Here is a 144,179-nt window from a genome sequence, read left to right on the forward strand (position 1 = left end):
CAGGGGCCACTTGGGCAAAAAAACATTCAACGTGAGAGCCATTTCCCAGTGTGCTGACCCCTGCATAATACTGTGCAATTTTATTTATTTTGTTGCTTGATTTCTACACCACTTGTCATTAAAATAGTCTCAAAGCAGTCTACACTATAATTACAACAATGCACAAATCAAAACACAAAGGTACGGATATTGAATATGAATATAAAAATAATATCTCTATTTAAAAGCTTAAAACATATATAAAACAGTAATACTCAAAGCACAAAGCAGCAGCAGCAAAAACTGTTAGTCTCATCTGAAGCGTGGGTGAACAGCCAAGCCTTTACTTGTTTTCTAAAAATTGTGATGGAGGCAGAAGGGCAGATGCTATCCAGGAGGGCATTCCAAAGCTTGGGGGCAATGACTGAGAAGGCCCTGTCCTGCATGCTCAACAGCCGAGCCTCTCTCACCATCGGCACGTGTAGCAGAGCCCCCTCTGATGATCTTGTCAAGCAGGCAGAAACCCTTGGGAGCAGGCGGTCCTTCAGATATCCAGGGCCCAAACCTTTTCTCCGTGTCAGGGGGGCCCTTTAAGAAAGACGGATTCCTCTTTTAAGAGCTCCAGGAGGAAAGCACTCTGGGAAAGACGACACCTCCCAGCATTCTGTGCACCCCTTCCAAGATGGCTCAGGGCAGGCGTGGAGGGAGGCCAGTGGTGGCCGAGGTCCAGCCTGCCACTGCAGCCTCCTAGCCCCGCCCCCTGCATCAGCATCTGATGCAGGGAGCGTTTAGTGCTGCCCCTGCATCTGATGTCAGGTGCAGGGGGTGTGTCAGGGGCATGAGGCTTCTGTTCAAGGGTGGCTCCACCCCTGGCTCAGGGACTCAAGAGTGCTCTGATTCCCTTCAAGGAACACACACACACACACACACACACACACACACACACACACACACACACACACACACACACACACAATCTCTCTCTCTCTCTCTCTCTTACCTACCTGCACTGAGCAAAGCGTAGCACTGCAAAGTGAGAATAGTCATCTCCAAATGGTGCCAAATGGGGACTATAAAGGGTATTCATCTTAAAAATAATAATTTTTTTGACATTTTATATTTTACAGTGCCTTTCCCAGTTCCCACCCCCCACCCCACCCCTGAGCCCAGCCCTCCCTTTCCCCCCTCAGCACTGGTTGGGGGGAGAAGAGGAAAGAAAGGAGAGAAGGAAAGAGAAAGAGGGAGAAAGAAAGCAGAAAGGGGGGGGATGAGGCGAAGGGATACTCACCATTGCACTGGTAGGAGTGGATGGATCAGAGGGGTTTCTATTCTAAGAATAGTTCAAGGAAGTTGTCCCAGATTTCTGACCATTTATCTGATTTATTTACTTTTAAGAGGGCCCGTTTTTCATGTGCTGCCAGTTGAAGCAGGTCCTGTACCCAGTCTTCACACCTGGGGGGATTGGGAGATTCCCACTGCCCAATCAACGATGAGTCGGAGGAGAGTAGGATTAGTAGGAGCATTACTAGGAGGAGAGCTGGTCTTGTGGTCACAAGCATGAACTGTTCCCTTTCCTAAGCAGGGTCCACCCTGGTTTGCATTTGAATGGGGAACTTCATGTGTGAGCACTGTAAAATCTTCCCCTTATGGGATGGGGTTGCTCTAGGAACAGCATCTGCAAGCTTCCATGCAGAAGGTTCTAAGTTCCTTCCCTGGCATCTCCTCCTCCTCCTTCTTACTATAACTCCAGAAATTTATATACCACTATTCAACCAAAGCTCTCCAAGCGGTTTACATAGAAAAATAAATAACACTTCAATAAGATGGTCCCCTGTCCCCAAAGGCCTCACAGTCCAAAAAGAAACACAAGACAGACACCAGCAACAGCCACTGGAGGGATGCTGTGCTGTGGTTGGATAGGGCCAGTCGCTCCCCCCCTGCTAAATATAAGATAATCACTACTTTAAAAGGTGTCTCTTTGCTCAGTTAGCAGGGGTAGATAGGGCTGAGAGAGACTCCTACCTGCAATGTTGGAGAAGCCGCTGCCAGTCAGGGTAGACAGTACTGAGCTCGATGGACCAATAGTCTGACTCAGGATATGGCCGCTTCCTGTGTTCCTAGTCAGAGGCTGCACTTAGGGTTGATGGGGGCTGTTACTGACCCCCAGATCTTACAATGAAGAACACTGGCTTCAAGATTTGAATTGATACATACTTGTGGCTCAAACTCTGGAGGCAATCCAGCTTCCGTTCCTGCCCCATCGATAAAGAATGGTTGTCTCCCCACCCCTGTTGTGAAAGGAAAGAGACCACAGGGCAAGAAGGATGGAGATACACTACTAGGATTGGAATACATTCATCAGGTCCTGAGCCCCCATCCGCCCCGCCCCCCGGCTCTTGCCGGGGTACAGCATACCTTTCTGTTCAGCTACCTGGAGATAAACAGCCAGGTGACTGACAGAGAGAGCACCCTAGAGAAAACCCAATCCGTCCCCAATTAGAGCCTTTCTCCAAGATAATTGTTCTCTGAAATTGTACACCGACTCCGTTCCCCAAAGGGTCTGGAAAACTGGCACCTCCAGAGTAGTCACTGCTTCTCTCCCCCAAATAGCCAAATTATTATTGGTGGTGAAAGTGGATTCAGTGTTTTATTGGAGAGTTGGTGACCATAAGAGCACCTGGTAAGGGTCTGTCTAGTCCAGAATCTTGTTTCCCATAGAGGCAAAGGATATAGAGGAACTGTCTGAGAAAATTCTCCAAATCTTCTGATGAATCCTAAAATGATCTTCAAATTTCAGTTTTTCTTTGGAAGAGCCCTGGAATTCTCTCTGGAATTCACTTTGGAGAAATTTCAGTTCCAACCAGATCAGGGGCAGGCAACCTTAGCTCTCCAGTTGTTGTTGAACTACAACTCCCATCATCCCCAGCCACAATTGATTCTGTCTTGGAAGAAATGTTGGGGTGGTGGACATACAATGTTCTGGCTCAGTTTCAACCATGAAAAGCTAGCTGGATGGGTGTCTATTGGTTAGCGCTAGTGTCATCATGCATACACTTCCTGACAATCTCCAGAGTAGTTTCATAATTTTCTTTATATATATTTCTCCAAGGTGTACCCATCGCTAATCCCATGCATGGCAGCTCTCACAAGAGTTTGTGAGAAGTTGCCTGGATAGTGACGGGGATGGGGAGAAAATGGCAGCAGCTGGCTGGTGGGGATGGAAAAGCACTGGCCAGGCTGGCTGGCAAGGAAAAGCAGACTGGGAGGGGGAGAATGGACTGGAACTGAAGGGGGGGGGGGTGAAGATGGGGAGGAGAGACAGGGAGAACTAGGGGCACAGATGCTCTGAGCTGGATCAGCTAGTTATATATCAAATGTCTGTGAATTGTGAGATGAAGGTTAAATGTGCAGGGATTCAAATTAAAGTACTAGAAGATGATTGTCATTTGTTTTAAAAACACACATTGTTCTTCACCGATGACATGACATTTCTTGTTCTGGTGTCAATACGGCTGTCCTTGTTCTAGAGCTTTAAATTCAGTTTCTGCTTTCTTATTGCTCAGCCCCTCACGTAAGTTTTGAGCTGTGTGAAATTTCCCCCTTTTAAAATCCTCACAGTCTTAGGGCTATAGGTCACCTCCTGCCTCTAAATAACTGTTCCAGGGAAGAAGCAGTATTTATTATTTTATTTTTTATTTATTTTTACATTTTATATCCCGCTCTCCCTCCAAGGAGCCCAGAGCGGTGTACTACATACTTAAGTTCCTCCTCACAACAACCCTGTGAAGTAGGTCAGGCTGAGAGAGAAGTGACTGGCCCAGAGTAACCCAGCTAGTTTCATGGCTGAATGGGAGTTTAAACTTGAGTCTCCCCGGTCCTAGTTCAGCACTCTAACCACTACACCACCAATGGCTCTTCAGCAGAAGAGAGGAGATACACATACCTCTTGCCTGTGGGCTTACCAGGGGCACCTGGTGGGCCACTGTGTGAAATAGGATGCTGGACGAGATGAGCCTTGGGCCTGATCCAGCAGGGCTGTTATTAAAATACAGTTAAAAAAACTAAACAAAAAACATGGATTATTTTGTTTATAAAGGTGCCAATGTCACTTCTTTGGGTTCTTCCTTTCTTCTGGCAATACAGCACAGATGAATCAATCTTTTCAGGGGTGAAAGTACTACATAAGGGAGTTAATTGGCAATATAAACCCCACAGAAACACCCACTCCATCTGTTGAAACCAGATCCCCGAGTCACTCCCAATGACCAAGGTTTTTAATTTAAAAGTTGGTATGAACACAATGGCATTGTGCAATTGTTATCCTCTCTGGAAAAGCTTCTGTTCAATGGCATCGCGCACTGACAATCAACAGCAGAAGCGCTTGTTTCCCTGAAAACCTCCTCTGAGTGCATTAAACAGTCCATTAAAATGAGGGATAATGGGATAGCTTCTCCTTGAAGGTGATGGTTATCTTGGTAGGGTGCAAGTGCACATGTAAGTGTTGGTGGTATGATTGACTCCTGTTGCATGCACTCCAACTGTCCTGACAGACCACAGGAACCGTCCTGATTTCTTAAGTGTCCCGGATAAATCACTGTGTCTCTTCTGCCTATTTTTGCTCTTTGAGAGATGTCACGTTACAGTTCCTGTTAGTGTGAATTGCTAGTGGTGTCCGTCTTCAGGTCTCCGCTCCTTCCTTTGTCGAAGCCCCTTTTAAAGCCATTCAAACTAGAGATGGCCACTAGCTTGGATGGCTTTTAAAGGGGCTTAGAAAAGCTCATGGAGGACAGGTCTATCAATGGCTACTAGTTTGAGGGCTATAGGCCACCTCCAGCCTCAGAAGCAAGATGCCTCTGAATCCCAGTTGCAGGGGAGCAACAGCACGATTGAGAGCATGCACATACCTCTTGCCTGCGGGCTTCCCAGAGGCATCTGGTGGACCACTGTGGGAAACAAGATGCTGGCTTTAGATAGGCCTTGGGCCTGATCCAGCAGGGCTGTTCTTATGTTCTTGAAGAAGGGAGACTAAAGCCCTGCACAGATCTTGTGCTAAGAGAGACTGTGCACCTGTACAACACAAGGTGGGGCCAGAAGTCCTGTCCTGGGCCCGTCATCATCCTGGGGCCCTACAAAGCCCAGACTTTGGGGCCCAAGTCCAAGGTCCCGGCCACACTCCTCTCCTGGAGGGTCCCAGCAGCACCTGCCAGCCCTGGGAACCTCCTACCTACACTGCAGCTGGCTGAGGCTCCACGATTCCTCCTTTGTGCCCAGCATGCTGGCATTGGTCACCAGGAAGCTCTCCCCACAAATGGGGGCAGGCTGCTGCTGATCCGCCCACCTAATGATCAAGTGTTTGGTGTGTGGTTGGGGCTTGCAGACACCTCTGCCTTCCTCCATGGAGAAAGCTCCCTAGCGTAGGCTGGCAGGCTGCCTGCTGCAGAGGGCTTAGAGGCCTTTTATGGGCCTCCGAACAGGTGTTCACACGAAGGCCTGATGGCAGTGATGGTGGTGGTTTCTGCCTTTAAGGGCGGCGGAGGGTATACTTGCTGGAGGTGAAGGACTATGCACTGTCTCATGTCTCAATGACAGGGGGACAGACTAGTGAGTCAGAGGGCTAGAGGGGTCAAGACATTGGTCATCCCCTCTCTATTGCTCTGACACTATCCCTTTGAGATGTAGATTGCTACTCTCAGGGACTTCCTGCCTGCCTGCCTTCTACTTTTTCCCCATTTTGCTTCCCCCTTGCAACACACATGCTCCTCTCTCCCTGCACCATGTGTGCAGAGATGCAGAAACCATCCCTCTGCATCCAGCTAGATAGATAGATTAGAGATCCTATATCTCCACTTTCCTATCTAGAATGGAGTTCTCCAATAAAGACTCCTTATATTGATTTGAAACTATGAACTGGCTCCAAGTTTCTTTTACTCTCAGCATACACGCATGCCTAGGCAGACTTTGCTGTGTTGTGCCTCAGTGCACTCGGCTGTAATTGAAGGGTATCTCTTACCAGAGAGAATTCACAACAATACTCCCCCCCACCGTATTCCCCCTGTTTCCTCAAAGTCTATCGGGAAGGCAGCGTACCTCCCTGCTGCCCCATTGTCCCCTTTACCAGAAGTAACCAGAAGTACTTGATGCACCTGTGTGGATCCGGCACATGCGTACATTGCACTCACAAGGGCGAATGTTGGGTGCAGGTGCACAATGTGTGCAGGCGTGCCGAATATTCCCAGTAAAGGGGTCAAAAGGGTGGCAGGGAGGTATACTGCTGCCCTGACAGACTTTGAGGAAACCAAGTGCCGGCAGGGTCGTAATCCCATTTTTTCACTGTGCTCCTTGACTTTCATTACTAGAGCTTGCAGATCCTCCACATTCTCAGCCATCAGAGTGGTGTCAGCGTAGGGCAGATTATTGATGTTCCTTCCTCCAGCTTTAAAACCACAGTCATCTTCTCTCCGTATATGTTCACCATATAACTTGAATAAAGAGGGAGAAAGTAGACAGCCTTGTCTTACTCCTTTGCCGATCTGGAACCAGTCTGTTTCACCATGTTCTGTCTGGATTGTGGCTTCCTGTGGTGTGTATAGGTTTCTTGCGAGAACAATGAGATATTCTGGGACACCCATTTCCCTAAGGATATTCCACAACTTGGTCGATGCAATCAAAGGCTTTTCTGCAGTCAATAAAGCACATATTTATTGTGAACCCACCGGCCACTGAGGTCACTTGAGGAGGTCCGTCTCCAGTTGCCACCAACTCGTTTGGTGCCTACACAGAGACGGGCCTTCTCGGCTGCTGCCCCGAGATTGTGGAATGCGCTCCCTGCTGGGATACGAGCCTCCCCATCTCTGGCAATTTTCAGGAAACACCTGAAAACACATCTCTTCAACCAGGCTTTCTCAGCTTTTTAAAACTTGTTTTTTAAATTGTTCTGATTATTTAATTGTTGTTTTATGATGTTTTTAATTGTTAATCATTGTTTTATGCTTATAATTTTTGTTTAATTATTAATTGATTTTAATGGTGTTTTAATGTAAACCGCCCTGAGCCTTTTGGAAGGGCGGTATAAAAGTTTTAATAATAATAATAAATAATAATAAATAAATATTACTTCCTGGTATTCTTTGGCTTTCTCAATTATCCAGCGTGCATCAGCAGTGATGTCTCTTGTTTCTTCGCCTTTTCTGAAACCAGCTTGAACATCCGGCATTTCCCTTTCTACTCTAGGGCTCTAATATGCGTTGGATGATCCTGAGCATTATTTGCTAGGATGTGAAATCAAAGATATTGTGAGATGGTTTGTGCAATCTGTTCAATCTCCTTTCTTTGGTATGGGTATGTAGACTAACCTCTTCCAATCTGTTGGCCACTGTGTCGTTCTCCAAATTTGCTGGCACAGTTTGGTTAGAGCCTTGACTGTTTCTTCTGTTGCCTGCTATATTTCTGTAGCCATTCCGTCCATTCTTGTAGCCTTCTGACTTGGTAATGAATCTAGTAATATATGGGATTCTTTTTGCTGGAACACCATTCTTGCTGAGCATCTGATCTCTGACTGAGCTTTAATGTTTTCATTTTGCCCTGGATAGTTAGTTGGCATGCTAATCACAGCAACTTCTTTCTCTGATTGTTGTTGTTGTTGTTTGGGCTCCTTTTGCATCTGAATGTCCAGCTTGATATCTGGTACTTCATCAATATACACCACATTATGCATTTTTATGGTTTCTGTGGCAAGATCAAGTATTCTATACCCTTCTCCAGGCAAGACTTCTGAAAATGTGAAATAACAGGGCTGGCAGTTGGGGTTTTGTGTGTGTGTGTGTGTGTGTGTCCCCCGGTGGGAAAGAGAGGAAATTAATAGGCGTTTCTTATGTTTTGGCAGGTGTTTCCCATTTCCTGCAGCTATCATGTATTTTGCATCCATGTGCAGGTATAATAATATTTTACCTGATGCATTATTTACTCACAGCCAGCAATGACTTTGTTCAGAAGGAGAGATCGGAATGTGCTTGAGCAGGATAAAAGTGTTCAGTGTTATTCTGCTCTGTTCCAAAGCCATCCCAAACTATCATTTGCATGGGTCCTCCCTTTAGCTGAGTGCATCATTTTCAGGCAGCAGCTAAATTTAAATGAAAGCGCTATAAAACATTTATGTGCTATCATAAGGAAGTGCTTTACTTTACAATCATGCGTACAGGGATTTTTTTTTTTTTAAAGGCGGTCATCACATCATAACCGTTCAGTGCCAGAGAAGGAGTCAGGACAAGGTGGCTGTGCATACAAGCAGCCAAACCCAGGCTTGGGGGAAGCACTGCCTGGGTTTGGCTGCTCGTGTGCAGCACCGGAAACGCAGGTGATCCTGGTATTGCCTCCCCCATAAGCCAGCAAGAATTTACCCCAGGTTTGTATGCAGCCTGAGCAGACACAGAGTTGAGGGCCAAGAGCGCCCGACTCCTGGGGAAATCCTCCAATGCATCACGCTAATCATGCAGTCCATTGTGGGATACCTGGAGGCTGGGAAATCAAATCCTGGCTTCCAGATATCCGCACTGCATGGAGCAGTGTGGATTGTGTGGGAAAGAGGACATTGCTGATCATATGGGGGTGGTGGTAGGCAGGGGTGGAACCACCATTGGACGAACAGGTTCAAAGAACCCGGGCCGCCAACAATCAGGGGCCACGCCTTGCACCCCAGACATGCTCCCCGCATCTGATGTCAGACGCAGGGGCATGATTTCACTCCCAAATGGGGCCGTGTGGAGCGAAACCACACCCTCACATCTGGCGCAACTAAATGCTCCCTACGTCTGATGTCAGGGGGCAGGGCTGGGGGGGGGGCGCAGTGGAGGCAGCATCCAGACCTAAAAGTCTTTGGAGCCCCCCCCCCAGGAGGCCATTGCTGAAAGTTAAGCATCATCCCCCTACACATACACCCGGTGACACACACAGTATTTTTAACACGCAGGTTCTTGAGGGCGCAAGCAGCAACTGAACTCACAAGAATGTAAGAATATAAAACAGGTATATTTATGCAAATATGCATTAGCAGAAACATCTCAGCATGCAACTTAACATATTCCCATCCCACATATTCCTTAACCCACTCCCCACCACCACCACTACTAAAGCAGAGGTCACACTCGGCCATACTGCCCAGGACAGACTAAAGCAGATTGGGGAACTCCCAGGGGGTGTGGAGGCCCTGGACTTTGGCCTAGAAGCCCAGGGGTAAGAGGGATGGAAGCTGGGCTGCCAGATGTCCCACACTGAGAAATCTCCCTGTTTCCAGGCCGCTCCTTCCCCCAACCTTTATGGCCATGATGGCTGCCAGCAGCAGAGCACCCACACAACTAGGCAGTAAGGTAGGAGACGCTTGTCCTCCTATCCTACTTTCAGCCTGAGTTTAAAAGTGGAGCTACCCACGGGAGGAGCAGTGGGAGCGGGAGCCATCCTGGCACTGCACATGACCAGCCTTACCTGGGATTGCCCTGTCTTGCCCATGTATGGCTGGTCATGTAAACAACCTCATCCTCTACTATTCCATTGCTGGCTGTGAGCCATATTTGCCGCAATGTACTCTGGGGTTCCTAACTTTGGTTCCCCAGGTAGTAGATGAGCACCTGGGGTGGTTGGTACCATTTGGAGCAGGGCTGCTTAACTTTGGCCCTCCTGCAGATGTTGGCCTACAATTTCCATAATCCCTGGCTATTGGCCACAGTGACTGGGGATTGTGGGAGTTGTAGTTCAAAGACAAAATGTAGTTCATACTTCGGACACATTATATGAAGACCCAGCTCCCTTGAGAAGTCCATCATGCTGGGAAAGGTTGAAGGAAAGAGAAGAAGAGGACAACCAGCAGCAAGGTGGATGGACCCGATTACAACAGCAACGAATGCACCACTGAGGGACCTTAAAGGCCAAGTTGAAGACAGATCATCCTGGAGAGAATCTATCTATGTGGTGGTGAAGAGTCGACACCAACTTGATGGCACTTAATCAATCAGTGTAATCTATAGACTAGTCTAAAGATTAGTCTATAGTCCCAACCTGTGATTCTCCTGAACTACAACTCCCACCACCCACCACAATTTATTGCAACATCTGGAGGACCATGGTTTGGGAACCCCTGGTCTATAGGATTAGTAGCCTTACTACAACTTCTACAAATATGTATAAACCACTCTTCAACCAAGTTAAAGTGATATACATAGACAAATAAATATGTAAATAATTTGGCCCAGTCCCCAAAGGCCTCACAGTCCAAAAAGAAACATAAGGCAGATACCAGCAACAGCCACTGGAGGGATGCTGTGCTGGGGCTGGATAGAGGCAGTTGCTCCCCCCCCTGCTAAATACAAGAGAATCACCACTTTAAAAGGTGTCTCTTTGCCACTTTAAAAAGGTATCTCTTAAAAAGAGGTGATTCCTTGTTTTCTTTTAGAAGTCAAGGGGAAAGTGACTTTTGCAAAGAAAAAAGAAAAAAGTGGGGGCAGGTGATCAAATTCACAAGCAAATGGATTTGAATTTCTAGTCGTGTTTGCAAGCCAATATGAGTAGAAAGATTCGTCGGCTTGACTTGCATACCATGCAGTGTTCTTTGGGCTTTTTTGCACCACTGACACTGCTGTGCCTTCCAACTGTAAATTGTACTACAGGATACAGGCATTATAGCGGAAGCTGCACAATGGCACGACCATTATTTCCAGTTCTCTTGCATGATTTCAGCTTTCCAGGATAGATAACCAAGCTCGGAATGTCTATGCAATCCTGACAATCAAACCACTGTGGTTAAACTGCATTTAACTAGGATCAGATCCTGTTTACAGATCAAAGAGCTTTCCCAAACAGCGACTGAACACTGTTGCCAGGATGGCAACAGAAGGTGTCGTTCATACAGCCAATGGCATTATTCAGCTTTCCCCCTGACAATTTGCCATTACTGAACATTTTTTAGAACTGTATATAAAAAAAGAGAACTTTGGTGCAGTGCTCAAATCTGCATTTTGTGAAGTAGGTATTTGGTACAGTGCTCCAATATGCACATATGCAGTGCTCAAAACTGTGCATCCTAAAAAAGTAGCCCTTTGGTGCAATGCTCAAATCTGCACATTTGGCACAGCGCTCAGACCTGTGCATATGCAGTGCTCAGATCTGCACATCCTTTAAAAGTAGCCCTTTGGTGCAGTGCTCAATTATGCACATTTGGTACAGTGTTCAGATATGTGCATATGCAGTTCTCAAATCTGCACATCCTTTAAAAGTAGCCCTTTGGTGCAGTGCTCAATTATGCACATTTGGCACAGCGCTCAGACCTGTGCATATGCAGTTCTCAAATCTGCACATCCTTTAAAAGTAGCCCTTTGGTGCAGTGCTCAATTATGCACATTTGGTGCAGCGCTCAAATATGTGCATATGCAGTGCTCAGATCTGCACATCCTTTAAAAGTAGCACCTGGGTGCAGTGCTCAATTATGCACATTTTTTAGGATACGCATATTTATTTATTACATTTATGTTTATTTATCACTGCACATCCTAAAAAAGTAGCACTTTGGTGCAGTGTTCAAAATGGCTTGAGGTACTCTGCCACAGGAAAAGCTGCTGGTTAAATCTAGTTTACAACCAGCTTTTTAGGGCATAGTGATCCTGGTTAACTCTTTAACCAGGAGCATTGTGACTGTGAAAGCACAGCCTGTGTCTGTCTGATTTGTCTTTGTGATGTTCACCTAGTACCATCTTTTAAACTCTGTGTGTGTGGGGGGGGGGGGGCTGGGGAGATATGCTGAACGGCATTGAATTATCAAGGAGTGAAAGAATTACCTAGCAGTAAAAAAACAACCTAGTGAGACAAAGTCTGCAAAATATAGATATCTCTGTTCTGCAGATGTGGAAATGATGATTAAGAAGGAAGCGTAATAGTGAAGCCCTCCAGCCACAATGCTCAACATGGATTCAGTCAGCACACAAGCACAAAACATCAAACATCCGACACCCTACAAAGCGGAAGGATGGAATGTGGATAACAGATATTTGCTGGGATGTGGACTTGAGTTTGTGTCTCCAGTAAACCTCTTTTGTGGAGCGGGCTTCCATCACCAGAACCAACTCTAAATTTAGCTGAAAATAATGGAAACAATCGCCTCCCCAGAGGAATACAGCCATTTAATTAACCACCAACACCCTCTTAAACATCCTTTCCATCCAGTCAGAATGCCATAGGGGTAAACTCTCATCTCTTTGCTTGTGTGTCTGAAAGAAGCAGCTCAAAGTGCAAAATCACCACTCGTGTTGGAAAAATATTTCCTGCTGGAAGCTCTGCACAACCAGGGTGATGGCGGAGTGCCAGTCCAGTGATGAGTCAGCATTCGAGGGAGGTGGTGGGAGAAGGGAGGCATCCAATGTCAACACTGCACATGAATCCTAGAGCGAGGCATTTTCTTAAGAGCAGCACAAAACCCATGGCAATGAAAGAGAAGAATGGCGTGTGGGTTTTCTCCTTAGTAGATGCTTTTGTTTGGCAGCTCTATAGATAAAATAAGGGTGCATTTTGAGTGAGAGAAAATGGTAATTGAATGACAATTGTGGGGGGGGGGATGCTGGCTGACATTCAGAGCAAAGAATGTCCACTTTGCTAAGCAGGGCATGTCCTGGTTTACATTTGGATGGGAGACCACTTGGGCACACTGTCTGCTGTATGATATTCCCCTTAGCGGGATGGGCCGTAGTTTAGTAGTAGTGCATCTGTTTGCATGCAGAAGGTCCTGGGTTCAATTCCAAGTGCTGTCGAGTCGGTGTCGACTTGTGGCGCCCACAGAGGCCTGTGGTTGTCTTTGGTAGAATACAGGAGGGGTTTACCATTGCCTCCTCCCGTGCAGTATGAGAGGATGCCTTTCAGCATCTTCCTATATTGCTGCTGACCAAGATCAGTGTTTCCCATATCTGGGAAACAGACCAGAGGGGATTCGAACTGGACACCTCTGGCTTGCTAGTCAAGTCATTTCTCCACTGCAGAGTAGATAAAAAATCCTGCTTGAAACACCACTGCCAGTCAGCATAGAAAGAAAGAGCTAGATGGACCAATGGTTTGGAGATGGGGCTGTAGCTCAGAGGTACAGCATCTGCTTTGCACACATGGTGCCACATTCAATACTGCCAGCTAGTGTAGACAATACTAAGCCAAATGGACCAAGGGAAAAAGTGGGTAACCCTCTCTACTAATCAGGGTTAGGTCACATGCGGGTGGCTATCAGTTTCTGTATTTATTTTCATGGCTGTGTGATGATAACTGTGTAATGATTAAAAAATGACTCTAAGAATTTGCATAGACATGTTCAGAGTGTTTTGTTGTACATTTATGAAGAGGATTGTAACTTGTGGATGAACTGGTTTTTTAGATTTCCCAAGAATAAGTGTAGATTTGTCACACATCTGGCTATAAGTTTGGATTTGTCACACATCTGGCCGCATTCACACATAACAGGAACCAGAGTTGGAGGGACCAGTGGTTTCCTTATTGTCACATCCGAACCCAGCCAAATCCAGTCCCATCTGTAGCGCATTCCGAGGTTGTGCTGATGAGACTCCAGTTTGAACCTTCAGTTTGTAGTGAGGTTTTTCTGCTCCAGACTGAGGGTCCAGGGCGTCTCCTTTTCATCTGAATGCAGCACTGGAGGCTGCATTCGGCCGACTGGAGTTGAGAGAAGAAGCTGATTGGCTGAGTGGGCTGTGCTTCAAGTAAGAAGGAAGTCCTCACAGCCAGCTACCCCACCTCTCTGCAGTCTTGATGACTGCAGAGAGGATGCACTCCTGAATGTCCTAATGCAGACGGGAGAGAGTTTGTGTGTGAGTGGGGGCGGGGAATGCAGAACCGCAGGTCCATTGGACCTGTGGTCCTGCGTTACACATGAATGTGGCCAATAGTGACTGATGAACATAAAAATTTAGTTTTTAGCGTGACACGTTCTTTCTCTTATGTTCCTGTTGTGAATATCTTCTGCATTATCTTTCACTTTTTCTAAATACTGTTTCATCAGATCTTCTATTTTTCACATATTTGGTCATTCCTACATTTTGTATCTTTTACAGCAAACTGACATCCGACATGTTCTCTACGTTGTCTTAAAGCATGTTTTAGTTGCCACTGTGCACATCTGGAAATTCACAGCTAGGAAGGCAGGGGTTTCTATTGGAAGTATTCCTCCAGGCAGAGGCATAGTGAGCTTCCCTGGGGCCTGGGGACAAAGAGCAGGAAGGGGGCCAGCACCCCAAGCCACGCCCCCTGTGTCTGACAACACATCCCAGCTGGGGCCAGCATGAACACTCCCAGTTGAGCATAGTGATGCCTACTTCTTCCCCCAATTAATAGGGTCTTCCTAGCAAAACCCAGGCAAGAAAAGCTCCAACGTGAAGCTTGCCACATTTACCTGTGGCAATCAGCTCCACCTCGGGGATTCCTGTACACCTGTATTTAACCTTTTTTTTTTTTTTTAAACGGGGCTTGTCTTAAACATAGAGTTGTCTTGGATTTGGGTAAATATGGTACCCTCCAATATTTCAACACCACCTAATGGCACAGCGGGGGAAGTAACCTGCCTAGAGAGCAGGAGGATGTTGGTTTGAATACCCGCTGATGTGTTCCCCAGACTATGGGAAACTCCTATATAGGGCAGTAGTGATATAGGAAGATGCTGAAAGGCATCATCTCACACTGCATGGGAGAAGGCAATGGTAAACCCCTCCTGTATTCTACCAAAGGAAACCACGGGGCTCTGTGGTCGCCAGGAGTCGACACTGACTCGACAGCACAACCTTTCCTTTTTCCTTCCAACATTTCACAGATGAAAATAGCGATACATGTATATACATGTTCTCATACCCAGAGGTGCACCTTAGCGTTGTGTAAACAGGTTTGACCAGCTGGCTCTGTGCACACCCCTAGTGCACCTAGCTAATTTTGGATCCTGGACATAAAGGCCTTTGGAGGCCCGCTTCCCCTGCAAATTAAGCATCATCATGCTCGGCCAAGCAACCACACCACCTGGGACAGACTAAAGAGGATTTGGAGGCCCCCAGGGTCTGTGAAGGCCCTGAACTTCAGCCCGGAAGTCCAGGGGTAAGAACACCTTTGCTCATACCAAAGATTAATGTCCAGGCCCTCTATCCACTATTATGCATTACTGAAGACTGGATGGCATCCAGCATATCTTTGCCACAATACCACAGAGTTTTACACTCATAGGGGCATAGGAAGCTTTCTTATACTGTCTTATACTTAAGCTGTCTTATACTGAGTCAGACCACTTGTCCATCCAAATGACACGAGAGCCAGCGTGGTGTAGTGGTTAGAGTGCTGGACTAGGACTGGGGAGACCCGAGTTCAAATCCCCATTCAGCCATGAAAACTAGCTGGGTGACTCTGGGCCAGTCATGTCTCTCTCAGCCTAACCTACTTCACAGGGCTGTTGTGAAAGAGAAACTCAAGTATGTAGTGCACCGCTCTGGGCTCCTTGGAGGAAGAGCGGGATATAAATGTAATAATAATAATAATAATAATAATAATAATAATAATAATAATAATAATACCATTCCAGGCTACACACATTAACTGCATTTTAAGATAGCACCCTCAAACAACAAACATGGGAACAGGGCAGAGAAACTAGGATTTCCCCTGGTAAATTAGGACAGTTGGGTGTTTATGCAAAAGCAGCACAGAAGAACAATGTTCTAATAGTGATGGCCACCACCATAGCGCACATAATCGCATAATGATCTTTGCTGCCTTAATCGGCCCAGATCACAACTCAGATTCCACATGCACTGTAGCATTTGTCACGGCTCTTTTATATACCCATAGGCTCTGGGTCTTATGCTGCTTTGAAAACATTTAGTGAGCACATTTATTTCCCAGATTCATTTAATCTGAAGAAAAGAGAATTTCAAAAGTGTGTCTGCAGGGCTATAGGTCAGATGATACTGGCAGATTTCAGGCGAATTTTGCTTCATTTAATTCATCTCAAGAAAAGATGGTTGTCTCTTGGCCAGTGGGTGAATGTCGGTTTCATTCCTGGTCCTGTTTCAGTTTAATATTAATAATTGCATTCTCAATTTGGCAAGCCAACATAATATCCTGTAAAAGAGATAAGAGGCAAACTCTAGGAAATTGAAAAATAGCTACATGAGATTAGAGGTAAAAGTGTGACGATGAAATCTTCATTGTTTGCAGCATTAATTGTTGTTTTGCCAAACTCACTGATTTTCTCTTACAAATACATTGGAAACACGGGCCGGATTCACAAGCACAAATTAACTTTTTTTAGAACTAGTGTAACTGTATTTAGCACTAACTGGAGTTACAATTCTACACTGCAATTTGCGCTGCAGGCGTACAACTAACCACAGTCTGATCACCTGGAGTACAAGACGAGGGGAGCCCCTCCCTGTCGCTTGCTCGATCCCGCCCAACCTGACGTCCAGACTGTGGGCAAAACTTCACCGCATCATAGACTCTGCAGTGATTTGCACAATCTGCAAGGGGCATTCGCTTGTCAATCGGCTCTCTCCGGCTTCGCCGGACATCCCCCTGACCTTACTGCAGTCATCCATTTCAAACCTCCCTCCGTAGGGCATGGCATGGGATGGAATGAAATGGGATGCCATGCCCTGCCGTGCCGTGTACAGCATTGCATTTAAGTGGATGGCACCACCACTATCCCTTCAAGATTCTTTCTGACCTACCTCAAGGCCTCTTCCAGGGCTGCTGAACTGATTCTGCTCCAAAGCTGTGGGACAACCTGCATGGTGTCACCTGCAGGTGTCTGCCCATGCTGCTCCTTCCTCCATTGCCTGCCACTGGATCCCATGATCCATCTAGGGCCAACAGATTGCACCAACCCCACCCCCATAAATAGGATATTGTCCAAACATAGAAGGTCTGGCTGGCTTGACTGGCCTTCCTTCCCCATCTAGCAGCACCCTGATGGCCTCTGCACCTCCTCCTGAGAACTGAGAACGGGGCTGATGCGTGGCAATCCACACAAATCCCCCTCCCTGCCCTTGGAAGGGTTGTCAAGACTGATGTCGGGAGGCCTTGAAGTGAAACCTGTTTGCCTCCCCCACTCCCCATCCACCAGCTCCGCCAACCCAAGACACCACCGACTCACTCCACGCATCACCGCTTGAGAAACATCCACAAAATGCCACGGAAACACCCACCCTACCCATTCACTCACCCCACCTGATCCCATAGCAGCACAAACATAGAGGCTTTAAAATGAAGGGTGCAGCTTTATTTATGAGAACTGCTACAAGGCAGCCGGTCTGCCCGCATGTAGACCGGGGACCAGGTGTGCAGCATCTCTAAATAATCTCTTCTGCACAGGTCATAAAGGGTGCACCATCGGGCATTAAGCCTCCCAAAAGCCCGCTCAACAGCCATGTGGATGCTGCTGTGCTGGTAGTTAAAGTGCCTCTCCATGGCATTCTTTGGTGCATGATAAGGGGTTACAAACCACTCCTGCATGCTGTATGTCTGGTCTCCAAAGATGAACGGCTTCACCATGCTTCCTCCCACCTGCACGACTGAAACATTCACCTACCTCCCATTGAGGAGCTTTGAGGCCAGTGGGGAGCTCCAGAAGATGGCTGTGTCGTGGCTCCTGCTCGATATCCTGGTGTTGAGGTTTATTAAATGCCTGGTGGAGTCCACCACACCTTGCAATTCCATGGTGTAGCATTGCTTGTGTCCAAAGTATTCCTTGTTCTGCCCAGCCCCCCGATTTTCATGTGAGTACAGTCTATGCAGCCCAACACCCCACAAAGCCAGCCATCATCTCCCTTGCATCACCCACATGGATCACATCATCCGCGAAGAGCTCCATGATAAGGTTCACCACCTTCCCTCATGATTGCAAATGGTTGACCTTCCCACAGCAAACAGGTTGCTCAGGGTCAGGTAGGGAGAGTTGGAGGCCAGTTTGTAGATGGCAGTGGCCATTCTCTTTAGAGAGATCACCCTCCTCATGACCGTGTCTTGCCTGACGAGCTAGGGCTCCGTCCCCCTCACCAGATAGCCGAAGGTTGTCCTTGATATCCTGAAGCTTGCATGGAAAAGGGGTCCAAGGAAGATAGTGACGCGAATCCATGGTTGGGCAATGATGGTGATCATTGACAAAACCTTGGATAGTGGTCTCCAGAAAGCAACGGTCCTGTTTCCTGGAAGCTATGTTTCCTCGGGCTTTCCACCTCGTGCATGCCTGTGCGTACATGGATGTGTCTGGCAGGGACATGGGCACAGACATGGGTGTGTGTGGACAGGTGCAAGTACATAGAGATCTTGTGGCTGGATGAAAATTTGTTACATTCAACAATAGTGCAAGGAGCCCCATCAAAGAATATGTCAGGTGCAGGGGAAAATATTAGGGCAAGGATGGATGGGGAGGACATCGTTGACAGGTTCACATTTCTGCTTCTCCCCAAAATTTGCTTGCCAATCCTGCATGCACCTTAGATCTAACAGGGAATGATTCTTTCCTCCTGCTATACCATTCTGTTGTGGGGTGTAAGACACTGTTTGTTCATGTTCAGTGCCTTATTCCTTTAGATAATCGATCATTTCCTTTGATATAAACTCACCCCCATTATCAGTTCTTAGTCTTTGGGGTTTTCTGCCAAACATGCTGCTCACAATTTCCACATACTCCTTAAATTTCTCCAGAACTTGACTTTTATCTTTAACATATAAGTAAAAGTGTGTCTGGAGTAGTCATCCATGAGAGTCAAGAAATATCTGTTTCCTTCTGATGATTTACTTGCATTGGTCCACAGGCATAAGAACATAAGAACAGCCCTGCTGGATCAGGCCCAAGGCCCATCTAGTTCAGCATTCTGTTTCGCACAGTGGCCCACCAGATGCCGCTGGAAGCCACAGACAGGAGTTGAGGGCATGCCCTCTCTCCTGCTGTTACTCCCCTGCAACTGGTACTCAGAGGCATCCTGCCTTGGAGGCTGGAGGTGGCCCACAGCCCTCCGACTAGTAGCCATTGATAGACCTCTCCTCCATGAAGTCATCCAAACCCCTCTTAAAGCCATCCAGGTTGTAGGCTGTCACCACATCCTGTGGCAGAGAGTTCCACAAGTGGATCACACGTTGTGTGAAAAAGTACTTCCGTTTGTTGGTCCTAGACCTCCTCACAGACAGCACTGTGAACCAGCTCTAGGGGCCGCTGTGACTCTTTCTCTGTTTTCTGGTGAAAGCTTTTACTGACTTTTGCATTTCAAACAGCACACACATGGCAAATCATTGCTTTTACAGGGCTGAACTCTCAAGCCTCTTGCTAAATCTCAAATCAACTTACTTTAAATTCTCTATGTGCAAATCTTCAGTGCCACAATTTTTCACACTGTTTATGCAAAATTCCTTTTGCAACATTGGCTTTCTTGTTAATGCAGTCCATCTCAGACAAGCCACTTTCTCTTAAGTAACCTCTCATTAACAACTCCTGTTCGTCTCTGATATAACAGTGATCATTCTTGAATTCTACTTCTTAGCATCTGTGCATGACACATTTGCCTGAAATTAATCTGTTTTCAAGTGCAAGGACATAAAGATCCTCCTCAGTTCTCAAGGTTATGCTCCTTCCCTTTGGCAGCTTGCATTTGATTTTTGCTTTCCCTCTGCCCCCTGCAATGATCTTTCTGACATCTGCCAGGCTTAGTGGGGTTTTATCATTCAAGTCCAACTAACTAAACAGTTCCTTGCCTTTAATCAGATTTGCAATTGCGCCACTATCAACAACTGGATCCCCATAGTCACTTTTGCAATTACTTTCAACATCTCCTTCAACAGATTCAAAAGTTTCAAAAATTGTTCCAAGCTCCGTTTCTTTCCTTTTCTTTGAATCCCTATTAGCCCTGTTTTTCTGGTTTGGAGAGATTCTGGGTGATGAGTCATTCCTCTTGGAATTTATTTCAGTAGCTCTGCTGTGGCCAGGGCCTTTGTTCTGAGGACAATTCACGTGCAAATGGCCTGGCTTCCTACACAGCCAACACACCTTGCTCTTTTGTTTGGTTTGAAACACTGTAACCTGTGTTCTCTGTAACCTCTTTTGGTCAGAGACTTCATTAGAGCCTCCATCTGATCTCATGTCAAAACCCTGGATTCTAGAAATTACAAATTACAAATAAATATGTTCTTTTGATTCCAAAACACGTAGCCAGCCAATCAGAAGCAGAGGAGAAGGGTCTCCCTCCCTTTCTGCAATGGAGACATCACTGTGGAAATGGCAGCTTCAAGCCATCAATCCTCAGATGGGGAACGAATAGAAAAGCTGTAGTGTGGGGAGGCAGGAGGGCTCTGAGTAAGAGGACGGCTAGAGATACTAGTACTATATAACCCCCCTCATTGGGAACTCCTGGGCTAGATTATAAGGCAGCACCAACACACCTTATACTGCAGCCTCTGGAGCAATTGTTACTTAAATACCTGTGAATATCTTTCATAAGGCAAATGATGAGCATATATATGATTGAATGTTATCTGCTGCTAGGAGAAAACAAGATGGGACAGTCTTCCTGAAGCATGAAGGGAGAGACAAAATAGAAGGGTCAAACTCTAATTTGTTGTATGGCTGTAATAAAGGTTGTGATTCTGGGCCAATGCACGCGCTGGGTGAAGAACCCACTGAGATTGCTTAAACAACCTTGCATTTATCTTCACTTTAAGCTGGACCTTGGCAATGTTAAAAATATACTTGGATGCACTCTTTGACAGAATGGACCATGGCTCCTTTTAAAACCCCAGAGTCACCAAATGGAAGTTTCAATGTTTTTATTCAAAGCAGCTTCTCACAATGTATAAATACTGCATATTAACACACATGAAAAATACAACTTCTAAGGCACCCAGAAAAATGTGTTCATACACTAGTTTACAGGACCATCAACAAATATAGTGTGTACAATTTGATCTAGACAGTCAATGAGGTCATTCACACAATCAAAAACTGTGTTCTACTCAGGTCTGGGAGTCGTGTGTGCTCCCAGTTTTCGGTTGTGTGGAAGCAAGGTAAGAGGAGAACCTGGTTAGAAGTGATTCCGTTTTTGGTTATATAAATGACCTCAATATCTGATATAGCGGACGATACGTGTCCCTCCGTACTGTACTAGTTTCAGAAACATTATTTACAACACTGTGATTAAGGGGTGCCCCATACCCTCGACTTCATTATACTGTGGACGTGTCATCATCACAAATATTAGAATCTGCTTCCAACTTATCCTATGGTACTCAGAAAACAAAATAACTTAAAGGTCTAATCTGAAGACTTATTCCTTTGTGCAAGCTACTCATTAGAAATTAAATAAGTTCTCACAGGCAAATTTTGCAAATTCCATTAATAGTTTTTGGTTCTCCGCTTTATCTCCGAGGTTTCGTGATAAGCCTTACCAATAGACTCCATCATTTACTGGCCATTTCTCATTTCCCAACCATTTTTCAGTGGATAGACCTTTCTAGACACCCTGCCTTTTATATCTCTCCCTGAAATGCATAAGAATGAAATGAAATGTGTGTAGGAACGAAGTCAACAGCTGTTCTTTACTATACAGGTGAAACTAGTTCATTTTCTAACGAATGCTTGGTCAGAATAATGGAACTCTTTGGTCCTTTTTCAAATGGAAGATATATCATTTATTGTATCCCATCTCCATGTCAAACTCCTGTTGACAATGCCAGTGAATTAGTGACTGACTTTCCATTTAGTATTTAAACTAGTAGCAAAGGGATTTAGTATGGCTTTAAAACATACGATTAATTGGGTAGACAGAGATCAAACATCCAGGATATGAAGTACTCAAATGTACTACAATTAAGATTGTCTATTAAGTCTCTTATGTAAACTTCTTTAGTGTCTCCTAAAGAGAGCTGGCTTCAGCCAGAGTTGACTTTTATAGACCCAGCCACAGAGAAAAAAGAGCCTGAGTTTGATTGATACGACTGGGTGAACAACATGCACCATTTATAATATTGAACAAAGCCCATGTCTACAAGCCTAACTATGTTGTTTAGAAGAAACAACCCGTATTATCCATGTCACAAGAAAAAAGCTTAAGGCCTTGCACTCTGAATTTGCCAGCTGTCTGAATGCTGCTATTTGGAGGAAGTCCTCATGACAGGGATTCCCAGAAAACCTGGTCCCCAGATATAGTTGGACTACAACTCCCAACATGATGAGAGTCATAGACAAACAACATCTGTGAACCCAAGTTTGAGTACCTCTGCCTTAGGGTCTAACTAGATATGATGGTGAGATAGCCCATGTGTTGGGATGCAAGTTGTGCAGAATTTCCCCACTGATTACCCAAACCATCTTCCTCAGCTGCTTCTCTCCTTATGGAACTTTTTTCTGGCTAGGAGAAAAGTAGCAAAGGCAAGGGGTGGAAAAAAGTATGGGTAGGGAAAGATTTCAGCACCTCCCTTTCTTGGGATACAATTATCCTCTTTAGCTTTTTTAAATATCTAAAACATGGGACCATCACGTCTAGCTGGACCCTCAGTCTTACTTATGAAGTTCACAATGTTTGATTCAACCTAATGGTAAGGCTTATTCACAAATGCAGTAAATTTATAAATTATACTTCCAACTCAGTTATTTCAAGGTCGAAAAGCAAAAGCAGAAACATAAAGAATCTACCTGCATTAAAGAGGGGGGGAAATCAGCATATTATTCTAAGCGGAAAATAATTGGCACAAACTCAGAAAGCTTGAGCTTAAAAGAATGGTTATTCATGGGAAAGGATTGCCTAAAACGCTTACCCTAATCTACCACGGAAATATAAAAGTTTATATTGTTGAAAATATATACTGTATTAAAGTCTGAAAGCTTATTCATTGAAACAGAAGGGAACCCAACTAAGCCACACCTTATATACAGCAAAAATATACATGCAGAACAAACACACGGAAATGAATTGCTTACTTTTCCATATCTACAAATTCAAAATTGCCTGCTCCTTAAAGATTTGTACAAAACCATTTACAAGAAATAATATAACAAACTTAACAACAAATTTGCATTTATTTTCTTAAATACTGTGAATATTAATAATGGTGTCCAGGCTAGTATGCACAGAACACCTCTACAGCGGAATTCCCAGTGACAAGAGAACGTTCAAACTAAATGAGGAAGGCATTTCCCTCTTACATAATTACTGTCTTCTTTGAAAAACTGAAATTAGATTAACCATCTAGGTATGAAAAATGTTTTTAAAAGTTTAAATGCTTTAGAGCTTAATTTTATGAAGAAACTATAATCTACCCATTTGCCAATGAAAATGTGGAAATTTAGAAAATGCCATTGAAACTATTCATGTTGCAGTATCAGTTGTAGTATAATTCTTTGTTCTACAGTCACAAGTTCATATTCCCAAGAATGAGATCAACACATATGCACTAGGCAAGTGTTAGTAATGGAAAAGGTTCGCCTTGGTTCATCAATATTTGACACATTACTTGGAGTTGTACAACTTCACACACACACACACACACACACACACACACACACAACCCAAAACAAAACCAAATTGGGTGTTTTGCTACAGGGTTGGTTTCTTCCCTGCTCCCAGTTTGTTTAATGTCATATACTACAAACATTTAACCCACAAAATGTATGTTTCAGAGTATAACCCTGTTTCATGTGATGAGTTCCAAAGAATAGGACTTCAGTAGCAAATGATGTGTTAATTTATTGAGAGACCATCCATAATCCTTAACAGATAAGGACAGCTATTTAATCATGACTGAAAAAAATAGTCTATACTTTAGATGTATGTGGGGAGGAATGATTCCACAAGCCACCTTTAATATTGCTTTCCAAAAACATTCAGACAAATCTTAACCAGAAACCAGTCAAGGAAATCTCCATGGATGCCTTCTAACCAGAAGGCGGTGCTGTACCAAGCATAAAACAAAACAAAAGGAGACCAATGGCCTCATTTGGAAGCTCAGAACATCCCTCTCCTCAGTGGAACTTAAATGGAAAGGATTATATACTTAGCAATGAATGGTCAATGAATGGACAAAAGGGACTTCTTTCTTTCTTTCTTTTTTGGCAAAATCCCTCTACTCCATGGAATCTAGTAGTTGGAGAGTACTAGTACTCTCCAACTACTAGTACTGTTGACTAGTACTTTCTTCTTTGCAATTTAAAAACAACAAGCATTTTATCGCAGTACAGTAGCTGAAAGTTAAGCCAACGTAGAGCACTCCTGAACCCCCCTTCTTCTTCAAAGCTCATGGATCGGGTTCACCAGCAACTTCCCTTCATTCAAAGAACATGTTCCTCCTGTTCCTCAGGGATTTCTTACATACAATAAAGTAAACTAATGCTGTATGGAAAAATCCATACATTGTTGCCCAGGAATATTGGAGTCCCATTCAAAGAGCAAACAATCATAAGTTGTCCTGATAGAAATTTAGATCACCTTGCAGTTTCCTGATGGAGCAATCAGCCATTGAGAGCCAAAATATGGAAGTCGTCCTTCATTTAATTCATTATCTAGCAGGTTCCTGCTAGCATCTCTCAAAGCTTTCCAGCCGGTAGTTATATCCCATCTGAAGAAGACTCTGATGAGGGTCAAATATTGTGCTATTTCATAGCACAAAGGGGCTGTTTAATCAATAGCTGGTACCACCATTAGGGCACTATGCACCCTGTTATTAATGTCCAGCTAATAAGAAAAATAGTAAACATATTAGCCTTTAAAAAAAATAAATACAGCACACCCTACCCTATGCCCTAAGTCGTCAGGAAGAGAAAGAGGATGTATATCACACTTGCAACTTTGGCATTTCACTGCTTTCCCATAAGGAATTTAATCTAAACAATGCTGTCTACTCCTTCTAGAGAGAATAGACAATTGCACCTTTGGGTACAATTTTCTGCATATAGAAACACAGATATGGCTGTTACTTTTTAATGCCCCACAAGATTGCGTGTCATCTGCTTTACTCTCTTTTTCTTGTTCACACAGCTCATTATGTTAAAGTAAACCAAAGATGTTTTGTGCAAAAGGTTTTATCCAGTACAGGGAAATATGAAAATAATGACATGTTAATGCAATTAACAGTCTCTCTCTCTCTCTCTCTCTCTCTCTCTCTCACACACACACACACACACACACACACACACACACACACACACACACACTAAATAAATTCACCAGCAGGGAGGAAAAATCCAAGTAGGTTTTTTAAAAAAAACAAAATTATTTGTATACATCATACTTATAAATTATATATCTTTAAAAAATGCATTCCATTGTTAATATTTTAATAAACAAAACTGAAGAATTAAAATATTTCTAAAGAGGGCCCCAAAAGTGTGGCACTGAATGAAATTCCAGATGAAGTATCTCAGGCTGACACACAGACAGGTTGCTTACAGTTGCAAGAATAAATTAAAGAAAAATAAAGATTAAGAAATTGATATTTGCCGTGTGCCTCGGAGAGCTCAACTAGTGCATTTGAGCCTGTGGAATGTACATTTCTCTCCAGCCATATGTGTAGAAGATTCAGCTCTTGGCAAAGGTGGTGTGCGGTAACACATCTGCCTCTCCCTTTGTCAAACAAGACTGAACGTGTTAGGAAACAGTCACTGAACTCACAAGGAAACAACCATAGGTTTGCATGTTAGATACACTGTCACAAATCCCTCTGAAGGAATTCTCAGATCCGGGTTGGACGTTATTTTGTTTGCAAACCTCAAAGAATCCTTTTAAATGCTTGAAATCACTTGGTTCCCCTCTTGGGATTTTTTTTTTTTTTTGCCCTCTTTCAAGTTGCATGGCGATGTCAGACTTCATAAATTTTGTCTTGCAGATAGCTGAATAATGAATCCAGTCCTTTGGAAGAACTCCAGAGTTGTTTTAACATCTGACATTCTTTCTCATTCACATCTTCTAGTCCAGATTTCAGGAAGCTCCGAACCAGGCATTTAGATTCTTCTAACACCTAAGAAAGAAATGATAATGATCCATATCCTGTCTGTGCTCTGAGTCAAGGGTTCACAGTCTTAGGTTCCTAGATGCTGTTGGACTACAACTCCCATAATCCCCAGTCACAAAGGCCATATATGTATATAGATCTATATAAGTGTTGTACATAAAAATAAAGCTGCATAAAAGAACAGAAAAATATGCACCCACTGGATCCTTCACACTGAATAGCTATATTTGTAGGGAGTCACATTCAAATGATGATGATGATGATGATGATGATGATGATGAATGGGTATATGTACCACATTACGTGCTGTGTTAATCCTTTGCACGCAGTTATTTGGAAAAACAGTAGGCTCATTCTGTTGGAAATGAAGGACTCTGCGCTGTCTCATGCCTCAATGACAGAGGGGGACAGACTAGTGAGTCAGAGGGCTAGAGGGGTCAAGACATTGGTCATTCCTCCTCTCTACTGCTCTCACACTATCCCTTTGAGATGTAGATTGCTACTCTCAGGGACTTCCTTCCTCCCTCCCTCCCTCTCTTCTCCCTATCACACATGCTCGCCTCTCTCTCTGCACCATGTGTGCACAGAGATGCAGACAGCATCTGTCTGCGTCCAGCTAGCTAGCTAGATTAGAGATCTTATCGCTCCACTTTCCTATCTAGAATGGAGTTTTCCAATAAAGACTCTTCATATTGATTTGAAACTATGAACTGGCTCCAAGTTTATTTTGGCTCTTAGCAGACACGCATGCCTGAGCAGACTCCGCTGTGTTTTGCCTCTTTGCACTCTGCTGTAATAGAAGGGTATCTCTTACCAGAGAGAATTCCCAACACATTCTTGTGATTATTCTTAGGGTAGGGGACCCCCCCCCCAGTTCCGGAGCTGTGTGAGCTCCTGTTTCCGGATTGTCTGTGTGTCTAAAACAAGGCCAGAGGTGGGGAGCTTGCTCGTGAGCACAACCAGCTAGGCAGATCCTACCCAGATTCTGTCCCAAGCTTTGGAATGAGGTAGGAAGAAATACCTGTGCTACCCAGTTAGGCCTTGGCACATGAGCAAGCTCCCTGCCTCTGACCTTGTTTTAAACTCACTGTCAACCAGAAAAAAGGAGCACATGCGGGTTCTCAATTGCGAGAACGAGCCTAGTGTTTGGAAAGAGACAGGGTCTTTTTGGTTGCTGCCCCTTGGCTTTGGAATGCCCTCCCTGAAGAGCTTCACCATGTTCCCTCCCTCATTGTTTTAAAAACAACAACTAAAAACACATCTTTGTAAAGAAGCGTCTTAATGTTTCATCTGTTGCTTATATCTGGTATGTTCTTTAGTTTTTATAATTCTCAGTTTTTAGCTTTTTAAACAACTTTTGATTTTAAACTTTAAAAAACAACTGTCATTCTGATTGTGGTTTTAGCTTAGATTTTTAACTCATTTAACTTAATAGGCGTTTTCCAGATTACACGCTGCCACGTGTCCCGTAAGTGCCCCTCCATATGGCCAGTGTTTTGACATTGCACTCCCTGCGCTGTCAGAAGGGTGCCATCGATATTTCCGATGCCTTGTTCCGAATTTTAATGATGCATTATGGCCCTATAACATGGTAATTGCATTGCAGGAAAGTAGCTGTATTTTTCTGTGGTAGGGAGGCTTGCAACCGAGTTTATGCGTTGCAGCGCAGTATGGACAGTTCTTTGGCCCCTCCACTTGCTTCCTCCATCCCCTCACCATGGAAAGAGAAACAGGCAGGGAGAAATCTTGGCTTTCTCCTCCTTTCCTCATCACAGATCCCAAACCTCACACTTCCCTCCTCCTCCGCTTGCTTCCAATATAACTTGAGCGTGTCAACACAGAAGGGGAGGGGGTAGGAGGAGATTGGAGGGGTTTTATTATTATTATTTTTCCACCGGGGTTCTTTTGAGCATTCCCCTTTTCATTTGCTACTTTGCCCAGAGACTCATACTAGTGCAGCTGAGCAGATTTCTGAATCCATCCCTTTCTCATGCACTTTTTATTGAAGAGCAGGCTCATTGAACTAAATCTCTGTGCAATCCCACTTGCTTACTACAAGGCAAAGGGCAGGGAGAGAGAACAGTCACTTACTTAAAAGGAAGCCCATTGAAATGAATCATGATTCACTTACTTCTGTGCAGTCCCACAGCCCTCACTGGAGGAGCGCTCGCCTCCACTCCGCCTCCTCCCTCCTATTTATTTATTTATCTTGAGGTGCCGGCTGTTCCTGTCTTTCCCTCTTTCTGGCTTGCTACAGGATTCCCTTTCGCTCCCCCCACCCCCACAAGAAGCAGTTCCTTTGTTTTGTCACTCCAAAGGATCTCTTCATGCACCCCACCTCATTCTCCTTTAAAAAAAAAAAGATTTTTAAAAATTTCCCTCCGGTTATTCCTTGCACAAAACTGGAATGATGCAGGACAAAGTTAGATTTTTGTTTTGAAATGGTGCTTCCCCCTGCTGGTGGATTTGTGCAAGGCAGCTGGGAAGTTAAAAAATTTTTTACGTCACACCCTAACTCCGGCCTAAATGGAGCAGGAAGAGGGACAGATAAACGCGTTTCATGGAGAATATGGACAGTCCTGCCTTGAAAGCACATTGCAATGGACGGAAAATATGAATGGCCACCAGCCTTCAACGAAATATTAAATAACGCTTTACTCTCATTTTGAAACTGTTGCACTATTCCGTCACACTTTGCAACGCTTTACCCATTGCAAATCTCGTAGTCCGGAAAACACCCCCAGTTAATGTTATTAGTCGTATTTTACACTGTATCTATTTTATAAACGTTGTGTGAGCCAGTGGTGTACTAGAGGGGCAGGGTATAAACATTTTAAACAAACAAACAAATAAAATACAATCGATTCTTAGCATGACTTGTGAATCCTCCTGGCCACTTCCCCCTTTCATAGGCCCTTCTGACCTAGATGGCTACATTGCAGCATGTTATAAAAGCAGACGTTGAAATGGGGATTTGGGAGATAATGATGAGAAATGAAGAATGCGGGATCAGGCCTGAGACATTGTCAGATCAATATCCACGATTATTGGCACAATCGAGAGGACTTACAATGCCTCTGCAGTGTGTGTTTCTTTTGTGTATCTCCTTCCAAGTATCTCAGAGGAGATGTAATCTACAGCTCATTTAATTAAAAATCCTCTGTGCCTTGCTGTGCCTGCAGATCTTTTCAGTGAAAGCAGGAGTGGCTATATCTTTGCCAAAGCCATGCAGCACAGCTAGCATCTTTCATACAAAAGGTGGTGGTGGTGAACCCCTACCCCTTGCCTTTTTTGGTGGCTTCGGAGAAACCTCGGCCTGCTCAACGGAAGCATTCTTCAAAAAGCAGGGCTGTGAAAATGATGCTGAGTGGCTGGTGCTTGTGACATCATGAGCCCACCTCACTGGGATATTGTACTGGGCTAGGCAGACACTTCCAGGGCTTGGAGGTATTTGGAGGGGAAAACCCATGGGCAACAGGATGGAAGTGATTAATTCTTCCCCTGCCCACTAATTCAACAACAACATATATTTATATACCGCTTTTCAACAAAAGTTTCCAAAGCGGTTAACATTGAGAATGAATGAATGAATGAATGAATAAGATGGCTCCCTGTCCCCAAAGGGCTCACAATCAAAAAAGAAACATAAGGTTGACACCAGCAACAGTCACTGGAGGTCCTGTGCTGGGGATGGATAGGGCCAGTTGCTCTTCCCCTGCTAAATAAAGAGAATCACCACGTTAAATAGGTGCCTCTTTGCCCAGTTAGCATTCCCCTCACAACTCCCCATTTCTTACCCAAGTAGGCTCTTTTTAGTCTCAGAGCCTTGCTTGGGGGAAACAAGGGGCCCGAGTGGAAGAATAAAGTACCTCCATCCCTTCTGCCTGTTGATTCTTCTTTGCAGATGCCCACCCACTGGAATCTCACAAACTGTGGACTTACTCCCCATCACAAACCCTTTAACAATAACCCTGATGGCTGGCATCCTCACATTACGCTTGTACAACCAACGACGTGCTAGCGCAAGAAAAATGCATTGCTGCGCCAAGTTGCAGGGATTTTTGAAACTGCACTATTGCACTCAAGTTCCCTTTAAAACATATGAGGTGTGCCACAGGTTGTGCGCATGTGGTGCGCCACATTGGTCTGGGCTGCTAGCAGCCTTGCACTAGCACAACGTCTTTGCTCAAGCACAGTTGTTAGTCGGACTGCCGGTGACTATTTATATGGCGGCTGACACAGTGAGCAACATTCTGTATACTGTGCAATGGAACATGCACGTAAGTGTGCAAGAGTGCTCTTGCACAAACTCAAGAATTGCACAAATGCAGTTGTACACTGCATGACCATTATTCCCAGGGGCTGTCCATCACGCAACTCCCATTTGTGCAGTTTTGTGCCTTGGTGCAAGAGCTTTCTTGTGCAACTCTGCGCACGTTCCGTTACAAGGCCACTGGAATGTTGCACGGTACTGTATTTTCCTGAACCCAAGACTAGATTTCCCCCACGTTCTTTGATCTAGAAATCAGGGCACCGTCTTACATTCAGAGGCCTCTTCCTTTGCGGTAAATATAGGTATATAACCTCTATCTTTAAGGGGCTCGTCTTAAATTCAGAGTCGTCTTGTATTTGGTAAATATGGTATAAGTAGGGAGGATGGAAGAGGTTGCTTGCGTCAGGCCATCTAGTGAGTTCCTGGCAGAGGTGACATTGGAGAAAGCATTAACAGAGAAACATCTGTGTGTTTCAATAAAATTTATGCAAAATAATCATTACAGTAGTCGCTGAGGCTATTCTCATGGACACAGAAAGCCAGGCTAAGGAAGCCCAGCCTGGTTTTCTGTGCATGTGAGAACCACGAGGAGCCACGTTGATCCAGCAGCAGTGTGGCAGTGAGCCCTCCAAAGCAGCAGCCGCTTAACGCAGGTTTTGGGCATGAGGGTGCCCAGACACTGGGTTAATTTATTGTGTGTTGGTGCCACACGGCCAAGACGCCCCCAAACCCTGCTGCTCTGCACCAGCAGGCATGACGGAGCTGGTAATTGTCCGGGCAGGCAATCCAGCTGCCCAGGGGAGGCTGGGTGATCCATCTGCAGGGAGGGGTAAGTTAACCTGCTCTCCCCACAGACCCACCTGAAGCTCTTCACACAGATCATGTGAAGAGCTTCTCTATGTCCAACTTAAAAGATTGGCTCCACAGTTTATTTTAAAGATATATTGCTGGTAAAACGGGAGAAGTGGAAGTGGATACTCCCAAGATGAAGTCTCATGTAATAATTCCTGATGAGTCCTATTTTCTCGCCAGATGCGTTTCAACTGTGATGTCTTCTTCAGTGGCAGTTTCCTGGAGGATCTCTTTCTACAAGTGGTCTTTACCCACCATGAGGGTCGAGCTGGTAGCTTCTGATGGGAGACGCTAACAGCTCAGCCTGCATGGATCCAATCTTTTAAGTTGGGCCTAATTTAAAGGACTACTTTGCATAAACTTTATTGAAACACACAGATCTATTTTTATTGATCCAGTATTATTACAAATTGCATGATCTTTTAATCACATGGCTTTATTATGATTATATTAAAATTTCAGTGCATGCTACTTGGATTCTCTGTTAATGCTCGCATGTACTGTTGAATCCATAGAGGGTTTTGTTTTCTCTCAGAGGTGATATTGGAACCAGGGGCCTGCTGTTGGTAAGTGTCTCTTACCACTGCGCTGCAGGAAGCCATTTCTTTCACTCGCAGCATCACTTCTTGGCTGAACGTTGTGGGCCAAAAGACTTGGGAGACCAGACCTCTGCTGCAGGCTTCTTGGGCTGTCAGCTTCCTTCCGCAAAACAACATTTCGTTTGCCTGCAAAGACCAAACACCCGCATCAAGTTACTGGGCAGAAGCATGGCTTGCGAAGTGACGTGGAAGAACCCACTGGGCTTATTCCTCTCACACCCATGAACAGAGCAATTCCATCGGAGAGGAGAGCAAAATAGGAGGAGTTATATAGGGACACAGGAAGCTTTCTGTCGGTGCTCAGAGCATTGGTCCATCTACCTCAGGACCAGTGTTCTCTCTAATTTCCCCCCCAACTGTGTGCGGAATGAATTTTCTTCTGGGCGGGAATATCCAGGCAGTGTGCACACAAGTATATTCCGAGTGGGACCTTCTTGATTACATGTGAGCGGGATCCAAAATCAACTGAGCGGATATTTAAATGTGTGTGAGCACGCAAGCACATGTGCATGCCTTAGAGGGAACACTGCTCATGACTGTCTAAATTAACGGGCAATGGCCCTCTAAGGTTGCAGGCAGGAGTCTCTCTCAGCCCTACTTGGAGATGCTGCCAGGGAGTAGACCTGGGACCTTTGGCATGCAAGCAGATGCTCCACCACTGAGCTGCGTCTCCATCTCCTAAGGGGAATATCGTACAGTAGGCAGCGCTCACAGGTAGTAACCCATCTAAAAGCAAACCAAGGCGAGCCTTGCTTATCAAAGGGGGGCAATTCATGCTCACTACCACAACACTGGCTCTTTCCCCCAGCACATGCAGGAAACTGGGTGCAGTTGGGTTTCCTACAGTCTCAAGCTCTGGGGAAGCATCAGCTCGCTGCCAGAACTATGAACGTGCAGCTGGACCAGTGCAATGAGAGACACTGTGTGCACTTAAGTTTGTGGAGCTGTCTGAAAACCTCCAGCAATGGAGAGTCCACCACTGCCATCATGAGGCAGATGGTTCTGCTATCAAGCAGCCTTTACAGTGAGGAAGTTCAGGACCCTCTTCTTTATAATTTTGTAATATACAAACCTGCCCACAACAACATATTTGTACACAGACACTGGAAACACACATGTCCAACACAACCCTTCAACAGGGCATCTCAGAAGTAAAGCAAGAGCCTGATAGCAAACATGAAAATGGGTTGCAGCAGGAATGATAGAATCTCAGAGTTGGAGGGGACCAGTGTTCCCTTTAACAGAGATTCCCAGATGTTGTTGACTACAACTCCCATAATCCCCAGCCAAAGGCCATTTTAGCTGGGGATGCTGGGAGTTGTAGTCAACAACATCTGTTTCCCTGTTAGAGGAAACAGTGGAGGGGACCTGGAGGTCTTCTAGTTCAAGGTCCTGCTCAGTGCAGAGAACTGCTACAGCAGACTGGGTGGCCCTAACAGAGGGGTGGGCAAACCTGGCCCTCCATTGCCGCTGGGGATGGTGGGTGCTGTAGTTTAACTACAGCTGGAAGGCCCTGTTTGCCCACCCCGGCCCTAACAGAGGGCCGTCCAGCCTCTGTTCGAAAACTTTTAGCAAAGGAGGGCCCACCACTGTATGAAGCACACCGCTCCACTGTTGAAAAACCTCTTGTTTGAAAAGGTCTTCCTGACGTCTAGGCAATGTTTTTTGATCTTAAGGTTGACTCAGCCTTCCATCCTTCCGAGGTCGGTAAAATGAGTACCCAGAATGTTGGGGGCAATATGCTAAATCATTGTAAACCGCTTAGAGAGCTCCGGCTATAAAGCGGTATATAAATGTAAGTGCTATTGCTATTAAGTGTTTTATTATGTGTTTTTGATTTTCATGTAAACTGCCCTGAACCACTTTAGGAAGGGCAGTATATAAATTTAACCAACCAACCAACCAACCAACCAACCAACCAACCAACCAACCAACCCACCTCCTGCTTTGCAATTCCAACCCATTAGTTCTAGTCCTGCCTTCATGTGCAACAAGGTCCACTCCTTCTTCTGTGCGACAGCCCCTCAGATGTTGGAAGAGAGCTATCGTATCTGCGCGTAGTCTTCTCTTCTCCAATCTTATGCTACAACAAGAGGTTGTTCTCACGACCAGCCCTGCCTGGGTAGTGTAGTGGCATGGTGGGGCAAGGCCATTGTATCATGAGGAGGGAAAGTTGAGCGTTTCTGTGTCAGGATCTCAGCCATGAAATGTAGTGTAATGCATACGCCAGTCCCTGCACAGAAGGCATCTTGCTTGAGAGTGAGTGGCTTGTATACAGCATTCTCCCTCTCTCTCTCTCAACTCTACTGGGCTTCTTGTTTTGGTTAGCGATATAATTAGCTGCATCGCCTTATCAGCATTCTGTCTGAGAACGTGGCTCATTATACGGTCTCCCTGTGCACCTGAGTAGGCCATGCTTTGCTCATGCGTGTCTCTTCGCCAGCAAGTGAAGCTTATTTGTAATTAGCTATAAAAGGCGGCCCCTTCAGAGTGCTAATTGGATCGCACAGATGGACTAGCGTGCAAATGCCTCGGACCCCTGCCGAGAGCCACATCTCCTACCGTGATGGGATCCCCCGGTAGTGTGTGTTTTGAGGGATGTAAGCCTTTTACCTCTTTATCTTTCTCTGATCGAAATGGCAGCTATTCATCTTCCACCTGTGTGTGTGTTGCTCTGTCTCGGACCCAAGGAAAGAACCGTGCCCTTGGCGCAACAGGTAAGGCCGGTTGTGAAAACTGCTGGGATCGTTCCCGATCCTGGTGCGTCCTCCGCCAGGTAGCCCTGTTTCGGAATCCAGGGGAAAGGTGAGTTGGAAGGATCCTCCTACCTCACTGCCCGGACGTGTGCTTGCTCGGGCTGCTGACAGCTGCTCCCGGCAGCATCTGCGGTTAGGGTTGCCCATATTCTGGCTTTCCAAATCTGGGTGCCTAATTTGCATATTATGCAAATTGGCTTGGAAATAATTTTTGAGCAGAAATAATTTTTGCATGTTTTGCTTTAAAAAAAAAAAAAAGAAAGCTGAAATCTGGGTGAATCTGGGTGGGCTAAGCAATCTGGGTGAGATGCTCAAAATCCGGGTGAAACCGGCAACTCTATCTGCAGTGCAGAATTTATTCGTTTGCACCATATCTGTAGCTGGAGCGACCCGGCAGCATCCAGGCTTCCCAGGGAGCCGCACTGCTCATACGGTGCATTGTGGGCTGTCTAGCGGGCTGGCTTCCTTCCCCCTACCACTCATCTTGTGCGGGCAGCTGCTGATCATGTGGGGGAAGACAGGCCCATCTCTCTCCCCTGCCACCAGCTAGGGTTGCCATAGTTAAGCTTCTCAAATCCGGGCGGCCTAATTTGCATATCATGCAAATCACGAGGCAACTAATTTGCATCTTATTTATTTATGTATTTGACAGATGTGTATACTTTCCCCTCCTTCTCTGCCCTCCCGTGTGGTTGGATCCAGAGTAAAATCCGGGCAGTGCCTTTGAGATCCGTGTAAATCTGGGTGGAATTTAGCAGCTGGGTGGAGGAACCAAAATCCGGGGGCTACGCAACCCTACCCCTAGCTCTCCCCATTTTGGTCATGAGAACGACATCCAAATCTGTTAAGTCTTTAAGGTGCCACAAGACTCTTCATCATTTTTATTAGTAGGCAAGACAACAGATGCAGTCTTGTTTGCACCGGAGGGTATGGATGAAGGTGCGAGACCCGTCTGCACTGCCAGTTTGGAACGGACCTCTTCAATGCCAGTGCACTGTTGTGCAGGATTGTATCAGGACCACAGTAAATTACTGTACAGCAAGGGATCTTACCAGAGCAACCCCCAGGATCTGTGGAAATGTATATGATGAGCAGCCAGCTGGAGTGAGACGAATGGTTGCGTATGGCGTCTGGAACCAGGCTTTCTCGCTTGCCCAAACAATGTCACACAGCGGTAAAATTGAGGCACCCAACCCAAGAGCTGGGCCATTGATGGCAACCACAATTGGCTTCTTAAACTGAATAAATGCTTTTACAAAGTCCCTAAAACAGAGAGGAAGAGGGAGACTGCTATGAATTACATTCTCAAACAGTGCATCTTCTGTTGGGGGTAGGGGATAGACACAGAGATTTCAATGCAGAATTTGAGAATTCAGCCCAAAGTCCATCTAGCACAGCATTCGGACTTTGGCAGTAGGCAGTTAGAGACCCACGGAAAGCCCACAAATGAAGCATGATAAGAACATAAGAACAGCCCTGCTGGATCAGGCCTAAGCAGGCTCATCTAGTCCAGCATCCTGTTTCACACAGTGGCCCACCAGATGCCGTTGGAAGCCACAGGCAGGAGTTGAGGGCATGCCCTCTCTCCTGCTGTTACTCCCCTGCAACTGGTACTTAGAGGCATCCTGCCTTTGAGGCTGGAGGTGGCCTGTAGCCCTCCAACTAGTAGCCACTGATAGACCTCTCCTCCATGAAGTTATCCAAACCCCACTTAAAGCCATCCAAACTAGTAGCCAACACCACATCTCGTGGCAGAGAATTCCACAAGTTGGATATTCATCTCCAGAATGTGGTAATCAGTTGACTCTGAACATGGAAGCTTCCTTGCAAACCATACTGTCTCCAGCTTTGTGAGAGGGCCACAGTTTGACACCCCTGCTTTAAAGCAAAGCCACATTATAACTCTGGGAGTACATTTGCAGATAAGTGAAGTAATTTAACTTTAAGCAATGTATTCACACTCCTCCTCAGTAAGGTTCAGAATCCTGTTCATGATTAAAAAAATTAAAAATCTGGCACTATGCAAAGAACCACTTTATGTGCAGAAAGTCATGAATATGCAGATCTTTCTAAAGCTATATAGCATGCAGGCTACACTTGAATCCTCTAAATCAGGATTCTGTTTATTTTTACATTTATATCCTGCTGTTCCTCCAAGGAGCCCAGAGTAGGGTCCATGGTTAGGTTTACCCTCACAACAACCCTGTGAGGATGAGAGAAAATTGACTGGCCCAGAATCACTCAGTGAGGTTTTATGGTTTGATTGAAATGGGGATTTGAACTCGGGTCTCCCCACTCCAAGTCCAACATTCTAACCACCACATCACTCTGGCTCTCAAAAAAACCAGTCTGTCAGCCTGGAATAGAGGACGTTGCCTTATACTGAGTCAGACCATTGGTCCATCTAGTTCAGGGTTGATACACTGATACGCTGAGACACTGACTGGTAGTGGCTTCTCCAGGGTTTCAGGCAGGAGTTTCCCCCCGCCTGACTTGGAGATGCTGCCAGGGATGGAACCATGCCCCAGCACGAGCTGAAAGAAATGACTGGCACATAATCAACGTTGAATAGGCACATGCTTGTTTTTACCACCCTGCTCACCCTAATCTTCATCGGAATCAATCACCCTGCATTTCCAGCCTGAGGCTTCAGTAAATCAAGGTCACCTTATCGCTTCTGCAATCCTAGTGCTTTCCTTTCTTCTGTCGCTGGACAACCTGCCAATTAAGTAGGAATAATCCAGGCCGCTGCAGAAGACGCTGCCCACTGCGCTGAGAAGCAGGAGTTTGCTGTCATCGGCCGACGCATTGCACAGCGCTCGCCGGACTTCCTTCATGATCTGCAGAGAAGGGGAAACAAACGGCTCATTGACATGTGCAACTAAGCATGACTCCTGATCACTAGGTTGATGTGGCCAATGTGATTTCCATGGTTTTCGGGAGGTCTCTGTGTGCTTTTCAAACCCGTAGTCATCTCAAAGATATACCTGACATCTGTTTTCGATAGAATCCTTGCCAACCTCAAGGGGGGACAGTTGTTGGGGAGGAGAGCTGGTCGTGTGGCAATGAGCAGGAGTTGTCCCCTTTTCTAAGCCCTGGCTTCTTTGGGATGGTCGACTGTATCTGAGTGCTGCCTGCTGTGAGATATTCCCCTTCGGGGGTGGGACGGTAGAGCATCTACTTGCGTGCAGAAGGCCCCAGGTTCAATTCCTGGCAGCATCTCCAGGAAGGGCTGGGAGAGACTCTGGGCTCAAACTCTGGAGAGCTTCTGCCAGTCAGTACAATAGGAACATAGGAAGTTGCCATATACTGAGTCAGACCATTGGTCTATCTAGCTCAGTATTGTCTTCACAGACTGGCAGCGGCTTCTCCAAGGTTGGAGAAGCCACTGCCAGTTTGGGTAGACAATACTGAGCTAGGTGGACTAAGGGTCTGACTCAGTATGTGGCAGCTTCCTCTGTTCCTATGACCTGGGCCATATTATGAAGACAGCAAATTGCTTTAAGATTTTGAGCTGATGAATCATCTGCCTTTTACCTAATGATCATCACCTAATTTATTATGTTTCAAATAAAGTTGCATCTTACCTAAATTCTAATATAAGCACCTTATAGACCCTGCTATATATCTTTGTAGGTGATACACATACTTTATCCAGTATCTGGATTTTGATCTTTTAAATTGCTCTTTTACATTATATATGTGTTCTTTTGTTACTGAGTTTTATTATTATTATTATGCTTTTATATCTTTCCTTACCATGATCTGAATTTTTAAAACCTGCACACTTGTGGAAAAGCAGGATATTAATACAATAAATACAGTATGATATACATACTTATAGAAACATTACATACAATATTCAGTGCAATATAATGCAACAATTCTGGATGCCACACATTATAAAGGATGTGGGCAAACCAGAATAGATTCAGGGGACAGTAACAAGTTGTTCAGGGGTCTGAAAAACACGTCTTAGAGGAACTGGGAGTGTTTAGCCCGGGCGCTTTCCAGAGTAGACCCTGCGATGGGATCATGGAGGATCTCGGAAGTGTGCTTCCACACTTCCTGTGTTGTGACACCACAGTCCCTATGCAGACAGCAGGCTGCCGTTCACATTTCCAGTGCCTTGTTTCAAATTTAATTGCTGTGATATAGAGCTAGGACGTCGTATATCCGGCGTAAGGAAGTTGCTGTTTTTTCGGGTTGTTAGTTTCTGCATGACTGCTCCCCCTGCTGTTTACATTTCGAATGTAACTTGCCTGAACGGAGGCATTTTGCTGCTGTTGAGCAGCTAGTCTGGAAAGCGCCCTGGAGAAAAGAAGACTGACGGGGGACATGACAGCACTCTTCAACGACCTGCAAGACTGCCATGGCAAAAGAAGGTTGAAGTCAGCCCTGGGGTGAGATTTGAGGATGCCCTCCTACCACATGCCCGGAGACCCCACTCCCGCTGCTTTGGGGCCAGGAGGCCCCCCTCCCGCTGCCGCCACAACCCACCAATGCGATCTGATGACGTGACCACACCTCCCCGTGCCAGTGCAAGAAGAGGGGTTGCCTCTTCTCACTAGGACGGGGCAGTGCCATGCCAGTTTGGTGACACCGCTGGGGCTTGGCCAAGCAAGCCCCAAGTCCCCAGTGCAGAGGAGGCGGGAGGGGACATTAGGTCGTCTAGGAGCCTCATGCCGTGCCAGAACAAAAACAGATGCAATGATATCAGGGCCTGAGTGCAGCAGCACCCAGGGTGTAAGGACCCACAGCATAGCGGCCGAAAGGGAGCAGGATAAGGGCAGCCCCCAGACACTGGTTCAATGCGCTGAAACTGACACAGCTCCCCAAGCATGGTCCAAAGAACTTTTAATCCCACAGTGGATCTGTCAGTATTTACTATAGCGAGTGGGGGGGCTAGTATCCCTAGGGGTACTTGAAGGGTTCCTAGGCGGTATTCAGTGCCCTCCTGCGTCCTCCACACTACCGCCATCCTGCTTCTAAGCAGTCTTATTGAAATTAATAGGAGTAACTTTAAACCAGTTCATTTGGAATACTCATAAGTAAATTTCATCTGGATGTAAGCCGGTGACTGGAGCACCTGTCTCAGCAGTGTAATATTTAGATTTGTACACACACACACACACACACACACACACACACACACACACACACCATGAAAATGTCAGCGGGATACCTAAGCTGAAAGTTGCTGAACTACCAACAGAAGGGGTACACTGAGAACCCCTGTGCTATGGGACAGCTGTAATAGAAACACACACATACATCAGTTCCTAAATAGGTAGTTAACATGGGGGAAATGGAAGGGTAAGTGCCAATTTTATGTTCTGATGTACTCATTCACTTGCAACAGGATGGATCCCATTCACACAATTTTCTCCTAGGGAGTATTCAGAACAGAAGGTCTCTAGTGTACTTCTGGGCACATGAAGAGCATTTGAAACATGCATCCTCACTAGGCAGAATAGGCACAAAGCAGGAACAGTTTTTAACCAGGGAGTGGGAACAGGAAATAGAGGCTGTTCCAGGTAAGTTATTACCTATATAGGTTATTACCTATAAAGCCCTTAACAGTATAGGTTCAGGGTACTTAAGAGAGGGCCTTTTCTGCGTTTTGATTGATTTTAATGTTTTATTTATTTGTATTGTAGTTGTGAAAAGCCCCGAGACTTTGGTTTGGGGAGGTATATAAATGTAATAAATAAATAAATAAATAAATAAATAAATAAATAAATAAATACATACATACATAGATAAATAAAATAAACCCTGTTGCCTATTAAGATCATCTGGAGCCATCCGGTTATGGTTGCCGCCAACTCGTACGATGGCAACTTGGGACTGGGCCTTCTCTGTGGCTGCCCCAGGGCTTTGGAACATGCTCCCTGCCGAAATAAGAGCATCTCCTTCTCTGTTTGTTTTTAGCAGGGCCCTGAAGACGTACCAACTGTGTCCTGGGTGGTGTGGTTGCTGCTGGCCTGCACTGTGCTGGGCAGCTGAGTGTGATTTCTACCTGTGCAAGGTGCTTTAGAGACAGAGGGGGGAATTGGAGAAAGAAATATGTGGGATGGGATGTGTTAAGTTGAGTATTGAAATGTTTCTGCTAATGCAAATGTGCACAAAGACACCTGTTTTATAGTCTCACATTCTTGTGAGTCCAGTTGTAGCTTGTGCCCTCAAGAACCCATGTGTTAAACACACTGCGTGTGCGTGCGTCGGGGGATGGTGCTTGACTTGCAGCCAGCGGGTGGGTGGGCTCCAAAGGCGTTTAGGTCCAGGCTCCAAAACTACCTGGGTGCTCCTCTGTGTGCTGAGCATTGCATTGAGGGGTGCCTGGAGGCTGGAGCAACAAGTTCCGGCCCCAGATCCCTCCACCCTACTCCGTGCTTCATGGATAGGGTTGCCATAAGCGCCTCAAATCTGGGCGGCCTAATTTGCATATCATGCAAATTACAAGGCAGCTCATTTGCATTTTATTGATTTATTTATTTGACGGATCTATATACTTTCCCCTCCTTCTCTGCCCTCCCATGTGATCGGATCCAGAGCAAAATCCGGGCAACACATTTGAAATCCATGTAAATCTGGGTGGAATTTAGCAGCCGGGTGGAGGAGTCAAAATCTGGGGGCTACCCTAAATTCTGGGGGACATGGCAACCCTATTCATGGAGCTGCATAGAACTGGGCTGTCCTTGTGGGTGCGTGGGGTGGGGGGTGCTTCTGAAGCCGACCTGCTTGGTCATCTGTGGGGAAGGTAAGTGGAACGCAGCCTCCCCCCTCCCCGCGCCCTCCCCGCCTGCCCAGGGCGATGGTGAGAATCGCCCCAGTGTGTGAATGACTGTCCATGAATACAGGTCAGCAATCCATACATACTGTACAGAGATCGTCCAGGCGCACAACGTAATGTGTGAATATCACTCTTGGTTGTATTATACTCATTTCCAAACCATTTTTGGAGGTAACCTTCAGAACTACAGTTTAAAATGGCAATGAATAAAAGGCAGCAAGGAGAAGACCTTAGAAAAAGGGTTCTGAAACTTGGGCCCCTAGATGTTAGGAACTTCCTAACATAGCTTCTTTACATAGGAAGCTGCCTTACACTGAGTCAGACCATTGGTTTATGAAGCTCAGTATTGTCTTCACAGACTGGCAGCGGCTTCTCGAAGGTTGCAGGCAGGAGTGCCTCTCAGACCTATCTTGGAGAAGCCAGGGAAGGAACTTGAAACCTTCTGTTCTTCCCAGAGCGGCTCTATCCCCTAAGGGGAATATCTTACAGTGCTCACACTTCTAATCTCCCATTCATATGCAACCAGGGTGGACCCAGCTTAGCTAATGTTTGCTACCACAAGACTACAACTCCCATCATTCAGTCATTGTAGACTGAATTGTCCCATTGCTAAGCATGGTCTGCCTTGGTTTGCATTTGGATGGGTGACTATACATGATATCAACTGCTTTAAGATATTCCACTTTGGGGTGGTAGTGCATCTGCTTGCATGCATAAGGCCCCAGGTTTATTCCTTGGCATTTCCAGGTAAGGCTGGGAAAGACTCCTGCCTGAAATTTTGGAGATCTGCTACCAATCAGTGTAGACAATACTGAGCTAGATGGACCAAGAGTCTGACTCCGTATATGGCAGTTTCCTATGTTGCTAACATCTTGGGACCCAAGCTTCAGGACTGCTGGATTAGAAGAAGGAAATGAAATAGACTTAATAAGAAAATCATCACAAATTTGTGTGCCTAAAACCTTAGCGTGCCTCCTTTGAATTCTGATTCCAGGAGGCCTGGAAAAACCTGATTTTAATGACACATTATAGCTGAAGCTTCGACATTCTGCGAGGTAAATGTTTGCCCTGTGTTTTTTAGACATGCAGAGAACTGTAATGCAATCACCAGGACCCAAACTTCCTTTAAGGAATGGAGGGTAAAGTAGCATAAACCTTTGCCTTGAAAAATCAAACTGAAGGGTTATGATACTATTCTTGTGCCATCAGCAAGATTCAAAGAACCTTTGGAGAATGACCCTTGTGTGCTGCTCTTTCACACAAAACTAGTTTGTAATCAAGCCTTCAAAGGAAATGCCTGCTAGAGATTCCACAGCGAGGCCTGCAGAACTCTCAACTATTAAGTGTTTCAGATCTGCTGAACCTTCACTACTGGTCTAAGGCTGTGCAATGGTTCATCTCACAGTGAAAGGTACAGAAATGACCTGTATCAGAAATCACAATGAAAGGTACAGAACTGGAAAAGGTGCAGAAGAGGGCAACTAAGATGACCAGGGACCTCAAGAGCACCTTCCTTATGAGGCAAGGCTACAAGACCCAGGGCTTTTTAGTTTAGAAAAAAGATGACTGCGTGGAGATAGAGGTCTATAAAATCATCCATGGTGTGGAGAAAGTGGATAGAGAGAAATTCTTCTCCTTCTCACATAACACTAGAACCAGGGGTCCATCCCATGAAATTGATTGCCAGGAAATTTAGGACCAACCAACCGAAGTACTTTTTCACACAATGCCTAATCAACTTGTGGAATTCTCTGCCACATGATGTGGTGACAGCCAACAACCTGGATGGCTTTAAGAGGGGTTTGGATAACTTCATGGAGGAGAGCTCTATCATTGGCTACTAGTCGGAGGGCTACAGGCCACCTCCAGCCTCCAAGGCAGGATGCCTCTGAGTACCAGTTGCAGGGGAGTAACAGCAGGAGAGAGGGCATGCCCCTTTCAACTCCTGCCTGTGGCTTCCAGAGGCATCTGGTGGGCCACTGTGTGAAATAGGTTGCTGGACTAGGTGGGCCTCTTTGGGCCTGATCCAGCAGGGCTCTTCTTATGTTCTTATGACAGTGGCTGGTTCACATATGAATGTTCAGTGCTTGATGACTACCATAGGACTGCATGTCCTATTACCTCTGAAGAGGTAAGGTCGTGAGATTTACCTCATCCAGAAGAACCACTGAAAGCTTAAACATTTCAGAATGTAATTTCAATGTCTCACCACTTAGGGACACAATCAGAAACCAACCAGAATCCTGCAAATACGGCAGGAAAACATCACTGCCATACTTGATGTAAACTGCCCTGAGCCATTTTTGGAAAAGCAGTATATAAATCGTACAAAAAAACAAACAATGTGAGAACTACCTAGGATTCTGGTTTAGGACTTGAGAAACACAAAGAAACCAGTGAATGGATTCTGAATCGCCAGCCTCCCAGTCTCATTTTCCATTAGCATTGTTTAACGAAGGACTGCATAACTTTGGCCCTCCTGCAGATGCTGGACCACAACTCCCATAATCCCTGACTATGGTTCGGGGTCAGGGCGGAGCCTCCATTGGGCGAACGGGTTCAAAGAACCCGGGCCGCCGCCAATCAGGGGCCGCACCTCATGGCCCCGACACCCCCCACCCCGCATCTGATGTCACAAAGATACATTTGTTTTTCAAATTCGCTGCATGGCCCTTTTTGGAAGAGAGACCACGTCCCCACATCTGACGTAAGACGCGGGGGCTTGGCTAGCTGGGCCCCCGCATCTGATGTCAGATGTGGGTGTGGGCCAGGGGCTGTGGCGGCCAAACACGAGCCACCGCCAGCCTCGCTCCATGGCTGCTTGGGGCAATGGGAGTTGTAGTTCTACAGCTGCTGGAGGGACAAAGTTGTGAAGCCCTGGTTTAAAGTATAGAGGCAGAAAGGTTAGAAGTTAGACCTGAAACATTAGGGGAGCTCCTTCATTGGGACAAAGGGGGAAATCATAAATACAAATGACGATTGACTTTCACTCTCCATCTATCATCAATCTCCCACTTTTCAGGATGCTTTCTCTTTGATGTTCACCTGCATACCTCTGGAGTCAGTGCATTGTTATCTGAGGTCTGACTGGACAGGAGGATGTGTGTGAATCCATCTTCTTTGCGTACTACAATGTCTCTGAACCGACAGTTGCTCTCGTTTTGACGCACGCTGTACCTTAGTCTCTTATCAAAGACGTAATCCTTCTCTCCGTCCAGCTTCCTTTTCACAGTGCTATGGAGATTCAGACCTCCGTTAGCCAGAGAAGAACCTTTCAAATGCAAAGAGCCAAAAGAGACACATGTAATTATGTCTGCACAGCCAAAAAGAGACAAACATCGGTGTCTTTGACTGACCACAGCTTCATTTGATGTCTCCGCAACTTTGCTGAATTTTGCTTACTCTGCTGGAGAGGGGGCGTAATTCAAAGTATTTCTCTAACTGCAACTTCTTCTCCCCCCCTCCCCCAGAGATCAATAGAAGTCATCCATTGCCATGAGAAAAGGTAAATTCAGCCTCTTGTCCTGTCTGGCACTTCTTTCATTAGGAAATATTAATTTTGAGCATGATTTCTGTGGAAATCATTTGCTTAAAGGACTGCAGTTGACATATATGGGACTTGCATGTGCTAAATTGGGGCTGGATGTTACCCTTTATTTTTATTTTGTCCATTTATATCCCACCTTTAAAAAAGAAAAGATTAATAATACAATGCAATACAGCAGAGGGGATTGGAGATGCATGCAATTTGTTTTTCTTATTAGCTGTGTGACTAAATGCTCCAGACTGCGATACAGGAAACAGAAACAGCTATGAGTACTAGTTTGTACAGCCTCCAACATTTCACAGATGAAAACAAAGTCACTGCTTGTATCACCTTTATTTTTATAACAAATGAAGAGCCGTCCACTCTGTGTAATGGTGGAGGAAGTGGGATACGTGAAGGATTTGTGAGGATACTTCTTGGCTGTCTATTGTGTTCACTGATGCTGAAATAGCCCGTCCTCAATTACTTTAAAAGCCAAGAAGGCAAAGCTGGTCAAGATATAGTAGAAATACATAATGGCCCTATAATAAAGGTAAAATGTGCTGTTGAGTTGGTGTTGACGCCTGGTGACCACAGAGCCCTGTCGTTGTCTTTGGTTGATTACAGGAGGGGTTTACCATTGCCATCTCCCATACAGTGTGAGATGACGCCTTTCAGCATCTTCCTATATTGCTGCTGCCCGATAAAGGTGTTTCCCATAGTCTGGGAAACATACCAGTGGGGATTCGATCCGGCAGCTTCTGGCTTGCTAGTCAGGTCATACAACAGGGCAAAATATTCCTTCTTAATTGGACTGAATGAACTGGCAATCTTTACATTGCATTATGCCTTATGCCTTAATGTTCATACGCATCCATTTACACCAGGGTTCTCAAACCCGAGTCTCCAGCTGTAGTTGGCCTACAACTCCTATCATCCCCAGCCACAATGGCCATTGTGGCTAGGGATCATGGGAGTTGTAGGCCAGCAACAGCTGGGGACCGAAGTTTGAGAACCCCTGATTTCTCTTTATATGTGTTAGGAACAAGGTGCATCCATTCTCCATTCAGAGATATAACTTCTAGCAATGCTGAGAAGGAGGCTGAACCCTGAAGTATCATAGGATCACTAAGTACCACTAACAAAATTTTAACAAGACATCTGTCAACATTTTTGCTAGTACCATTGTCATTTTTCAGAGTTCAACCGTCTCAAAAGTTAAAACTCTGAATTCCCCCCCAAGTCAAAATAGGTCAAAATGGAAAAAAGTGATTTGTAAGGGATAGAAACAAGAAAAAACAGAGACTGTCCCAAATAAATAAGGTCAATTATACTATACAAAGCCTGAAATCCATCATTTGGCTGAATGGACCAAATTGCTCATAAGGATGTTACCGAATGCCTCGGTGGTCAAAATCCATGATGGAACACGTGGTTCTAGATCCTTCCCACTTCCCAGTGGACTGCTGCAGCTGAATAGGACCAGTATTTAAATGTAATTTTGTGAGGGTGGGAGGTGACAGAAGAAAGAATCTGGGCATTTTTAGTGGGAGAGTGCGGAACGGAAATCAAAGGAAAATAGGTGAAATTCAGATGGAATGGAAACTGATTTTCATCTGCTTCATCAGCTCTGAAGAGCCTGGTGTAATTGCAAAGGGAAGCAAAAGATGTACAACTGAGACCTGGATCTGAGTTTCGTAGATTGGATTCATCTTTGCTTAGTTAAAACGGTGGTGGATTGCCATGGGAATGCAAGGTAAATTAGTCTCTTTGGGAGTAACCAAAGGCGATGAAGTCTTTCAGTTAACATCAGTGGGCTCAGGATTATCTGCTTTTGAGGCCAGTGGAAAAAAGATTTCAAGGTGATTTGAGACTGGACAGCTAATCCAACTACTTATTAAGGACCTCTCTAAACATCACCTCCCAGACCCAGTCATTTTCGCCTTATATATTACACCCACTGCCTTTTCCACAATTATGTTTATTAATACATTAAGAAGTTACTTTAAATATTTAATAATGTCTAAGCAGGCAGGCTTTATATATTTGTATTTTATTACAAATTTTTCCAAACAGTCTTTAATTAATTTTTCTCATGAGTCAAATATGCAGCAAATTTAATGGAGCTCTACTAAGAGATCATTGGTGAAATAGTGATTATGGATGGCGATTACTAATCACACAGACAAATCCCTTAAATTAGCTCTCCAGTTCATAAGATCCTGTTTGAAGTTCCTAATGAGGTTTCGTTTTTCTCCCCCTGCTCCTGCAAGTGCTAAGTGGAAGATCAGTAATGTTATTTGTGCCACCTGAAAAGTTCAAGGGGTATGCTCAAACCCTGGTTTTTCGAGCCTTGGTTGGGAGTGGGAGCTTTAAGAAAGAAAAGAGCAGGTCAGTTCAGTTCTGTTTATTTACGGTCACTGATCAGAAGAATATATCTACCCAGCTCGAACAGAAACAATAAACTAATCCAGGTAGTTATAAAATCTAACTATACAGGTACACTCTTACTTTGAATTCTAATGGCGGCAAGACAAAACTTAGCAGCTGCATAAGTAATTTTGTCATCACTGTCAGATAAAAGATAGCTAACGTAGAATTCATCCAGGCGACCAGGGTAATTTGCTAGGAGGGGCACTATGAATTCATAACGAATGTCCCTGTAGAAACTACAGTATAAGAACACTTGGGATGATGTCTCAATAGGTTCCCCAAATTCAGACGTGCATTGACATTGGCCCGAATGGACGTCCTTCCATGTGCCATTTTAGAGGGCAGGTTCAATGGCATCCCTTTCCTTGCCCACCTCTACCCTTGCGGTTCTGGCCAAGTGAAGACCAGTACACATTCAATTTTACAATGTGATTTTTTAAAGGAAGCCCGCTTGGGATTAATCTCCCCCTTACTGTCTAAGTTTTTAGGACACTCTGATGATTTTTATTTGAAGTTTTTATTACTTAACCCAGATGAAAAACTTATTAATATAGTGGCCAGGTTTTGTTTTATAATCTGTAAAACCTGATCTGATCTTTAGCAATGCATTTCATAAGTAGTTTATACATTTCTCTCTTTAAAAAAAAAATTATTTACAAGATGCATTGTTTGTATATTGGTCTATGACCGTAATAAAGTTCTGTTCTATTCTGTTCAGTAGGACCTGACTTGCAAGGACATAACCACTCCACATAAAGGACTTTTAAAATCCTGCCTTCAAACACAGCAGAAGGTAAAATGTCAAAGCATCCTAATGTGAAGAGGGCAGGTCTTTACTGCCCTCCATCACCCCTTGCAGCTTCCTGCTGGTGGTGCTCAGCCCATGTACCTCCAGACAGCACCAGCGTGTGTCTATCTATCTGTTTGTGTCTCGGGGTCCCCTCCATGAGATAGCTCAATGAGGAACTGGATTTGGTCCCTTCTGTTTGGCCTCAGAGTCTCTTGGGACTATGCACCCTGAGTCCTCCTCCAAGTAAGCATACCCTGAATTTGGGCCTCTCTCGGGAGGACCCTAACCTGCCCAGCACCGGGGAAACAGCTCCTCATCACTGGCCAGTCCTCCCCTAAATAGGCCCGAGCAGTCCTGGCATATAAATCCCACCTCTGGAAGTCCCGCCCCTTTAGGCACTTCCTAGTACCCCACTTCTAGTTCCGGAAGCTGGTCTTGTGGTAGCAAGCATGAGTTGTCCCCTTAGCTAAGCAGGGTCCACCCTGGTTGCATATGAAAGGGAGACTATAAGTGTGAGCCCTGGAAGATATTCCCCTTAGGGGATGAAGCGGCTCTGGGAAGAGCATCCAGGTTCCAAGTTCCCTCCCTGGCAGCATCTCCCAGATAGGGCTGAGAGAGATTCCTGCCTGCAACCTCGGAGAAGCTGCTGCCAGTCTGTGTAGACAATACTGAGCAAGATGGACCTATGGTCAGACTCAAGCTTCCGATGTTCCTAAGCTCTGCCAGAATTCTAGAGGACAATGCCAGGCCATCTGTCCGTGAGCTGAAGAGGAGCCAAAAATGGGTCATGCAGCAAGACGACGACCCTGAACATTCACGCCAGTCTACCACAAAATGGCTGAAGAAGACGAGATTTCATGATTTGGAGTGGCCAAGTCAAAGTCCTGACCGAAACCCTATTGAAATGTTGTGGCAAGACCTGAAGCCAGCTGTTCATGCAAGGAAGCCCTCAAAGGTTGCAGAGCTGAAACAGTTTTGTATGGAAGAATGGGCCAAGATTCCTCCAAGCCGATGAGAGAGACTGATCACCAGTTACAGGAAATGTTTAGTTGGAGTTATTGCTACTCAAGGAGGTGCCACCAGTTGTTGAATGAAGGGTTCACATACTTTTTCCACTGATGGATTTTTGTGGCTGAGTGAATATTCAACATATATCTTTTTTGCCCAATTTTTCATTGGTGATGCCTTTCTCTCTTATCAGGGTTTAGCTTAGGATCTAATCATGTTTTGAATACAAATGGTGCCAACATACAGAGCATCCTAGGGGGTTCACAAACTTTTTCTCAGCACTGTAAGGCAGCAAGCAATGGAGGAAGGTTGATCTAGCCACCTGTGCTAGAAATCTGCATGCTGTTGAGGAGTAAGCAACAGCTGCAGAAAGTACCGATGGAAAAGGAAGAAGGCAGGCGATTAATCCTTTGGGGAAATCTGACACAACAAAAGCGGCTCTCATCAATCAGGCTATCATCATTATTTGTTGTTTCCTCGTTTGTTCAAAGTGTGAACCTAGTGGGGAAAGTTGAAGAGGTGACAAAAGAGGCTGTTAACTTCACAGCAGTCTTCCAAGAGGACAGAAGATCCAACCAATAGCAGGGCCACAGGAGACCCATTATGGCATGGAGAGAAAGGAAAAGAGTGAAGCGGTGTGTAGTGGGATAGTAATGCAGCATGTGCTTTGCTGTTTTGTGCATTTCATAAGAACATAAGAATAGCCCTGCTGGATCAGGCCCAAGGCCCACCTAGCCCAGCATCCTGTTTCACACAGTGGCCCACCAGATGCCTCTGGGGAGCCCACAGGCAAGAGGTATGTGCATGCCCTCTCTCCTGCTGTTGCTCCCCTGCAACTGGTATTTGAGAGGCATCGTGCCTCCGAGGCTGGAGGTGGCCCACAGTCACTAGACTCATAGCCATTTATAGACTTGTCCTCCATGAATCTATCTGAGCCCCTTTTAAAACCATCCAAGCCGGTGGCCATCACCACATCCCATGGTAAGGAATTCAATAGATTAATTATGTGCTCTGTGAAAAAGTACTTCCTCTTGTCAGTACTAAATTTTCCAACCTTCAGTTTCACGGAGTGACCCCTGATTCTAGTGTTGTGAGAGAGGGAGAAAAATGTATCTCTATCCACCCTCTCCACTCCATGCATAATTTTATACACCTCGATCATGTCTCTCCTTTGTTGCCTCTTTTCCAAAGTAAAAAGCCCCAGATGCTATAGCCTTGGCTCATAAGGAAGCGTCTCCAGGCCCCTGATCATCTTGGTTGCCCTCTTCTGCAATTTCATGCACCTAAAAACCTAGGGTTTCTCAAGCTTGGGTCCCCAGATGTTGTTGGACTACAACTCCCATTTTCCTCAGCCAAAATGGCCATTGGTTGGGGCTGATGGGAGCTGTAGTCCAACAATATCTGGGGAACCGTTTGAGAAAGCCTGGTCTGCTCTAATTGTGCCAACTCGCTGAACCTCACAAAATGACCAACAGAAGCAATAAGATGAGATTTGTCTGAGGAGGTGCAGAGAGAACAGGTGCAAAGGTGCAGAGAAAATAATTGAGAGGACCTGAGGCTACCTTGCAAAGGTACGAAGGTGTCGGGAAAGTAATTCCCGACACTGCAACTGGCCATCTTGCAGTAGGCGCCTCACCTTTTCACACTGATGATTAAGAGATGCACAGAAGGTAGAAATTCAACAAGTTCAGCCTTTTCCTCGCTTGGGGAAAGTTGTACCTGTAAAAACTCAGCCTGTCAGACACCCGGTGAAGGCCCCAAAGATCCCATCATGAGAAAAAGGTGGCCACCTTGTGAGGCATCCATCAGTTCTTCAACTGCACAGAAGCCATGGGGCACAGGAATAGGATCCATGCTTGTTGGGGAGGGAGACAAATATGGTGGGGGTTCACCACAGAGGAAACAGCAGTTCTTTTGTAGATGCAGTGGATGGTAGTGTCTTTTTGGCAGCTGATGGCAGGGAGAGTATGAGGCTATCAAGGCATGAAGCACACCCTCAGCCAGGGACTTCCCTGGGAACAAAAACCTACTCATGAACAAAGACCTACTTGCATGTTTGGTCCTCATGCATGCGTATAATTATACAAGAATCAGTGCGGTGTCGTGATTAGAGTGCTGGACTAAGGTCAGGAAGACCTGAGTTCAAATCCCCACTCAGCCTAACCTACCTCACAGGGTTGTGTGAGGATAAACATAATCATGTGCACTGAGCTCCTTGGAGGAAGAGTGGGATAGAAATGTAACACATAATAATTTAAAAAAACCCATTCACCCCTCCACGTGACTTAATTCAAAATGTTTCCCATTAAATGTATATACTTCTCCCCACCCACCCCAGTTCTGATGGGAGATCTTAACATTAGAGAGCAGACTAGAGTTTAAATCCTTATTCAGCCATGAAACTCAGTGAGGAGCTTCACACGAGCGGTGTGATGCGCCTCGCAGTGGTTTGTGGGAGGAGCGGGCTTAGCCCGCCCTCCCCGCAGACAATCAAACATGTAGCCCTGGGTGGCCAGATCAGCTGCCCACACGACTACCAGCTCCACCATGGAGCTGGTGGGGGCTCCAGGGATTGGGGGCCACTCGGCCCCTGGAAGTCCCAGGAAGCCCCGCACAAGTGTGCGGGAGATTCTGGGGGGACCCCCAGAACCGGGAGTCTGCTTGTAGCCTCCCAGCCGGGGTTCTACTCGTGTGTTGCCATGCACTGCGGTGGCATACGAGCAAATAAACGAGGTTAACAGAGTGCTCGCTCTGTTAACCAAGGAGAGGGGGATTTAGGCGGGCTAGCTGCCTTGGAACTCCCGGGCTCACCCGCGAGCCCGGTGGTTCCGACCAGTACCAGAAAGCAGGCTAGGGTCCGTTAGCCCGCTTTCTGGTGATCGTCAGAATAGCCTCAGTGGGTGACTCTGGGCCAGTCACTTCTCTCTCAGCCTAACCTACCTCGCAGGGATGTTGTGGGGATAAACATAACTATATACTCCACTCTGGGCTCCTTGGAGGAAGAGCAGAATATAAATGTAGCAATCAATCAATCAAATAAACAAAGTCATATAATGAGAAGGGAGGAGGGCTGCAGGTCCGTGGAAGTGCATTTGGTCTGCAAGCAGAGTGTCCCCCAGGTAGGCTGGAGAGAACCCATCTTTCCCTGGAGAGCTGCTGCTGGAAAGGCAGAAAGGAGGGATGATGCCCCTTTACTTTAATAATGGCCATTGTTGTTTGCTCATCGTGGCTGGGGATGATGGGAGTTGTAGTCCAACAACATCTGGGGACCCAGGTTTGAGAACCCCTGGTACTGAAGATTAGACTGAGATGGGGATGGGGGAGAGAGGAACAGAGAAACAGAGAAGGACAATTAAGGGGATTTTTTTTTTTAAAGGCTGTCAAGCAGCTTGACAAAACAATCACTCTCAATTACAGTATCACAAAAGAAGCAGGCAGCAAAGTGATAAGAGAAGACAGCAAATGCCAATGGAAGATGACAGAATACTGCTGCGAGACTGAGAAACCTCAACAGATGTTCTGTACGTTATCACAGGCTGGGCCAGCGTGGGGCAGGCGGCACCAAAGGGAACTTCTGACATTTGCTGGCTGATAGCAAAACACTGGGAGAAGTAACGTGTGCGTTTTTGGCATGGCAGTATCGACGGCTGGATTTCTAAGTTCAGTTTGACTGGCCACTGAGAGCAGAATAACACTCAAGAAAGCTCTTAGCCTTTCCGACTGATCACTTACCCTTTTGTGTCCCATGCTTCTTGCTTTTAAATGGTGAGCCTGTGGGCAAAGTTGGGCTTCTTTTTTATACTGGGATGTGATGGTGTGGGTAGAGGAGGTTTTTGTCCTAATTTCGTAACTGGGAAACAAGAAGGGGTGGTACTCAAACAGAATGGTGTACATACATACTAGGGATGTGCCCGATTCGGTCCTTTTCCGGAACGCCGAACCGGTTTGGAGATATGGTGTTTGGTTTGGTGGCCGGAGGGGTTTACCTTTAAGAGACCGGGAGGGTGCTCTCCCTCCTCCGCCACTGCGTTTCCCCTCCTGGCACTCTGGCCAAAATTGCTGGCGCAGGGTGGCAGCGTACCTCCTTGCCGCCCCAGTCAACGTCAAACTGGAAGTGCTCGACACATGTGCACCATCTGGTTGGACGGTTCGTGCACATCCCTAGTACACACCAGTATAGTGAGTACTATCTGCAATAAGATGCTGAAAAAATACGCACGAGTGAATGTACTAGAGTAAGAGAAATAATATGAAAACTGAACCATACAATGAACTCAGAGAGTATATACATGAACAATTGGACAAAGAGCACGATGCAATGAACTCAAGTATTGTACAAATCAACCCCTACCCCACTTCCCTGTCCATGTTCGGATGTTGGGGAGAGGGGCCCCTCTGCAGTCAGTGAGACTGCAGAGAGGCAGGGAAGCTGGCTGTATGGGCTTCCTTCTTGACAGAAGGACAAGAAGCCAATCGGGCCAGAGTGAGGGAGGAAGTCAGGGATGGGCCTTCTCCATTGCTGCCCCGAGGCTTTGGAACACACTTCCTGCTGAAATAAGAGCCTCCCCATCTCTTACTAATTTTAAAAGGGCAGTCAAGACACATTTGTACACCCAGGCTTTTAATTAGATACTGTTTTAATTGTGTTTTAATAGTTTTAACTTTTAACTTTTAATTGTTGAAATGTTTTGATCTTTTTATTGGTTGTTTTTATTCTCTTGTAAACCGCCCAGAGAACTTGTGTTTTGGGCGGTGTAAAAATGTGTTAAATAAATAATTAAAAACAAAAAACAAAAAAACCCTTCCTCCCACCGCAAAACCAGAGTTAAGGGCAGCGAAACTGCACTCTGACCAAAGGTACATAGTAGAGTGGCGAGGTGAACCGCAGGTCCCGTTTTGCCCTCACCTCCATTTTGCCGAGTTCGGATGTGCAGCTTCGGAAACCGGAGGCAAAGGGTTCTCTTTCCTATTTCATCTAAACTCAGCCAAAATGTGTGGCACTAAATAGCACATTTTGTGATCTTTGTCAGTCGCAGTTCATTTATATCCGATTCCTCATGAATCCACAATGGAGGTTTTCTTGACAGATACTCTTAATGAGAAACCTTTTCAAGTCTTTTCACAAAAAGAATACAATCAGTGGATCTATCTTTCTAAAGAGCAGCAGTGTCAAAGTGTCCTATAAAGCTTTGAGGCTGAGCCTACCCCAAAATTAAATAAACAAAACAAATAATTCATCTACCAGAAGCCAACAACCAATCATGAAATAAATATATCATTCATTCGTTGTATTTGTAGTTGTATTTGAGCTAGAAGGGCAACTGCCTGGGTTGCTTCAGAAGACCACCTTCCATCTCAGTGACTGAGACCTACCTCAATCATTAGCTGGGTAAAGCTTCTGGGTGGGACCAACCTTTCCTACCCAGCTGCTGCTTCCCACACTATCACATCCTCCTCCTCCAGCCTTGGCTTTAAATTTTATTTATTTATTTAACATATTTCTATACCGCCCAAAACTTGCGTATCTGGGCAGTTTACAATCAAAATCATATAAACATTAAAATAATTTAAAACCCAGCATCAAAAGTATGAAAACTATAATTCTAATTAAAAGCCTGGGTGAACAAATATGTCTTCAGTGCCTTATTAAAAATTTCCAGAGATGGGAAGGGCGAGGGAGAGCATTCCACAGCCCAGGGGCAGCAACAGAGAAGGCCTGTCCATGAGTAGCCACCAGACGAGCAGGTGGCAACCCCAGACGCACCTCTCCAGAAGATCTCAATGGGCGATAGGGCACATGGATGATGTTGCAGATGATTGGCAAATGGCAGCATGTTCAGCTCCCAATTTAGGCGTAGGAGACTTCTCCGACCCTAATCCTGGTTGAATAAACAAGCCTAGTAATTATGATTACTAGCAAAATGCATGTGCATGTGCTTTCCAACTGTCTGTCAATGAGGGCCAGGCTAACCATCGGGGGAGAGGGTCACCGTAGAAGTCTCTCTGAGTGCAACACTTTTCCCTGGGAACTGTAGTCCTGGAAAGGAGGCGAGATATCTCTGATAGGGAATTCCTAGTGGAGCTGGACCAATAATTGGGTCCAAGCCCTAAGGGAGCATCTTTCTCTGGAAGTGATGAGAGGGACAAATTCCACCCACATCGGGAGCCCATTCAATACCATAGTGTATCCTATCTATATGGTGCTGAAAAGGATCGTACCAAATTGTATCGGTATGGTATTAAAAAGGATCGTACCGAATCGTATCGGTATGATATTGAAAAGCATCACAGGGTGGAGGTGGGGCTTGCCTTAAAGGAAGAGCTGGCTTCTGCAAAGAAAGAGGCTGCTTTCCAGCAGTGACAGTGATTCAAATTGCCACCTTTCCTTCCATTGTACCTCCCTATATGCACCTGGTGTGTTACTGAAATAAAATGGCAGCGTCCTGTAACTATGCATTGTACCTCCCTATATGCACCTGGTGTGTTACTGAAATAAAATGGCAGCGTCCCGTAACTATATGCACCAGGAAAACCTATATGCACCTATATGTAATGTACCAGGAAAAGGCTGCAATGTCATGTATCAAGGTAGTCCTGACACATTACAGCAGTGATCTTCACTGTTTGGCAAAAAACTTCCAATATAAGAGATATTTCCCACTCTGCGGACCTCTGCAGAGTAGTGCACTTTTCTCAGCACAGGCTATTAAGAAAGAAGGAACCTTCTCTTAAGAACTCTAGGAGGAAAGCACTAGGAAGGGCTACACTTCTCAGTACTCCATGCACGCTTTCCAAGATGGCTTTCAAGAGGGCTCCGTTTTCCTTAAAGGAGCCCCACCGGAACTGGGCAAGCACTGCACTGCATGCTGCCAGTAGGACTGTGCAGAGTATTCAGCTATGGCCACATAGGGCCAAGAAACAATTCATCAGAGGGCTGCACTTAGGGTTGATGGGGGCCGCTAGTGGCCCCCGGACCTTACAATGAAGAACACTGCATTATGGGATGGTGCCATGGAGGGAAAGGCAGCAATCTGAAATGCTGCCACTATGGTGCCTAACCCACTTTCTTTGTAGGTCAGTTGCCCCATCCCAATGCACTGAGCCGATAATGATGGTCATATCAATGCCATCCTGATCATCCTCTGCATTGTTAGCACGATTCAAGAACGGCCAAGGTTGGGATTGGGATGATAATTCATCCTGTGCACAGGCCGAATTCTTAACACCTCCAGCAAAGAACACAAGAATTGCCTTCTGGGACCCAACCAAAGTAAATCTTGTCCAAAGTAGCCAGCCAGATGTCTCTGAGAGCAGGAAAGTCACAATCCCTGGGGTTCTTTGGTGAAAGCCAAGACAACTGACTTAAAACCAGCTTCTGGGTTTGTTTCTGGCTGTGAATCGCTTTGGGGAGGATCATGATGTGACCGAAAAGCAGCATAAAAATGCCAGTATGAATGCATTTTTAAAAAATCTAACTGGAGCTTGATGTATTTATTTATTTGGCACATATCTGTACCACCCGATATGCAAATCTCTGGGCGGTTCACAATATAAAACACAACAATTAAAACATGAACACAGTTAAAACAATTTAACATAGAGATAAAAACTTTAAAACTTTAAACTTTTAAAAAACCTATAAATTAGAAGCTCTTAAAAAGATCCAGAGAAGGGGAGGCTCTAATTTTGTTTGAGAGTGTTTTCTAAAGTCCCAGGGCAACCCTAGAAAATGTCTAGTAGTTTTGAGTCACCACCAGCTGAGCAACCACAACCAGCGGCGACTTCTTAAAACCTTAATAGCTTTCAGATATACCCTGTTGGCATAATGTAGTTTTTTATCCTTAGAAATAAAGATTAGCTACATCAACAGCATTAATTCCTTAACGAGTGTTCTCATGATCTCCATTTCACTTCCAGCAAAGACCTTGGTTTTTCCAACACGTCTATACATATTCTCTCTGACTCTGTAGTCTATCTAGTTCCTCCTCTTCTCTATAGCTTCTCTCCCTTACAAACAAGTGGCTTTGAGAACTTTAAATATAAACTGCTTTGAGAACTTTGGTTGAAGAGCAGTATACAACTATTCGCATTATTAACTATTTATTATTATTATTTCTTGTTTACACAATCAGACAGGTGTTATTGACTGGTTTGTTTTATCCAGACATCGAGTCCTTCCCAAGGACCTGAGATGATGATGATGATGATGATGATGAAGAAGAAGAAGAAGAAGAAGATGATGATATTGACACACAGTCTGCCAGATGTTATTGACTGGATTTGGTACTTTAATTATTGGGCCCTTTCCAAGGGTCTAGGATAACTAAAAAAGAGTTAAAGATATTGTCGTAGTATTCATGCACACTATGAATAGTGTGGCCTTCTGTAGTTGATGTGTTGTAATTTTATTGATGCCCAGGGTGTTGAGATGGTGTTCAAGTTCTTTTGGTACTGCACCAAGGGCACCAACAACTATTGGCACCACTATTGTTTTCTTTTTCCAGAGCTGCTCAATTTCAATCTGAAGGTCCTTCTATTTGGTTGTTTTCTCCAATTGTTTTTTGTCGATTCATCTATCCCCTGGGATTGCAATAGCAATTATTAGAACCTGATTCTTCTCAATGACTGTCAGATCAGGCGTATTGTGCACTAAATGCCTATCAGTTTGTATTTGAAAATCCCAAAGGATTTTTGCCTCTTCATTTTCTGTGACCTTCTCAATTGGATGTTATTATTATTAATAGTAGTAACAACCTTGTTTTATTCTGTCTGTCTTCAAATCCCCGTCTTTGGCTCGGCGGCAGAGCAGACATCTGGAATGCTGGTCTCGCAAGCCAAGAGCTTTCAAGGCAGCGAACCCTGGGCTCAAAGATGTAGGAATCAAAGAGATTCCACTTCTCTTTTCTGCTGCTGGCAGGGTTGAGCAGACCTGAGCAAAGGCAGTGAGGCAGGAAAATGCAGAGAGAGAGAAGAGAATGGAGTGGGAAGAGGAGAATTTGTTTCATCTAAAGAGACGTTGTAAGGGGTCTGCTGGTTAGTGTACTCAAAAACCACCCAGGAATATCCTTCTACCTTGGTGTTTCAGGCTACAAAATCCTATGGAGGAATAGAAATCCTTCAACATTTATCAGCTCAAGATTGGTTAGCTATCGAAAAAGCAGCTAAATTCATTTCTGCAGCTGTCTGTATTTGTTGTAAAATACTTGAATTTTGCACACTCCTTAAGCCATGTGTTTTGTCTGAATTCTCTTCTGTATTTATTTTGCTGGTCAATAGACCATAATAAATTCTGAATAATGGAGCTGTCAATATTTGTCAAAGGAATGGAGGCATCTTGGCTTAACTCCACATTACTTCTAATGCCCAGCTCTTCCTCTAAGGCAGGGGGGTTCTTGAACTTGGGTCCCCAGATGTTCTTGGCCTATGATTCAGATTATCCCCTGCTACAATGGCTGTGGCTGGGGATGATGGGAGTTGTAGTCTAACAATGTCTAGGCATTCCCTTAAATTTCCCATGCGACTTAAGTTAGAAAACACATTTTTTAAAAACAATGGAACACTACAAGTCTGTATGTCTGCATACAAATACAAATCTTTGATTCTCCAGCACGGTGACTTTTGTAACTTGGATTGATTTAGCTCACCAGCCTCTGACCTCAGAAGTGCTGAGACTTAAAAGGTGAGACTTAAATGGGTAAATTTAGTATGACAGGAGGCGAGACTTGACAAAGAGGCACCTTTTAAACGTGGTGATTCCCTTTATTTAGCAGGAGGAGAGTAACTGGCCCTATCCACCCTCAGCACAGTACCTCCAGTGACTGTTGCTGGTATCTATCTGATGTTGCTTTTTAGATTGTGAGCCCTTTGGGGACAGGGATCCATTATTTCTTTGTGTAAACTGCCCTGAGCCATTTTTGGAAGGGCGGTATAGAAATTGAATAAATAAGTAAGTAAATAAATAAAATATCTATGTTATAAGTTTGCTATGAGAACTTCTGTTGAAAAGAAGAATAATTTTCAGTTTTTACTTTTTAAAATAACCTTTAATTTGAACCTAATAATGACTGTGGTTTTTAATCCAACAACTTTTTTGGGGTTTAATTTAGTTAATTTTACTACTTTTATTGTATCTCACGTCTATCTTATTGTTGTGAGCTGCCCCGAGCAGTAGTGCACTGGAGGGGCAGGGTATAAATATTTTAAATAAATAAATAAAGCAGTATATAAATATTCATTGTATTCGTGTACAATTGGAATGAGCTAAGGAGACACTAAGGTGTCATTTTTACATGAGCAACAACTCAGGAGTAACTTATGAGTCAAAGGTTGGTATAGCATGTAATGGGACTAATAAGGTACTATATGATTTTCTACTTGTTGACCTCCAAGCAAAAGTCAACCAGGGCTAACGGCTCAGAGATCGTCATAGGTCTAGAAACCTACTAAAACAGAGGTGCTAGAAGATCAGACGGTGGCCACCCTTTATAGAATGGCAAGAGACGAATGGCTATTTGCTGAAAAATCGGGTTACACGACATAACTTAAGGCCAATCTAGTCCAGCATCCTGTTTCCCACAGTGGCCCGCCAGATGCCTCTGAGAAGCCCATGGGCAAGAGATAAAGGCATGCCCTCTCTCCTGTTGTTGCTCCCCTGCAACTGGTATTCAGAGGCTTCCTGACTCTGAGCTTGGAGGAAGCATAGGGCTCACAATCTAGTAGCCATTGATTGGTCCTCTCTTTAAAATTGTCCAAGCCCCTTTAAAAGCCAACCAAGCTGGTGGCCAGCACCACATCCAGTGACAGAGAATTCCATAGATTAATTATGCATGGTGTGAAAAAATATTTCCTTTTGTCAGTCCTAAATTTCCTGGTAATCAGTTTCATGACCCTGGGACCTCACAGAGGGACCAAAACAGCAGATTTAATAAGAGCTCAGAAACTAAACTCCTCTTGGATTGAGCAAACCCTGGGCTCAACCGTGTATGCTACACAAAGGGTTGTCCTAATGGGGTCTTATGAATGCCTTTGAGAAGATGAGATTTTGGGAAATCCATAGCCCAAACAAATGCAACTTCCCCTCTAAGCCTGAGAAAGAAATTTCAGATCACCCAAATGAATACTGGGGATAAGGCACTATGACGCAAGAAGGGAGAAACTGCTGTGCTGGAAATGAAACTCTAGCAGGAAAAGAGATTGGATGCTTCTACAGATCATCTCAGTACTTCTGCTGAGTGAGTAAAACAAGAGTTAAGTAAGCTACTGAAGGGTTAGACTGCAGAAAGCGAGACTGCATATACTGAAACTAATATATTGCTGTTACATTCTTTCTTGAACAGTGTGCTCAATCCTGATCCCATAATCTTTGAAAAGATATAACAGAAAAACAAGAGATTGAGAGAAAAGCAGCAAAAATATTTGAAAGCTGGAGTGGACTTGCACATAAGGACACCATGAAGATATTGGGATTGCTTGGCCTAGTAAGAAGATGAACAAGATCTGGCAGTTATGAATACTCCTTCTCACTTCTATATACAATACCAGAACAAAGGGATGTCAATAAAAATATGAAGCTGCTATAAAACAGGGGTGAGTTTTTTTTGGTACAGGCATTCCATGAATTGCAATAGAACACTGGCAAGCCTTTTTATTTTGTTGTAATTTGTATTTTATTGTGAGCCACCCAGAGATGTAGGCTTGGGGTGGGATATAAATATGGCAAATAAATAAAATAAAATAAAATAAATCAGGACTGATTTCTGGGTGGAAAACGCGGCCCTTAAAGAGACACAACCACTAGCCCATGAGCGCAATTATGCCCAGAATTCAAATGTCAAGTGTGAGCCCTCAAGAAAGAAGAGTGTGTGTCTTTCTGGGTACCAACTTCCCAGCCAGTCTGGAAGATCCAGAAAAGCATTTAGAGCCCTTGGTGGAGGACCATTTTCACAAGTAGGTAGGCAGTAATGGGCCACACCCCATATCCCATCTGCCCAAATGGGCTGCTGTCAACCCCTTGGCTAGAGATGCTCTCCTTTGCCTCTGAGGTCAGCATTTGGAGGGTCAGTTTTGCAGTGCCAGATTTAGCCCCCGGGCCATCGGCTTCTTACCCCTACTTTGGAACTGTCCTGTCTATTTGTTATGACCTCCACCTAGCTTCATTATTGGCTGGGAGAGAGTACTATATAAGCCCTTCTAGGACAAGGCAGCTACAACCTTAGGCACTCTGTCGGTAACTTGCCACTAGAAAGGGAAAAGTTCTTTCTCCTGACCAGCCGGCTTCATTTTACCATGGAGGTACCTCTGTACTTCTATGGGAGTCCACCTCTTAGTAACAGTTGCTGAAGTTAAGTTGATTTGGGTTTGGCCAGTGCTAGGATAGGAAAATGCCAGAGCAGTTCATGTCTGTCACTGTGAAGCAGGCCTGCTCAACTCTTGCTATGCAGCTGTTTTGGAACTGCAGCTCCCATAATCCCCAGCCACAGTGGCCAAAAGCCAGGGATTATGGGAGTTGTAGGCCAACATCTGCAGGAGGGCCAAAATTGAGCAGCCCTGAAAAGGTAGGGTAGAAACAATAAATGACAATAAATAAATAAAACAACAATCTGGCCTATTAATGCAAAGAGGCTTTCGTGGCTGGTGTGGCTAGCTTCCTTGTAGTTCTCTTGCTTTGGTTAAAGACAGTTGCTGAAGCACAGAGTAAATTCCCACCTGATAACTCTTACATCAAGACTTGCTGTGGGTTCAATTCCTGACAGATGACTTACTTTAGCTCCTACCTTTTTGTGTAGGAAGGCGTTTGTAGCAAGCATGAATTGTCCCCATTGCTAAGCAAGGTCCACCCTGGCTGCATATGAATGGGAGACTACATGAACGAGTACCGTAAGATATTCCCCTTAGGGGATGGGGCCGCTCTGGGAAGAGCACCTACCTGTTTGCATGCAGAAGGTTCCCAGTTCCCTCCCTGGCATCTCCAGACAGGACTGAGAGAGATTCCTGCCTGCAACTTTGGAGAAGCCACTGCCAGTCTGTGTGGACAATACTGAGCTAGATGGACCAATGGTCTGACTCGATATATGGCAGCTTCCTATATTCTTATGCATGGAACAGCCCTATATGAGTATTCAAAATATGGAGAAATTAATGAAGAGGCTCTTAATGAAATCCAGTCCAGAGTCCATCTAGCTCCCCATTTTTAGCCATATCATATAACCCACAAAGCCTTCTAAAAAGAGTAAAAGCGCAATATAATCAGTACAAATGAAAACTGAAAAAAGGCTTTAATACAATATAATACACCCATATAATGCCTGTTTAGTATAAGAAAAGAGAAGTCTAAAAACAACTAAATATCTCAAAACTGAAACAAATGATGAAACAATAATTGAAAAGATGAGAGAAATACTGCAGAAGAAACTCATGCAAAGAATATAAGGAAGAATGTGTAGCGCTAAAACCGTGTTTTCGTGCTCTTCAGCAGCCTTTATTCAGCTTGCGACAAATCCCAAAAGATATGACCCTGATCTTGTTCTTTTCTAAAAAGTCAAGAAGGCTCGGACAAAAAAGGAGGATAAGCCCTTTGACCCTCCGGTAATTCAAGCACTGCATGCAAAAAAATTAGAAAAGTTCCTGAAAACAGCCGCGTGTCACTGTGAAATCAAGCAAACGTACTGTGACATGAACTTTCACTGGCAAGCTGAAAGTTGCCAATGAAGACTCATGCCACAATACAATTCTATGGGAGTAGAGCTGGTCTTGTGGTAGCAAGCACCATTTGTCCCCTTTGCTAAGCAGGATCTGCCCTGGTTGCATATGAATGGGAGACAACATGTGTGAGTACTGTGAGTGGAGCCGCTCTGGCAAGAGCCTCTGAATACTTGCATGCAGAAGGTTCCAAGATCCCTCCTGGCATCTCCAAGATAGGGCTGAGAGAGATTCCTGTCTGCAACCTTGGAGAAGCTGCTGCCAGTCTGTGTAGATAATACTGAGCTAGGTTGGCTAATGGTCTGACTCAGTAGAAGGCAGCTTCCTATGTCCCTACATTTGTCAGGCTTGGACCAGTGGGCCTATGAAAACTCATAAAGCTAGGCAGACTCCATGGCAAAATAAAACCACTCTGCCATCAGAATAAACTGAGCAAACTAAGCACATGTGGATTCATTCACTATGCTGCATTACTTGTTTTACGTCCAAGTTTCCATGTGCTGCATCCAGACTAGTGTTCTGCCAGTGTAATGCTGTTGTGCTAGCACAAGGATAAAACGCAGTGGCATTGCACCAAGAAAGACACGCCTGTTCCAGACTAGACATTCTTGCGCTAGCAGAGGTTCTTGCGCTAGGGCAGGGGTGTCCAACTGTGGCCCCTCCAGGATGCCTACAACGTCCATCTTCCCTAGTTCCACTGGTCAGTAACCAAGGATGATGGGAGCTGTAAGTCAAAAACAGCTGGAGGGCCTACTGGACACCCCTCCGCTAGTGAAGGATGGTGACACGCTGCACAACAGGTTGCACAACGCACTGCAGAAGTGGTGCAATCTACTGCTTTTTATTGCTCAATGCCTTGCACAATGCGCTTGCTGCATATGTGTCCCAGAAAAGTTCTTCCACTAGCAGCTGTGAAAAATTGGGCTCATCCCTGCTAACTGGGCATAGAGGCACCTTTTTAACGTGGTGATTCCCTTTATTTAGTAGGGGCAGAGTAACTGGCCCTATCCACCCCCACTGTTGCTGGTGTCTATCTTATGTTTCTTTTTAGATTGTGAGCCCTTGGGGGACAGGGAACCATCTTATTTATTTATTATTTCTCTATGTAAACCACTTTGGAAACTTTTGTTGAAAAGCGGTATATAAATATTTGTTGTTGTAGTTCTCACGATTCAAATCAAGGTAGGAAGAGTAGCCAGCCAGGGTAGGAGAGCCATCTGCACTCCCAATCTGTGGTCATGTGTTTGCAAAGATCAGGGTAGGAGAAGGAAAGAGTGATCATGTGGGAGTTGGGAGTTGGGTAGGATGAGCACAGCCAACCCACATTCCGCACTTCGTCAAGGGTGGACAAAAAGCCATCCTACCCAGCTCCCACAGGATCATTCTCCCCTCCTTGACTTTTGAAAACCCATAACTGACAATTGGAAGTTCGCATGGCCCTCCTACCCCGGCTGGCCACGCCTCCTACCCCCATTTTGATTGTGAGAATGGGCTCATTGTGAAGCACCACAGCTCCATGGACTTCTTAAGTGTGTGCAATTCCTTGTGTTGCAGTAGTGAACCAGGGAATAAAAGAACCAGGGAATAAAAGGAGGTTATCGCTGGTTCTATATCGGGCAGCAGCAATATCAGAAGATGCTGAAAGGCATCATCTCATACTGCTTGGGAGATGGCAATGGTAAACCCCTCCTGTATTCTACCAAAGAAAAACCACAGGGCTCTGTGGGTGCCAGGAGTCGAAATTGACTTGACGGGACACTTCACCTTAATCCAATATCTGGAGACCCAAGATTGAGAACCCCTGCCTTAGACTTGGGAATGTCTCACCAGAGGAGGTCTTTTGCAAAGCAGCAAAGCTGTCCTATTTTAGCTGACCTCTTATTGCTTTTGTGGCTAGTCTAATTTCTTTTTAATTGGAAAACCTTGAAAAGTGAAGTGAAAACATCTATATAATTATTTCTCTAAGACATGCAGCTTGGGAATGCGTGAGGATGCGTCCCGGAACTCTCGCGAGAGTGGTCGTACCACTCGCAAGAATTCCTGACTTTGGGCGGCGGTGGGGAGGCAGCGGTGGGGAGGCAGCGGTGTTGGCGGCGGGCCTGGCCACGGTGGGGAGGTGGTGGTGGGCCTGGCCATGGTGGGCCCTGTGCGGCCGCTGGGGTGAGGAGGCGGCGGTGGCTGGCCTGGCCTGGCCTGGCCTGGCCTGGCCGCTGGGGTGAGGAGGTGGCTGGGCCACCGGGAAGAGGATGCAGTGGCAGGACGGAATGGGCTGGCTTGAAAGCGGACAGAAACCCCAGGCAGCGAGGGGGGAGAAGTGGGCTGGGCAGGTGTCAGAGACACCAGGGGGAAGAGCAAGGGAGAAGGGGCTGAAGAGTCAGCGAGAACTAGGGGCGCAGACGCTCTGCGCCCGGTCAGCTAGTTACATCTAATGCATCAAATCCACAGTCACTGCCATTCATCTGTATCAACAACAACAGACACTATATTAATACAGATTGCTCATTCTATGTCATAAAACTAAAGAATCTTACTTGAATTCAGCATTAAAAAGAAGTAGGAATTAATGTCCATGCCATAATACAAACTCATATACCACACCAAAGTGTGTGTGTATGTATAGTCATTCAATTTTATATGATGCGATTTATGATGGGTTACATTATGCATCATAGTCCTGGTCAATTGCTTTGAACATTGAGGGGAAATGGTCTATAAATGTTTAAAATACTGATATTATTCAATATGGGAAATGTAGCTCAAGACTTACGAGGAAGTTAAAAGAACTTTTTTTCAGTACTGGAAAAGGAATAAAAAGGTGGTCCCTGTGGTTGGATTGAGGTGATACTGAAATATTAAAGCAATGTTTGATGTTAAAATATTGATTTTACTGCATCTGTTTAAGTTAATAAATCAATATTGTGACAGAGTCATATTGAATAATAATAACAAACAACAATAATAAGTAAACTCACATACCGATTCCGTTCATGACAGGTGACTCACTATTAACATCCAAAACACTGGGCAAATCATGTTCTCCTTCATGTTCATTTAAATCCATGTTTGGCTTTTGGGAGCCATTCCCAAAATGTCTCGCATCTTTCTCATAACTGGCATCTCCATTCTGTAGGCCATTGTGAGACTTTTTCAGCGGCATAATCTGTAAACCACTGGGAGTAGTCCGGTAAGAGACCGTTTTAGCAGCTCTGTCTCCTGAGGATGCAGGCTTCGCCGTGTAACCCTTTCTTGGCTTCTGAAAGGAGGGGGCTATGCGCTTCCTTTTATGGGACAAACCCTTGCCCTTCCCAGCGTCAGGTGGTCTGTGTGATATTTTGTCGAGGGATGACCCTCTGCTCTCTCGTAAAAATTTGGGCACGTTGGCTTGTTTCCCATGCTTTGCCCGCTTGTCCCTTGTGATGTGCAGTCCGTTGAATTCATCAATAAATTCCTCACAGTGCAATAGATGATGTTCAGGTTCCCATGTGTCCTCATTGCTTCCGTAGCCTTTCCATCGTATGAGATATTCCCATTTGCCTTTTTTGTTCTTCCTTTTGTCTACAATCCTTTCCACCTAAGTAGAGGAAAGGGGGGAAATGGTAAGTTGCTTTAAGGGAAGATAATTTGGTGGGGGAAATGCACAAGATCAGGGGTGTAGCTATAATTGAGCAGATGGGTTCAAAGAACCCGGGTCCCCCAGCTCCTGAGGCCCCCCCAGCTCCACCCCTCCCTCCTTTCTTCATTATCTCCCTCACTCCAAGGGGCCTCCGGGGAGAGGGGTGAAAACGGGCCCCCTCTCTCCTAGCTACACCCCTGCACAAGATTCAACCTGTGTCCCTTCCAGAGGCTGTTGCTGGCATTTCCCTTGGCTTTATTTTTAGACTCTGCATCCCTTTGGGACAGGGAGACATCTTCTTTGCTATGTAGACCACTCAGATTTTTTTTTTTAAAAAAATGAAAAGTAGTATATAAATATTCTAAATAATAATGGCTTACCTACCCCACTGTGTACCTGGAATACTCTGCACTTTTTGCTGAACCTTAATATGGTTGAGCTAGAAAAGGTGTAAAAAATGGCAACCAAAATGAGCAGGGAGTTGGAGTGACTCTCCTATGGGAAAAGGCCGTTACACTATCTGGGCCTTTTTAGTTTAGAAAGAACGCAAAAGAGCGCTCTTACACGAATATGAAACATTGAACACTTGTGCGTCAGTGTCCCAGATGCACAATTGTTCAAAGTTTCAAATTTGTGTAAGAGCGCCACTGAAAATAATGGTTGTAGCATCCCCTAAGAACAAAGGTGCTGCAATTTTCTGCATTAGCACAAGAGTGCTCTTGTGTAACACCTACAATGTTGTTTCAGATGCCTGGCATGGGTGGTGCCAAAAATGCCCAGGCATTTTATGCTGTAGGATATGTCAGCCAATAATAATAATAATAATAATAATAATAATAATAATAATAATAATAATAATATCTCCATTAATTTGTGCAGGAGAAAAATAGTTCTACAGAAAAGCACACCTGTGTTTTTAGATAATGCACATAATGGAAGAGCAATTCCCTGTTCTCTCACACACAAGAGGGAATGCTTCTATTAATATGGTACTTACCATGTGCAATTTTAGTACTTCTATTAAAACAATTATTTTATAGAGTTATAGAGTCATCAGATAAATGCCGTCTTAGCAGTTGACAGGATTGTGCGATCATTCGATCCAACAGGATCATGTTCTAATTGCGGAAGAAGAGGAACATAGAACACAGAACATAGGAAGCTGACATATACTGAGTCAGACCATTGGTCTATCTCACTCAGTATTGTCTTCACAGACTGGCAGCGGCATCTCCAAGGTTGCAGGCAGGAATCTCTCTCAGCCCTATCTTGGAGATGTTGCCAGGGAGGGAAATTGAAACCTTCTGCTCTTCCCAGAGCAGCTCCATCCCCTGAGGGGAATATCTTCCAGTGCTCACACATCAAGTCTCCCATTCATAGGCAACCTGAGTGGACCATGCTTAGCTAAGGGGACAAGTCATGCTTGCTACCACAAGACCAGTTTTCCTGGTAGAGGAACTTCTACCACCCCATAGCCTTTGGTTATGGGGCATTGGTATTACAAGCATTGACTACAACGTATACTACCCAGTTTGGCTCCTGTTGTCTCTTTACCTACTGTACACTCAAATTAATCTCTAGCTTTGCTATTATAAAGACAGCCATCTTTTCTTAAACTCTCTGCCTTGGAGAGGGCTAGAGTGCAAACATGTCCAGGATTAGACTGGATAGTCCAGGAATTGGGCGTCCTGACCAGGATGTAGGAAAAGTGCCATCCTGGATATAAAATGTCCAGGAATTTGAGCAGGAAGATTGCTTTGATGAATTGTACCCATTTTTCTGGTGCTTTGAGAAAGACCATTTCTAACCCCATAGGGGTCTCAGCCTCATCTGCTTCACAGGACTTTGGGGGAGATAATACACAATCAGTCAGGGCTGTCCTTAAGAGAGCCCAGATGAGGTGCATGGCCTGGGGCAAATTAGCCAATGTGGGGGCATCTTCCAGTTAATTTTGATGGGGCAGTCGCCCTGTTTGCCCTGCTCTAGGGACAGCCCTGCAATCAGCCTATCCTCTGTTTTGCCTTCTGCAATAATGTTGAAGCTGACTGTTGCTGAAGAGCTCTGCTCTGCTACAGTTTTGTTTTCCCCTCAGGTATCGCATACCTTCCAACATTTTGGATACACACACAGGGCAGCTGATAGGACTGGTGTTCTCAACGCCATTTTAATAAAAACGTTTATGACGAAAAAACTGACTGGTTGTTAGAGGTCACTGCAATGTTATTTTATTGAGCTGGTTCATAAAGAACTTGTACATTTCCTTGAATTAGACTGAGACTGAAACACATTGGGAACGGCAGCCCTGATTTATACTGGGTCTTCTACAGTTGCTCTTCCTGTGGGAACAGTGGCAGATTTAAGCAAAGGCAGAGTTGGCACTTACCTACGTCGGCAAAATTTGAGGAGCGGCAAATTTTACTGCTCCTCAAATTTTGCAGCCCCTCTCTGGGGGCAAGGGGGAAACCTTTTTCTCATTAAAAACCACTGCTGTGTGTGGAGGAATACGTTCAGTGGTGACTGCAGGGAGGGCCTTTCTCCACGTGCAGAGAAAGGCCCATAATGGTCTGCAGATGGGGTGTTCAGTCATTTGAGAGGGAGGAGGGGAGATGGAAGGAACTCTCCTTCGCCGCCCATGCAGCAGGATTGCTAAAAGGGGGAACTTTCCCCTAACCTCCCTCCTCGCAGCCACCACTGTGCAGCTTTCATTGACTTTATCCCGCCACACAGAGGGGCAGTTTTTAAGGAGAAAAAGGGGGGTCTTTCTCCATCCACCCCTACCCTTGCTGCAGCGGTGGCAAATCCTTGGCTGCCTACAGGCGGCACATGGCTTCATCCGCCCCTGTGTGGGGGAAAAGTTTCCATTCCGTGTTGTGATCAGGACTATGGAGAAGGAAAGGGTTAAATATCCTCTCTCTCATGGTCCCAATTCATACTGGGGCCTTCCGTGACTGCCATACACACACACAACACACACACACCAGGAGTAAACTTGTCCCTTTCAGTTGCAACAGCCGATTCCCACTGGTTTAAAAATGAAGAAATCAATGCTAGGAAATATTTCACAGGAAGACGTGATCAACAATTCAACATATACATCGACAGTTGCAGTCTGTGAAACAGCAGGCTGTACCTTATGTCGTACATTAGTGTTCAGGTGCTTGCAGGGATATGCACTAGAAAGAAGATAGGTCCACACCAGTGTTCCCTAAGGCATTCACACGTGTGTACTCACAAGTTTTTTTGATGTCCGCTCAGTTAATTTTAGATCCCACTCAGGTTGAATTAGGAAAGCCCCATTCTGAATGCACATGCACACACACTGCCTTGATACTGCCACCCAGAACAAAATCATTCCACACACAAATGAAAAAAATTAGAAAGAACACTGGTCCACACTTCACTCAGTCATTTAAATTCTTGAATAACAAGCTACCTGGGGAAGGAGCAAAAGCTTGAAGAATAATAGCAACTCACACTAGCAAACGTTTTAAGGATCCCCAAAAGAAAAACCTAGGGACAGTAATTTACCAGGGACAATGACCAGAAAACAGAGACGGTCCCTGGTAATCAGAGAACTGTAGAATGTATGATATTGTATTCTTGCTTAGAGTTTAATTTGTCAATAGGATGCTATAGATCATTTGCTTGTGCAAAAGAGAAGGTTCTTTTCTGGCCAGTTTCGTATTGCAACGGTGACCCCATTTCCAGAGGCCTGTTTTGGACCATAAAAATGATTCTGTCGGAACATATGACTCTGAAGTCTCAGTATGGCTGAATCTAATCTTAGAAACTCTACCGTGGAAGCTCTCTGGGCAATATGTGGCAAAAGAGCAAAACAAAGAAATATTCAAAGAATATTTCTAAAATAAGACAACACTGCCATCCAGCTAAGCAGCCATTTCTACGACAAAAAGCGAAAGTCCATATCTAGCGGCGTACCCTGAATGGATCACATTCTTTGCTGCCTCAAAGGCTGCATTATGTGCCAATATGTGTCTGACAAATTCATTGGGAAGAAGGAAATGGGGCAGGGGCTTCTCTTCACCTCCCTTCTAGCAAGCGAAACGTTACAGTTGCTATCAGATACAAAAGAACCGAGATCTTATTATTGCCCAAATCAAATCTGATAGGTAAGCAAATCTCCTAACAAACTAGTCTTTCAATTATTACAGCTCGTATTATAGCAGGTGTGGCCATCCAGAGGCATTTCAGCTGTTGGTGGATTACAAATTGCATCATCATGCAGGGAGGAGAGCTGGTCTTGGGTAGCAAGCATGAACTTGCTAAGTAGGGTCCATCCTGGTTTGCATTTGAATGGGAGACTACATGTGTGAGCGCTGTAAGATATTCCCCTCAGGAGATGGAGCCACTCTGGGAAGAGCAGAAGGTTCCACGTTCCCTCCCTGGCTTCTCTAAGATAGGGCTGAGAGAGATTCCTGCCTGCAACCTTGGAGAAGTTGCTGCCTGTCTGTATAGACAATACAGAGCTAGATAGACCAATGGTCTGACTCGGTATAAGGCAGCTTCCTATGGTTTGATGATCCTAACAGCACACCACAGTGACTGTCTTAATGCATGCACAACAGAATGACTTGTCTTTTTAGGATTCCACGTTTTAAATGAAATGAACCATACACGATCACCTCCTGCCACGCTGGTCACAGTTTTTAGGTGGCCTCAACTGCTGTTTATCTCTGATGCCAAAACCTGGAGGCCATCACAGCAATGGCGCCTAGGAAGAGTAGAACTCTGAATGCATGGGATTTGCTGTCTCTGAGATGGCAACTCAGCTAGAACACTCAGTCTATGCAGATTTATGCACAAGGGTTGGCAAGATGAAAAGCCCACTTGAATGAGCTCCCAAGCCACTAACGTTGAGGTCCAACAGAAATTAATAGTACTTTCTATGTACAAAATGTCATCAAGAGCTCAGCCTCATCCTTTATTTCACTTATGGGCATCCCCTAATTATCTTCAAAGAGACCATTTTTACTTCCCTCATTCCAACTTTAAAATTATCTGAATATTTTACTACTTCCACCATCTGGTTGCTCAAAAGAGAGGAAAACCATTTTTTACTCTCAAAATACAATTCACGGGAGTTCCTGTTAATAAGGACAAAAAATATTATCTGACTCTTAGACATTAATCAAAAGTTAATTAATCATATTTTCTTAATGATTAATTTTTCTAATGATTAATTAATCATATTTTTCTTTCGGGAAGGGAGAAACCAGTCATTTAGTTTTCCATTTCCCCATCCATTCTCTCTTCAATTGGAACTGACAGATACAAACCAAACCACTATTATATTCCAAATTTTTGTTCATTTAGATTGGTGAATACATACAATTTTATTTCAACTCTGCTGGAGCAAAAGCAGTCTTTAAGTAATACAAAAAATATATTTTTGTCCCAAATGTGGCATTTCTAAGCTTGTAAATGTGGCTGACACAGCTTATAATATGGGAAGAAGCCATTTTTAATTTCAGTGAAGGCCTCCAAGAAATCCAGCCATAGTGTTGGAATGATGTGGTAGATACCCTGTTTCAGCCTTAGATTCAGCCATGAGAAGTACATTATTGCCCACTATTCTTGAGGTAACATCTGGGCCTCTTTGGGAGGTAGGGATGTTCTTTTCCCATACTGGAAAGCCCCATGTCCTAAGGATCTTTCTAAGAAGATCAACTCTACAAAGCCCTCTCCTCTTTCTGTCTTTTGTTAACTCAGATTGAACACTGTCATGGCCCCAGTTCTAGGACCTCAGCACCAGGAAGGGGCAGATGATTCAGAGGATGAAACTGAGCATGAAGACCCTATAATCGGTATTCCCTGTAACAGAGATCCCCACATATTGTTGACTACAACTCCCATCATCCCCAGGCACAGACCATTGCAGATGGGGATGATGGAGCCAGCTCCAGAATGAGTCTGATTGATTACTTTATCACCTCAGGGAACCTGCTCCCTCTGGTGGAGAGATTTGAGGTTACCCCCAAATTTGACAGTGATCATCTCCCCATTTCGCTCCTTCTAAAGCCTTTCATTCATCAGTCCCACATAGAGAACCATTATAATCCCACCAAATCCTTTGCGGGAGGAGCATATTGCTGTGCTAAATGGTCTCCACAACTGGATCAAGCGCTAAGTGAGCTACTTGCCTCTGACCACCTGCAGTGTATTCAATCACCCCTACTAATTAACAACCCTACTTGTGGGACTTTGGAGTCCTACAGTGCCCTGGTCCAGGTATTACAGCAGCTCCTCTCTCGTAAGAACTGCGAGCCACATGCTCAGCGTCAACAGGCCTCCAAGCACTGGTTTGATAAGGAATGCGTTAACACCAAAAAATCCCTTGCCAATACCTATCAAATCTATAAATCTAGTTCTGGACTGTGGGCCGTGCAGAATCTCCTTCGGCAGAAAAGACAGTACAAACTTCTTCTGGCTGATAAGAAAAGAGATGCCATGAAAGATGCCTGGATGGGACTCATTCAGGGTGTTAGATCCAAAGATTCTGCCGTGTTCTGGCGTCTTACAAAGCACTCTCCCAGTTATGGTCCAAATCACTTGGATTGTCATATTCACCCAGGGATCTGGGAGAAATACTTTCACGACCTATCCAAAGACCCTGCTGCTGTTTGCAGAAGCTCCACCTGTGCCACTGAGGATATTCCAGTATGGGCTCCGGTGTCAACTTCAGAGATTCACAGTCTAGTCGCCCAATTAAGACCGGGGAACGCTCCAGGTGAGGACCTTATTCCACCGGAAGCAGTTAAAAATAATCTGGACTGGTGGGTCCCTATCCTGGCATCACTCTTCATCTATATTTTATTTACTTACTTACTTATTTAACATATTTTTATTCCACCCAAAACGTATGTCTCTGGGCGGTTTACAAGTGGCCAAATTCCACTGGCCAAATTCCCAATGACTGGGGGTTAGTGATCATTGTCCCTATATTTAAAAAGGGAGGGAAGGATGACCCCGGAAGGTTGAATCAACTGGCAGGTACCAGCAGATTCGGGATGGCCCGCAGATACACTGGTGTTCAAAATATCTTAAATTAAAAAAATCTAAGGGGGGAAAAAAACCCCAGCAATCCCCAACCCAAACAGCCCCCATGTTAATCTTTGGGATGGAATGTTTGTGGGCTCAGTGTGTAGTTTAACAGTTAAGCAGGTGGGTGGAGCTAAAGGAATGTGAAGAGAGGGGAAGGAAGATGTGAACAAATAGAGCAGCCAGTTTCTCAGCTTGAAGAATACGATCTTAAGACAGTCTTAACTCCTTCTGCTTCAGTGGGGGAAAGGTATGTAAAACTCTTTTGTTTTCTCTCCAGTCATTTCACACCTTTATATTTTTTAAGGGATGAGGTTTGACACATTTAGGATCTTTTTGTGGGAGGGTTATCCACCCCAAAATGACACAAGAACAACTGCATGTGCGTGAACTCGCCTGAGGAATGGTGAGGGAAGTTGCACACTGAATCTCTTAATCTGCTGATCAACGTTATGTGTACATGTGCACACACCATTGCACAACATTTAGCGTTAAACATAACCTACCCCATATACTGCAGCATTTTGTTGTGACTACATACTTGCTTTTTATTTAATTTGATGGATTTATTGTTCTTTGTTTCAATTCTGTTAGCTGCCCCAGGGTTCCCCCTTTTGGGAGGTAATAACCAAATAAATATAATGAAAATGTGATGATTCCCATCACAAACAACTTCAGTTAATTCTTCCTAAGAATTGGCTTCACCATGTTGGAATTCCATGCATGTCCATCAAATACTACTCATCCTCTTCAGTGGGACAGCTGCTTTCCCTTATTGGAAAAACATGTGATACTCTAACAGTTTTTAACAATTCATAGTGTAAGCTCATGTGCAAAACACACATAATGTGAGACTCAAAACAGAAACCCAGTAGGCTCCTATTAATGCCGAGTGTAAAGTTAAAGTTGTGCCATCGAGTCGGTGTCGACTCCTGGCGCCCACAGAGCCCTGTGGTTGTCTTTGGTAGAATACAGAAGGGGTTGACCATTGCCATCTCCCACAGAGTTTGAGTCAGATGATGCCTTTCAGCACCTTCCTATATCACTGCTGCCCGATATAGGTGTGTCCCATAGTATGGGAAACATACCAGCAGGGATTCGAACCAGCAACCTCTTGCTCCCTAGGCAAGTTACTTCCCCGCTGTGCCATTAATGCCAAGTGTATGAGACTGAAAATGCTCACACCTGTCTTCCAGTGCAAACAGTTGCTTAAGGAAAAAGAAATGCTCACAGGGAACCATTTTGGAAGAATTAATATTCTCCTACTTATTTACTCTGCCCACCTTATAGGACTAAGGCAATTTAATTTATTAATGAAGCTTAAACTTGCAAATCTCTTTTAGAACCCTTGTAGAAAGAGAGCAACTAGGGCTCAGGAGGCGAACATTTTATTTAACGTGGCATTGAATGTAATGTGTTTCTTCTGGCATCTTCCAGAGGAGTACTCTCGATCACGGAAACACAGGTAAACAATTCCCAGCTGGTAGGAATTTGCATCTCACTGCATCTCTGCTAATATGCATCCCCTGAGTCATTTAAAAGTACCCAAGTATATTTGCTCACTGACTAATGCAGAAGTTGTGCTAATGGAATACATCAGGCTGCCATATGGGACAGGTCTCCTGTAACTTTAAGAGATGTATAGAAGAGGGAATTTCAGCAGATGCTACTTTTCTTTCTCCTGCACGACAAGCTGCATCTGCTGCAACTCCTTCTTCTGTGCATCTCTTAGAGATACAGGGAAGAGAGCTGGTCTTGTGGTAGCAAGCATGGATGGTCCCCTTTGCTAAGCAAAGTCATCTGCCTTTAGGGTTGCCATTTTCTGGCTTTCCAAATCTGGGTGCCTAATGTGCCTGTTATGTAAATTGGCTTGAAAATAATTTTTGAGCAGAATTTTTGAAAATAATTTTTGAGCAGTGACTGCACGTTTTGCTCCATAACTCCGCTTCCCCAAGGGCTAGAACTTAGCTTTTTCTTCTTCTTTTTTTAAAAAATGAAAGCTGAAATCCAGGTGAATCTGGATGGGCTAAGCAACTGGGTGAGATGCTTAAAATCCGAGTGAAACCTGAAATTCCGGGGGGCATGGCAACTTTATCTGCCTTGGTTTGCATTTGGATGGGAAACTACATGTGAGTGCTGTAAGTATTTCCCTCTGGGGATGAGGCCATAGCTCACTGGAAGAGCATCTGCTTAGCATGCAAAAGGAAGGGCTGGGAGACGCCTGAAACCTTGGAGAAGCCGCTGCCAGCCTGTGTAGACAATACTGAGCTTGATGGACCGATGGTCTGACTCAGTATGTGGCAGCTTCCTATTTTCCTATGAGACCTGTCCTCTTTTCCATATGCCCTTGGAAGGAAGGAGGACATCTTGACTATACCCAATAGCCAATGTAATGTCAGCCTAACACCCTCGCTAGTGAAATGTCTGCTGTTGAGCCAACTCTCATTATCCTCAGCTACAGTTTATTGTGGCTGGGGATGATGGGAGTTGTAGTTTAGCAACATCCGGAGGACCACAGGTTGGAAACTCCCTGCTCTAGACTGTTCCACTATTATTTACATGGATATAGTTCACTATAGAAAACCTGGATAGAAATATATACAATAATAACAGGAAAAATAATAAAAGGAGCCCAAATTTGTTAGACTTCCCAACTCCTAGCACTTCAGGATAGATCAGAGTGGCAATTAGATTTCTCTGTACCAGGTGGCAATCATTTTAAAAGGAAAACAGTGCAGAGTATGTACAACAAATCGTCGTCTGAGGACTGCTGTATTAATCACATGAAACAGCAGAATGTGACTTATCTCCTACCTTTCCTCATGTGAACCTAGGTGTAGAACACGTTAGGAACATAGGAAGCTGCCATATACTGAGTCAGACCATTGGTCCATCTCGCTCAGTATTGTCTTCACAGACTGGCAGCGGCTTCTCCAAGGTTGCAGCCAGGCATCTTTGCCAGCCCTACCTGGAGAGATGCTGCCAGGGAGGGAACTTGGAACCTAGATGCTCTTTTCAGAGCGGCTCCATCCTCTGAGGGGAATATCTTCCAGTGCTCACACTTCTAGTCTCCCATTCAAATGCAACCAGGGCAGACCCTGCTTAGCTAAGGGGACCAGTCATGCTTGCTACCACCAGACCAGCCTCTCCTCTCCTACTAGCAGTTGCCTGCTGCTAGACCAAACCGCTTTTGATTTAGCAGTGGACTGACTAAAGATTTGCCTTTTCCAACCATTTCTTCAGTTATCTGTGACTTTGCAACAAAGTGAAATCATTACAGCAGCAGATCTCTTTCTCAGGAACTGGGATGAGGAAGCTGCTGAGACGGAATTTCCCACCGACTGCTCTGAAACAAACCTACCTCCTTGATCTGATGCAGCCACAACACACCGCCCTTCGGGTCCTGTTATAAACCTCCACTCTTCTCTTTCACTGTCTCAAAGGGAGATAGTCTGAAAGCTCTAAGGCGGGCTGGTTCTAGGATCTTACATAGGATGTCAACCAAAGGCATAGGCACATGACCACTAATGACAGCCATTTGGAAAGCTTGTGCATATCAGGGAAAGACAGTCATGAACAGCCACATCGGATAGGACTTAGCTTTGAGCGTGCAAACATCAAGGAATATCCTGTGCATGCAGAAAGATGAATCCTTGTGCATGACACATGACCAGCTTCCCACAGGCCACAAGCTGACACACCCAGGCTTTCAAGAAGCATCCTCTGGGATGGGAAATAGTAGGAAAATAAGTCTTGTGTACTGGTTCTCAGGTCCAAAGCACATGATACCGTGATGGCATGAGAGCTGCTTCTCTGGGTCTTCTTCTCATGCTACTGTATAGATGGAAGAACCACATGGGTGAAGGCGTATGACCCAGTTTCTTTCAACACCAGTATAACTCTCCTGGGGGTCAGCTGATGTCTGTGTGGGCAGGAATCATATAATGTCCCCTGCCAGAATGGTTCATCTATCTAAACATTATGCAGATCATGTGGGAATGAGATATCTGGAACAGTGACTCATGCAGTAGAGGGGTGCATGGAACCGTTTTTGGCAGTTTGATTCGAATCGGAACCAAATTTGAGCCGAACCGCCGGTTTGTGAAAAGGTTCGGTCAAACCAGCCGGTGGCCTGTTCTGTTCAATTGAACCGGGGTGAACTGGTTCAAACCAGTTAGAGGGGTATGCTTGTAAAGGTGAATCCTGTGAGCAAGCAAAGGGGAATCCTGCCTTTGAAAGGTTTATAAGGGTGGCTGGGGGTGGGACACCTTACTGCCTGTCGCTCCTCTAAATCCCTACACGTCCCCCCACCCAGCAGCGCAACCCGCATGGCAGTGGCATTTGCATGACCTCTGTGCATACATGGAGGCCAGAACTGTGCCATGTGGGCCACACTGCTTGGGAAAGCACCAGGTTTAGAGGAATCAGCGGCGGCAGTTAAGTGCCCTCTTGCTGCCCCCACTCCCCTTATTTTTTAAAGTCAAGGTTGTCCTTTGAAACATCCCTCAAACCATTGAACAGGGTCGAACTGGTCCATAATGGACCGGGCCAGGTTTGGTTTGAACTTGGGCTGGCCACCTCTTTTTGAAGTTGGGTTGGTTCAAGTTCAAACTGCTCGAATTGGGCTGGTTTGAATCAAAGCTGGTTTTATTTGAACTGGTTCTGCACACCTCCATAAGGGCAGATGCTGGCCTACAGCTCCCATAATCCCTGGTTACTGGCCATTGTATTGGGGACTATGGGAGTTGTAGTCCAAAAACAGCTGGAGGGCTGAAGTTGAGCAGCCCTGATCTGTATATTAAGGGGGGGGGGAGCAACTGGCCCTATCCAAGCCCTGTACAGCATCCTTCCAGTGGCTGTTGCTGGTGTCTACCTTATGTTTCTTTTTATACTGTGAGTCCTTTAGGGACAGGTAAACTTCTCATTGATTAACTGATTGATTGATTGATTCATTCTCTATGTAAAACACTTTGAGAGCTTTTGCTGAAAAGCGATATATAAATATTCCTAGTAGTAATAGTAGCAGTCTGCACCATAACCTCCATCGTATCCGCTGCTGCCCATTTTAATACATGCACGTTCATCAGTTTCTTCTCCTGTTGATTTCCGAACAAGCTGCCCCTAAGCCTCAATTCAACTCTTTGCTGAATGATATGGGTCTTCCTACCCACTGCATATCTGCCTGCACACATCACTGCTTCTTTCTGACAGGGCGTGTGTTTTGCTGATAAGCACATTGGGGAAGAATCTCCAGGGAGCAATAATGATAAAGAATTTCACTTGTGATGACATTCCAAAAAGGCTGAAGAAACTGAGTGCATCAGGTTAGAGGAAAGGTTAAGAGTTACGATAGTGGTATTTAAAACAATGGAAAGAGAGACGTAAAACACAGCTGGAGATGCAAGAGGTCTCGGAGGTAAGCTAGGACACAAGTAGGTCATCAAGCAGGTCTACAGGGATGGGCAGTCTCCAAGCTCAATTTGTGTTTCAAAGGGCCCTCACAGCGGCGAGAAAAGCTCAGTACTAGTACAGTGGGAAATGGTCCTCACATTTAAGGGTGGGGGTTTTTTTGGGGGGGGGGCAAAGTGGCCTTTACTTGAAAAACAGTGAAAATCATGGCTCTAAAGGGAGCTGTTAGACCAGCAAGGAGCTGGTGATGACTTTATAGCCTACAGGGACCCTATCCCTTCCTGAACTTCAGAACTATAGAATCAGAAAAGAGCTGGCTATGACTGAAGGCTTTTATAGCTTGCAGGGATCCCACCCCTTCCTGAACTTCTAGGGCAACCCAAGGAGAGAGCCAAGCTGGTTTCCCTCTTCTTCTGAGGATACCCATCAGGAGAGGGGCCTCACACATCCAGGTATGAATTCCACCCTCTGAGCCAGAGCTTGGCCTGGCCTCTCCTCTTGGGGCCCAGGAAGTGATAGAAGGGGCTCTAGGGAAGGGACTGGAACCCCACCATGGGACACCAAGTCCTCAGTGCTGAGGGAGTGGCTAGCTCCAGGTCTGAGGGTTCCGGGGGGCTGTTGTCAGGGGCGGGTACCCAGACTGTGAGGGAATATCTCTCTTCCTCAGAATTGTTCTCCTCTGGGTTGGTGTCTGAGTGAACCGCAATAGTACAGCATAATTATGGATTCTATGCATTTTGTATGTTAGCAGAAGAAACTGATTTCAGACTGGACTTTGAAACATATTATCGCACCAGGTGTTTGGGTAGAAAATATGTGAAAGAACTTTGGGCGGGGGGAGAACAGAGATTTAAATACAGGGGTTTTTTGGGTGATGGGAAATATCTGGTGATTTTTAGCAGAAGAGTTCAGAACAGAAATGAAAGAAAACTGTGTGAAGTTGAGAAGGAACAGAAAGAGAGAGATCCATTCATCCTACCTGACACATTCTAAAATAGGAGTTGCAACACCCACCTCTGGCCATCTTGCTATGGAGGTGCTGAGGTTGTACGTAAGAACACAGGTAAACTAGCATTGTGGTGCAAATAACAACAATCTTAGGTTCTATTCACAGAGTTCCTGGTTAAAGACCACTAACATTTTAGCAGAAAAAGTTGGCCAGAGAATTTTCTTCTGTAGAGATTGGGCAATCATTACTTCAGGAAGATGTAAGGCTAAGAGAGCCCCCAATTTCATCACAATTATAACTTTAATGGGACCAGATTCAACATAAGAGCTGCTTTTGTGGGTCGGCATCTTTACCGATGCAAGCCCCTGCAAGATGCCATAAGGACTTCACAAGCTGAATAGGATGATGGTCTCCATCCCACATAAGCTGACTTTAGCATGTGATATTCAGGGGTATCCTGCCTCTGTACAACAAAGTTGTATTTCTGAATTTCATGCTTAGCAACTAGTGGGCAATTCCAAGAGCAATGGAATCAGGCGTGTTGCCACTTTTTCAATGACTAGTCATAAGCAAATTTTCAAATTAATGCTGTATGTACCCACTGGCAAGATAATGAAATCAGTGTCGGTAACGGAATCAGAAAACGATGTCCAAAAATTCTGATGTTCTCTTGCCAGTAGGCATATATAATAGCAACTTGAAGCTTATGGCTACAATCACTGAAAAAGTGGTAACATTCCAAGGATTCCGTTATCCTTGGAATAGCCCTAGTGACAGATATATCCTCTACAAATCTGTCCAATCCTTTAAAAATGCCACCTATGCTAGCTGGCATCACGAAAACTTATGGCAATTCATGCTCTACATTAATTATGCATTCTGCTTGCTTGTTCAGCACCTGTTGTGTTGGATGACCTTGAGTCCTTCTGCACAATTTTGCCCTCTTTATTCTCTGTATACTCCTATTTATTTATTTATTTATTTATTTATTTATTTATTTAATTCAATTTCTATACTGCCCTTCCAAAAAAATGGCTCAGGGCGGTTTACACAGAGAAATATCAAATCAATAAGATGGCTCCCAAAGGGCTCACAATCTAAAAATAAACACAAGATAGACACCAGCAACAGTAACTGGAGGTACTATGCCGGGGGTGGATAGGGCCAGTTGCTCTCCCGCTACTAAATAAAGAGAATCACTTTGTTAAAAGGTGCCTCTTTGCACCCAGAGGCGTATCTAGGGAAAATAGCGCCTAGGGCAAACACTGAAATTGCGCCCCCTGTCCAAGCATCTGACACCCATCTTTGAGATAACTTTACCATAATATCAGCTGAAAAATACAAGTCAGGCTCGTTAATCTTTTAATATTTCAAAAACTATTTTAGCAGTGGACTTAGCCAGACCAAAAAATGCTGGAAAACTACAAATTTCAGTATGCTGGGGCTCATGAAATACCAAAATACTATGTGGAGGTGTACTTGGAAAACTAAACAGAAGTGCCTGTCTAATTCTCTACTATGCATCTACTAGCATCACTATTACATATGTTTTAAAAATAAATGGAGAATTTGACTTTTCCAAGATACTCTGAAAATAATTAAAGGATATGCAGAGTAAACTGTGTCACTGCTTGGAATATATTCTAGTCTTTCAGAAAGACAGTTAAAATGAGAGAAAGAGAGCAAGAAACTCCCAGTGGGCCTTAATATTAAGGATTTCCCACTGATTCAAAGACAAATTCACCATTAATAGCCATATTAGCAAGACATCACATTTAACTCACATATCACAAGAAGCAAAGTAAGAGCAAATGAATACAATCCTAGCTCATCAGCATCAGCTCAGTATTCACAAGCCCTGATTCTCTGTACATAGTGCCAATCTGAATATGTGTACATTGACTTATATTATATATTATTTTTTTTACCTGTAGCCCCTTCAGGGGGCTTCCTAAAGCCTGGGGGGTTTGCAAAGGTTCCTCCCCCCCCCCACTGGCCTCTAGGGCCTCGCAGGGACCATTTGAGCATGTGCAGTGGCCATTTTTTTAAATCTTTTTTAAAAAATGACCACTGAAAACAAAATGGCCACCGCGCATGCTCAAATGGCCTCTGCAAGGCCTGGCATGACCTAGGGCCTCACAGAGGCCATTTGAGCATGCACGGTGGCCATTTTGTTTTTGGCAGCCATTTTTTTTAAAATTAATTTTACAAAATGGCACCCCCCCCTTCAAGTGGCGCCCAGGGCACGTGCCCTGTCTGCCCTACCCCTAGATACGCCCCTGTTTGCACCTGAGATGGATGTCATGTCTAACTAACTGGGCCTATATTATTATTTATTTTATTATTTATTACATTTCTAAACCACCCCATCTAGAGGCTCTTGGCAGTGTGCACTCATAGTTTGTAGTCACCCATCCGCTCCCAAGTGCAAATGAGCCCACCGGGGCCGAAAATACTCTAATCACAGAATATGACCTCCCCAGCCACTTAGGCATCGGTCCAGATTCAAAATTTTCAATGGTAAGATAACAAAATTTCAAAGCTTATCTAGATAAATAATAAGCTGGGCTTGCTTTCACATAGACCTCTGTAACCTCAAAAACATAGTTAGTTTGTGCCATTCATATAATCCTCCCTTCCAGCTCCATGTGCCCCTCACAACTGATGAGGTAGACTAGCCCAACGAGGGCAGGATAGCCCTCATGAGGGCAAAACCCACCCACCCCCACTCGTGCTCAAGGCCAGTCAGAGCAAACGGGGGATATTCCCTCATGCTTCCCTCAAAAAGGTGTAGCCAGTCAAAGCCAAAGTCTAACCATGAGGGCAGAAGGGGTGGGTGCATCCATAGGAACATAGGAAGCTGCCATATACTGAGTCAGACCATGGGTCCATCTCACTCAGTATTGTCTTCACAGACTGGCAGTGGCTTCTCCAAGGTTGCAGGCAGGAATCTTTCTCAGCCCTATCTTGGAGAAGCCAGGGAGGGAACTGGGAACCTTCTGCTCTTCCCAAAGCGGCTCCATCCCCTGAGGGGAATATCTTCCAGTGCTCACACTTCTAGTCTCCCTTTCATATGCAACCAGGGCAGACCCTGCTAAGCTAAGGGGACAAGTCAGGCTTCCTACCACAAGACCAGCTCTCCTCTCCAAGATCTCTGAATTTGCCTCGGAAAAGAATGGCCACCAAACACATGACCAGAACTCATAAACCCCTTTCCTGTCTCTCATGAAATTCCGTGATAGGAGAGACTCACAATAATCCTGCCCGTTCATTGGCTCAATGCAAATTACATACACACCTTGGCCACATCCACAGTGGGAAGGAACAATTTTTCAGGGATTTAATGTTTTGTCGGTTAAGGAAAATGAATTGAGGTTACTGTCTACCTTAGAGATTATTTTCATAGGAACACATAAAGCTGCCATATACTGAGTCAGACCATAGGTCCATCTAGCTCAGTATTGTCTACACAGACTGGCAGCGGCTTCTCCCAGGTTGCAGGCAGGAATCTCTCTCAGCCCTATCTCGGAGATGCTGCCAGGGAGGGAACTGGGAACCTTGATGCTCTTCCCAGAGAGGCTCCATCCCCTAAGGGGAATATCTTACAGTGCTCACCCTTCTAGTCTCCCATTCATATGCAACCAGGGTGGACCCTGCTTAGCTAAGGGGACAAGTCATGCTTGTCTAAGGGGACAAGTCATGCGGTCCACAAGACCGTCTCACCTCTTCACATATGGTGACTTCAATAATATACATGTAAGCAAGTAACATGCTGTGTGCGGAATGTTTCATGGCTCACAAAAGACAGACAATGATTCACAAGTTCCCAGAGTGCCACACATTCACTGATTTTGAAATGTGTTTTTAAAAAGTCACTCTTTCAATCTCAAGTGATTCACTGTTAACTCATCCTCTGACTTCAGCATAATAGCCATTACTAAATTATGTCCCTTGAAAGTCTCTGCAGGTACACGACTAGATGCATATTTAAACATTCTGCAAGTACAAAATGATACATCTGCTAGTGCAGGCACTAGCACTGTAAGTAGATTTGTGTTGAATTGTAAGAAGATTTGTGTTTAATACATTCTGGACAGATATGGATATTTGTGCCAGGTAATTGTCGTTATATTTCCAACCCACTTTATTGAGTGGCGACAGTGTTGGATACCTGATGGTCATCTTTCTGAACATGATTACGTGATATCATCTCTAAATGTGTAACAATATGACATCATTTCTAGAAGAAAGGTTTTCCTAAGGTACAGAATTTTTGAACTTCTGCAGTACAGTCTATGTTGTCTGTATCACAGATAGAAGATCATAGCTACAGATCAAAGGACCTCCTCCATATGAAGTCCTCTTCTTGTCTGGAGGTTTCTACCATGAGACAACCTTTTCCAAGGTTATCCACTAAGAACACAAGAACAGCCCTGCTGGATCAGGCTCAAGGCCCATCTAGTCCAGCATCTTGTTTCACACAGTGGCCCACCAGATGCCTCCAAGAAGCCCACAGGCAAGGGGTGAGGGTTTGCTCCCTCTCCTGCCATTGCTCCAACTTGTATTTAGTGGCATCATGCCTTTGAGGCTGGAGGTGGCCTATAGCCACCAGAGTAGTAGCCATTGATAGACCTGTCCTCCATGACTTTGTCTAAGCCCCCTTTACAGCCATCCAAGCTAGTGGTCATCACCACATCCTGTGGCAGAGAATTCCATAAGTTAATTATGTGCTGTGTGAAAAAGGACTTCCTCTTGTCAAACCGGAAATGACTTGCCTAGTGAGCCAGAGGTTGCCAGTCCGAATCCCGCTGGTATATTTCCCAGACTATAGAAAACACCTAGATCGGGCAGCAGCGATATAGGAAGATGCTGAAAGGCATCATCTCAAACTGTGTGGGAGATGGCAAGAGTAAACCCTTCCTGTATTCTACCAAAGACAAACACAGAGCTCTGTGGACGCCAGGAGTCGACACCAACTCGATGGCACACTGACCATGATTACATGGTCATGTAGTTACCAAGACCTTCAAGTTATGTGTTGCATTGATGTTGACTACTCTGAAGTATCAGGGAATGAGCGACTAGCTGAACACTTGAGAGTGAAAGGGCGAGCAGTTCTTTTTAAAAAATACATTTCAAAAGCAGCAGATGAGTGGGTATCTGGGAGCTTGTGAATCATTTCTACTGTCCTTGGTAATTTAAGGAATGTTTTGCGTTTGGCATGGTATTTCCTTATGTGCATATTCTTAAAGTCACTGTATATGTGGGACTACGACTAAATATAAAGAAAACTAAAATATTGACAAAGGGTACAGGAACCAGCCTCAGAATTGATAATGAAGACTTGAAGTGGTGGATAGCTTCTGCCTTTTAGGATCGACCAACAGTAAAGAATCCAGAAGTCAAGAAATACGCTGCAAACTAGCACTTGCAATGAAGGCCTTGGAAAAGATATTTAGATGCCGTGATGTGTCTATACCAACAAAGATTATTATCGTCTGGACAATGACTTTTCCCATGATACTCTGTGGTTGTGAAAGCTGGACTTTGAAGAAGCAAGATAGAAAAAGTATTGATGCTTTTGAGCTTTGGTGCTGGAGAAGACTTTTGAGGATACCATGGACAGCCAGGAAAACAAACAAATGGATCATAGAACAAATCAATCCAGAATTTCCACTTGTGGCACAAATGACCAGGCTCAAACTGTCATACTTCGGACACGTTATGCAAAAACCCAGCTCCCTTGACAAGTCCATAATGCTGGGAAAAGTTGAAGGAAAGAGAAGAAGAGACTGACCAGCACCAAGGTCTCAATTATGACAGCAATGGATACACCACTGAGAGACCTTAAAGACAGATCATCCTGGAGAGAATCTATCTATGTGGTCGCTAAGAGTCGACACCAACTTAATCAATCAATCAATCAATCAATCAATCAATCAATCAATATGTAAGCTATAATGGAAGCAGGCTTGAACCCCATAGTCATTTTCTTTACCCCACAAAACAAAAAAGATGCCCAATTCCTGAAAATAAATAAATAGCAAAAGTGAAGCTGGTATACATGTTGGCTCCAATAAGGTGCAGACTAATGCAGTATTCCAATTTATGAAATGTATTATACAGAGGTGATATGTGTTTTTAAGTAATCTCCATGGTTTGATGTAAATTGTACCATATGGTTTTTCACAAGATGAATTAATTAGATTGGGTTTTGAGCAAGCCAGCAGAACTATCAGGCAGCATATTCTCGATATGGATTTACAAGTAGATTACCAAGTGGCATATATATCGGGAATCAAAGTGTTGAATCCAAACCTGCAGAGTATCTGGGCAGCATTTTAGTTCCAAAAACCAGACGTGCTTTAACACTTGCTTGCGTAAATACCCTCCCTACAGCTATTTTGGATAGGAAGTTTAAGGGTATACCACATGCATCTAGATTATGTCCTTGTGGCTCTGGTACTGTTGAAAGTACCACACATATAATCTTGTATTATGATTATTACAGGAATATTAGGCTCCAATTAATTGCCCCAATTCTCAATAACTTTCCGGACCACACAGAAGATTTTTATTTAATTTTTTTGCTTTCTAATTTTTATTTGAAGATACTGCATACTGTGGCCCGGTACTGTTACATTGTATGTAAAATGCATACTGAATCGCTGGGATTTTAGATTTTAAATGAAGCTGTATTTTACTATGTGCTGGTCTAAGACTGAAATAAAGTTCTTCTACTCTTCTAAGTAATCTCCAGTATCATATTTCTTTTGATCTGCCTTTCTCTGAGAAAACATGCCACCATTTTGTTTTTTAGAGTCACAGGCTGAAACATAACCTGGTATATAGCAGATCGTGTAGATTCGGCACACACAAAATACATTTAAAAATGTCTGTGCACTTCTACTCAAATTCTTATAGGTCAATTTCTCAAAGTCCAACCTGATTGATAGTTCTTATTAGTCATGAGGAGCCAATGTCCGGCTTGAATGAATTGAGTCATTTCAGAGATGACAAGCACTTCACCACTCAAGAAAGATTTGACCTGCTGCCCCAGTGGCTCATCATACAGATCAATAGAATACAGATCTATAAGTTCCCAATTCTACCTCTGGCAGCTTTTGGTAACTAAAAAACTCTGCCTGATATCAAGACTAAATTACTGCCGAGTAGTCCTATTGAAATTAATCAGTTCTTTAGAGTAATTCCTGAATAGTAAAGTAACTTAGTCAGAATGTCAACCCGTCTTTTTAAGCCTTTCTTGGTAAAGAACATTGGCTGACATCCTGACTAAATTTACTAGAAGAAGTCCTATTGAACTTTAGATCAACAAACTCAAGCTTTCCCCAAAGCCCCCATAGCATCCTATGGGGGTTGGGGGAAGGGTTAAAAATTTGTTAAGAATCGCCTGCTTGCTCATTTCTTTTGTGGGTTGCGTGGTAGCATTCACCATGCCCTACCACTGAACCCACTTTGGTGTCCTTAGGAGCTACCCATGGGGAGCAATGGGGTGTTTTGGGTTCCCCATTGTTCCCTATGGCCAAAACACTTGAAATGTTTTGAGTTGTTCCATCAAAACAGCCATCTCGACCTCTGTTTTGACAGAACGTTTCAGCAGTTTTGCATTTCATTTTGAGCTCAAAACAGAACACAAAATCTGTTTCGTGCACATCCTTACTTTTGAGTAGTAAAATTGAGTATCTTTAGTCTGGATGTCAGCCATTATCCACTGAACTGATCGCTTCATCTGCTCCCTTTCTGTACTTTTTCTAACACAACCCTATCATTTTTAAGGTCGGATGACCAGAACCATTCATTTTATTCTGAATATGGCTACATCACAGATTTACTGTGGCTATGATTATGTAATAGCATGATAGATATGTTTTGGGGTTTTTAATACATCTTACAGTCTCCAATTTGGTATCGGAACTTTCCCTACAGCAGTGTACTAAGCTGACATTTCCATGTAGCTTTCTGCCATGACCACAAAATCTTGCAGAGTAATTGCACCAGTACATGTGTGTGTCTGATCTTCTGCCTAGTGCACAAATCAGTGTTGATTCCAATTTGCCATTTTCTCCACTCAGAGCTCCTAAACTCAATCTGGATTTTGTCCTTCAGGTTACTTTGTTGTCTGCTGCAAACTATCACTATTTAGGAAGGTTAAAGTGCAGCTTTCCTAGAAGAGACCCTGATCTGAGCCCCATTATTTGTCTTTCACAATTGTGATTCTAAAAGTGCCATTATTACAAAGTAGCTTCTTTGCTTCTCTGTTATCTACACATACAGCACTTCTAGCAGCTTCATAATGAGTCTTGCAATTATGCTTTAAAATTCCCAAAGGCGGTTTATACTTTTCCAGATAAGGGAATTTTGGAATTTGCTCTTCCAAGTATGATGTTCCTCATTCAATTATTCAAATCAATAGCATGAATTCACCATTTTCTCTATTAATCCATCTTCACAACCAGTGTATTACCTAACTTGCTGATATCCAGTATTTATTATAATGGGTATATCAATGCGTTACAGCCTTATTGTATCTTGCTACATTTACCCTTTAGTTTGCTACTCAGAATTTCTTCTTAAGCCAGTTCTGCACATTGAACAAATATTAACTGAAACACATATTTTGCCCTGTCCCAACAGCCCTTGACAATTGCATGCTTTTAACTCTGCAAGTGATAATTGTTAATTCAGTATCAAACATAATCTTCCAATAAGTGTTGGGGAAACTCCTAGACTCTTCCATCATTTTTCATAGAAGAATTATTAATTAACCTGCATGGAGCAGCGGAGAGAAGGTAAGGACTTGCTCTCCTCTTTCTTAAAGCTCCTGGGCTCCACTCCTGAACTGTGCTCGAACCATGGTTCAAACTACGGTTCGTGCACATCCTCAGTTGCTACCAGATGAGCTGCAGGCAACTGCAGGTGGACCTCTCCAGATGAGAGTTGCTTTGTGCTGTGTTTTGTTGTGTTTTTTATGTGTTTTATTGGATGCTTTTAGTGTTGTGAACCACCCAGATAACAATTTGCTATGAAGCGGCTAACAAAGTTTTTAAAAAATATATATTATTACTATTTCTATTATTATTATTTATTATTTTAATAAGCAGTGGGGATCTTAAGGTGCTCTCTTAGATGTCCTGGGCCCAAGCTATTTAGGGCTTTATAGGTAATCACCAGCACTTTATAGTTTGCCCTGAAACATACAGGCAGTCAGTGTAACGCTTTTAACTTAGGAGTAATATGGTCTCTTTGGGTTGCCCCAGAGATCAACCTGGATGTCATATTCTGCAGTTTCCAAAAACTGCAGTTTCCGGACTATGAATAAAGAAAATTTGTCAATGCCTAGGGTAAGGTCTGAATAACAAACAAAAAGTTATCATGATATTGTTATTAATCACAGCCTTCTGCCTCTAGGAAACTGAAACAGGATTCTACTTTAATGTAAGTAGAACCAACACGGATACAAGCAATTACGCTCTATTTCTACTCCACCACAAATGTTTTCGTGTTGAAATGACTGGATATTAACTTCAGATTATTCTTGTGCTTCTCACAGTGAAGAACAATTCATTTTTTATTCAAAACCATTGATACTTGCAAAGTGCTCGTGTCATAAAATAGATTGTGGTAATTCCCGCCTCCCTCTTGCAATATATGGGATGTGAGAGAGAGACTAATACACAGAGCTAAGAATATGTTACTCTGCTAAAAGGCTGATGAACGGACAAAAGAACATTTATGTACAACACAGTTAGTCATCACAATCACTCCTTTGATTGGAAGAACGCTGATTTTGATCACATTTGAATTTTACAATTGTTTAGGGTAGGACATGTGTCAATTACACATTACAATTACATATTCATGTACACCTCATGTTCCACTGGAGTCATAATTTTGTACTGTGATATCACATTTATTTCCTCAACAGCCAACTTGCAAGGGAGGGAGGGAGGAAGAGCTGAGACTTTCAAATGGAAATATATTTTATTCTATACGATAAGATACAATACTAATTCAAACTGTGCTTCCCACTGAAGACACACTGAAGACAATAATCGGAGATTGCGCAACTGAGTCATGAGAGATCAAGTGATGAACTAACCCAATGAGTATGCAAAGATAGAAATCTTCAAAATAAAAACATTCCACATCATATTCCTTGATGCCACTTGGACATCATCTTAAATGTCATGATGGTCATGGAAGAACCAATCCTTAGCATCACATGTCATTTCAGAGGCTCTCTTGCCACAGGTAATAAAGCCTTGGAGGGGCACATATTTAATTACTCTGGAGAAAGACCTGGCCATGGCATATATGTGCTGGTGACTTCTAGATTAGGTTATTATCACATATGGCTGTCCTTGAAGGCAGACCAGAAAACTGCCACTCAACTGTTAACATACTCATATTTATACTTTTTTTGAGACACCTGCACTGGCTGCTAATTTCTGAATTCAAGTGTTCGAGTAGGACAAGAGAGACCTAAGTTCAAATCCTGGCTCAGCCATGAAACTCACTGGGTGAACTTATCTCTCAGACTAACCTACCTTACAGAGTTGTTGTAGGGATAAACATAGCCATTGTACACCGCTCATGCAGCTAAACCTGTCACCATAACCATTGGGGTCAGACCTTGAGAGCTCTGAGGATGAAGTGCCACTATGGAACCCAGGTCCCCAGGAAACAGCTGCACAACCTGGCCCTGAGGCTCTGTCCAGAAACCGGATTGTTTCACCAGCAGAGTCTGAACTGAGTGACGAGAACTCTGGGGAAGAAGAACTCAAAGAGACCCCCGGTCCAGAAGAACCACCGCCTGCACCACACCCCGAGGATACCCCTGCCCATGTCATTGGACTCAGAGGATGCCCTGGACTCACCTCCTGTGGTTGAAGACCCACCTCCTCGCCATCTGAGCCTGCGGTTACAAAATAGAGGGCAGTCCCTTTAAATGGACACATACTCTGGAAGTATGGTGGGGCTTGAGGCTGTATCTGGGAGCAGGGCTGTCTAAGAACACATTCTGCACTGAGCTGTTGCTGAAGCAACATCGCTGAAAAGTTGCCTTGCTGGATGTTCCTAGCATGTTTTGATTTCTGGTTTCTGATCTTGGCTCCATTTGACTACGCTCTTTGCTTGCTCCTGTGTGGCCCTCATACTGACTCCTTGGCTCAGTTTGACTAAGCCCCTTGCTTGCCCCTGTGTGGCTTGCCCTGTTGACTCCTGGCTTCAGATCTTGGCTCCATTTGGCTACACTTATGCCCACCGCAGCATGACTATCCTTGGTACCAGATCACCACCTCCTGTGGACCAGAACACAACAATATAATAAATGCATAATTTCAAGGGCTGACCAACTGCCCAAGGCTCCGACAGCCTAGGAACGGAACATTTGTGCAGTTGCACGAGAGCGTTTTGTGCCAGGCCCATCAATTGTGCAAACGCAGTTGTGTGATAGAGGGCCATTCATTTCAATGCCTTCGATTGTGCAACTGTGGTTGCGCAACTGCTCTCGCACAACTGCATGAATGCTTTGTTCTTGAGCAGTACATCAGCCAAGGTGTTGATTTTGACCCCAACTGATCTGGGTCCTGATTAGCTGGGAATGTCTTCTCCCATACGACCAAATCATCTACTAATGAGGCTTAACCCATCATGCTATCTTAAGTGGAGCCCAGACTGGTCTTCAAAAGGTCCTCTTCTGCTGTAGCCCCAGAACTTTGGAATAGCCTCCCTTGGAGGCTTATGTGGTTCCCACTCTGCCATCTTCCCAGAAGCAGGATGAAGCTTCCTCTTCTGTTTTGCTTCTGGAAATCTACTCACACACTTCTTTCTGCTTTTGTACTGATTTATTGGGTTTAGGGTTGGTTTTGGGGTGGGTTTTTATTTTTTGCATTTTTGGTCTTTAATTGTTTTATGATAGTTTGTGGTATTCAATTAGTTGACTTCTATTGTGGTTTTCTGTTTTGGAAGACTGATGTCAAAGGAGGTCACGAAAATCTCATACACAAATAAAACCTGTATATTCTCTGTGTTCAAGCTCTGCATTCATCAACACTTTGGCCACAATCAGCTGACGAGTCTCACAAAAGAGGTCTGACATGCCTCTCTGCTGACTGGTGTATACTTGACTCACTCTTCCAAACTCCAGGAAAAAGAGTAAGCAGTTAACACTGACTTTACATTTGACACTGATCCAATTGGCTGTGTCTTTGTAAAACAGTGCTACCCAACAATTACATTATTGCAGCTCAGATATGTCAGTCTTCCTGAAAGACACAGATTGTTGCTAGTCTAATTAGAGCTCACAGGTATGATGTCGTCGCGAAGGAATAATGGCAGGTGGCATTTTTACCCGCTGCTTTATAAAGTCAGCTACCACCATCTGGGTACAATTCTTTGGCTCTGCTTTTTAAAAGAGTCCTATTCACACATTACTTTGATTTGATTGATTAAGTGCCGTCAAGTCAGTGTCAACTCTTAGCGACCACATAGTTAGATTCTCTCCAGGATGATCTGTCTTTCACTTGGCCTTTAAGGTCTCTCAGTGGTGCATTCATTGCTGTCATAATCAAGTCCATCCACTTCACTGCTGGTCGTCCTCTTCTTCTCTTTCCTTCAACTTTCCCCAGCATTATGGACTTCTCAAGGGAGCTGGGTCTTCGCATAATGAGTCCGAAGTATGATAGTTTGAGCCTGCTCATTTGTGCCTCGAGTGAAAGTTCTGGGTTGATTTGTTCTATGATCCATTTTTTTTGTTTTCCTGGCCATCCTCAAACGTCATCTCCAGCACCAAAGTTCAAAAGCGACAATGTTTTTTCTATCTTGCTTCTTCAAAGTCCAGCTTTCACATCCACAGAGTGTCTCACTAGCCAGCCATCTTCTGCGGTCGCCTCCAACCCCCTCTCTTCCGTCGGATCCTTTTCTGGCACACAGGCAGAGGACTCAGGAGATAAGCGGGTCTTCTCTCCTTTGCACTGGGAGATAGAGATGGTAAAAGACAGTGAGAGCCTTCTCCAACGGTTCAGAGAGGATTCCTGCTGCTTCTCACCTATTTGAAAAATGGCAGTGGAAATGAGGCTTCTGAGGAGGAAATCTGTGTGGTGCTGGGTGTCCTGCTCTCCAGAGAGATGGGGGCACTCACCACGGGCAAGTGGATTCAAAGATGCCTACACATTATTTTCAACACACATACCATAAATGGACAGTGTGCACACGCTTGATGATCTACACGTGTGTACAGATATCCATATATTAAATTCAATGAACTTATAGCATGAGATACTCTATATTTTTGAGGGGTCCGGATCCTCTGTTGACTTTTTAAAGGAACACATTTAGGCAGTGTTAATGAAACTGTCCTGGGGTGATTGGTAAACACTCAAGACATGCCTTCTCACGGCGGAGGGTGGGGGGAGAGTTCTGCTCCGTTGAACTCAGCAACAGTGAGGCATATGTACTGCTTGGGTGATTTACTGCTCACAGGCCATCATGCCATGCTGTGTCCAGTTCTTCGTGCCGCCCTCCAGATCGGCTTTCTTGCCTAGCCTGGTCTGCCCAGTCTTCCTTGCTAACATAGGAAGCTGGTTCCACGGAGGAAGCACCCTCCTGGATTCACCTCTATCAACCCTTCTGGCCTTCTCACCTCTGCCTCTGACCAAGCTGTCCCTGAGGAACAAGGTCCTTTGGTCGTTCCAGAAGCCCTGGGGTTTCTTCATCCAGATCAGGTGATATGAACGTTTGCCCCTCGGTGGGCCCAACTCTATCCCTATCCCCCTTTCTTAATGCCAGCCACCTCTTTCTCTAAAAGCCTCATTCTCTTGCCCACCTGGGAATTTATACATGAGGGACTTCAAGCTAAAATGCCTCTTGGCAGTAATGTATTTTAGTAATATTGCTTATTTATTTATTATTTATTTAAAATATTTATATTCCACCCCTCCAGTGCACTACTGCTCGGGGCGGCTCACAACAATAAAATAGATACAAGACACAATAAAAGTAATAAAATTAACCAAATTGAACAAACAAGTTAAAAGTCAGGTTAAAACCACACTCATTAATTAGGTTCAAATTAAAAGTTATTTTAAAAGCTAAAAACTGAAAATTATAAAAAGCTAAAGAACCTACCAGATATAACCAAAAGTGGAGCATTAAAAAGCCTCCTTAAAAAGGTGTGTTTTAAGTTGTTTTTTAAAAACACTGAGGGAGGGAGCATGGTGACACTCTTCAGGGAAGGCATTGCATAGCCAAGGGGCCACAACCGAAAAGGCCTTGTCTCTAGTTCCCGCCAACTGGATCTCTGTTAGTGGTGGGGCCATGAGCAGGGCCTGAGATGATGAACAGAGGGCCCTGGCAGGTTCATATGGGTGAATGCGGTCTGACAGGTACCCTGGCCCCAAGCTGTGTAGAACTTTAAAGATGAGAACCACATATTTCTTTAACCACATATTTCTTCTGCTGTACGCCTCCCTACAATAAAAACTTTCTTTTGATTTTGAAACTTATATCTTGCCTCAGTCCAATCATTTCCTGGGTCCACAACTTTGCACAAATTTAATCTGATGTGGAACTGTTCCTTTCTGAGCTAATTACCTGACATAAGCCCGAATGCACATTTAGGGGTGTTTACCAATCACCCCGGGACAGTTTCATTAACAGAAAGATGTGACTGATTCACAGTTGCTTTTTCAGCACTTCTGGCATAATGCACAAAGTTGTATGAGTTGTATGAGCTCCCTTGTGTGGAGCTCTCAGATTTACATGCACTAATTCTCCCTTCATATTTTGCACTGGAAGCATAAAGAAAGGAAATGTGAATCACTCACACGTAGCAGGGATATGATGCCCTTCCCCAGGTTCCCACAGGTTTCTCAAGACGATTTACAAGTGAAAACATAAATGTTTACCACCTCAATGAGAACTAGACCTCAGAATCTGATACAATCCCAAGGATTGACTTTTATAGATACTGATATCACATAACCTTTTTTTATTGATTTAAAAGGTTTATATACTGCCTTTCCTGAATAAAAATCTTGCAAGGTGGCTAACAAAAATAACTGAAATATGATAGAACAGTAAAAACAGAATAAAAACAGAGCAGCAGCTGCCAGATAAAACCATAACTAAAAAGCCATGCAAAATAAGTAAGTTTTGGCTGGCTACTAACAAACTCCAACTGTCAGCAGTCAGGGGTGGATTAAGCATTTTGCCACCCATAGGCAAAAAGGCTTTTACCACCCTTTTACCTTAAACAAAAAAGTTTGCTTTTTAAAATATAAGGTAAAGGGGGGGGGATTTCTCCTTGCCCACTCCACCGTTGCTGCAGCCGCTGCTGCCCAGAGATGGGCGGCAAAACTTTGAGGGGCAAAATTTGTTGCCCCTCAAATTTTGCCGCCATAGGCAAATGCCTACTCTGCCTCTCCATTAATCCACCACTATCAGCGGTGCTAATAAAAAAGTAGCTCTACAAAAGTAGGTCACAAAGAGTAGGTTACAATGATGTGACTGACTCACAGATGCGTTTTCAGCACTTCTGGTGTAACGCGCAAAGTTGGTATGAGTTACACCACTGTGTAGAGCTCTCAGATCTACATAAACTAATTCTCCCTTCACATGTTGCACTGGAAGCATAAAGAAAGGAAATGTTAATCACTTCCTTTCTACTCTCATCTACATGATGAGAGCAACATGATCTAAAGATGATCTAAATCTAAAACCTTGGGGGTTTGGGGGGGGAGGGGGGTTGTTTTAAACAACACTTGGGCTTCCAATCTATTGTTTTACCTGATTGGTTTTCTTATTTAACTGTAAAAGAAATGAAAATAATAATAATCATTTTTGTCTTCTGACACTCTTGTCTTCTGATTCCAAAGATTCTGGTGTCATTCCAAAAACTCATCATACTTAGGCAATGATCAAGCAAAATAAACATAGGTGAAAATGGATGACTATTCACAGAGTTTTAAAGACTACAAAACCCATGATGCTGTATAGATGCAAGCAGATGTGCAGAAAACTATCCAGACCTCGGATTAAACATAAGAATTAATTGTATATTGCTATATAATTGATGCATGCATAGCTATATCTTGCCAACATTTGAATAGCCCTACATCCCCAGATTATGGGAAACACCTATATCAGGCAGCAGTGATATAGGAAGATGCTGAAAGGCATTATCTCATACTGCCTGGGAGGAGGCAATGGTAAACCCCTCCTATATTCTACCAAAGAAAACCACAGGGCTCTGTGGGTGCCAGGAGTCAACACCGACTTGACGGCACACTTTACTTTTACTTTACATTCCCCACCCCAAAGAGAGAGAGAAATGCTCCTCTAGATCAGAAATTGAGAAGGCAAAACTAAACCTTTCCCCTGATTTTGCACATATGCAAACAACAGGTTGCTCAATCAATCAATCAATCAATCAATCAAAGCTTATTGAAGATCAAAACTTTGATCTTCCAGCAATTCATTCGAGAACTTCATTCCTGAAGCAAGCCTGGCAGATCTTCAAGCACCTCTATTCGCAGAGGCCCCATTTAACTTTAATAGGGCTTTTGTTGATGAAGAGCTTTTAAGGTTGAGCTGCTCATTATCCTTAACGTGCTGGAGCAGAACACAATGTGGAGAATACATAAGGATATCCCAAGTCAACAGCAAGAGCTCTAATGAGTGTCAATAAACAATGCTGAAATTTACTGCTGATGAGCATATGACTAATACTGTTTGTCATTAAAATCACTAAGGACTCTGTATCAACACACTGAACGGTTGCCAGAGTTGTAAAAGAAACCGTGCTAAAAAGTGCCCTGAAGATATGAGTGAGTAAAGTAAAGTGTGCTATCAAGTCGATTTCGACTCCTGGCACCCACAGAGCCCTGTGGTTTTCTTCGGTAGAATACAGAAGAGGTTTAGCATTGCCTCCTCCCACGCAGTATGAGATGATGCCTTTCAGCATCTTCCTGTATCGCTGCTGCCCGATATAGTACCAGCGGGGATTCAAACCAGCAACCTTCTGCTTGTTAGTCAAGCATTTCCCCCGCAGTGCCACTTAAAGTGGGTGAGTACCCCTCCAGCAAATCACATATTTATGTATCTATAATAACTGACCCTCCCTCTGGACCAGGGTTCCCAACCTGTGGGACTCCAGATGTTGCTGAACGACAACTCCCATCATGCCCCGCCACAACAAATTGTAGCTGGGGAGGATGGGAGTTGTAGTTCAACAACACCTGGAGAGCCACAGGTTGGGAACCGCTGCTCTAGACAGCTCAGCGAGACTTCCATGGGGTCTTGATTTCCAGTCAACCACCCAGGCTCTGACTAGGTTCACCACGACTGAGCTGCAATCATGTTACAACATCAGGGCCTTCTGGACGCTGGAGCTAGTTAATGTTAATGGCAAGCCTGTCATGGGGTCCACTGGGGCCTCATCCGTGCATTAGAATTCTGGGCACACTGTACCCAGGCCAGCTACGGGAAGGATGAGAGTGTGCCAGCTAGCCATGCCAATGGCACCACAGCTGTACCCATGTTCAGTGCTTGTCTAGAGAGACAAGTGCTGAGCATGGGAAGAGACTTTCCCTGTGATCCAAGAACTCTGGCTGCACGAGGTTCATGCAAGGCATGAACCGGGTTAATGTCCTCACCCCTTTCATTTGGTTCTGACACTGGGCGTCGTCTACCCAGAAGTGAGCACTTCTAATTCCCTCTGTTTTCCACAAAGAGGCCAAGCATGTGCTTAACTTTCTTCCAAGAAAATCAAATTTTCTTTCAGGGCAATTTGAGGAGGAGAGCTGGTATTGTGGTCAGCGCCCTCTCTAATTCTTCCTATCTGTGTGGGGAATGAGTTTTGTTCTGGGCAGCAGTATCAAGGCAGGGTGTGTGCATATGTATTCAGAATGGGGCCTCCTGATTCAACCTGAGCAAGATCTAAAATTAACTGAGCAGACATTTAAAAAATTGTGAGTCCACACACATGTTCACGCCTTAGAGGGAACACTGCTTGTGGTAGCAAGCCCAAATATCCCCCTTTGCTATGCAAAGCCCACCTTGGCTTACTTTTGGATAAGTGACTACCTGTAAGCACTGTAAGATATTTTCTTTAGGGGGTGGGCCTATAGCTCAATGGATGAGCATCTAGGTCCCATGTTCACTCCTTGGCATTTCCAGATGGAACAGAGAGAGACTCCTGCCTGAAACTTTGGAGAGCCTCTTTTAGTCAGTGTACTGAGGCCACCTTCGCACACAACAGCAAACCGTGGGTCCAATGGATCCACATTTTGCCGCCACCTCCCGCAACCGATGATCTGCTAATAATTAATTAATTAAATTTATATGCCACCTGACTCCCAAGGCTCTAGGCAGTTCACAAAAAGAAACACAACAAAACCAAAATAAAACAAGCTGTTAAAATAATTTAAAACATTCAAAGATGTGCAGTCTTGGGGGACTGCAAAGAGGGAGGCACTGGCTGTGCATGCGGTATGAAAGACAGCCGCGGCAGCCAATTCATGAGGCGAGGGGGAGGAGCGTCATGCCCTCAACCCCAGTTAGAACATGGTGGTGGAATGTGGACGACATTATGCCCCCTTCAAACCTGAGGTCTTGGGGGTGAAACTCACTACAGACCTAAGGTGACAATTCAGGTTTGCGGGCTAAAACTGACCCATGGTTCAGCGATGAAACCGCAGTTTTCTGAATTGGCGACTACCATGATTTTTAACCTCTGTCACGTTTGCCTCTGGTTTGCTGTTATGCGCGAAGGTGGGCAGTTTTGAGCTAGCTGGATCAATGGTCTGATTCCGTTCACAGCAGTTTCCTATGTTCCTATAATGTGGCTCAAAAATGATTGACTGGGGCTGGATCAGGCCCATTATATGAAACATTTGCCTAAAGTAAAAAAGCCTACCATCTAGTAAACCCCACCATATCAGTTCAATATTTCTGCATTAAATTATCATTTTTAGTCTACAAAAAGACATTATCACATCAGGGATAATCCTAAACTGGTAGCAAAGAGAGAGAGTGATGGAATAATTTTATTAAGCCACCCCCACAACTAATTCAAAATGCTGTAACAGGTTAATTTTTCTTCTGTTATGATTTTATACTGTAATTGTACACTGTGTTATAAATAAAAATAAAAAATTCCATTAATATTAATCATTAACCATTAATAATTGATATTAATTATTTAAAAATCCATTAATAAAGATATGGTTATACAGGAAGACTGTGATCATTTCACATGATACGGTACCTTTTTTGCCTGTTGAATAATCCTAGTTTCCCTTCAGGCGTGCATTTCTTTAAATAAACCTAAAGCATGGTTCCAGATATGAAAGTATCTAAGATCATGTCCATGATTTCTTCCAGCTGCCACAGTCAAGGAAATTGCTACCAGCCATATTTATCATCAGATATTACATTTGTCCACATGGGTGCATCTCTGGGTAAGACCAAGACTGCTTGTGTTGACAAAAATATCGTTTTTGAACTAGCCCCTTGCTGCTTGACAACCATGCAGAGAAAGCGGAGAAAGCCTTTCTTATATTCCTAGAAGGACATAAATAACCGAGTCTACCTAAAAAGAAAGAAAAAACCCTTAAAAATAAACCTGGACTTTTGTTCAGATTGCTTATTGCTTTACTATACTATACAGCAAAAAACAGAGTGTTTGGTTAAGTGCAGGGAACTTTGCTGTGGGGACATTTAATTCATGTTCTTTTCATAGCTTTGCTCTTCCTACCAAGATTTGTGTGTAGGGGCATCTGGAATGGGGTCTTTCATACCTTCATAACTCAGAACACAGTGAGCCCTTTTTCACGATCTGTGAGAGGGGCTTGAGGATGGGTGGCGGGGAAGGCTTTTGAATCGTTTGATTAAGCCCAGGGGGAGTGTTCTGTGAGAGGTTTAAATTTTATTTTTTCTCTGACAATTAGATTTAGTTTTTAGATCTACTCTCTTTACTCATTTAAGTATACTTATTACTGTGTTTTCTTCTTGTTTTAGCTATGGATAAGTCATTGCTCTTATTCATGTATTACTATGTCAATCTCAGAGATGTAACCTGTTCTATTTCTATTACTAATAAAAGCAAAAATTCTTTTGGGGGGGGAGCAAAAGGCTGATGGCTGGAATCATTAGAGGCAAGTGCAGCAAGTTCTTGTTTATTGAGTGTATTATCTTCGGTGAGCTAGAGACTGTCAGTGACCTTTTATTCAAAGTTCTACAGGTTGTTTGGGTACTAACTACAAAAATGAATTTCCATCTATTACCGGGGGGGGGGGGGCACCAAAGGCACTCCTTGCCCAGGGCGTAATGTATCCTAGAGGGGGCCCAGCCTGGGATTTTAAGAGGTGGAAATCTCTTTATTAATGCAGGTCCCGCTAAGTTGGCTCATTCCAGAAGATAAGTGATAAATAACTCACAGCCTTTAATGATGCACAGCAGACCATGTTTCAAGCTTATATCATCAGGAGACATTTTTATATTCTCAGGTTTTATATTTTATATCCTCAGGTTTTTAAAAAATAACGTTTGTTTAATTTTATGATTTTTAAATTATTGTATTGTTTTAACTTTTATATATGTTGATTATATGTTGAACTGTTTCAACTTTTATATGTGTTTTAATTGTTGTTAGCCGCCCAGAGACATAAGTTTAGGCAAGGTATAAATCTGATAAATAAATAAATAAATAACTAAATAAATAAATATAGTGAAAAACATATTCAGGAAATATAAAATATTGTAAGCAGTTTGACTGTAATTTGATAGGTTTCAACCTACTAGCACAATATTTTGCATTGGCTCCACATGTACGTATACAATTCATGAGACACACACACAACAGTACAGAGTCGCAAAGATTTGGGAAATACAAACATGACACTATAGAGTCACAAAGATTAAAAACACAAGAGCACCGTCCAGCAGTTAAGCGCTATTTATTAAACCCCACTGATTTCAGTGGGAGCGTTAAGCGATTGTTATTCGCCGCTTCATTGAAAAAATGAGATTTATTTTGGCTAGATCACACCCCAGACTGGTACTTCCACATGTTCAAAATTGGTTTGCTTAACGCATGCTATCTCTGTTCAGCAATCTATCTCTTGATGGAAGGACAGACATTATTGCTCCATAATTGTATGGAGCAATCAACCACTGCTGTCATGCACTTGCCATGACTACTGAAGGCACATGGCATGGAATCCGTCAAAGCACAGCATTGTGTTGGCCAACCTGTAACCTAAACATGGCCTCAGGGACATAGGTAGCTGACATATACCGAGTCAGGCCCTTGGTCCATACATAGACAGTATTGTCTACCCCACCTGGCAGCAGCTTCTCCAAGGTTTCAGAAACGAGCCTTTCCCAGTCCTTCCTGGAGATACCAGACCTTAAGAACATAGGAAGCTGCCATATACTGAGTCAGACCATAGGTCCATCTTGCTCAGTATTGTCTTCACAGACTAGCAGCGGCTTCTCCAAGGTTGCAGGCAGGAATCTCTCTCAGCCCTATCTTGGAGAAGCCAGGGAGGGAACTTGAAACCTTCTGCTCTTCCCAGAGCGGCTTCATCCCCTGAGGGGAATATCTTGCAGTGCTCACACATCAGGTCTCCCATTCAGATGCAACCAGGGCAGACCCTGCTTAGCTATAGGGACAAGTCATGCTTGCTACCACAAGACCAGCTCTCCTCTCCTTTTGCATGCAAAGCAGATGCTCTACCACAGAGCTATGGTCCCATCTCTGGGGTTATGTGAATCTAATGTCTCTACTGATTTGAAGTTTTTCTGATATTCAGAATACATATACAGGCAAGGAAAAACGTTAACAAGTATTAAATGCTGATGCCCCAAGTACTCCCAAGTTGTAACTAATCAATCACTGTGATTGTAACCAAAAGTAGCAAAGTAATTTTGCAAACATTACCGATTACTATCAGGGCAAACCTACTTATCTCCATTTTCTTATCTACTACACTTCTGCAAAAGCCTGTAAGCACTATCATAGATATTAAACAGGATATTGTAAGATTACTAGCCAAATGGAACTCTGAAGACATTCTCCTGCCCAACATGTTACGATAACATCTTCGCCTACTTAATAATATAACAACCGATTTCTTCGGAGTGTTTTCAGTATCCACAAAGAAAAGGGAATAAAGCATGATACAGTCAACTAAGATGTATCACAGGCTTTGATGGAAACAGCTATGAAGGATAAGCAATTCTTACCAAGACATCGATCTTGCTATGGGTTTTTGGTGTGGTTGTCTAGTTGGCTTAATCAGTTGTTTAACTGGAGTCCAACATCTGCAGAGTTTAATCACATCAAAAACTTATTTTGACCTTCATTGTCAAAGCTGTATAGCCTGCAGGCATTGCGGTTACTAACCTGAAAATGTAAATAAATAATTCGTCCAGCTTATGACATAAAGGCAATGGCCACCATCATTTAACAGTCCCGAAGGTATGTTTTAGTCATGCTTGCTAACGTATCAAAGAGAGACAAGTTTTCACTGCATTTCCCCCTACTCTGTATATTGCTTAAAAGCAAAAGCAGCCATTATGGGGTGGGGCGAGCAACCCAATGACCTTAAATCATAATATTTAGAGTTGTCTGTCTAAATCTCCTCTAGCATCACAGATGGCCAAACAGCCTAAAAGTACGAGCGATTGATTTTACCTTGGTATTCTGGAATGTTGTCATAGAAATTCCTTAGAATTTCTCATAGAAATTCCACACAGAACTTAAGATCAATCAGAACTCCATCTGCCTTGTCAGTCACAAATCCTGACGTGTACATATTTGAAAATGTCTTTATCAAAGAAGGTAGCAATGGCATTGCCAACTCCAGGGAGAAGGGTAAACAATTTAGTCTAGATCTCATATAGACATACAAGTGAAAAGGTCGCTACCCTGTGCAATATTAGACATTCCGAAGACACACACATCTCCATAATTTCCCCTTCACACACACAAATACCTTGCTGATGAGTTGTAAAAGACAAACCCAACCTAGTAGATTACTACAGAGGGCACTGCAAGTTAAAGCCAACAGGGAGCAGAATTTCATTGACAGTGGTGGAGTTGGATACAATGCCGATGCAATGACCTCCATGACTAAGGACAAACTGAAACCCACACAAGCCTGTTCAGCAGCTTGTTTTAAGTGAAACTGAAGGCATCAGTGCAGGTCGCAACAAACTTTTGAGCATTTTATGCCACCTAGAGAGGTTCAGTTTGCTCCAGAAGAAATCTAGAGTTGCCGCCACAACAAATGTTCAAACTTTAATTGCTCACCGAGGGCATATCAATAACCACACAAATTATAACGATGTATCCCAAGCGTTCCTTTTGTATCTTTTGTCTTATAACCCTCCATCATCAAAAGAGAAATTATACCTACTCCACTGAGAAAACAAATCCAGAGGCCAGAAGGCACACAGTTCACTATGCCCTACATTTATATTCCATCCTTCCTCCAAGCAACTCATCATAACAACCCTTAGAAGGTGAATGGGGAATGGAACTTGAACGAGAAATAAATCTGAAGACCAAGTCAAAGCTATCACTTAATCTATCTAAATCTTGGTCCTTGGAGTTAAATCTTAGCAGATAAAAAGTAAGTCTTGCAAACATAGTAGTCTCATTGGTGCATACAACCACTGCTTAAAAATATGGGGTTCAAACTGCATTGCAATCTCCAATGCTCCCTATGAAAGAGTGGTCAGTGTAGATGGTATGGCCGAAGACAACCCAGTGCAGATTTCTCAATTCAGGCAATAGTTGTGCTCCAGTAATTCCTTACTACAGGGGTTCTCAAATTTGGGGTGATCAGATGTTGTTGGACTTCAACTCCCATAATTGCCAGCCACAATGGCCAAAGTCTGGGGATTATGGGAACTGAAGTCCAATGACATCTGGGGACCGAAGTTTGAGAATCCTTGCCTTACTGGAAATGCTCTTAGGATTTCCCCGTTGTCAGCTACGGAATGGCTTGTGCTGATGGTTCTCCGACTTCCTTGGCTGACAACACACAGTTTGTTGGATTGCAGCCATTGTGTTTAATATTAGTTGTCACCTTTGTCACAGATTCCCCAACACCAAGGCAAGTAACATTTGTTTGTCTTATAGACCAGAAAAACTGTCATCATCAAATACTTCCACAAAATCATGTGGAACATTACTTATACTCCTGTATTTTATAAACATATGAGTCACAGGAACATTCTAGGAAAACATACACCAAAGTTTTGATGGAGAAAATATGGGACTAATCACCATTAATATTTTAGCAATAACTTGAATCCGTTATTAATCAATGAACAGGCTATGAACAACACTGTTAATTCAGCAAAATATATTTATGCAAATGGAAACTATTACTAAAGGAAAAACATCTAGCTTTTTCTACACCGTTCATGAATGACAAACCAAACTGTAGAAAAGTCTGTTTCCACCCCTGGTGTCTACAGCTACCGTCAAAACACACAACGCTCACATATGAATACGACAAATATTTATATACAGCTTTTCAACAAGAAGTTCCCAAAGCAGTTTACATAGATATAAATAAATAAATAAACAAACAAATAAATAAATAAAAATGGCTCCCTATCTCCAAAGGGCTTACAATCTAAAAAAGAAATATAAGATAGACACCAGCAGCAGCCACTGGAGGAATGCTGGTCTGGGGATGGATAGGGCCAATTGCTCTCCCCCCACAAAGAGAATCGCCACTTTTTAAAAGGTTCCTCTTTGCTCAGTTAGCAATTTAACATCTGGACCAATCTGAATCATAGTCTCGTGTATATATATATATATATATATATATATATGCACCAAACTATGAAGAATGAGATGTATTACTTCCAGGACTTGTTCTGTAGTTAGACAACATCAAGTCCAGAATAATTGTACAACAGAAGATGAAATCGCCAAGACGGCCTTGGATCCATTAATGGTCTTCACGAACTTGGTAAAGTAGGCTTCTCCATTTGGAGGAGGGAAAAGGACATGTTTGGCAGATCTTGAGATGGGCAGGCATGGCATTAAATGTAGCCAATCCATTAAAATTCACATGCAGTGCAATCTGAACATGGCTGCGCAGCACTTTTGTTGGTTAGTAGATGCACTACTTCAACACCTCAGATCTGTGGCACGTTACACCTGACGAAGTCAAGTCCTTCACTGATTCACCAACCCAAAGGGCAGACCTCTTTGTGGGTTCAACACGGTTGGCAGCAGAGTCTACATGGAGGAATGAAGTCTAACCAACTTGTGCAGCATGATCACTTCCTGCCTCTGCAGTTGGAACATGTCATTTCCTGCCTTGACAGGAAGTGGTGCTCTACTGCCAGGAACACCACTGCAGACTTGCCCTCTATTTATTGACTTGTTCTTCAGTTTTTATACCACCTTTCATAATGCAGCTCAAGGCAGTTTACAAAAGCTGGAATACAATAAAATTCCTTAGAAGTTACATTTTAAAACCTTTAAATTAATTAAACCTTGAATCCATTAAAAAAACCCCACCAAGAAACAATTAAAAAGAAACATAAGCAAGCAAGCTGAGAAACCTGGCAGCCTCGTCTAGGAGGTAAAAACCTGATTAAATTAAAAAAAAAGTCTTTCCTTGTTTGTGAAAGCAGCCACAGCTGTCACAGAGTGAACGTTCATTGGGAGAGCATTCCAGAGCCTGGGGACTACAACAGAGAAGGCCCTGTCTCATGCACATGACAATTTAGCCTCTCTCAACCTCAGCACAAAAAGCAAAGACCCCCGTGACGATCTTGTTGAGTGGGTGGAAACCCTTGGAAAATCAGGCAGTCCTTCAGGTAACCAGGGCAGGGGCGTAGCTAAAATAGAGCAGATGGGTTCAAAGAACCAGGCCCTCCAACTCCTGAGGATCCCCCTCCAGCTCCACCCCTCCCTATTTTCTTTTCCCGCTCGGCTCACCCCCTGACCCCCAGCCGTGCACACTGGAGGCTAAAAATAAGGGAACTTTTGGTGGTTTGGCACGGTGGGGTAGTGGTGGGGCAGGCGTAGGGTGGCGGCAGTTGGCCCCCCCTCCAAATGCAGGGTGGCTTTGTGATGGTGCAACGGGGTGTGTGTGTGTCCGGGCACCAATTTTACCTAGGTGCGCCACTGGCTACGCCCTGATCCAGGGCCCAAACTGTTCAGGGCTTTAAAGGTATCTAGTGGGCCCGGGCACAGAGCATCTGTGCCTCTAGTGCGGCTGGGCCCACCGCCGCCTGCGCTGCAGCCGGGCCCGCCGCCTTACCTCCACGGCCAGGCCCGAGAGTGCCGCCGCCGCCGGGGCAGGGCCCGAGAGTGCCGCCGCCGCCGGGGCAGGGCCCGAGAGTGCCGCCGCCGCCGGGGCAGGGCCCGAGAGTGCCGCCGCCGCCGGGGCAGGGCCCGAGAGTGCCGCCGCCGCCGGGGCAGGGCCCGAGAGTGCCCCCGCCGCCGGGGCAGGGCCCGAGAGTGCCCCCGCCGCCGGGGCAGGGCCCGAGAGTGCCCCCGCCGCCGGGGCAGGGCCCGAGAGTGCCCCCGCCGCCGGGGCAGGGCCCGAGAGTGCCCCCGCCGCCGGGCCCGCCGCGGCGGCTGGGCCCGGCCAGGCCCGCCGCCTCAACTCCGCGGCCGGGCCCGCCTGGCTCCCCGGCCATGGCCGCCGCCGTTCTCCTGGGTGCGCCAGGACCAATCAGGCGCCCCCGCAGCCCAGCCAATCAGCTGGGCTGCCGGGACGCATTTCTCCTGGGCACACCCAGGAGAAATATATAGATAACCAGCACCCTGAACTGGATCTGGAAACAAATCAGCCTTGCTCACCTAATAGTTCCCTGAAACAAAATTCCTAGACCGCTCTGGGGGTCCAAAGTCAACCCACTCTTGGTTTGGGGCAGGTTCCCCACAACTTCCCACCCCTCCCCTCCCCCTCCTTCACCCCCAAACCTGGCAAACTTTGACAGCCCACCTCCCCAGCCTCACCCCCCACCAGCCCTCTGGAGGGGCCACCTCGAAGCCTCCCAGCATGCAACGCGGGCCCCCAGGGCTCCGCCTCCCGCCTAACCCCGCCCTTCCCGGCTTGTGCCCCTCCCCCAGGTGCAAGACGGAGCCGAGGGGAGGGCGGGGGAAGCAAGCGGCGACCGAGGCTCCCTCGCTCGCCAGGCGCTGCGCAAGCGTGTGCCAGGGCGCAAGCCTCCCTCTCCCCCTCTCCCTTAGGGCGCGGGGAAGGGGGGCGCGCCTAGGGCGCTGGGAGGTGCACTTCACCTGGACTTTCTGCCCTGGGGGCGCCCGGCGCGGGTCCCACCTCCCCTCGGAGCCTCCTCGCCGCCTCCTCCTCCGCCCTGCCAAGGCCTGCCGAGTTGCAACCCCGACGGAAAGTGGGGAGAGCGGGCGAGGGAGAAAGGAGCCAGAGCGGGGAGGAGGCGAGCGCTCCATCCCTCCCGCCAGCAGCCCGAGCTGCCTCGCCGCCGCCGCCTCCCCAGCCCTCGCCTCCTTGGCCCTTTCCTCTCGCTTCCCCAGGAACTCAGAAGAGGCGGCGGCGGCGGCAGCGAGGAGGCACCGCGGAACAGAAGCCTGTGCCAAGCAAGCCCCCGCAGCCGTGGCCGGGCGTCCCTCCCTGCCTGCCCGCCCGCCCGCCCGCCGCCGGCTGCCCTCCAGCCAGCCCGGCCGAGCTGCGGCGTACCTCGTAAAGGTCCCCTGAAGCCATGCTGGGCTCCGTCCGGGCGCCTTCTCGCTCTCGCGGCGGGCGGGCGGGCGCGCGCGCCTGGCTCGGCTTTGCCCCTCGCTCTCCTCCGGCTGGAGCGAAACCACAGTGTGTGTTGTGCAGAATGACAGGCTGCGGGGCTCTGCCGGTGTGCGCAGAATCGGAGGCGGCGAGAGGCAGGCGAAGCAGGCGGCGGCGGCGGGGCTGGCGTAACCACCAGCAGCGGCAGCGGCTCTGGATGTCTGTGAGCCGCGAGGGAGTGTGTTGTGCGCGCGCGTTTGTGTGTGTGTGTCTGCGCTCGTGTGGCTTCGGGAGCCTCCTCCCTCCCTCCCCGAGGGGGGCGGGTAAAGGAGGGCTGCTGCTCCCTCTGCACCGCCCCCCCCGCCCCGCGCAGCAAGCCCGGTCCCCGCATCTCTGGCCACTGCCACACACAGACATCTCTGCGCACTCGCTTCTTCGTGGGTCTTCCAGGAGGACAGAGCAGAGGCCCTGCTTGGCCAAAAGGAGTCGGATCGGCAGAGCAGATTTGGGATGGTGCCCCCCACCCCCGACCCCTCCTCGGCCACAAGGCAACCTGTCCGGAGACATCCGAGCCTCCTGGGTTCCCGAGGTGGGGAGTCTGCTCAGGTGGGGAGGAGGAAAGTGATTTTGGCAGGGGTGTAGCTAGGGGAGAAGGGGTCTGTCCTCGAGCCCCTCGCAGGGAGATAAGGAAGAAAATAGGGAGGGGTGGAGCTGGGGGCCCCTCAGGAGCTGGAGGGCCCGGGTTCTTTAAACCTATCCGCTCAGTTGTAATTACACCCCTGGTGGGTTCTGGTCTGGCATCTGCAACATCCACATGTCAGACCCACATGCTGGTCCCATCAGGATCTGCTCAGGTGGGGAGGAGGAAAGTGGTTCTGCCAGAACCGGTCTGTTCTGGCATCTGCCACATCCAGACGTCCATTGGGACCTGCTCATGTAAGGTGGAGGAAAGTGGTTCTGGTCTGGTGTTTTTGGAACGTCTAGGACAGTAGACCGCCAATACACATGTGATCTACAACCCCTGATGCGGGGGAAAACATTTTATGGACTGGCTGCCCTAAGTTCAACCTTGGAACCCAAAGGCTACATCTGTCTTCTAAGTTTTAATGGGGGGTGGGGGAATCATGCCATTCAGAGCTGGTCATACAACTCAAGCTAAACTTGGTTTCTTCCATTCACCAGATCCTTTGAGACTTTGTGGACACTCAACTCAGAGAGCTAGAAGAATGTGAAATCTGGAAACTAGAGTACCTCAGTAGAAACATGTTCAAAATTCCAGATCTGGGGCAGAAATGTAGCATCCCCCTACCTGCTTCCTTTATGAAAGCATCTTCCTAAAAAGTATGTACAATGCATTATGCAGTACAAATGTACAGATATCTGTAAACTCATACACATGTTTGTGTGAATGGCTGTACCCTTGTTTATTTTAAAAGTGAACCTGGATAGAGTCCCTTCAATTGCATGGTACAGCATACTGTATTAATATATGCACCTCTGTACAGATCTGTACACTGTACACTCATTATACGAGTGTTGAACATAATGTGTGAAGTTATTATACTATAGCTGTCCAGAGATGGAAGTTTGGGGTGGTCTACATATTTGAAAAATAATTAAATTAAAATCTGGCCACCAAATTGACCAGAATGCTTGAAGAATAAAGCCCCAAATCTTAACATCCAAATGTTAGACTAGCAACAGTCTTTCCTTTTTCCTAATTCATGGTCCTCCACTGAAGTTGACTGGCTGTAGATTCAGGACATCCTACTTGAAGTACACAATACACAATCAGTGAAAGAAACCGGCTGCTACAAGATGCAGTAATGACTAGTAGCCAGGATGGTTTTAAAAGGGGATTAGACACATTCATAGAGAAGAAGTCAGTCAATGGGTATTTGCGACAATGACTATATGAACGATAGGAAGCCAAATTCAGAGATTATATGCCACTGAATACCAGTTGCTGGAAAGGGCTATGGTTGCCCTGAAGGCAACTGCTTGGCCACTGCAGAAAGCAGAATGCCAGAGTAGATCGAGATCTTGGGTCTGATCCAGCGGGGGTCTTGGTAGCCTAGCAAATCAAGACACAGATGCAGTTGAGTGTAATGATGCTGTACTTTCCAGTCCTGTTCTGCTAAGTCTACATACCCAGACCAAAGAAAGTAGGCTTAACAGATTGCGCAGACCATCATTCAATGTTCTTAATTTCACATGCTAGCAAAATAATGCTCAGGATCATCCAACCCAGATTAGAGCCCGACATGGAAAGGGAAATGCTGATTTCAAGCTGGTTTCAGAAAAGGCGAAGGAACAAGAGACAACATTGCTGATGCACGCTGGATAATTGAGAAAGCCAAAGAATACCAAAAAGAAGTCAATATGTGCTTTATTGACTACAGAAAAGCCTTCGATTGTGTTGACCAAGTTCCGGAATATCCTTAGGAAAATGGGTGCCCCAGAGCATCTCATTGTTCTAATGAGAAACCTATACACAGGACAGGAAGCCACAGTCCAGAAGGTACATGGTGAAACAGACTGGTTCCAGATCGGCAAAGGAGTAAGATGAGGCTGTATACTTTCTCTTCTTTATTCAATTGATATGCTGAACATATACTGAGAGAAGCTGGATTGGAAGAAGATGAGCGTGGTTTTAAAGTTGGAGGAAGAAACATCAATAATCTGTGCTACGCTGATGACACCACTTTGATAGCTGAGAATGCGGATGATCTGCAAGCTCTAGTAATGAAAGTCAAGGAGCACAGTGAAAAAAATGAGCTGACGACTAAATGTCAAGACAACTAAACTAATGACAATGGGTTGCTGTAACCAGCGTCAGAACTGATAATGAAGACATTGAAGTCGTGGTGGATAGCTTCTGCCTTTTAGGATCAGCCATCAACAGTAAAAGATCCAGCAGTCAAGAAATACGCCGCAGACTAGTACTTGGTAGGGTTGCAATGAAGGCCTTGGAGAGGAGATTTAGATGCTGTGACATGTCTATACCAACAAAGATTAGAATTGTTTGGACAATGGTTTTTCTCATGACACTCTATGGATGCAAAAACTTTGAAGAAAGATAGAAGAAATATTGATGCTTTTGAACTTTGGTGCTGGAGAAGACTTTTGAGGAGACCATGGATAGCCAGGAAAACAAACAAATGGATCATAGAACAAATCAATCCAGAATTTCCACTCAAGACACAAATGACCAGGCTAAAACTATCATACTTCAGACACATTATGTGAAAACCCAGCTCCCTTGAGAAGTCCATAATGCTGGGGAAAGTTGAAGGAAAGAGAAGAAGAGGACAACCAGCAGCAAGGTGGGTGGACTCGATTATGACAGCAATGAATGCACCACTGAGAGACCTAAAAGGCCAAGTGGAAGACTGGTCATCCTGGAAAGAATCTATCTATGTGGTCCCTAAGAGTCAACACTGACTTGACAGCATTTAATCAATCAATCATTAGAAGGAGGAGGAGAAGAATCGGCTGAATGTTAGTCAATTATATATATATTTAAAAGAACAAGGCAGCATCTTTTAAACTAATATTTTAATATTTTAAAGTATGAGCCCTCTTCCAGTTTTCCCTGCCAAATGAGGTGAGGTGGGTGGCTACTAGGGAGAGGGCCTTTTCAGGGGTTGCACCCTGTTTATGGAATAGCCTCCCCAGTGAGGTTCGCCTGGCCTCATCACTTTGTTCTTTTAGATGCCAGATGAAGACCTTTTTGTTCACCCAGACCTTTTAAATTCTGATTTTCAGATCTGATTTGATTTTTAACTAATTTTAAAATGTTTTTAACCTGCTTTGTATTGTATTTTGTATCTTCCCTTTTTGTCTGTTATGTGTTGTTATTGTATGTTTTAATCCTGTGTTGTGAGCCACCCAGAGAACAATTTGTTATGGGATGGCTAACAAATAAAGTATATTATTATTATTTATTCTTCTTCTTTTAAATCCGAATGGTAACATTCTTTTCCTATGCCCATTCACCCAACTCCATCATCTAAACTGCCCAGAACCATCCAGAGCTGTTTGGATGGGGCAGTATATAAATGTAATAAATAAATAAATAGAGGTCATGATTTCATGCAAATTATGACTGTTGCAATCATTACTGTGGATTCTGACTGAAAGAAACAAAAGAGAGGGCTGATTCACAGAGAGGAGAGCTGGTACTGTGGTAAAGGTAAAGTGTGCCATTGAGTCAGTGTTGATTCATGGTGTCCACAAGAGCCCTGTGGTTGTCTTTGGTAGAATCCAGGAGGGGTTTACCATTGCCTCCTCCCATACAGTCTGAGATGAAGCCTTTCAGCATCTTCCTATATCACTGTTGCCCGATATAGGTGTTTCCCAGTCTGGGAAACATACCAGTGGGGATTCGAACCAGCAACCTCTGACTTGCTAATCAAGTCATTTCCCCGCTGTGCCATTAGGTGGCTTAGCAAGCATGAATTGTCACCTTTGCTAAGCAGGCTTTGCCTTGTTTTGCACTTGGATAGGTGACTCACATGTGAGCATTGTAAGATACTCCCCTTAGGTGATGGGGCCATAGCTCAGTGGGAGAGCATCTGCATGAAGGTCTCAGGTTGATTTCCTGGCATCTCCAGGTGGGGCTGGGAGAGATTCCTGCCTGAAACCTTGGAGAGCTGCTGCCAAAATAGATGGAACATAGGAACATAGGAAGCTGCCATATACTGCCATATACTATAATACTAGCTCAATATTGTCTTCACAGACTGGCAGTGGCTTCTCCAAGGTTGCAGGCAGGAATCTCTCTCAGCCCTATCTTGAAGAAGCCAGGGAGAGAACTTGGAACCTAGATGCTCTTCCCAGAGTGGCTCCATCCCCTGAGGGGAATATCTTACAGTGCTCACACTTCTAGTCTCCCATTCATATGCAAACAGGGTGGAACCTGCTTAGCTAAGGGGACAAGTCATGCTTGCTGCCACAAGACTAGTGATCCAACTCAGTAGAAGGCAGCTTTTATGTTCCTTCCTACACATATCTTTATCTCTTGATGAGGACAAAATAAAATGGTGACTTGCATGTCACCGAGTGTCCAATGAATGCCCATTCAATGGAATCCATCCACACATTCAGCTGCTGCTCATCAGAAACTGATGATACAAATGCATCACTTGTTGACTTGCAGCATACAGGAGTGACTTTGTGAATGTATTGTTACCAATAAGGGTTGTTGCAGCTATTTAAGGAACATGCATGGAGATTATTGTAGAGTCTAAATTAAACTGTCTCTGGGTGGTTTAAATTACTTAACTAGTTTACTGGGGGAAAATTCATAACGATAGGAAGACCAAATCCTATCTACTAACTACATAATGGATAGGCCATCTAATGGTGCAGTGGGGAAATGACTTGATTAGTAAGCCAGAGGTTGCCAGTTTGAATTCTGGCTGGTAATTTTTCCCAGACTATGGGAAACACTGATTTCGGGCAGCAGTGATATAGGAAGGTGCTGAAAGGCATCATCTCATACTGCGCAGGAGGAGGCAATGGTAAACCCCTCTTGTATTCTACCAGAGACAATGACAGAGCTCTGTGGTCACCAGGAGTCAACACCTACTCAACGACACACTTTACTAAGGAGAGAGAGATATATGTTTCCATCTTCTCTCTAGGAGGAAAGGAAGAGGACTGACTCGATTCAGGAAGTTCCTGAGGAGTCAATGCAGGGGACACAGAGTAGAGAGAAGCAGGGACAGGCAAGGAGACCCTCACTAACTACCTCTACTTCCAATGACCCTAGTGTTCATTAGCATAGTCGGTGCAAAAGGGTTGATGTCACTGGAACTCCATTTCCACCAGTTTACACATTCAGCTGTCAGACATAATGAGGCTGTTCACATGAGCAGTCCTACCCAGGATTCAACAGCCCATCCTGGGTAGGGCTGCTCATGTCAAGTGCCAGGATCGTGGCCAAAACTGGCACTGCCTCTCCCTCTGGGCAGCCCAGGAATTTCCCCCAGGCATTTACCTGGCTACAAGGGTGTGAATGCAGGCAGCTTGAGCAGACACAGAGCTGGGCATCTAGAGTGCCTGGCTTGAGGGAAAACCCTTCAGTGCACTGTGCTCCTTGTGTGATGCATTTAGGGATATCTGGATGCCCGGCTGAGTTTTCCTGGCCTCCAGATGGCCACGTGGCTTCCAGGAGAGTCACTTGTGCGGGCATGAGATATCAGGAGAACAGTAGAGATAATTTGGGGGGAAGATAGGTATGATCCTGCCTTCCCCCCACCCTCCTCGCTGGTTTGATGGTCATGTGAATGACCTTAATGTATCCTAATGCATGCATGTGTGAATTAGACTAAAGCAACTGGGAACTGGATGGAGACAGCAGCAAGACACGACTGTTTGCTGTAAGAAGTTAGTTTCTGCCATCAAAGTACAGGGCAAGCTTTTGCCAACTGTCGAATTGTTCTGAGTCAATTGGTTTGCCTTTTTAAGTGCCCCACGAAATTTATGTTGTTTTAGCGACTTAAAATTTGAATCAAGTATCTTTGTTATGGCTATGGCTAAACAAATAAACTGATCTATTGATTGATACTAGAGGGAGTCCACTGAAGTTTAGTAGCCCTTTAGAGTACCTTCTGAGTAGTACTATTGAGGAAAATAGTCAGGGTTTCAGCCAGAGGAAATAAATGGCCCTAGGATGAGAGAAGATAGGATGAGTGCAACATTGGCCTGGTTCACACAACCATTTAAATCTAGGTTTACTGTGGGTTACTAACATTAGTTTGAGGCAGGAGTCTTGGATTCGTCTCAGAACATAAACCACCTTGGCTTGGGTTCACACAACCACACTGTCGGTAACCCACATTAAACCTAGAGCTGAATGTTTGTGTGAACCAGGCCATTGGGGAGAAGAGCTGCTCTCGTAGTAGCAAGCATGAATTGTCTTCATGATCCTAAGCAGGGTCCACCTTGGTTTGCATTTGAATGGGAGACTACAAGACACTTCTTATATCCATCCGGACGGGAAGGCAGAGTCCAAACTACCTCCCCCGAGACAATCAAGAGAATGCTGCTGGGAATATGGCTTGCACTCCCAGACAATCCACGCTGCTGCAAGGATCCATTCTGCTTCAAGGTGGGAGATGCGCTCCAGCCTCCAGATATCCCACAATGCTCCTCACAACAAGCGCAGCACATTGGGAGATACCCTTGTGAGATGGGCACCTGAGATGGATATTCACGACCCTGGCTCCATGGTTAAGGGTGCACTCATGCCCTTAAGCCTGGCTAAAGGCTGGAGTTGAAAGTTGGGCTACCTGCAATGGCAGCGCAGGAATTGGGCTTGATCCTGGTGGTATATGTGGGCAGCCTAACCCAGGCTGGGCAACCCTATCCTGGGTTAGGCTGTTCGTTTGCATAGACCTTACATGTGTGAACACTGTAAGATATTCCCTTTACGGGATGAGGCTCCCTGCTTCTGGAAGAGCATCTGTACACTTGCACGCAGAAGGTTCCCAGTTCCCTCCCTGGCAGCATCTCCAAGATAGGGCTGAGAGAGACTCCTGCCTGCAACCTTGGAGGAGCCACTGCCAGTCTGTGTAGACAATACTGAGCTAGATGGACCAAGGGTCTGACTCGGTAGAATGCGACTTCCTATGTTTCTCCTTCCGAATGGCCATGGAATGCATCGGATTTCCAAATAGCCCATGGCCATTCAGAAATTTCATGCATCCCTATGGTCCTTTGGAAGGAATTGAAGCTTTTCAGTGGGCATTCCCTGTCATTCATTTTAGTACATTCCTTGGAACATGTGCTTTGCATAAAGAAGGCTCCAAATTCCCTCCCTGGCCTCTCCAAGATAGGGCTGAGAGAGACTCTTGCCTGCAACCTTGGAGAAGCCGCTGCCAGTCTAGTTGATCAGTATGGACCAAATAGATCAGTATTTCATCTATACTGAGCTACATGGAACAAAGGTCTGACTTGGTATAAGGCAGCTTCCTATGTTCCTATATTGTGTGAACAGAAATCAAGCTTTGGAAACTTGATTTTTTAAAAAAATTCTTTGGAAACTTGATTTCTGGGTGCTTGTTGTTTATGAACAGCTCCCCTTATGTTAAAAAGAATCCTGTACACGTGGGATGGCAAGGAAGCAGAAGAAAATAATGCCCAAAGAAAAAATGTCACACAAAAATTGTTTACCAGGCACACAAACGCCTTTGGGGGTGCTTAAAGGAACTATTTGGCTCATGGTCTTGATGTCCAAGTGCTTGTAGGAGGTACACACAAGGAGGAGGCACACACAAGGCACACACAAGAAGGCAAGCACATGGAGGCTTGTAGGAGGCAATTCCATATTTGCATTTGGATTCTATTAACAGTTACTTAATTAGTTCAACATTCCACTCATCAGAGGGATTATGTTCCTTAGTGACCGTCTTCTCAACAGCAGCAGGCTCACTTAACTGAGATATTGAAAAATGACTGGTGCTAATTTCAGTGGAATATTGCACTGAAATGTTATAGTTAATTTATTTATTACATCTATAAACCACCTAATACCTGGATCTCCAGGCGGTGTAAACAACTTAAACAATACATAGAACTCAATAAATATGATTAAAATGATTTTAGAAGCACGACATTTTAAACACCATTTTAACAAAAACATTTTAAAACAGTTTTAGCAAAAGGCCTGAGAAAACAGGTGTGTCTTAAGTGATTTTTTTTTTTTTTTAAGGCAGCCAGAGATGGAGAAACTCTCATACGTTCAGGGAGCATATTCCTGCACTGGAATGCCAATATGTTTCCGAATGAAATACAAAGTGCTGGTTATTACCTATAAAGCCCTTAATGGCTTAGGTCCAGGGTACTTAAGAGAGCGTCTTCTCTGTCGTGAACCCTGTTGCCTATTAATATCATCTGGAGAGCTCTGGCTATAGTTGCCGCCAACTCATTTTTAGGAGGACCCTGAAGACGAACCTGTTTTCCCAGGCTTTTAACTGAAATCTAATCTTAAAATTTTAATGCGTTTCTATCTATCATGATTTTTATCTTTATATGAATTTTAAATGTTTCATATTTTATATTAGGTTTTAATTCTGTACACTGCCTAGAGATTTCAATGTTAGGTGGTATATACATTGATTGAATGTATATACCACCTAACATCGAAATCAATCAATCAATCAATCAATCAATCAATCAATTCTCAACAGCTGCCAGACTTGAATTCTGATGTGGAAGAGCCTGGGATCCCACCTATAGTGAGATGAAGTATCAAGAGGCAGGCTCAGAGGGACTCACGCAGGTGCAGGAGATAACAGGGAAGAAAGCCAAACTGCTGACTCAGGGAAGCCTGATTGGTTCCTGGTTCTGTTGAGTCATATATATTCAACAGTCTCTCATGGCTGAGTTGCTGTTTGCAACTTGGCTGGCAGCAGATACTGTGCTCTTGGAATTATACCTTTTCTGTGTTCCAGTTTGTCTTGTCTGTACTTGCCTGTATTGTTCACTTAATTCCTTGTTTGGTGTCCTTCGCTTGTTTCATTCCTTGTTTTGTCTTTCCTTCTACTTATTACTCAGTCATTGTTAGAGTGGGGTACCTTGTTTCAGTTCAGGGGACTATATTCATTTACTGTTTTCTTTGCGAGCCTTTTATTTTTCCTCATCCAGTTTCATCACTGCTTTCTGTTTACTCTTTCTCCGGGGGGTTGTAAATCCTGTAGGGATAGCCGGGATAGCAGTTCCCGACAAAAGGTCTCACAATCTAAAAAAGAAATATAAGACATACACCAGCCACTGCCACTGGAGGGATGCTATGCTGGGGCTGGACAGGGGCAGATTAACCATTTTGCCACCTGTAGGCAAGCGAGGATTTGCCACCCTTCTCCTCTCCCTGTGGCCCCGCCAAGTCATGTCATGCCTTGTGTTTGCATAATAATATAACATACATTTATGAAATTGGGGCAGGCAGTTGCAGGGGAGTAACAGCAGGAGAGAGGGCATGCCCTCAAGTCCTGCCTGTGGCTTCCAGCGGCATCTGGTGAGCCACTGTGTGAAACAGGATGCTGGACTAGATGGGCCTCCTTGGGCCTGATCCAGCAGGGCTGTTCTTATGTTCAGTGCCAGAACTGCCTTGTCTTGGCCTCCTCTTTCTCCGCCTCCTCTCCCACCCCTGGTGGAAGGAGGATGGGCTGCCGGGCCAGGGCTGCCTGGCTGGCTTGTTGTTCTCCCCTACCTGCCTCACTCTTGCTCCCCTGGTGATGTGTGTGTCACCCGCTGCCTTCAGCAACAATGTGGGCTGGCAGCAGGCAGCGCTGCCCGCAGCCCAAGGTGTCCGGGCTGGGCTCACAGGGAGAAGCCAGACCTGGCCTGTAAAGGAAGGCCACAGCTGGCCTGCCCTCCCTCAGAAATCTTCAATCTTAAATCTTTATTGACCTTCAGGAGAGCCCTTAAAACCTGTCTGTCTGGCCTGGCCTTCCAGGGTTTTTAATTCATTTTAATTGTTTTAATGCTCTTACCTGGTTTTCAGGGTTTTAATTGTTGTTATTTTTAAATTGTTTTTTAAGATGTTTTAATTGTTAATTGTGTTTATATCTATTGTTTTAATTGTTGTTGGTTTTAATGGTTGCTGTTTTAATTGTCAACTGCCCTGAGCCTTTTCGGAAGGGCAGTATAAAAATTGAATAAATAAATAAAAATACAATTCATGCCACAAGTTGAGGGGTGGGCATGGGCAAAATATATGGGGATACCTGGTGAGGTCCTTCCAGACCTATAGCAGCTGTTGGCTCCTATGCTCCGGGAAAATCCAAACAAATATGTGCCTTTGAGAAAAACAATGAAACAACAAATTTGACTATCCCTCTCTCATTCCCGTCTCTCTCAGGACGAGCAGAGCAGTCAGTGTTGCCGTGTGGAATCTGATCAGATGGCGCACACGAGCATTATCTGCTGCCTGGAAGCCGATGGGATAGAGCGCACTGCTGCCCCTCCTCCTGGCTAAGCTTCTTTGCAGGCTGCTTCCCACCCTCAGATCTTCCGTTCCTTCTGGTGCCACATGCTGGCAGCAACACCAGCAGCCACTGGCCGGCCCAGATGGCACTATTCAAACTCTGTAACTGTGAGTTTGCCTGTCAACAACAACAATGACAATAAATGGTGATCCGACTTGAAGCTTGTGCATACACCCTTATTTCCTCCTGGAGTCAGTCAGCGTCTGCCGCCCGTAGGCAATTTGCCACCCTAGGCAGGTGCCTACTCTGCCTATCCCTTAATCCACCCCTGGGGCTGGATAGGACCAGTTGCTCTCCCCCTGCTAAATAAAGAGAACCACCACTTTCAAAAGGGACCTCTTTGTTCAGTTCTCTATCTCAGGTCTCTAACTGGCAATATCAGGTGATCACAACCTACATATGTGAATAGTACTGAGATCTCATTGAGGACTTTTTCAATCCGTGAGCATAGAATAGGCCATGTTCTGCCTGACTGGAGACTTTGCACATTGCTGCCCCTTGTGGCAGCTTGCTGCACTACAGCAGCTTTTACACAACGCCTCAAGCAAGCCGCGCCCTGTGGACCCATCCATTGGCTTCCCCTGCAGCAGGAAGAGCATAAGAAGTTTCCTGTTTGTGGCAGGCCTTGCCTCAATATTAAGGTCTCCTCATTCTGCTTTGTTTCCTGTTGGCTTGGCCTTTGGTGTGTTCCTGACTTTGCGTTCATGGTTTAATTCCCAACTGTCTGCTTGGCTTGACCTTTGGCTACTGGGATTGGTTCCTGAAGTAGTACTGGTTGCCTGGCTCCCGTGATCCTTGCTTCCAGTTTTGCACCACCTAGTGGTTGTTGCCCATGGCACAACCACGGAGAGCTGGTCTTGTGGTAGGAAGTATGAATTGTCCTCTTTGCTAAGCATGGTCTTCCCTGGTTTGCATTTGAATGGGAGACTACACGTGGGAGCCCTGTAAGATACTCTCCCCATGGGCTGGGGCCACTCTAAAAAGAGCATGAAGGTCCCAGATTCCCTCTCTGGCATCTCCAAGATAGGGCTGAGAGAGACTCCTGCCTTCAGCCTTGGAGAAGCTGCTGCCAGTCTGTGTAGACAATACTGAGCTAGATGGACCAAGGGTCTGACTCAGTAGAAGGCAGCTCCCTATGTTCCTAGCCTTGACACTTGGCAACAGGCTCCACCTCCTGTCCTATGCATATTCTGCTGCACATCCGCAATGTGCCCATGTCACCTGAGCATATGAGAATAAGACATGTTGCAGACCTGTGATATAAAGTGCATGTACAATGGGAAGCAGAGCCACCCACCCATGTGTGGTGCCTTTGGTGAATCCATTCCTTGATCCAGGCCAGCTTTTGAATGGGGCTTTAGTGACTTGCATTCTAGTCCTGGAGTGGAGGCGGGGCTAAAATACAGTCAGCAGCAAGAGCACTGAAAAGCAATCTGCACTTGCCTCTCTGTACATCATACCTATTTCATTAAACTATTAATATTTCTGATTCCACTCCACTGCTTTGTCCTTCCATACCACAGCGCTTTCCCTTGGATTCTACTCTATGTCTTATGCACATTCAGCCATAAGCAACGGCAATGAGAGATCTATGGAGAAATGCTTTACTGACGGAAGAGTATGAATATGCAAATCAGCCCTTGGACAATTATACGGTCTTGGAGAATTCCTTGACTACTTCTACTGCACACTCTTCTTTCAATTATTTTTGTCTATACTTTCAATTTTAAATTTTGCAGGAATGTACAAAAGGAAAAAAAATGTCAAAAAACAACAGAGCGAACAGTTAAGGAATAAACATCACTTCAAATTTTAATTAATTACTTAATCCATTTAGAATAATTTTAAATACCATTATTCAATAAGAATAATTACCAAGCTTTCAGGCCTTGTATCATTAGGGATTCTGCCCCCCCCCATCAATAAAATTGTAAAAATTGTGAGCTATCTTTAGATTAAATAAAAAGTTGCACTTCTGTACACACTTACCTGGGAGTAAGTCTCATACACAATGGGACTTACTTCTTAGTAGATATGTATGATAGGGGTATGCATGACATTGGCTGGCCAGGTTCGTTTTGAGTCCAAACCAGACCCGAACCAGACCAGGCCAGTTTGGTTTTGACCCCCATCAACCCCCCCCCCCCGCCGTTCAGTTCAGTCTGAGGGGAGTGTTTAACAAACATTTTTCATTTACCCCCTCTGGGGGGCTTCTCCGAGGCTGTAGGGGGTTGTGGTGTCTGCAGAAGTTCCGCGAAGAATAAGAGTGGAGCTAGCCTAGCATCCTTCCTGATTGTTTGCTAATTGTAAACTGGTTTGCCTGGATATCCCTTCACCTGCCTTTTCCAAATGAAAAAAATATTTATTTTTTTTTTAAAAAATCCCACCATGCTACAGCTCTGACAAAAATTGTTAGGTTTGGAACATATAGAAGGGGAGGAGAGCTGGTCTTGTGGTAGCAAGCATGAATTGCCCTCTTATTTCACAAAGCAGATACTGTTGTATTATTTGGTTCTGCTGTTGTTTACACCTTGTAACTGTCGTCTCCTGTCCTCTGTTAATCTGCTACACTATATTACTTGTGTCCTTAATGTTCTTCTGCAGCAGAGACGTGGGGCCAGGAGAAGGAGAGGAAGGCAGCGAGGGGCCCGTTTTAAAACCTTGTCTCCAGGTCCACTCCAACCTTGGTACGCCCCTGCATAAACGTGTTCATAAACTTGGTTATAAAATTAAACAGTGTCTATCAGCCACTTGCAGAGTGATTCCCTCATCCTTCTATAGAAAGCAAGCAACAATCCAAGTCTCAGTTGTTTCTGTCCCCCTCAGTAGTGACTGGATGCCATTATTTTCTCTTTATTCTCTTGAATGAGAATGATGCTAGGGGAACAAAGGCTTTCCTGGAAAGTCAACTGCTGTCTTGAAGAAAATGACCCTCATGAGCATTTTGGAGAATATTCTAAATTTCAGTGAAATTCCTCAGATTTTCCATTTACTTCCCCTGAGAAATTTTGGAGAATATTTTGAAAGCATCTTCTCACCAAGTCTAATCATGACTAACTTGTTCTATTAATTTCATTAAGACTTCTGGGAGTAATTTAGGATGTCACCCAACAGCATCCCCCCATTTTTAAAGGGTACATAGGACATAGGAACAGAGGAAGCTGCTATATTCTGAGTCAGACCATAGGTCCACCGAGATCAGTACTGTCTACACAAACTAGCAGTGGATTCTCCAAGGTTGCAGGCAGGCATCTCTCTCAGCCCCAACTTGGAGATGCTGCCAGGGAGGAAACTTGGAACCTTCTGTTTTTCCCAGAGCGGCTCCATCCCCTAAGGAGCATATCTTACAGTGCTCACACTTCTAGTCTCCCATTCATATGCAACCAGGGCAGACCCTGCTTAGCCAAGGAGACAAGTCATGCTTGCTACCACAAGACCAGCTCTGCTGTGTCATGTGTTGCATCAGATGGGAAGAGACATTCCTCAATGCATGGGAGAAAAGAGGAGAATGTTTGCCGTATACCATTCGTGTTGATGCAGACCCGTCCATCCATCAGGTTAGCTTGGAGGGTTTTTTCTGGCTGTCCTCAGTGGTGGGGGAGGGAGTTCCTTTCACTCTTTTCCTCCTCCCGGCAGCAAGTGGATCCTCTTTATGGCTATCTCTGGAGGACCCAGCCACACCCTTCATCATTGGCCAAGCCCTCCTTAAATATATGGACATACAGGCCAGAGTTCCTGCCGTCACCCTACCCTTCTGCCCCTTGCGGCCTTTATTAACTGCTCCTCTCACTGGTCTCTGGACACCCACTCACTCCAGCTCCCTCGCTTCCATCTGGCCCCTGCCCTGTCAGTGGCTGATTGACGTCATTGGCCAGCGCTACTACTAATTCTGCCCCTCCATGGCCATGTTCACAGTTGCGGGTGGACACCTCTGCTCCTTGGATTCCTGCACCACTGACCACCACTGTGTCTCCTTTTTTGGTTGCAAGACTGGTCTTGGACCCCTCCGGCTGGCTTGGTAAGTGGTGAGGTCTTAGTGTCTGGACATCGTTTTTAGAAGTTCTTGCATTATGAATAATATTTTTTAAAGTATATGTTGCCTGAATCATTCAGCTCCCTTTTCAGTCAAAAAGCCTTTACTCAATTAACAGAATCGATTAATGATTAAATGTTGCAGCCCTATTTAAACTGATGGAGGGTTTGGTTGGAAAAGAAGAGGAATGGCATAAACTAATCCTCCTCATGTTCATCTCTCCTCCACACCACTGCCCTACAAATCCAGCATAGTGCTATATGAGCTGTACTCCGATCACGGAGGAAGAGATATCGGAACTCATAACAAAATCTACAAATCTCATTCATGATGCCAGCTTCAATTTTAGTCAACTCATAGTACCTTTGTAGCCTTCTAAAAATAGGAGGGAAGGGGGCCATCACAAAAGGCTGAGACCCCTCTGGCTCCTTTAATTTGCACACAGATTATGAATCAGATTGGTGTCCATGTTGTTGTTGTTAATTTATATACCAAGGCTCTGGGTGGTTAGAAGTGCCTTTTGAGAAGTGCCTTAATAGAAGTGCTTTTGGGTTATGTTGTGTTGGCCTAAAAATGACTTTGTTTTCTCTCTCTCAATTTTAAAGAAATATAGACATGGCTTATACTTCTTTCCACAGTTCCACAGGACTTTGGTCAAAGCTACAACAGGCATTTGAGGAAAGCACTGGCCAAACAATATGCTAAATCATTGTAAACCGCTTAGAGAGCTTCCAGCTATAGAGCGGTATATAAATGTAAGTGCTATTGCTGCTATTGCTATAATATAGTCAATGTGTGGATTTTGCTGATGGAGAAAATAAATGCACTTATTAAAATGAAAAATGTGAAAGTGAAAGCTTACTTGGATAAATTTAGAAGATTTGGAATAACACTTACTGTCAGGAAAACTGGAATAAAACAATATTATCAATGGCGTGATACTGTTACCGTGAGTATGATTAGTCTAGCCAGTTAGGGGGGGAATGGTGAAAGTAGACTAACTGAGTATTTGGAAGTTGAATATTGAATGTTGGTTAACAATGTGGTTAGGTTTTTTGTTTGTTTGTTTGTTTGTTGGAAGGTTGGTTGGTACTCCCCCCCCCCGCCACCCGAATGTGTGTGTATTAAGAATTTAGGAGTGATTTGATTTTATAACATTGTGAATCTATTAGACTGCTTACTATGTACATCTTAAAAAATAAAATAAAATACATGATTTTAATAAAAAACAAAACAGTGGGCCAGTTCAGATGAGAGTCGCAGCAGCCCTCAGCACATGGGAAGAGGGTGGGGACACTCCCAGAGAGCACCCGACATCACGGAAGGATGTCCCAGTACACGGCCAGGGCATCCTTCAATTGCATGAGAGAGAGAGAGAGGCATTTGTCTGAATTGCCCCGCTACATTTGCCCTGTTTAAACAGGGATTCCATTAATCATCTGAAGCGGCCCGGCATGGGTGTCTGCAAGGAGAAAGGGGGGCAATCAGTCGATCTTGGGGAAAGGGGAAGCTCTGCCCCTCTCCTGATCCATGCCGACCAGCACTTCCTTCGCGTTTGCTCTCCCTCTCGGAGGCAGAGAAAAAAGACCCAGTGCCAGAGCTTGAACGAAGCACTGACTGGCACAGAGCAGGACTGAGCTGCCCCTTTCCTCAAAGCTGGCCATAGCCCCTGCGTCGTCAACATCAGACGCAAGGAGGTGTGGCCAGTATTGGGAAGTGGCAGCTCCCTGTCCACTCCCCTTTACCAAGCCTGGCTAGGCTTATTGGATCCAGCTTCAGAGCAGGGACGGAGTGGAACCTGTGCCAAGAAGGAGCTGCTTGCTCCTTGTGTCTGCCCCTCTCTGGGGACCCCTGGCGCTCTCCACCAACCAGCCTCTCATCCCCGGACGGCTCCTTATATGCCTCCTCACAGGCTGTGCATCGCCTGTCCCCAATTACGGGGCCAACACCCCTCTTTATTCCCTGTAATTGTCTACCCTTTAATTGTCTACCCAGCTGTTGCCAATACCTCTCCTCCTTCTCCCTTCGGGAGGTGTGCTGCTGATGTTTTTCTCACACACCTCCCCTTCGGCCTGTTCAGGGCTCTGCTCCTCTTCCACTGGAGCCAAGTCCCTGCCCATTGGCAGCCTTTCCTCCGCTTCTCCCCAGCCACCACCCGCCCCTGTCACCTTGGGCTCCCTAACCACTCCGTCCTCGGAGGTATGGACAGTTGGCCTCATTGGACAGCCCTTTTTTTGTTGCACTTGCTATGGGCTACTTTCTCTGCTTCTCCCCTGACACCGGGAACAGTATCCAGACTAAGTAGTACTCCTCAGGAATTACTCTACCAGACTACTTAATCTCAACAAGACTACTTAGGAGTAATTTAGTCTAGATGCTACCCACTCTGTGTTTGATTTAGCTCTCTCTGGTATTAATCTTGATATTTAACACAGCATTTTAGTTTATATATTATTTTTTCAATTGTTCTTGGGTTTTTACTAATTTGTTCTTAACCAGCTTGGATCTTTTATGAAAGAAAAAGAAAGAGGAGATATACATCTTTTAAATAAATAACTGATGTCAACACAACTGGTAATTAGGAATGTGCACGGACCAGTTCGACACCTCCTTAGGGAAGCACCGAAGTGGCTTGGGCGCCCACAGCCAAACCGGTTCAGCGGGGTGGGGAGCAGTTCCCTTTAAAAGCAGGTAAGTAGGTCTTACCTGCTCCTGCACTACCTCACTGCTTTTCCGGGCACAGAGCTCGCTCTACAAAAGGCCACATACAACCGCTGCATTCCTCTCTGAAGCCTGCACATCATCATCATCATCATCATCATCATCATCATCATCATCGTTGCTGTTGTTGTTTACACAGTCAGACAGGTGTTATTGCCTGTTTGATCTAAGATCGTAAATAAACAAAATAAAAAATAATTGCCTGGTTTGCTTTATCCAGACATCGAGTCCTTCCCAAAGACCTGGGATGGCCAAATTTTATTATCAATATTGTTATTATTATAGATATCGTCGCAGAATATAAGCTGTTCCCAGTAAAGCTGCTTTTTGTAATTGGCTGATGGTGATTTCTGTGACCCCTATGGTGCTAGGGTGCTCTTCAAGGTCTTTTGGAACTGCACCCAGGGCGCCAGTGACCACTGGGATTATTTTGGTCTTTTTTGCCACAGCCTTTCAATTTCAATTTGTAGATCTTTGTATTTTGTTATTTTTTTCTATTTCTTTTTCTTCTATTCTTCTATCCCCTGGTATTGCTATGTCGGTTATTTTAACTTGTTTTTCTTTCTTCTCAACTACAGTTATTTCTGGTGTATTGTGTGGCAGATGTTTGTGTGTTTGTAGTCGGAAGTCCCATAATATTTTTACATCTTCATTTTCTACAACTTTTTTAATGTTATGGTCCCACCAATTTTTGGCTACAGGTAGCTTGTATTTTTTGCAGATGTTCCAGTGTATCATCCCTGCTACCTTGTCATGCCTTTGTTTGTAGTCAGTCTGTGCGATCTTTTTACAACAGCTGATTAGGTGGTCCACTGTTTCATCTGCTTCTTTACAAAGGCAGCACTTGCTGTTTGTTGTGGATTTTTCGACTTTGGCTCTTATTAAATTTGTTCTTAGTGCCTGTTCTTGCGCAGCCAGTATTAAACCCTCTGTTTCTTTCTTCAAGTAATCATTCTTAAGCCATTGCCAGGTCTTGGTGATGTCTGATTTTCCACTTATATTGTGCAAATATTGACCATGCAGGGGCTTATTTTTCCATTTTTCTGCTTGGTTCTAGACTTGTTCTTTCTTGTAGGCCTGCTTTGTTTCATTGGTGTTGAATAGTTTTGCGTTATTGACCATTTGAAGTGCATCTTCTTCACTGTCCTTGATATATTCTTCAAGGCCTCTTTTCTCCTCCTCTACTGTTTGATGGACTTGCAGCATTCCTCTTCCACCTGAGCTGAATACTTTCACAAATACACTTTCACAAATACTAAACAAAACAGGCCTCGGATACCAAACATCTAAAACATCAAGTAAAATAAACCATCTGCTCTACATGGACGATCTGAAGTTGTATGTAAAGTCCCAGTCAGAAATTGAATCACTGATAAACACTGTCCGTATGTTCAGTAGCGATATAGCAATGGAGTTTGGACTAGACAAGTGTGCTATATTAATAATGAACAGAGGAAAAATAAGAAAAACAGAAGGAATAGAACTGCCCAATGGAAACAAGATCAGGAACCTGGAAGAGAAAGAACATTACAAATACTTGGGCATTCTCCAGGCTGATAACATTGCACACACTGAATTTAAAAGAAAAATAGTGAATACATCAGGAGAGTCAGAAAAATCCTCAAGTCCAAACTCAATGGCGGGAACACCATACAAGCCATAAACACTTGGGCTATACCTGTTATCAGATACACTGCAGGAATAATAGACTGGACCCAGGCAGAGCTAGAGGCTCTAGATCGTAAGACAAGGAAAATCATGACCATCAATCATGCTCTGCACCCCCGCAGTGATGTCGATAGGCTATACCTCCCTCGCAACTTTATTATTATTATTATTATTATTATTATTATTATTACAGCACATATTGCACATGGCATCAGCACACACATGGCTGTGCACAGCCTTTTGTAGAGTGAGTGGCGCCATGCCTGGAAAACTGGTGGGGCAGTGCAGGAGCACAAGATTTTGACAGACGAGGGATGTGAATGAGAAGCAGGCCGGCGGAGGCGCAGATGTTCTGCGCCCAGCCCAGCTATTATAAATAAATATTTAATCAATGACCTATAATTATGGAGCTGATCAAGCCATCAAGCCAGAGAGATAGAGGGGGCTATCAAACCCCTGCTCAGTACAAGACATCCAGAGCTAGACCATCCTCAACAGAAGGAGATAGGGTAAGGATGGATGCTCAGCCTTTATTTGAAGAACTCCATTGCTTTATGTCTGTGTTAAAGGAGCACAGCAATCTATAGATGCGCTTTATGAGAAATACGCTCCATTTGTTTTACACCATGGTACTTAGAATGACGACTGTGTTACTGCATGCTGGTGATGTATGGTGGTGGAATTTATCATTTTTATTTTTGTTTGTTTCTCCTGTATTCTGTCTAATTTAAAACAGAAGAATACATGTGGGGAGGGAATGTATATTGTGCAGAGATTGCTGTGTCTGGTCTCTTTAGTGCTGGTTGATGCAGATCCTCACATCTTAACAGATTTCCAAATGTCTGTTTTCAGATTAATTTAGTGCATCATGGCTTCAGCAACTAAGTAAAAATAGCTACTGAATCTTAGTATTATGATTAAATTAAAAAAATGCACACTCTGAGCACAGAGCAATAAGAATTCAAGGTGTTTACTCAGCTCTTTGCAATAAAACGACAATAAAACGACTCTTTGGTGCTATTTTTTTTAAAGCTTCACCCAATTGCTGTGCTGATCTTTGATCATAATAAACTGAATTGAATCACCCAATTGCATATATTAATGCTAGTAAATTCTCGAAATTAGGCTTCTTTACCAAAGCAAAATAAAAGTGGTACAATTTCTGATTGCTGTTTACATTACTGATAGTATTGTCTAGCATAGGTTTGCAATAAAATTGGAGCTGCAGCAGATAGACAGATGTCTCTGTTAGAAAGGGCAATAAAGAAGGACATGCCCCATTTGACATGGTCAAAAACGTCCAAAATACCCCAATTATTTTATATCTCCTCAAGTAAGGCTGACAGCAGTACATGAAATTGCACCAGGGTAAAAACTCTTTGATATCTTGGCACTACTAAGTAGGGATTAGGGATTCCCAGATGTTGTTTACTACAACTCCCACAATCCTCAGCTAAAGGCCATTGCAGCTGGGAATTATGGGAGTTGTACTCAGCAACATCTGGGAATCCCTGTCACAGGGAACTCTAGTTTGTGTTTCTCTTCGTGTTATGAATCACAATTCATGCACATCCCTACTACTGAGCTGCAAAGATATTTGGCTGGCATAATATTTTTAATACAGTCTCATAACCCTGGGTAGCCAGAGGCCAAGCTTCTGGCCTCCTGAAGTTATTTATTTATTTGCTTTATATACCGCCCTTCCAAAAATGGCTCAGGGTGGTTAGCAATAGCAATAGCACTTACATTTATATACCGCTCTATAGCTGGAAGCTCTCTAAGCGGTTTACAGTGATTTAGCATATTGCCCCCCAACATTCTGGGTACTCATTTTACCGACCTTGGAAGGATGGAAGGCTGAGTCAACCTTGATCCCCTTGGTCAGGATCGAACTTGTAACCTTCTGGTTACAGGGCGGCAGTTGTACCACTGCGCCACCAGGGGCAGAGACTTTGGAGGGTTAGGCCTGCCTCCTGCTCCTTCACGGCCAATCTGAGGCAGCTGCTGATGTAATGAAGTTTTCCAGTCTACTGGCAGTGCAAAACATGCTGGGAAGGCCTGCAGGTTCTTTGGAGGACCTTCGATGCTTCCAGCTCCCAATTTCAGCAATGAATCTTAATCATGAGTATGACTTAATCATGCGTTCCTTGAGTTCGCTGATCCAAAGAGAGGTTTATCCTCTGTTGCTACTAGGGTAAAAGCTTTCTGACCCTCTACCCCACTTTCATCACATGGTTGTGTGAAAGGTCCTATAGTCTCTAATGTTTTTTTAAAGCAGAATACCAACAGAAAGATTGTGGCTCCTCTCGAGATTTTTTTCCAATCACAGAAGAGGAGCTGTGATGTCTTAGAAGTCCTCTATTCTGAGATTACACTACTCTGTTTCTGAGGGTTCTCAACAGCACAGAAAGCTGTATAGAAAAGGAGCTCGTGTATCCATGGGGGTTCCATTTTCAGCAAGTACCGTGGACACTGAAACCATGAATACCAAGGCAATGGAAATCCAGGGGTTAAGTTCTTAAGGGCAGGGAAATGGGCCCCAAACAGGCAAAAAATGGGGCAAAAGCCACAGGAAAAAAGCCAAGTAAAGTGCGCTACTATGCTCCACAGGCCCCCCCAGTGGTCCAGCAATGCCTCCCAATAGTCTCAAATCCACAATTTTTTGGCAAAAATAAATAAATGTTTTTTTTTCCTTTTAAAGTGAGCCACAAAATGGCTCCTGAGCACAGAATGGTGGTGTTACAGACCAGGCCTGATTTATATACTAAATATGCTCATTAGCTAGTATACAAAATAGGTCTGGACCAAGTTCTTTTATATTAGTGACCATGTGTGATCTGGGCGCATGGAAGAAAGGAGATCAAACCAATCCTCAAAGATTCAATGGGCTTTATTGAGTATAAAAGACTAACAACATAATCTAGCAAAGCAGAAAGCAGAACACTCTATCAATATCAGCAACAGTATTTCCTAACCTGCACCAATATTCAACCCGTGTGCCTAACTACCATATGTGTGTGCAATTAAATCTTCCTAGAGCCTAATACAATTCAGATACAGGCAGAAAAGAGGGGTGGGGGTTGAGAGAGGCTGAGGGCTGGCATGGTTTGGGGAGATTAGTAGAGGGAAAAAGGGGGGGAGGAGAAGGGAGCAGGAAAAGGGGAAGGGATGGGGGGATTCCAGGCTTGTAGGAGCAGCATATTTAACCAGGACCAGAGACTTCTCGTCAGCTGAAGGAATGAGGCACTTGGCTGGAGACAGGAGTTGTTGCAGTTGCTTCAGATCATGGCTGAGAGCCGGAGCACCATGGCTGGGGAGTCTTGACTTCTCACTGCACAGTAGAAGTCACAGACAGCCTCTGTGCATGGGCAGAGTTCCTGCTTTTTAGCCCCGTGGCTTAGCAGCAAACTCTGGCATAGCGTGTCAGCAGATCTTGTTGTAGGTACAAGATTGCTAAACTCTCTGTCTAGTGGCCCCCACTCTTTATAGTGTATTTTCCTTTGATCTATACAAATCTCATCTTTTCCTGGGTCCCCAAAAGGTGACAACTTGCTGCTATCTTCTGGACAATGTCTTTTAATTATTCAGGATATTGGCCAGTCCAGTGAGAGAGCTGAATCTCATCTTCTGTAAACTGTGCGCTCAGAAGGGGGGGGGGAGGGACATTTCCCACAGCAAATAGCAATAGCACTTACTATAGCCAGAGCTCTCTAAGCGGTTTACAATGATTTTAGCATATTGCCCCCAACATTCTGGGTACTCTGCATCTAAGATGCTGCAAATTAGATCTTGCCAGTCTGACCCCAAAAAGGTGCTAAAAGTCAAGAATTAGTGAGAAAATTAGTTGTGAGACAGCAATTACATTATTTCTTGTGTACCTCTATCTAGTGTGTAATTATAACAAGAAAATATTTAAAGTAACATGAAAAGGTGTGTGAGACGTTCAATACATTCGCAGCATCAGTGAGGTAAGATTTAAAGTCTACAGGTGGATCTCTGTTGAACCTCTATAGAGAGCAATTGAGATATCCCCCTTGGGCTAGCAGAGCCATCATTGACAACGATTCACATAGGTTTCTTGCAACGGAAGAGCAGTCTGAGTCACATTTTTAGCATATGAGTAGCATTCAGCATTCAGGCCTGGCTTTTGTGTTTTCTTGAGCACCTATTTTTACAGTACAATGCTAGATTGTCTCCTGCTCCAGAGAGCAGTTGACCTGGGTGCCAGTTCACCTCGAGTCCAGGTATCATTTCATTTCTTAATATAACATGAAATCAGACACAGGCCTATATTTCACATACTTCTGAGCTGGTACCTCTGGTTCTGATATGTTACTGTACACCTCCAAAGTCATTTCCAGCCACCCCATATCCACAGATCCGCGAATTTAACCCTTCCCCCCATTTCCCCATTTATAATGACATCAGGTGTCAATTACCCAGCTGTGGATATGCGAAACTGCGGATGCTGAATCCGCAAGTAACGAGGTCCTCCTATACCTGCTAACCCCTGCTAACTTGGCAAAGAGGCACCTTTTAAAAGCAGGGATTCTCTTTACTGAGCAGGGGGAGAGCAACTGGCCCTCTCCACCTCCAGCACAGCATCTCTCCAGTGACTGTTGCTGGTGTCTGTCTTATGTTTCTTTTTAGACTGTGAGCCATCTTATTTATTTATTATTTCTCTGTGTAAACTGCCCTGAGCCATTTTTGGGAGGGTGGTATAGAAATCAAATGAATAATAATAATAATAATAATAATAATAATAATAATAATAAAGCAGCTTTACTGGGAACAGCCTATATTCTGCGACGATAATAATATACTGAATTTACAGTTCTTTAAAAGATCAAGATGTATTTGTATTCTCTTTTAAAAATCATTTCTCTTGTCTTCCATTAATTTAGTGAGTGAGGAAAATAACTGTTGCCCCACAGGAGCTGCAGTCATGGTGAAAGAGACTGGCAGAAAATGTCATTTTCCTGAAACCAATCAACGAAGTTGTTGCAGCCACAGTGATGTTGCCAACCATGGAAAGGGAAGTAATTGGGTTTCGTAATTGACATATATCCAGGGTAACAGAACAGGACATTGCAAGGATGGAAGAGTATAGAATACAGTGATCAAAACCGCCTGGAATTAATCTCTAGCATTTCTAATAGAATGACAACCATCTTTCTCTCCGACTTCTGTTCTCTGCCCTACAAGGGACCTGTGCGCATTAGGCATAGCAAGGTAGGAGTCAGCCCAGGGACAAAATCTGATGCACATGCTCCTTTGCTTGCCCCATTGCTTGTCACCCCTTTGCTCCCCCCCCCATATCATTTACCGCCTGCCCACCAGCCCTATCCACCAGTGAGAACAGGCCCACTTAAAGCAGTTGCCTGTTCTTGCTGGGATTGGGGCTGTGTTGGCGCAGAGCTGGAGTGAGTGCAGCTCAGCAGCAACATGGTGGTGGTGGTGGGGATTGTGGACATCAGAACAGCCCTGCTGGATCAGGCCCAAGGCTTTTCTAGCCCAGCATCCTGTTTCACACACTGGCCCACTGGATGCCTCTGAGAAGCCCACAGGCAAGAGGTATGTGCATGCCTCTCTCCTGCTGTTGCTCCCCTGCAACTGGTATTGAGAGGCATCATGCCTCTGAGGTTGGAGGTGGCCCACAGCCACCAGACTAATAGCCATTGATAGACCTGTCCCCCATGAATTTGTCTAAGTCCCTTTTAAAGGGGCCATCACCACATCCCATGGCAAAGAATTCCATGATTAAATATGTGCTGTGTGAAAAAGTATTTCCTCTTGTTGGTCCTAAATTTCCCGATCTTCAGTTTCATGGAATGACCTCTGGTTCTATTGTTGTGAGAGAGGGAGAAAAATTTCTTTCTCTCCACCCTCTCTACTCCATGCCTAACTTTATACACCTCGATCATTTTCCCCCTTAGTCACCAAACTTTTCTTTCCCAAACAAAAGAGCCCCAGATGCTGTAGCCTAGCCTCATAAGGAAAGTGCTCCAGGTGTGGGGGGGATGAGCACCCTAGCGGAGTGAGGAAGACAGCAAGTGTGGCTTGCAGGCACCCATGGCCTGAGTGCACTGCACACCCTTTCTCAGTGGTGGCCATGCCACAGAATAACATTTGTACTATATGTTTTCTGGAAACAGGGAACAACTATTGTTTTAGCTGTCATTCACATAACAATAGGTCATTCACACCTGTTTCAATAGGAAATAGGTTATTCACACAACACACAGGCAAGTGTACTTCCCAACTTCCCAAGTCTGGGAGCTGTGTGTGCTCCCAATTTTCAGTTGTGTGGGAGTAAAACACTAGGTAGGAGGAAGGAGAAGAGATTGTGTGGAATCAAGGTAGGAGGAAAAGCTGGGTAGGACAGCTTTGCCTCCTACCTTTGTCAAATCCTGGATATGAATCCTGGGTCGGACAGCTCCATCCTACCCAGCTTTTCCTCCTACCTTGATTCCACACAATTGCTTCTTGTTTCTGTATGTAAAAATTATACTACCCCTGCCAGCATACATCCAGTAGTAGGGATGTGCACAAAACCACGTGGCCCGGTTCAGTTCAAGTTCAAACCAAACTTGAACTGCACCAGGCCAGTTTGGTTTTGACCCCTTTGAACCCCACCCAGTTTGGTTTGATTTGGGGGGGGGGGTGTTTCAACAAACTTTTTTTAAACTTACCCCCTCTGGGGGGCTTCTCCAAGGTGGTGGTGGTGGGACCGCAGAGATCCCCCCCCCACCAGCCTGCCTTCTATTAGAAATCACCCGGTTCAGGCATCTTCAGCCCTTTCCATTTTGAAGGCTGCCATGCCAGGGAATAGGCCTGGAAAGGGCCAAAGACACCTGAACCGTGTTATTTCTAATAAAAGGAAGACTTGTGGGGGGAGGGGGAACCTCCGTGGACCTCCACCACCACCTTGGAGTAGCCCTCTGGAGGGGGTGTTTAAAAAAAGAATTTATTTATTTTTAAAAAATGTTCATTGAACCCCCAAACTGGGGTGTGTGTGTTCTCTGTTTGTGGTCGAGCTGAACCAGGAGTGGTTTGGCTAGACCCCGAACCTTTGAACCGAACTGGTTCGATGTCAAACTGGTTCAGATTCAAGCTGGATTGCACACCCCTATCCAGTAGGGGGCTAATACAAAAATAAAGTATCATCTGACAGGCATTCCATAAACTGCTGCTCTCAAATTAGCATATCTAAAGTAACCAACATTATACACCTTACTGAATTTCAATTAAACAAGTACCTGAATCATACAATGCTTTGCATTATAATGTTTTGCACTTGCAAAGTTAACTGCAATGTCTCACTGTGTTCAACATTTTCATCCCAATTGCATCCCAGCTCCCACTTTATAGCTCCATGATCTCCCAATCAGCTGAGCTGCTTATATTTTAATTTTCAATTACTGATCATCTCTTTGCAATCAAATCACGTTTTGAGAATGCGCAGTTAGTGCGATTTGCACTTCAGCTGGTTTTACAACAGGAAAAATATGTGGGCTACATTCTCAGAATTAATGTGAACAGAATTGCTGCCAAGTATTGTAATGGGAACTGCAAATATTTATTGTTTGTAGACTGGAAATGGATAAGAATGCTCTTTATCTAGAAGCTGGGATCAATGATCTGTTGAAAGTTTACATTTTCTTCTTCTTTTGGTTGGTTGGCAAGGGGGAAAAAACAAAGCTGATTTCAACCTAGTTCATGCCAAACATAAGTTTAGCCAGATTTCTGGCACAACAGGCATGTCAAAAAGCTGCAACTCTCCCAGTTTCTTGCCATCTACAACTATCTTGCCCTGTTCCTTGCTGCTATCTCAAAATATCCCTCATCCCATTCCTTTATTTTTCCACTGGGTGATTTAACCCGGATCCTATAGGGCTCTTAGGCAGCTCTTTCATCTTTAGCCAACACCATATCTAGTTACATTGACTGTACCTAAATATCAGTGGGCCCTTTCTAGGGCCCATTTTAATGCCTTCCCATTGACCCTATTAGGAATCAGATATAAAAATATCCCTGTTCTGCAATGTTTCTGCCCTTGTTGAAACAGGAGAGATTGAAACAGTTGACCATGTTCTTCTTTATTGTGCTTTTTACTATAATCTGTGTAATAAGTTAATTTTGCCCATATTAAAGTATTTCCCAGGCCATTCTTTCCCCCTCACCCCTTTTCATTACAATAAGATTACAACAGTGCATATAACATAACCAAGGATAGCAATTATATATGCAAATATAACTGAAAAAAGAGAAGAAGGGAAAAAAAAAAGATAGATCACAAACTTTAGCATAACTTCAACATAATAAGGTACAACCTACCTAGGGAAAAAGAAAGGGAAGCGGGGAAAACACACATCTTCTTTTAAGGATATATAGCTTTTGTCTTCATAGTATAAAGAATTCATTAAAATTCAACCAAATAGCTGAAATTTTTTCTTCTTAATCTTTCCATTGGGAAAAAACAACAACAGTAGTTCAGGTGCTGACAAGTAACACAGCTCAGTTATTCAAAGTTGTAGTTCAGTAGTAAATTTGTCCTTCCGGTGCTGTATTATAATCCTTTTGGCAACCCCCCTAGCACAAAGAATCCACAATTCCTGATGTAATGCTAGACTCCAAATGTTGGGGATATACCCCAACAAAACATAAACGTCCCTGATGGCAATGATTGCTGTATGTCATGTTAACAACCTTAGGAATTTCAAACCAAAATGGCACAATGACAGGGCAGGAAATGTACCTTCAGAGAGATTACATCTCCAACATCTAGGAGTTTGTGACGATCCCTTATTAAACATTCTCTTAGGTGTCCAATAAACACAGAATAAACATTTCTGCTGTATTAGCCTCATTTTAAAATCCAAAGAGGCATGCACCACAGCCTTCAAAACAACCCAGTTAATAAAATAGGGTTTTCAAGATCATTGTTCCAAAGATCTTGGATATAATCAATATCAATCTTATAAATATCTTTAAGCTGCTGATAGAGCAAGGTCACAGGCTTAGGTGCATCCAATAGATGTTCCAGGTCTAATAATAGAAATGAAGTTTCAGAAACTACAATCACACTAGGAACAAAAAGCCATGATAGTAAATGTTCTCACTGAATAACCTGCCAGCTAGCATTTAAAGATAAATCAAACTCGGCTCTCAAAGTATCAAGATATTTAAAAACAGCTTCAGAAGAGATCAATTGATCTAGTGTAATGACGTGGAAGGCCCAATTAGCCCAATAAAAAGATTTACAAGAAATCTGAAGGGATGCTCCCATAATATAAGCTTTTCATGCTGGAAAGGATCGAAACCATGTCTAGAAGCCAAAGTTCTCCATTTATGCCTTGTGGCTTTAAACACCGACCAAGATCCACCAAAAAAACTCAACACTGATCTCAGTCATTTTTTGATTTGAATCAAAAATTTGGAAAAATTTGAATTTACTCACTGAGAGAGTTTCCTAGAATTGACTACACCTTAATACACAAGGGACTCTGGACACCACCTAAAACTCAAACTCTATAGAGAGGGGCCATGTATAGCATAGTGACCCAAGTCAAAAAAACTTGGGGGGGGGGAATCTAAATTTAATCAAAACATGTTTCAAGAAACCCAGATGGACCAGTTCTGGATGAGAAAATTAGGCAGGAGGCTCTGGAGCATGCTGAAGTGCATCTGGCTACATCTCCATCTTGACTGGAACTTCCCAGACCATTCTGACAAATTTTATATTCTGGTTCTTTTAGCAGACAAAGATAGTAATATTTCATTTAATGTAACAAAATTGTGTGTTTTAGCCTCTAGATCATACCACGCAATTGTAGCTCCTCATTAAAAGGGGAATATTCTGGAAAGTTGTTAAAATTCTCGGGTTGCTGAATCTATTGTAGGTTTCAAATTGTATTATTTTAGCAGTGTATTTTCTCTCGCTTATCTCTCACTGGTCTTTGACTGTAATAAAGATGCTGATGTTGTAGGATTTCCCCCTCGTTCCCTCTGCTCTTCATAGGAAAAAAGGAAAGATTGTGCTGTTGAGTCAGTGTTGACTCTTGGTGACCACAGAGTGGAAATATTCTGGAAAGCTGTTAAAATTCTCGGGTTGCTGAATCTATTGTGGTTTTCATATTGTATTATTTTAGCGGTGTACTTTCTCTCTCATCTTTCTCTGGCCTTTGACCGTAAAAAAGATGCTGATCCCCCGCCCCCCCGGTTCCTTCTGCTCCTCATAGGAAAAAAGGAAAGATTGTGTTGTCGAGTCAGTGTTGACACCTGGTGACCACAGAGTGATGTGGTGACCAGGAGAATACAAGAGTGGTCTCCTGTATAATACAGGAGTGGTTTACTGCCTTCTTCCCACACAGTATGCAATGATGCCTTTGTTGTTGTCATACCACTCCTGAATTCTGGTTTCACAAGGAGGAATCCTAAACTTCATTCTGGAATTTGAGGATGCACACTTCACTGACTCTATCCGTTCCTTCCATCTATTTGCATCTTCTCCTGCATGGCTCACTTCCTGATAGGTTTCCAGGCGAAGAAGAATAGGCTGGTGATTACCTTTAAAGTCCTAGATTGTTAGAAAAGCTAGTCCTGGATTGTGCAGAAAGCGGCAACCAAAATTATTGGGGGGATGCAGCGACTGCCCTATAAGAAAAGACGACAACCTTTGGCTCTTTTTAGCTTAGAAAGAAGGTGGTGGTGTGGGGGGGCATGATAGAAATATATAAAATTATGCATGGTGGGCATGATAGAGGTGTATAAAATTATTATGCATGGTATGGATAAAGTTGATCAAAAGAAGTTTTTCTCCCTCTTTCATCATATTAAAAGCAGGATCATCCATTGAAGCGAAGCAAAATGCTGGGAAATTCAAGGCAGACTAAAAGGAAGTACTTCTTTATACAACATATAGTTGAACTATGGAATTCACTGCCACTGGATCTGGTGGTGGCGGCGGAGGCGGCAGCTGTATATTTCAGGATTGGAGGTGGCATGCCCCAGAAAACCAGGTGCTTGAGAACCTCAATGGGAGGGGATATTGCCCATTTCCCCCACTCACGGGCTTCCCAGAGATGCACTTGGTTGTCTATTGCATGAGGCAGGATGCTGGACGGTAGGCACAACCAGCTCAGGCAGCCACTGGTGGGTTTGGAAGCAGGTCCTTAAAAGCAGGTAAGGAGCACCTTACCTGCTCATCTGCCTCCCTGCTGCTTTTCCGGTGGCGGTGGCATCACCCACTCTCCAAAAGGCCGCGTGCAGCTGCAGTGCTGTTCCCTGCTTACAAGGCGGTTCCCTGCTTCAATTGACTCACAAGCTCTTTTTATTGCTATCTGGAAGAACCCCAGGTAATTCAGAACTACAAACAACAGGGAGTTATTCACACCTGGCTTCAGGCTGCGAGGTAAATGTTGAGCGAAGCCACTTCGAATCACACTCGTGGCATTGAGGGAAGCAGCCCCTCCCCTCTGCTCTTGGGTTTTTTTGGTGCAAGTTCACATGGCATGCCTCCGTGTTTTCCTTCTAGCCAATGGGGGGAGAGATTACTAAAGAGCTATATCTGCATTTCTAAAGAGAGTATCTCTTTTATCATGCTAATGATTCTACACCAGTGCCTCTCCCTATTTCTCTGGCATTTTCAGAAAAAGTCGCTTAAAACCAGCATTCTAAAATATCCGGAAATACATCGAGATAAGCTAGAATTCGCAAGACAAAGTCCGATTTGTGTGTGGAGTGGGTCCAAGGATCTTGAAGGGACTTTGGGGTAAGTTTGGCTGGTGTGTGAACACACACACTCTCTTCTGAAGGAGATTTGGGGTAGAAGCCCTGTCTGTAAAGCCTCCAGGGAAAGATTTGAATGGGGAGAATTTCAGGAACATAGGAACATAGGAAGCTGCCATATACTGAGTCACACCATAGGGTCCATCTAGCTCATTATTTTGTCTACACAGACTGGCGGCAGCTTCTCCAAGGTTGCAGGCAGGAATCTCTCTCAGACCTATATTGGAGAAGCCAGGGAGGGAGCTTGGAACTTCCTGCTCTTCCCAGAGCAGTTCCATCCCCTAAGGGGAATCTCACAGTGCTCACACTTCTAGTCTCCCATTCAAATGCAACCAGGGCGGACCCTGCTTAGCTAACGGGACAAGTCATGCTTGCTACCACAAGACCAGCTTTCCTCTAGGAGCATGCCTAGAGTGCTGCTCAGTACTTCATATGTGCCAGATTAGATGCAAGTGTTGGGAAAAGGATGCTAGGTTAAGCAGTCCTTTGCTTTCACCCAGTAAACTGCCTTAAGAATGGAGCGGAGGTATTGTTTTCTATCATTTCTCTTTTCTTTGCATTGTGACACGTCAGTACCTGACATGCAAGGGGTCAAATTACTTCATGTGGGTGGAGACAGGCTGTGTGGCCACCACAGCAAACAGTAATTAAAAGGAGTGGTGCTGTAATGACTCATCTGTGAAGGCACTTGGTATCGAAGTCATTCTGAATGTCTTACTTGGCTGCACTTTGTACAACTCAAAGCAGCAGCTTGAAAAGAGGAAGAGGCAAGAAGCCAAGAAAACTATGAGGTCAACACAAAAGAATTATACGTTTTCAGGCTGCTCCTGGTCATTTGCGATAATGATGAGATAGCGAGGTGTGCAATGGAGAAAGTCAACGATTGTTAGCTAGAAGTGGTCATCCATAATGCACTTGCTTTACCAGGCTGTCACCTTAACCTGGTTGTTCCCCACCTGGGTTCCTCCAGATGTTGCTGAACTACAACTCCCATCATCCCCAGCCATTGTGGCTGGGAATGATTGGAGTTGTAATTCAGCAACATCTGGAGGAACCCAGGTTGGGGATTATTGCCTTAACCTTACGAATTACTGATAGTCCAGCTGCTCTCCATAGGTGGCAAAATCAAGGGGCAGACACCACCCAACATTGCCCTGGGTGAATTTTTGAAATGAAATATTTTTAAACCAGTACAGTGCCTAATGATCAGCCACCTAATAGCGCAGCGGGGAAATGGCTTGACTACAAAGCCAGAGGTTGCCAGTTTGAATCCCCACTAGTATGTTTCCCAGACTATGGGAAACACCTATATCGGGCAGCAGCGATATAGGAAGATGCTCAAAGGCATCATCTCATACTGCGAAGATGGCAATGATAAACCCCTCCTATATTTTACCAAAGAGAACCACAGGGCTCTGTGGTCGCCAGGAGTCAACACCGACTTGACGGCACACTTTACTTTTAAGGTGCAGTAAACTAGTGCAAGAATAAATAGTGACTGACATAGATGCCTGATTCAGACATTATGCTGTTTGAGTGTACAGATGTCTTAACATCGGTTTGTGTGAATGACTATACCTGCATTCATGTTAAAAATGAACCTGGGTAAAGGTAAAGGGTGCCGTCGAGTTGGTGTCAACTCCTGGCAACCACAGAGCCATGTGGTTGTCTTTGGAAGAATACAGGAGGGGTTTACCATTGCCTTCTCCCACGCAGTATAAGATGATGCCTTTCAGCAACTACCAGCTCCTCAAATCCACGGTACAGTTAGGAAGTGTTCTACTGTAGATGAGTTCAGCATAACATGTGAACGACTATCTGGCTGTACTTGTGTACACTGTACACACATTGTACAAGTGTGGGAGTGGGCCTAGAGAACAAGGAATCACCAAGGCAGTGAGAGAGTAGCCCTTTTCTCTGCTTTTATCTGGTAGGTTTCTTAGTATTTAGCTTCTCATTGATAACTTTTACTTTCAGTTTTTCAAGCTTGTTATTTGACTTGTGGTTTCAGCCTGGGGTCTTTTAGCTTTTTAACCTTTTAAACTTTTTATTCTGTATTGTATCTATTATATTAATGTTGTAAGCTGGGGGTATACATATTTTTTTAATAACAACAGAATTTCCCCACTGCACCAATGCAGCAGGAAAGAAGCCGTTTTAGATGTAGAAGGAGATGCTTGCTCTACCTGCCTGAACCTAAGCCATTTAGGGCTTTATAAGTAATTACTCACTGGTATAGCCAGCATGGGACGGCGGTGGATGGGAATTAATGCTTCTGACTAAGGGTTTGATGCCATGCTGACTAGTGATGTGCATGGACCCTTTTAAGGGCCTCTGAACTGGTTCAAGCAACAGGCTGTTTGGCTGGTTCGAAGGCGGGGTGGGGTTGCACTTTAAGGGTGGGGGAGGGTGCACTTACCCCTCCCTCTGCTTTCCCCCTGCTGGTGCTCTGTTTTTCAAGGTTCCTTCAGGACGGCAGCATACCTCCCTGATGCCCTGTCCCCTCTTTGCCCGGAAGTACTCAAAAGTACCAAGCACGCGTACGCACGTGCACGGTACTCCCAAGTACTTCTGGGCCAAGAGGGGATGGGGCTCATCTTAAGATTTCATCATTGGCTCTATACCATTTTTAAGTATATGTAGCCTGTTCAGTAATAATGGAATCACTGCCTTACCAGACACCACCACCACCAGGTGGTAGTATTAGCCTTGGCCAATTGCCAGGCCCATTCCTTTCTCAGGAGCTCTACAACAAGCTGACCTCCCCCATCTGTTGCCTTCTTCTTTTAGGCCTCTCTGCCTGAGGGGTGTGTGGCCAGCATTTCCTGATGGGCTTCTCTTCCTGTTTCCTGTTCTTTCTTTTACCCTGAAGCCTACAACTCCTAGGAAGATGCTGAGGTGAAGGCTTTTCTTCCTTAGTTTATCTGACAATGTGCCTCTGGTGTACTAAAGACAGAAGGTGTTGAATCGATTCCTCTCCTGGAATTTTAGATGCCAGTGTTAGGTGAGTGGGCTGATGGTTTACCCTTGATTGATTGATTGATTGATTGATTGATTGATTAAGTGCCGTCAAGTCGGTGTCAACTCTTAGCGACCACGTAGATAGATTCTCTCCAGAATGATCTGTCTTCAACTTGGCCTTTAAGGTCTCTCAGTGGTGCATTCATTGCTGTCATAATCGAGTCCATCCACTTCGCTGCTGGTTGTCCTCTTCTCTTTCCTTCAACTTTCCCCAGCATTATGGACTTCTCAAGGGAGCTGGGTGTTCACATCATGTGTCCGAAGTACAATAGTTTGAGCCTGGTCATTTGTGCCTTGAGTGAAAATTCTGGATTGATTTTTCTATGATCCATTTGTTTGTTTTCCTGGCTGTCCATGGTATCCTCAAAAGTCTTCTCCAGCACCAAAGTTCAAAAGTGTCAATACTTTTTCTGCCCTGCTTCTTCAAAGTCCAGTTTTCACATCCAAAGAGTGTCACGGGGAAAACTATGGTCCGAACAATTCTAATCTTTGTAGGTGTAGGCACCCTTAGGTATAGTTCACCCATAGATGGAACAATTACTGGCTATATGTAGATTCAGGAAAAGACCCAGTACATGACTCCTCATCATGTCTATAAATGGTATTAAGAGTTTTTAAAACCTGTTTCCAAATTATATAGCTTGTGTAAAGCTCAACAGTATATATGGTTTCATTCCAAATGCTATAACCAAAAATGCGGGGTGGGTGGGTTGTTTTAAATAATGTTACTTACTTATTTTGGTAATTCACTATGATCTTTATCTATCTTCTATGTATATGTTTTTCAAATATTTATTTTATCTTACTATTTGCATCTGAAACAATACAAATTTATTTTTAAAAGAATTTTTAAAATTTCTTTAAAACATTTTAAATAGATATTCCCAAAAGACAAAAAGAGGGCAGTGCTTAATGAAGAACAGCAACAACGAAATAAGGCTGTTCGCTGGTAAACAGGCACATTTGGAGGGTTTGGATCTCTACTGTTCTCAGCCTAGCCCTACTGAACTGGCATCAGAGAATGTGTTTGAGGGTGTGCATATACACCTCTGGCTACCAACCGACACTCCTGGTTAGTGGCTGGCTCTTGCAGTTTAACTGCTTAGCAGGGCCAACCCAAGGGTTTGGGGTGCCCTAGGCAAATGTGTTTTGCATGCCCCTGCCGCCGGGAGGCAGAAGTTTTTGGATGAAGTTGCCTGCCCCACTGTAGTGGGCAGCCAGCCAGCCAGCAATGGGGCAAAAGTCTGTCTTCCCTGAAGACAGTTAATGTGGGGAAAGGCTGTCTTCCTTGATTGACAGTTTGTAGACTGGGCCAGATCCAATCTGTTAACCAGAGGGGTGAGTCCAAAGGGCTCCCTAGGGACTTCCAGGGAGAAGAAGGGTGTGCTGGGGCGGGCGGCGGGAGGGGAAAGCAATTGAGTTTTGCCAATGGTCCTCAAGGCGAGTCTCTACATTCCTAGAAGAAGGGACAGTAGGGGGTTGGTCTCACAAAGGTTCTGGTGAGGTCCAAGGGAAGGAGGAGGCCAAGGCCGGAGGCTTTGGATGTTTATAATTAGGGGAAAGTGTTTTAGTATGATTTGCATTAGAAGTTATTTTATTTTTGTGTGTGTATGCAATACCCACCTATCTGCTTTGTAACTACCTATCTTCCACATCCGCCTAGTAATGATTCAGTACCGCCTGAGAATATCAGGGCATTAGGGAAACTCTTGCAACCACTAAGAAGTTAATCTTATGTGCAACCAGCTACTCTTGAAACGCTTATTTTGTACTAAAATAATAAATTGGTTTCTTTGTTTAAAAGTTCTCTTCCAGAGTAGACTCTGGAAGAAGGCGAAGCTCCCTAGTTAACACTGTGAAGCCCAACTATTTTCTCACTTAAATTTAGATGCAAGTGGAACCACAATTTTATATTGCCTGTTAGCAATTTAAAGAGGGGACTGAAGGCTAATCACCCACTTTCAGCTAAGAAGGGGGTGATTGGTGGCAGCGAGGCAATCTACCAGAGTTCCTCAAATTAATTTTGAACTAGGCAGCCCACAAGGCGTGAGCAGGGATGGAGCACAGGTATTTCTCAGCTTCTCTGGCTTTAAGGATGGCCGTGGCCGTGGATTTGCAACTATACTTCTGGCTGCCTGCCTTAGTTATCACCCCCATCGGCTCTGCAACTGTGCACCTGCTGTCTGGAGTGGCCTTCTCCTTTGCAGGACCTGGACGCAGTCTGATGATGTCACTCTGCCAGCACCTGTTCAGGTTGGGATGGGGTATGCTGCTTGCAATGATGTCATTAGACTGTGTCATGGCCCAGGTCAGCAGTGGATTCATGTCCACATGACCGGCATGGGCTATGCTGGAGACAGACAGCAGAGCAGGCAGGCAGGTGGCAGTGGTAGAGAGGGCAGTGGAAACTGCCTTATACCAAGTCAGGCCCTTGGTCCATA

The 144,179-nt window shown here is 44.6% G+C and overlaps 1 protein-coding gene across 1 annotated transcript; it reads right to left on the reverse strand.

Annotated features, from left to right (window-relative positions):
* Window positions 1-20,788: 20,788 nt before the first annotated feature.
* CDYL2 (chromodomain Y like 2) lies at window positions 20,789-107,770 on the reverse strand. Its single transcript, XM_053271343.1, has 7 exons — window positions 107,467-107,770; window positions 65,688-66,282; window positions 44,310-44,527; window positions 37,128-37,300; window positions 35,513-35,723; window positions 31,687-31,830; window positions 20,789-25,986 (listed from the first exon to the last, which is right to left on the reverse strand). The coding sequence occupies exons 1-7, from the start codon at window positions 107,488-107,490 to the stop codon at window positions 25,828-25,830; spliced, it is 1,524 nt and encodes a 507-aa protein (XP_053127318.1). The 5' UTR covers window positions 107,491-107,770; the 3' UTR covers window positions 20,789-25,827.
* Window positions 107,771-144,179: the final 36,409 nt, after the last annotated feature.

The sequence above is a fragment of the Hemicordylus capensis genome, chromosome 9 (genome assembly GCF_027244095.1).
Source record: "Hemicordylus capensis ecotype Gifberg chromosome 9, rHemCap1.1.pri, whole genome shotgun sequence".
In the NCBI taxonomy this organism is placed as follows: Eukaryota; Metazoa; Chordata; class Lepidosauria; order Squamata; family Cordylidae; genus Hemicordylus; species Hemicordylus capensis.

Excerpts from the sequence above, each read along its gene's own strand:
- CDYL2 (XM_053271343.1), bottom strand. The coding sequence starts at position 107,490 with ATGGCTTCAGGGGACCTTTACGAG. Across the intron at positions 66,283-107,466 it reads CTTCAGGGGACCTTTACGAG|GTGGAAAGGATTGTAGACAA; the intron begins GTACGCCGCAGC and ends TCCTCTACTTAG. Across the intron at positions 44,528-65,687 it reads ACCTGTCATGAACGGAATCG|GTTCTTCTCTGGCTAACGGA; the intron begins GTATGTGAGTTT and ends TGCATTTGAAAG.